General features: G+C 33.3%; 3 protein-coding genes, 1 long non-coding RNA gene and 2 pseudogenes across 7 annotated transcripts; all 6 read left to right on the top strand.

The window, feature by feature from the left end:
* The first annotated feature begins 1,698 nt into the window (after nt 1-1,698).
* Nucleotides 1,699-6,413, top strand: LOC148603444 (uncharacterized). Of its 2 annotated transcripts, none has more exons than XM_088553410.1 (5): nt 1,699-2,524; nt 3,095-3,554; nt 3,855-3,973; nt 4,828-4,983; nt 5,246-6,413. In XM_088553410.1, exons 2-5 carry the CDS (start codon nt 3,270-3,272, stop codon nt 5,514-5,516), a joined length of 831 nt encoding a protein of 276 aa, XP_088409536.1. In that variant the 5' UTR covers nt 1,699-2,524; nt 3,095-3,269; the 3' UTR covers nt 5,517-6,413. The 2 variants fall into 2 exon arrangements, with proteins under 2 accessions (XP_088409536.1, XP_088409537.1); XM_088553411.1 differs by having other exon boundaries at nt 2,322-2,524; nt 5,811-6,408.
* Nucleotides 6,414-27,595: 21,182 nt separating this feature from the next.
* LOC148603443 (uncharacterized) lies at nt 27,596-29,560 on the top strand. Its single transcript, XR_015916529.1, has 3 exons — nt 27,596-27,745; nt 28,212-28,302; nt 29,265-29,560. It is a non-coding gene; the product is annotated as an uncharacterized LOC148603443 (long non-coding RNA).
* Nucleotides 29,561-34,247: 4,687 nt separating this feature from the next.
* On the top strand, nt 34,248-38,205 carry LOC148603442 (uncharacterized; annotated as a pseudogene).
* Nucleotides 38,206-38,290: 85 nt separating this feature from the next.
* LOC148603441 (uncharacterized) lies at nt 38,291-39,581 on the top strand (annotated as a pseudogene).
* A 24,746-nt stretch (nt 39,582-64,327) lies between these two features.
* Nucleotides 64,328-80,320, top strand: LOC148603440 (uncharacterized). Of its 3 annotated transcripts, none has more exons than XM_088552563.1 (3): nt 64,328-64,465; nt 66,030-66,100; nt 69,214-69,921. In XM_088552563.1, the coding sequence occupies exons 2-3, from the start codon at nt 66,037-66,039 to the stop codon at nt 69,450-69,452; spliced, it is 303 nt and encodes a 100-aa protein (XP_088408689.1). In that variant the 5' UTR covers nt 64,328-64,465; nt 66,030-66,036; the 3' UTR covers nt 69,453-69,921. The 3 variants fall into 3 exon arrangements, with proteins under 3 accessions (XP_088408689.1, XP_088408685.1, XP_088408686.1); XM_088552559.1 differs by having other exon boundaries at nt 67,647-69,921; XM_088552560.1 differs by lacking the exon at nt 69,214-69,921 and adding an exon at nt 77,469-80,320 and having other exon boundaries at nt 64,401-64,465.
* A 3,753-nt stretch (nt 80,321-84,073) lies between these two features.
* On the top strand, nt 84,074-94,015 carry LOC148603439 (uncharacterized). Its single transcript, XM_088552597.1, has 5 exons — nt 84,074-84,210; nt 86,039-86,110; nt 87,752-87,904; nt 88,992-91,127; nt 92,596-94,015. Exons 2-5 carry the CDS (start codon nt 86,050-86,052, stop codon nt 93,969-93,971), a joined length of 3,726 nt encoding a protein of 1,241 aa, XP_088408723.1. The 5' UTR covers nt 84,074-84,210; nt 86,039-86,049; the 3' UTR covers nt 93,972-94,015.
* Nucleotides 94,016-144,179: the final 50,164 nt, after the last annotated feature.

Raw genomic sequence — 144,179 nt, 5'->3', positions numbered from 1 at the left:
CGTTAAAGAACCCTGCTGTGGTATTCGATAGGAGTAGGAACCTTTGCGCTCCGCCACAGGAGGCTAAATTGCCCGACCTTACCCATCCCCCCTTTTTCCAGTGGTAATCAAAATTTGTCGACCTTATTATCCTTGTGACCCATCCTTTTATTTTTCATTTCATGTTCATTTTATCATCAATTTCATGTTCATTGTCTAAATATAGCTGAAATATTGCTGCTCGGACGTTAAACCCCAACAAACAAACAAACAATTTTTTAGGCAGGAGGTACTTTACAGAAAGTAGAAGGTACCAAATAAATTTGGCAAGAGGTCTTGGTCCTGGATGTTAGCCTTTCTGAGAATTAAATTTTGACCTGAAAATATGGGATTAAGTCTGCAATATTTGCTTCAACTTTGTTTAACATATATGAATTTGAAATCAAAATATATGATAAATCATAGCTGATTTAGACTCAAAACCCTGAAATCCAGGAGCTCCCCATGATTCCCACCAGATCCATTTTAGACTAATGCTGATAAACTTAGTTGACTGTTTAATACTATGCCATTTTGTATGAAATTTTGATAAATGTCATATTTTGTTCTCAGGCATTTATTTACTTGTTACAAAATTTGAACACTAACACATGCAAATAAAAGCATAGGAAAAAAAACTAAACATTTATTAAATGAAATTCTGTTACATGTGGTGGTTCCTAGTGCTGATTAAATAATGTTCATAATAAAACTTTGTTGTTGATTATTGCCTAATTATTACTGTGACATGTAGTGCAATTGCATGTGTCTTCTTGTGAAATGTTGGTCTATAAATCATAGTCTGATAAGAAATTCTTCGCTTTTGAAAAGAAACAAGGCTGGCAGTTTTAGTCTGGTTGACTTTTAGACAGACAGATTTTTTTAAATATTACAATGTATTTATTTTCTATTATTATCTATAGCAGTGTTGAACGTGGGATCCAATATTTGTTTATATTCTTTTGAGCAAAGGCCAGACATGTTCTTTTCAAATTTAGTGTTGCTAGAATATTTTTACCGAAACTCTCCCTCTCCGTCGAATCGAATGGTCCCTTAATACATATTCTGTAAAAGTCTGTTTCACGTGTTGACTCATTGTCAACACTAAAAATTCCTGCACTCGTCTACATAAATCACAACAAATATCGGGAAAAATGACGGGTATGGGGCATTCCAAATACGAAAGGCATTTCTTGACACATTTTCATAGAATTTTCACACTTGTGTTTAGCTTTTTGTTCAGCTCGGCCCCGTGTAGGTCCGGGTGTCAAAAGAATAGGCCTGCAGCAGCGCTAAGCTTGTCGTAAAAGGCGACTAAATAGTGCTCAGAAACCTAGCTGGGGGCTAGGCACTCTGCCCATAGAGCAACTGGTATGTGTGCCCCAGGTGGTGGAATGGGGTACCCCTGGCATGTTACATGCTGGGTTTTTCAGGCTATAATTTCGTTCTTTGATATATCGCCCCTTCCGTTGTCTCGCTACTCGTTTACATGTGAAACATGCGGTCATTATATTGTCAAAATAATAATGAAAAAAAAAATAAAGTATATTTCTTTTACATCGAAATTGATAAAGATTAATAATTGAACATCTGATAAAACAAATTTTCATTTGAAATTTTGTTGGGTCGAACTTATTTATGGGTCGAATTTCAATTAGATAGGAAGACTGATTTCCGATTTTTAGGAACCAGATTAATTTACATAAAATAAAATGCTATGTCATTTCTAACTCACTATCCTGGGGCAATCCCTGGTAAGAAACGTAAACTATCTTTAACAGATGAAGAAAAACAAAAGAAGGTTAAGGAATATGAAAAGAACCGTCCTGATCGCAAGTTTTCTACCAAGTGGCAAACAGATAGACCATGGTTACATTATGATGGGGAAAAAATGTCCTGCAAAACTTGCGTGGAATTTTTTAAAAATGATAAGGATTGCAAAAATCCATTTGTTATTGGTACAACAAACTTCAGCTGTTGTTGACCATGAACGGTCTAATGTACATACCAAGTCTGCAGATGTAATAAATGCAAGAGATCAAACCCCAACAGAAACAATGAACTCGGAAGCAGGCAAAGCATTAAAAAAACTGAAGTCATCAGAAATTCGTCTTACATACTTATTTAGGAATGCCCATGCTGTAGCCAAACAAAACAGACCTTTATCAGATTATAAATGGTTATGTGACATTGATCGTGCTAAAGGCTTGGATTTAGGTCAAACTTATCTAACTGAACATGCAGTTAGGTCATTTGTCCAGTCAATAGCAAAAGTGGAAAGAAAGGCCACAGAAGTTTTGATAGGGGACAGTTGTTTTTTTTTCCTTTATGATGGACGGGACCCTAGATATTTCCGGTGAAGAGCAAGAAACAATCTATGTTAGATGTTCGAACTCGGGCAAAGTTACAGAAAGATTTTTACACATAGGAACCCCCGAGTCAACCTGTGCCTTAGGCTTATATAACTACACACTTGATATCTTTGAGAAGCACGTATTAGATAAAGGTAGGTCTAAGTTTTTATGAACATTTTATTTTAGGAGAAAAACAATGTTCCAGCCAAAATATTTAAGTACCCCTGAAGTGTTTTGTCTACAAAGTACTCGGAGGTGCTCTTGCCAAAAGGTTAACCCACCATTTCTTTCGAAATGCCTGTACCAAGTCAGGAACATTGCGATCTACAATCTTTCTAGTGTTATTGAGCTGGTCTTCCGCCCTTTGGACTTTGAGTAGTTTGAGACTCACTTATCTATGTTCGGTAATTCTGTTGTTTCCTTTCTTTAGAGTATCACATAAAATAAATGTTTATAAACAGCTGAATAATTAAATAAATTATTTCACTGAATAATTAAGATACTCTTATATTATGCTTTGCCTGTACCAAGTCAAGACCGTTGCAAGAACCACATCATGTCAAATTATATTATTATTATAACAAATTGTCTTGGTTGTTTCTCACCGGCCGTGTTGTTGTGACAATGTCTCTTGGACATATTCCCCATTTCCTCTCTTTTACTATTTAAATTAAAGTTCTCGGCTTGAAGATTCTGAAAGAAATTTGTTATTTAATTTTCAGATAAGCTTATTGCCATGGGCAGCGATGGTGCCTCAAATATGGTGGGGAAAAAATCTGGTCTGTCAACTTTAATAAAAGAAAACATTAACAGTGAAATTGTCAACATACATTGTTTGTGTCACAGACTTGAGCTTGGATTCAGAGATGCATTAAAACACATAAACAATATGACAAAATGATGACTCTATTCATTGGCTTGTACTATTTTTATAAAAAGAGCTATTTGAATAAAAAAGGATTAAAAAATGCTATTAAAGCTGTAGGAAAAGGTGTGATGCCTCCCAAAGTGACTGAAACAAGGTGGTTGCCACATCTCTATAGGTGCATCGAGGCATATCTTAAGTCTTTTAGGGCGCTAGAAGCCCACTTGTCAACGATTAGCCACAAAAACCCTAAAGCAGAGGGATTAGCCAAGATGATGCTTGACAAGAATATGATGGCCTTTATACTGTTCATTAAGGTACTTATTATTTTTTTGTTTAACTTAAACGGATTACTTGATCATATGCAAATACATTTATAAATATATACTATGTACCACATTAAGAAATAAAGGGAAGATAAGTTATTTAGGTCTTATAGGTACATGTTATGATGTACATGTATAAGGTATTATAACAATAATAATTTCATTTCATGTTAAAAACAAGGTCATAACAAATGCTACAGTTGTTTTTCACAGTCATCTGATTTTCTGTTTCCATTTTTATAAAGATTTTGTTATAAATGTATCCTGATCTGATCATGTTAACTCTTGCAGGATGTATTAGATGTTGCTATGAGATTATCGCTAAAGCTGCAGCAGGTGGATGTCAATTTGTGCGACAGTTTGTGTTGGGTCCAGGCAACTGTTGAACTATTGAAGGAAAAATGTGGAAGGTATGTGATTGAAATCAATTTAATGTTACATGTGTATAAATGATTAGGTTGGCCTTTTTCAATAAAGATGTGGTATTACTTTCAATAATTTGTAATTTTCTGATTAAATTAATCAATTGTTTGGGTTAATTATTTTCAAACGAATATTATTGATGTATAATTTAGTCAGTTACTAAACTTTATACTATTAAATTTATTGTTTTTCTTTACTTTTATTGATAAATTAATACTCTTGTATGTTGTATAAGAAAATATTTTCCGGTTTTTTTTTACACCAATTATATTGCTTTGCTGCACCTTGTTATCGTATATTCTTACCAGCAAATCAGATGCTCTTGTCAGCTTTCGTGAGTCAGGTAGTTTTGAAGAGATTCCTTTGAAAGGTTCAACTCCTGTTATGGCTTATTGTGAAAATATCGTCAATGGAATGGTTCAAGCAATTGAGAGAAGATTTGAATTGGATTCAAAAAATGTGTTTAATGCTACAAAGATTTTAAATTTTAAGACATGACCTTTATCAGGGACTGAGCTTCAAGGTTTCTAAAAAAAATGTTCATTCTGCTGATTTCTGCTGTTTTGCTGCTGCTATTCTTAGCTTATGTATTTGCATGTCTTAACTGTTATTCAGTGTTTGTTTTAGGAATGTTGTTTGTTCAAATTTAAAGTTTTGTTGTACATCTGACTTTAATCTTGTAGAAATACTATTATTGAGAAATTGAATAGATGTGTTGGATTGTAATAAAAATATAGATGCATTTTAAGTAAATAAATAGTATTTTTTCTACATTTACAAATGTAAAAACATCATAAACAATGATAACCAGTACTCTCTTTTCTTTTTTTTTTCTATTGAGGGTAAATTTGTTCTTACATATTTTAACAGAGTTTGGCATGGAAGAGCTGAAATTGATTATGCAGCATTACTCAGCAACTTTGCAAAAAGTTGTTACCTGCTCTATGGATCAACTGCTGAATGAATGGAGTCTTTTGAAGAAACTTGTTGTAGCAAAGTAAGTTTTAAACCAAAATCTGATTTTCAATATTATGTAATGTCCATAAAGGAAGACATTAAGTCTATTTTTTGAATAAATCATTTTGAAAAACATATTTTCTGAAAAAGGGGTATAAAGGATATTAGATACTTATTTTGATATCACCTTTTTAATTATCTAATCTTGAAAAAAAATCTGACTTTAAATGTCCTTTCTTAGTTCTATAATACATGTATATTGATATAAGAATTGTGTATCAAGTTTTGTCTTCTGTTTTCAGGTTTCGTAAGGATTTGGTTTCTATATCTTGGGAAAAAATGTTGGACTCCAAAGACTTCCCCAACATTGTTAAAGTAATTGATCTTATTCTTACACTTCCTTCAACAAGTGTGAAGTGTGAGACAGCTTTCTCTCAACTCAAACTGCTGAAAATTTGCAGACGTTCAAGTTTGACATCAGATGTTCTTAATAACCTTATTGCTGTTAAACTCCTTGCTCCACCAATTCAGGAGTTCAACCCTGTAGATAGTATTGAGACTTGGCTAGTTTAACAATCCATCAGGAGTTAACATATTCAATAAAGGTTACATCAATTACTGAACAGAAACCAATCTCATAGTCCAAAATAGAAGACAAGTTCAAATCTACTGGAATGTTGGTAGATTGCAATGGTCCTGACTTGGTACAGGCATTTAGAATGAAATGGTGGGTTAAATCAAGTTTTATGGCGCACCAAACCTCCCCTTCAAATGTCAAGTACTCAAAATTATATTAAGTTAAAAACAGATTTTCAATATTAAACAAGATATAAAATTAGTAAAATCTTTTGTACTATTATCTTTCAGGAAGAAGGTGTGGGATGTAGGAAACCAACATAAAACAGGAAGCAATCCAAAGGGCCTGTGAATAATACCAATTTGGAAACTGTAAATGAAACCCAAAATCAATCCAAAGAGCCTGTTACTAATACCAATTTGGAAACTGAAAATGAAACACAAAATACTGTTGATGTTATAATGACTAATGATGCAGATGTTGAAATACTTGATGAGGAAAAGAATGATATTGATAATGTACGTTGAAGTTAACTCAAGACTTAACATTGTGGAGAGCCTTTGTGACAAAGACAATGATGATGATTATAAAGACAGTGAATGTTTTGACTATCAAGATGAAATGTTGAATTTTGAAATGATTATGTTTTATGCCAGAGATTACGAATAGATTTTATAATTTAATAACAATACTTTATTTCAAATTTAAAAAATCAACAATATATAATACAAAGAACTCAAAACAAAGTACACATGTTTCGTTTATGAAGACTCATCAGATACACTCTAGCCAAAATGAATAATGGTGACAAATTAACAAATTCAAGAGCCCATACCCAGTAGTTTTAAAATCAGCTTGATAATAAAATGTACTTGCAGATTCCCCCCCCCCCCCATCAAAAATGTTAGCGTGTCGATAAATTGTTCAGAGTTTTTTCGGTCAGACAAATTGTCGTTCGGTCAGACAAGTCATCACCTTGTGTCTGACCGAATGTCAGATGTGCTTAAAAAATTTCGATGGGTCTGCTTGTGTCCCATCCCGTTTTTCATTTCATCATCATTTCATGTTCATTCTATCATCCGTTTCATGTTCATCGTCTGAATATAGCTGAAATATAGCTACTCGGACGTTAAACCCCAACAATCAATCAATCAATCATTGTTCAGCACAAAATAATCGGTGATTGCTTTGACATTGTTTTCTCTAAATGGTTGGTTGGTTGTTGGGGTTTAACGTCCGAGCAGCAATATTTCAGCTAAATGGAAACTGTACGTTAAATCGTGCTTTACCGATTAGATTCCGACGCGGACCTCGATGAAGACATCCATATAAACAATAATGAACACTTAGAGATCGCGATTTTGGAGACCGTCCGTGCGAGACACGACAGGGTAGTCAAGGACGTTAAAAACCCCCTTAGTAGTAGATTTTGGAGACATATCCAACACACGGAACGATCTAAGATATCTATTTACTAGATTTTTTCTCATGATTTTTTTGTTGCTTTTATTTTATTCTGCCGGTACCAGACCATACCGTAGCCGGGTAAAAGTACCAGGTACCGGCTTTAATTAGAGCACTGTGTGTGTGTGATTATTAAGGGATAACTTATCGACAAATAAATTCCCTTTACTTTTCTATGCCACTAGACCTCGTTGTTTGTGAAAGATGATATAAATGACCTCAAAATATATGCGTAAATTAGTACGCAATTATTTGGCAATTTCTGGATCTCTGGTCACCATTGGGCGACAGAAGTATCTGCGTTTAATTTTTATGACACTACATTAATTTATGAGGTTCAAGATAAAACGATGTTTTTACACCTCGCCCCCGTAATTTGGGTTTATACTTCGGCATCAAAGAGCGTTGCAGCATCTTTTTCTATCGCCAGGTAAGTCGCTACCTTACCGCTGTGATAGTATGCAATATCGTGCGGCAATTCTATAAACGCGGCTTAAAATCATCATCGTTAGCTATAGGCAAATCGCAAACCATTGCAAGCAAGTTGAACCCCGTGCAGGTCCGGGTGTTAAAAGAATAGGCCTGCAGCAGCTCTAAGCTTGTCGTATAAGGCGACTAAATAGTGCTCAGAAACCTAGCCGGGGGCTAGGCGCTCCGCCCATAGAGCAACTGGGATGTGTGCCCCAGGTGGTGGAATGGGGTACCCCTGGCGTGTTACATGCTGGGGTTGTCAGGCTATGATACGGAAAACCTGACCGCAAACCATAGTGGTGCACCGTGTTGGGAAAGATGCCACGTTCCTCGCACGTTAAAGAACCCTGCTGTAGTATTCGATAGAAGTAGGAACCTTTGCGCTCCGCCACAGGAGGCTAAATTGCCCTACCTTACCCATCCACCCCTTTTTCCAGTGGCAATCAAAATTTGTCGACCCTATTATCCTTGTGACCCATCCTTTCTTCTTTTCATTTCATGTTCATTTTATCATCCATTTCATGTTCATTGTCTGAATATAGCTGAAATATTGCTGCTCGGACGTTAAACCCCAACAAACAAACAAACAACAAGCAAGTTGAAATAACAAACTCTGTAGCGGCATCGCTACATACTTATTTTTAACAGAATGTTAAAAAGGTTAAAAAGCACATGATTTTTTAATGGCAGGAACAGTTATGCAATTAACCTGATGCATGAAATACCGTGTCTGTGGGACCCAACACTAAAAGAATATTCGGACATCACGGGTGCCGATGGAAGCGCATTGGGGACGAAATGGGATTGTCAGGTGTACATAAATAATGACCGATTCATGCAGGTCCGGGTGTTAAAAGAATAGGCCTGCAGCAGCGCTAAGCTTGTCGTATAAGGCGACTAAATAGTGCTCAGAAACCTAGCCGGGGGCTAGGCGCTCTGCCCACAGAGCAACTGGGATGTGTGCCCCAGTTGGTGGAATGGGGTACCCCTGGCGTGTTACATGCTGGGGTTGTCAGGCTATAATACCGAAAACCTGACCGCAAACCATAGTGGTCCACCGTGTTGGGAAAGATGCCACGTTCCTCGCACGTTAAAGAACCCTGCTGTTGTATTCGATAGGAGTAGGAACCTTTGCGCTCCGCCACTGGAGGCTAAATTGCCCTACCTTACCCATCCCCCCTTTTCCCAGTGGCAATCAAAATTTGTCGACCCTATTATCCTTGTGACTCATCCTTTTTTTTTCATTTCATGTTCATTTTATCATCTATTTCATGTTCATTGTCTGAATATAGCTGAAATATTGCTGCTCTGACGTTAAACCCCAACAAACAAACAAACAAACATAAAAAAAAAACTGAAACACACATATATTTTAGACAATTGGAAACCTAGGATCAATTACCCTTACCTCTTTAGCTGCAATATTAAACTGTCATCGCCCGTTCTGTGCACTCGACAGTATTTGGGATCTTACGATATCCTTTCTTGTATGGTGCGGACTTGCATATGTAGAATATTATTATGGTAGAATATAAACATTCTGTTTGGTTTCACCATCCATTTTTTTGCCTCCAGTCTGTCAATGATAGTATTTTTGAAATGTCGTTTATCCTAAAATAATACACACAAAATATATTCGAAAACGAACAACGTAATTTCGTCAGATATCATAAAAAGTATCGAAACAAAATAAATGACATATATGTAACATTTAGAAACAATTATACTAATATCTTACATGTATTAAAGAAAACTGCTACACGGGGGTCATTCTGTTTATCGAGACAAAATGATCGTGAAAGGGCCAGTAATGGATCTCAGCTACATAGACGAGCTGGTGACAAGTTAGTATCGGATCGTGAAATGCATTTTAGGTCAGATTTATAAAAAGAAAAACTAGCATCAAAGTTCAAGGCAAGAATTGATCTATGTCTGTTTACTGTCTTGTTTCTCAAACAGAAATGCATAAGTCGTATAATCATCAAATGCCTTAAATATAAATTAATAATCCGGGTGTTAAAAAAATAGGCCTGCACCAGCGACTAAATAGCCGGGGGCTAGGCGCTCTGCCCACAGAGCAGCTGGGATGTGTGCCCCAGGTGGTGGAATGGGGTACCCCTGGCGTGTTACATGCTGGGTTTGTCAGGCTATAATACGGAAAACCTGACCGCAAACCATAGTGGTGCACCGTGTAGGGAAAGATGCCACGTTTCTCGAACGTTAAAGAACCCTACCGTGGTATTCTCCCGGAGTAGGAACCATAGGGCTCCGCCACAGGAGGCTGAATTGCCCGACCCTACCCACCTCTCCCCATTCCCAGTGGCAATCAAAATTTGTCGACGCTATTGTCCTTGTGTCCCATCCCTTTTTCATTTCATCATCGATTCATGTTCATTTTATCATCAATCTGAATATAGCTGAAATATTGCTGCTCAGACGTTAAACCTCAACAAACAATGTTTTGTTTGTTTGTTTCTTGGGGTTTAACGTCCGAGCAGCAATATTTCAGCTATATTCAAACAATGAACATGAAATGGATGATAAAATGAACATGAAATGAAAAAAAAGGATGGGTCACAATGATAATAGGGTCGACAAATTTTGATTGCCACTGGCAAAAGGGGGGATGGGTAAGGTCGGGCAATTTAGCCTCCTGTGGCGGAGCGCAAAGGTTCCTACTCCTATCGAATACCACAGCAGGGTTCTTTAACGTGCGAGGAACGTGGCATCTTTCCCAACACGGTGCACCACTATGGTTTGCGGTCAGGTTTTCCGTATTATAGCCTGACAACCCCAGCATGTAACACGCCAGGGGTACCCCATTCCACCACCTGGGGCACACATCCCAGTTGCTCTGTGTGCAGAGCGCCTAGCCCCCGGCTAAGTTTCTGAGCACTATTTAGTCGCCTTATACGACAAGCTTAGCGCTGCTGCAGGCCTATTCTTTTAACACCCGGACCTGCACGGGGCTCAACAAACAATGAAATGAGGGTCTGTGTTTAGTTGGATATATACAATGAAAGGTACGTATCGCATAGAAATTTTATTCTTTAACCCGGCCATTGCATTGACATATTCGCTTTCGCATGAAGGGATTAATTCGCAATAAATTCAAGGGTTTTTTTTTCGTGATATTTTAGACCATCATATAGCTATAAATGTCAGTTTGATTAGAGAGATAAAGTTCCGTTAGTGTGAACAGTCATCTCTCACCCTCTTGATGCTTTTAATTTGCATAGATAGATACAATAAAAAAGGAACATATATGATGAAAGGCACCATCGTATTACCTTACAAAGCCAAAGTAGTGCACATATGAACACATTATATTTTAGACCCGCGCAGGTCCTCGACATTTGTCGACCCTATTATCCTTGTGACCCATCCTCTTTTTTTTTCATTTCATGTTCATTTTATCATCCATTTCATGTTCATTGTCTGAATATAGCTGAAATATTGCTGCTCGGACATTAAACCCCAACAAACAAACGTGCAGGTCCTGGTGTCAAAAGAATAGGCCTGCAGCAACGCTAAGCTTGCCGTAAAAGGCGACTAAATAGTGCTCAGAACCTAAGCCGGGCGCTAGGGCGCTCTGCCCACAGAGCAACTGGGTTGTGTGCCCCAGGTGGTGGAATGGGGTACCCCTGGTATGTTACATGCTGGGGTTGTCAGGCTATATTACGAACAACCTGACCACAAACCATAGTGGTGCACCGTGTTGGGAAAGATGCCACGTTCCTCGCACGTTAAACCCCAACAAACAAACATAATGTTTTACATAGGTTTGGACACATTTATACAGAAGCTGTGGGAGGACAGAAATAAAAAAAATGTAAATAATGAACATTGAATGTTCAAGCAGTGTACTCACTTGTACCCGTCAGATAATTGTTTTTGATAATATATTGTTGGGAGTTTGCATTTTATATGTGTTTCAAATTTAAGGTATGAAAAAAGTGAGACAATAGGTACATGTCACTTAACGTAATACTTAAACAAGCAGTGTCAGTATTGGTATCGAGGTAAGGATAGGTGTACTTTTCCCTTAATATGTAAACAAATCATTAAAAGACCACACCATAGTCGATGCGACATAAACAAAACTGGTTTATTGATAATTATTTCCATTTTATCGCCCCAAATGTCGTTTATGACTTATTTTCGTGTACATTGGAATGTCATACAAGTTTTGGACCTGCTTTGGAAATATTACTCCTTTTGATACCAAAACCAATACCAAATAATATTTGTGAAGTCCAGTGTGTACGCAAGAAAAATATTTACAACAAGAATGCATTAAATAACAGCAATTCATGTATACACAAGCTCAAAGTTCGTCTGTATGATAATTTGAATATGATAATTCTGTGCATTCAATTTGTACTTTCATCTCCATTTCTAAATTCTTGCAAAACAGTTTTCTTTGAAAAATATCAGTTGTAATTGTTTCTATCCTCAATTTCAACTACATAACTTAGTAAATGAGTAGTTATAGGTACAAGTGAGTCGGGTGTCCTATTATATCCAATACATTTTTCATTGAATCAGTCATACAGAATACGTTTAGTTTTTAATGACAGTATGATTAAATTTGATTTTTTAGCAGAAGACGCTTACCCTATCGCCACATCATAGTTTTTAGTGGAGTCCGGGTTACTCATTTATTTTTCTTTAATAACATGTTATTTTTAGTTATTTCATTTCTTCTTTTGATGTGGCTGTCTTTTATCTAGTCGCTATCCCTCGAATATATACTCTTTGATTACCATTTTGTAATCCTAGTTCTCTTGACCTCGTGCAGGTTCGGGTGTTAAAAGAATAGGCCTGCAGCAGCGCTACGTTTGTCGTAAAAGGCGACTAAATAATGCTCAGAAACATAGCCGTGGGGGTAGGCGCTCTGCCCATAGAGCAACTGGGACCGTGTTGGGAAAGATGTCACGTTCCTCGCACGTTAAAGAACCCTGCTGTGGTATTCGATAGGAGTAGGAACCTTTGCGCTCCGCCACAGGAGGCTAAATTGCCCGACCTTACCCATCCCCCCTTTTCCAGTGGCAATCAAAATTTGTCGACCCTATTATCCTTGTGACCCATCCTTAATTTCATTTCATGTTCATTTTATCATCCATTTCATGTTCATCGTCTGAATATAGCTGAAATATTGCTGCTCTGACATTAAACCCCAACAAACAAACAAACAAACAAATGTGTGCCCCATGTGGTGGAATGGTGTACCTCTGCCATGTCACGTGCTGGGGTTGTCAGGCTAGAATACGGAAAACCTGACCGCAAACCATAGTGGTGCACCGTGTTGGGAAAGATGCCACGTTCCTCGCACGTTAAAGAACCCTGCTGTGGTGTTCGATAGGAGTAGGAACCTTTGCGCTCCGCCACAGGAGGCTAAATTGCCCGACCTTACTCACCCACCCCCATGGTTCTCTTGATTTCCATTACAGATTCAAGTCTGTACTACGCTATCTACTTCTCTAAAATTGAAGACAAGCCCGAGTGTCAGTAATAAAAATAATACTTATGACTTATCTTGAAGAAATTCTAGTACGTCCTGGTACGAATTATTGACCAAACATTTACATTTATGTTAATGTTCTGATGATAGTATTGTGAGGGAAGGTAACTGAAGTATCAGACTCCATTACAAATTTAGATGATCTTTAAAATGAATAGCGTGACCCCACATTTGTGTCTCTAGTAATGTACACGTTGTACAGAAACTTAAATATACCTATACACAAACTCTGTATAGTTCATATTATGATTAATTATTCAAGGCGTAGTCAAGATCGTACAAATGTTTCTGTTGTAATGACAATCATAATTAGTCAAATGACTTGAACATTTAACCCGATTATGACACTAACGATGGTCATTTATTTTATTTCACTCTTTAATTTAAATGAACTTTTGGAAGTGTTATATTTAACCTGTGACCTTGATTTCGTAATTGGATGTTTATCATAGTTTGAACCAAATATATGTAATTTTTTTTCTGCAAATAATAGGACCGCAAGCCTTAATGTTGATACATTAAATATCTGAGCTAAAATCTGACGTAATTGAATATTATTTGTATTTGTATAGCGAATTTAATATTAAATATTTATATCTAAATAAATAATTTAAATATTTAATATTTTCAGTGACCTTAGGTAGTTACACATGTAACTGGACAAGTGGAACCTATTAATTCCCTTTATGAAGCATTCCAGACCAACTTATCTTTTTGAAATATGAACAGTTATAATTTCAAACGTAATACAGGCCTTGAACCGATCCGCGCAACGATTTGATGGATCGATGACCGGTGACCAATCTGATTGCAGTTTTGTTATGTAAAATGACGTAAGATCTGTTTGAAATTAAAAAAATTGTAAAATAAAAGTAAGAAAACATTGATGTTTAAATTTTTTACATTATGTAAATATGTGTAAAATTGACAAAGAAAACAACAAAAAAAAAACGTAAAATACAGTGACCGCTCTGTGGTCAAGTGATGCGATCACCGGTATAATGGATCGGTTTGACGGATCGATGACTGATCGGTGATCGATGACCGATTACATTTTTTGTTGTATGGATCGGTTCAGGTACTGTATAGGACTACATAACAACTAAATTGTATATTTAAGGTAGGGTGGACCTTTGTATTTCAGTTTGTTTCGTCTGATTGTTTATGGTTTTAATAGATTTACAAGATTAGTTTGGTAAAATTTAGAGTCACTATAGGCACGCTATCAATACCTTACAAAAACTGTTACAATTTTTGTATTTTTTTTCTGCAAATACGCTGCAATAGTTGCAAATGTTGAGATTGTTTCTTTGTATCGCTCGAAAACATCTTTTTTTTGTGGGATTTTTTTTCCACTTTCATGTAATGTAACAAACTAGAATTATTATAGTCTTAGATAGTTGTTGATACATGTACTATTTTGTATACGAGAGAAGATATAAGATGCGACACGTTCCCGCAAAAGTTTGGTTGATAGCAGTTCCATCGAGGAAGTAGCAACTAAGCCTGCTCAGAAAATAAGCATGAACATGTCTTATGTATTGTTATAGTACAAAAGACTCTTATACAGACATCATTTAGCATTACAAAGTAATATTTTACTGTCCTACAGTGTATATGCATTTTGTAAATGTAATTGAAATATGCCTTAAGAAACTAAATATCAAACTGAGATCATCGTGTCCAACTTGTCCATCGTAAATTTCTTACCGCCTTCCTAACGGTATTTTTAAAAGATCATAAACAAAACCATCCCATAATTATACCTTTCAGGTAATGAAATAACAAGTGGTATGTCATGTAAAGATTGTCAAAGTTAGTCTGTTTACATTGTAAACAACTTTATTGTCATTACAACTAAACTTTGTAAAAATATATATTACTTAATAAAATTGTCCCCCGCATTTTGTCTCCATGTTATGGATTGTTTATTTATTGGAAGATAACGACAATGAAATGAGGTACGCACCTAAAGGCAATCGTTCTGTTATTTGTTCGTAAAATAAATAAATTCAAGAAATACACGAATAACATATATGCAAGGCGCTGTCTGATAAAAAGCTGATACATTTATTTTGACCACTTCACCAAGGCATACTTATACACTAGAATAATAAGTTTATATTTGCAATAAAAAAAAACTAATTAGTTAGAAAACATTAGTATGACAAACATCTCCATTATTAAAGCAGTTGATAACAGGCGCGAATGTATAATGCCTATCGGACGGACAAATCCCGAAACTGTGTAAATTACATCAGAACAAACATTATATGCTTGCATTTACGACATATACAAACAAAAATAGGAATTTATACAGCATTAGTTCCATCCATGTGCTTCAGTATATATATACAGCCAATTAACCTTTGAATGATTAAAGCAACAATAATTCCTAAGGCCTTACATATTACTTTTGTATATGATTATAAATGTTGAACGCAACTCAAAACTTTCAGTAAAAATAATTACCTTTAATTTTAATTAGTATTAACCATTTTTATGCATACAAACAAGGCGAACGTGACTATTTGTGTCAAGATATGCGTATGGAATGTCGTGGAAAAAACGGAAACTATGTACGGCATCGCCGAAATAATGATATGAAATTCATATCTGAACTAATTTTGTTTAATATTTTTAAACAGCAGTGTCGTGACATTTCAATCTACAAGGTCACGACACGTAAAACTCGTATTTTTAGTACATTATACTGTGTGGCCATTAGTCTAAATATGAAGTCTTTATTCAAATTTTTTTTTTAAATTTATTCAAGTATTTTAATAAACGTACCGCGATTTCTATTCAGGCTCGTTATCCAATACTGTTATTGGATTGCAACGTTACTCAGTAAGGAAAAAATACATATTAAAAGATGTGTTGCAGCTTTAAATCAGTGAAGTTCTATTTATTCCTGCTAGTTTTACAACTTCACCATTTGTTTGATATTTTAGTTAGTTCTACTTTGTTTTTTGTTAGTTTCAATAGTTTAGAAATAAATCACGGAAACTCTATTTTATCATTGTTTCACCACAGGCTTACAGTTTAAGCCGCATTATCGGCATGAATGGTCAGCCTGTGGTAAAACAATGCGGTAATAGTCGTTTGCATTATAATGTCAGTGTTCTCACATGGACAGGTACCGTACGATGTTTTAGCCTCCTGTGGCGGAGCGCAAAGGTTCCTATTCCTACCGAATACCACAGCAGGGTTCTTTAACGTGTGAGGAACGTGGCATCTTTTCCAACACGGTGCACCACTATGGCTTGCGGTTAGGTTTTTCGTATTAGCTAATGTTTCATTTATTTGCTAATACGTAAAACCTGACCGTATTTTGTTTTATGCTGAAGAGTACATTAACATCAACACTTACATGTACTACTTGTATTTCTACATATACACAGCCTACGCTCTATACAACAATTTCACATTTGTGGTACGTCGGCATTATGGACATTTTCGTACGCTTCCACGAGATGCATTGTTTAGGTCAATTATGACGTAACCTGACCTTAGGATACCATCGATAAAAAAATGACCTTACTCATCAATTGTTCACTAAACCATAGGATAACAATACTCATTTCAGGTATTTATACTTACATATAGATCCTATCAAAATATAAATGACTCAAAATATTCAGTCTGATGTGGCGTATGCTATGTTTGAACTTTCAACGCAGACGCATATCATGTTGTATATTCTTGTTAGTCGAGACATCAGCTACATGTACATAACAACATAAAGGTACATTATCAGTGAAGTTTCGTGTAATTCAACTATACATAGGTCATCCCGCATGGGTCCATCTTTAGTGGTTAAACATGAAACTTGTGGCCTCTACTAACATAACATTTAACCCCGTGCACGTCCGCGTGTTAAAAGAATAGGCCTGCAGCAGCGCTATGCTTGTCGTATAAGGCGACTAAATAGTGCTCAGAAAACTAGACGGGGGCTATGCGCTCTGCCCACAGAGCAACTGGGATGTGTGCCCCAGGTGGTGGAATGGGGTACCCCTGGCGTGTTACATGCTGGGTTTGTCAGGCTAAAATACGGAAAACCTGACCGCAAATCATAGTGGTGCACCGTGTTGGGAAAGATGCCACGTTCCTCGCACGTTAAAGAACCCTGCTGTGGTATTCGATAGGAGTAGGAACCTTTGCGCTCCGCCACAGGAGGCTAAATTGCCCGACCTTACCCACACACCTCTTTTTTCCAGTGGCAATCAAAATTTGTCGACCCTATTATCATTGTGACCCATCCTTTTTTTTCATTTCATGTTCATTGTCTGAATATAGCTGAAATATTGCTGCTCGGACGTTACACCCCAACAAACAAACATAACATTTATAATACTTAATGTTGTTCTTGGTTTTTTCTTCATCTTTCATTTTGTTGTACATAATTTATGTCTTTTAGCTACAACTTAGCGAAATGAATTCTTACATTCTTGTACCAAGTAAGGACCGTCAGGATCGTTTCAATGGTTTTCGATCTTTTGCCCAGTTATAAGAACTAACCTTTTAGACTAATGCATTGAATATATCAGTTCGGTAATTTTATTACTCTCCTTCATTTCTATATTCAACTAAACTAGCATGTCCATTTAAGCTTAACGTTAGTAATTGAAATTTGTTAATACCTTGTATTTAACCATACCTTGAAATTAAAGTATTAAGGATGTTCGCAGGTAAAGTTAAGCCATTTATGTTAGATTTTCGGACTAGCCTGGTTTTATCTATTACCTATCATTAGTATTTTTTGCCGTGCGACTCAAACTTTTCATTCCACAATTTCTGTAAACAAGGCCTTAAATATCATTTTGGAAATTTTTATGTAATCCTTGTCTTCTGTACTATAACTAAATAAAACTTCCTTAGACAAAACCTATGGAAAATCAAGAGAAATCCTTTACCGGCCAAAATTTCAAATACTCGCATCTCAAAAAAGTTTGTGCTGATACTTCAATTTTATTAAATTTATATAGATCTTTGGTTAGGTCTAAACTTGATTATGGATCTATTGTTTATGGTTCCGCCAAAAAATCTTACCTTAAAATTTTAGACGCTGTTCACCACCAGGGGTTGCGACTTTGCCTTGGTGCCTTCAGAACCTCTCCTATTGAGAGCCTTTATGCCGAGGCAAATGAACCCTCCCTTGGAGACAGACGTTTGAAATTAGGTCTTCAATATGTAAGTAAATTTATGGCCTACCCAGATAGCCCTGCCTACGACTGTGTCATTAATCCTATTTATGTCGACATTTATCGAAAACATGAAAGCAAAACCCCTCCTTTTGGAATTCGAATAAAACCTCATTTGGAAGCAATTCATCTGGAGACCAATGCAGTGACACCTGTTGTTACTTCGAAATGCCCTCCATGGGAACTTCCACACCCTTCTTTCATTTTTTTTTAGCCCCGTGCAGGTCCGGGTGTTAAAAGAATAGGCCTGCAGCAGCGCTAAGCTTGTCGTATAAGGCGACTAAATAGTGCTCAGAAACCTAGCCGGGGGCTAGGCGCTCTGCCCACAGAGCAACTGGGATGTGTGCCCCAGGTGGTGGAATGGGGTACCCCTGGCGTGTTACATGCTGGGTTTGTCAGGCTATAATACGGAAAACCTGACCGTAAACCATAGTGGTGCCCCGTATTGGGAAAGATGCCACGTTCCTCACACATTAAATAACCCTGCTGTGGTATTCGATAGGAGTAGGAACGTTTGCGCTTCGCCACAGGAGGCTAAATTGCCCGACCTTACCCATTCCCCCTTTTTCCAGTGGCAATGAAAATATTATCCTTGTGATCCATCCTTTTTTTTTTTCATTTCATGTTCATTTTATCATCCATTTCATGTTCATTGTCTGAATATAGCTGAAATATTGCTGCTCGGACGTTAAACTTCCCCTTCTTTCATTTTTGATCTGCGTGAATATAAAAGGTCCGATACTAATCCTTTATTTTTACAACAAAAATTTTCTGAAATTAAAGCAAATTATCCAGATTTTTTGACGGTGTAGACAGATGGCTCAAAAGATGGCGATAGCGTTGCATGTGCTGCTGTCCAAGGTGACAGAACTGTAACTGAACGGTTGCCATCAAGCGCTTCCATATTCACAGCTGAAGCTCGAGCCATATTGTTAGCACTTAAATTGATTACTCAATCTAATCTGTCACAGTTTATTATTTGTTCTGACTCTTTGAGCTGTCTTTTGGCAATTAAAAATCACAAACTGAAAAACACTCTTATCTTACAAATTTTATATTTTATTGATCGACTTCGGGAATTTGATAAAGAGATTGTTTTTCTCTGGGTACCCAGTCATGTTGGTATTCAGGGGAATTCAGTTGTAGACAAGGTTGCCAAAAAGACATTAAATGAAATAATAAAGGACGTTAGTTTGCCATACACCGATTTTAAACCTTTAATAAGGAAATATATTTTAAAGATGTGGCAGGACCGATGGGACGGTCTTGAACACAACAAACTCAATTCCATAAAACCCGATCTAGGCGTTCATCAATCCGGGTCGGGCAATCGCAAAGAGCAGGTGGTCATGACTAGATGCGCATTGGACATTCTAGATTTACACATGGCCATTTGCTTGTTGGTGATCCTCCACCTGAGTGTATCCCATGTGATTGCCCTTTCTCTATCAAACATGTTCTTCTAGATTGTGTGGATTTTGCCAACACCAGGCAAAATTATTTTGACTGCGCCAATATGTTTGATTTGTTCAAGACCGTTTCATCTAAAAACATCATCGATTTCTTGCGGGACATCGGTTTATTTAATAAAAATATAAATTGGATACCTTCCTTGATTTTTCAATATTTTAAATGTTTTATCGAATTTATGTTTCTCTATGTATTTTATGTCTTAGGTTCACCTTTTATGTACCTTTTTATATGTAAATAGCTGTTTGTTTTAATTTCATTATTTTATGAAGAGACTTTGATCTTGCTTTTAATATTTTCCTTGCATTAAATGTTCTTGCCGTGATATGGCCCTGGTCGCCGAAACGGCAATAAACAACAATCAATCAATCAATCAAAAAAGTTTGTTTGTTTGTTGGGGTTTAACGTCCGAGCAGCAATATTTCAGCTATATTCAGACGATGAACATGAAATTGATGATAAAATGAACATGAAACGATGATGAAATGAAAAAGGGATGGGACACAAGGACAATGGGGTCGACAAATTTTGATTGCCACTGACTAAATTCATACCTACCTAGCCTTAATTACATTTTTATAATTGTGGTTTCATACTTTATTTAAATTAATTTTTACTAAATTCATATATTTATGCATAGCCTTCATTAGTTATGCTTTGTTTAATTTTAGGATAGTCACAAGTGTACTTCATTAAAGATTGGGCATAAATACACGTATGTCAAGCTAGACGTTCTTTTAGTTAGTGCTTGACGAAGTGTTACTTAAGGCCTACCTATCGATTAGTTCGCCAATAACTGCGTTTTAAATTTAAACAGATTAATCTGTAACATCTGCGAATGGTCCAGAGAGTCATGCAGCATAATTATCTCAGGTGTTGTCATTTTAGACCGTAAATCGCAAGTATCAAAGAGCACGCAATATCTCGGAGTCGATACGATAGATCTAGACTGATGCATAATATTTTGCTCAACATTAACATTCCCTCATGGGTGTATACATGTATACTATAATAGTACTGGCCTCCTTTTTTTTAAATCTTCTAACAGTCAACTGTATTTCGGCCATGTGACAATATTTCACCTATTTGGGACGTTAACAATATCACAAAGACTTTGATTGGAGTTAACATGGAACGTAAGAATATTCTCAGATTTAATTTTTTTTTTCTTGCTGTTGCCGCAGACGTCTTAAACTACTATTAAATTACAACCTGTAGAAAACAGCACCATAGTACAATTATTGCCAAAAATGTTATTTATAGTTCCCTTCTATAATACAATATTTTAAAGTGACCTAAAGCTTAATTGTAGATGAGGATTTATACAGGAAGTTGCAATGTTGTGGCAAACACCGGTACCGGTAAAAGTCGATTTTTTCCAGGTCAGTGCACTGTTACAGTCTTTCCAGTCGTTATAACATATAGGTCATCATAATTATACTTCAACCTTACATGTATATAAACCTTACATTTATACACCACTTCCGTATGGCCCCGTGCAGGTCCGAGTGTTAAAAGAATAGGCCTACAGCAGCGCTAAGCTGGTCGTAAAAGGCGACTAAATAGTGCTCAGGGCGCTCTGCCCACAGAGCAACTGGGATGTGTGCCCCAGGTGGTGGAATGGGGTACCCTTCGCGTGTTACATGCTGAGGTTGCCAGGCTATAATACGGAAAACCTGACCGCAAATCATAGTGGTGCACCGTGTTGGTATAGATGCCACGTTCCTCGCACGTTAAAGAACCCTACTGTGGTATTCTCCCTGAGTAGGAACCATAGGGCTCCGCCACAGGAGGCTAAATTGCCCGACCCTACCCACCTCTCCCTATTTCCAGTGGCAATCAAAATTTGTCGACCCCCATTGTCCTTGTGTCCCATCCCTTTTTCATTTCATCATCTTTTCATGTTCATTTTATCATCAATTTCATGTTCATCGTCTGAATATAGCTTAAATATTGCTGCTCGGACGTTAAACCCCAACAAACAAACAAAAACAAACCCTTCCGTAAGTTCCGTAGAATGTGTATTGTTACTATAATTATTATTCTACTTAATGTCAATGACCTGCAAAAATTTACCAATCAAATTAAATCCTTATATTCTGTTGTGAACTATATATAACACTATATTCAATGTATGTGTACATTGGTAATATATTTGTCGGTAACAAGGCCGATTGACATTCATTCTTCTATATACGATAAAAAAATAAAGAGGTAATAAATAGATGTTCTATTGTAACATGTATTACAACTTGGATAAAACCGTAAAATTTAGGGCGTTAATACCACGATTAATTGTAGCGTTTTCTAAGATATTTTAGTTGTTATTTTCACTCTACCCTCCTCTCCCTATGTTCAGTGGCAATCAAAATTTGCCAACCCGATTATCCTTGTGTCCATTTTTCATATCATCATTTCATGTCCATTTTATCATCCATTTCATGTTCATTGCCCGGATATAGCTGAAATATTGCTGCTCAGCCGTTAAAACCCAACAATCAATCAACCGTCATTCTTAAATATATGTGACAGTTGCATTGTTAGGCTCGTATGAAAAATCATACCCATGTAAAGAAGAATAAATAAACTGCAATGCAAAATGCGCTTTTATAAAATGTTCATGGCTATGAAAATTTCGAAATCTTTCAAATATATGTGATAGCCATTTTGCAGAACTCTCCCATATGAAGGAAGATCATAAGCAGTTTGCCGATAGCTTCTGATATAATATATAAACAAAGAATATTTCGTAAATATTTCTACGATCCTGTTTTTCTAATCACCAAAATATGCTGTCTTGTCAAGCTTACGATTATACAAATGATAAAAAAGAAATATTTAAAAAAGTTTTTTGACCGGCAACACAAACATTCTTCGGAAGTAGCCAATATAGATTTTCCTCAGACATACTAGTCTTCTCGCTCCAAATCTCGTTGTTCGTCAATGTTGTCTGACATTTGCTCCCAAACTATGCCCCAATCTTTTCTTCTGTAAATTTTGGTTGGAAATTATATGGGAAAAGTCCCAAATTCACGCTTTCTTCGGACATCGTTATCAATTACCTTTTCACTTTCACGTTACAACCGGTTTCGTGATGTCACAGCTAAACCGATCATGGTGGCACCAATAGGCGCGGGAAATTCAAATTCCCTAATTGTAAATCACGATTAATAAGTTAAGAAAAGGAAATTTTTTAGTTTCAATTTAATTTTCATGAACATTTAACAGATTAGTTTCGATATTTATGGCTTGCACAATAGTATAGTCTTCTAGGATCTCCTTTAATACAAGTATTAGCAGAGGGGGTAATCAAGGGAACCAAAATTATAGCGGTAATCAAAATAACGGAATCCAGAGACTAAGACCAGGCATGGAAAACATACATACACAACAAAGAACATAAAGTAACTAAAATCATACGTACAAAGTAATAAACGCAAATGAGCAACTCGGACTCCACAAAAAAAACTGGGAGCATGGACCAGGTGCACCGGTAGGGTAAGCGTCCTCTGCTTTTCTAGAAATACCCACCGAGTTGCTCATAAATAGACAAGTCCGGGGTAGACGAAAGGGGAAAGGAAAACTATGACACCTTGAACAAATCAGTTTTCACGGAAAATTATACTACAAGTATTAAATTGAATCAGTCTGCTGCACTTGCTCACTACATATTGAAAGCACCTCCCTATGACCATTTTTTCCATTCGTTATTTTGCCAATAGAATGAATTGTACACACTGGAGTCGTATATATTTTATAAAAGAACGATATTTGCATATTTGAGATTGTGAATAAAATTAAATTTCTTATTTTCTCAAAATTATTCAGTATTTTGTCAATATCGTCTGCACACGTATTAACTTACCTGTGCGCGTCTATCCTGTACATTTGACACCTACAACCACTGCCCATTGTCCGGCTTCCCTGGTAGTGATATAGTGGACTTCGCTATAATTTGTCATTTTTCGAAGTTAAATTGTCGCGTTTTTCAATGAAGAATTATATCAAATTATTTGTGATCTCCATTAGAATAAGTAGTGGTTGCTTTAAACAAGCATGTAATTGCAACAGTACATGCGTTGATCGCGTCCGTCACAAGAAGGGCATCCATCCTTAAGCCTTTTTTAGTACCTTCTTTATTTTAGTCGTCTAGGTCATGGTCATGGTCAAGCTTGAAAAAGAACGATAACAATGATAAAATCCTTTATAATGAAAGCTTAAACATGTATAAATTCATTAAATATAACAGATTTGTTTACGGAAAAACGACAAAAATATGGTTAGTCAGAGCTAAGGTCAAGATGGATTGAATTGGTTACAGTTGACAAACCATTTATCTTAATTAAGGATAGTCGTAATAAGGAGTTAGAATGCTTTAAGTAGCACTCCAGCTAAGAATCATGTAATATGTAATTCATGGTTAGAAAGCCTACATATTTTTATTTTTGATATGTTGTTTAATATGTTATAGTAAACAGAAATTAACACGTGGCTTTTCATATAACCCTTGATCTTAGGAGATAAAACATTATACTGAATATACTGCAGACGAAAATACAATAAAAACTGTGATATTCAGTGTGAATTATCTCCTAAGAACAGACAGATAGAAATGAATAACTATACATTTTATTATAAAGACATACAAACAACTTAATAACAAAAGTAAAAATGTGTAGCCTTTTTTTGGGGGGTGTAGCACATATTACAAAATTTGCATGATTCTTATAAAGATTACTACTTCAGTTGAAAAAAAAGGAGGTTTGGACATGCAATGAGATAAAATGTGTCTTAACCAAAACCTGACTAAAATGGACACCTTTAAATTAAAAGACTATTTTAAATACGTTCATTTTCATTTTAAGCAGCAGTCTTTCTAAAAAAAAATCAGACAGAACGTGATTCATGCATGTAGAAACCCGCCGAATTCAGTATTATTTCTTGTTCACAAACGCTTAGTGGTCACATGACCAGTCTTACTTGTTTATTTGGTTGTTGCACGTTTGAGATAAAATTATATAGATTGTGCAAGAAATTGGCACTTTGCAAGTTAATGTTCTTGATTTTGTTACATTTGGTTGATTATAGTTGGAGATAAAATGTATGATTTTCTAAAAAGTTCAGATATGAATGCAGAAATATTTATCGTTACGTGAAAGTATTGCAAATTTAGACTAAAAAGCATTGTTTGTTTGGTGTTTTTTTTTCACTAAACCATGAATCACTTTATCGTAGGGAGTGCATGAATTTTATGTGGACTGTTACTTAAATCTGTGTAAACCAAACATTTGCATCTTAAGAATGAAATCTATAGGTAGCTGTCATTTGTAAGAATCATGCAAAATATGAACAATGTGATACACCCCACAAAAAAGCTTCATAATTTTTTATTCTTGTAATTAAGTTGTTTTATGGGTCTTTGTTATGAAATGTGCAGTTATTCATTCAAATCTGTCTGCTCCTAAAAGATAATCAATAGTAAATATCCCATAGACTCCGTTGTAATTGAGTGCCATTTACAGAGTTATCTCCCTTAATTTTGAAATCTTCAGTGCATTCTATACAGTTTTTTATCTCCTAAAAACACGGGGTAGGCTTTTCATCCATGAATCACATTTTGCATGAGTCTTAGCTTTAGCTTGAGTACTACTTAGGTTCTCGGGTGGTTTGGGGTAAGAAATGTTACATCAAATTCGTGTACTATGTTATCATTGTTGATTTAAATACTACAATTAGCCATCATTTCAAAAAAACTCTTCTATCGTTCTTTACCGGTTCTTCAGTAAATAAGCTAACGTCATTGCCTGGACATTAAATGGCAAATCCTATTTCATGGGTGTAAGACTTAATCCGTTAGTTAACTGGTACGGAGCTACAGTCTGTATTTTATGGATAATGCCGACCAATAGAATCAGTGAGACTTCTGAAACCCCTGTTCTGCACCTGCCTTTTAAGTTAAACAATCAATTCCACATTACGTACCTCTTTCCGTCAAAATAGTATTGTCTCATTTATCTCTCGAACATCCTACATATATAGCGCAAGCTCTGTCCTTATTCGAATTTTCTGACATCTGATTGACATTAGGTGTCTATGATATTGAATGCTTGTTAATGAGCAAAAATTGCATATACCAAATTAGTAGTAGAAAATAGGTCGGAGATGAAACTCAAATTTTCAATTAGATTGGTACATTTTGTTCAACTGCCGACCAGATACATTTGTATTCGTGACATGTAAGTATTTTATTGATATTTTTAAGCATTCACGAACAAGTATGAACCGCCATTTAGAGGTTTGCGTTTTGATATCGTTTTCTAGTAAGCTTATACGTGTCCATCACCTCATAAATATAAAACTTTATTTTACACTTGTAACGGTTTTTTTTTGTTTGTTTATTTATGATACAGAACGTTATTCTATTTTATGGTCATATTAAATTGTTCATAAATTGAATGACATTTCGAAATGTGGGATGGTTGCATTGTGGTCGGTGAGTTCACAATAAATAAAAACCATTGAAATTATTTTTCTTTTTCTTTTTTCATTTTATGCCCTTCTAAAAAATTCTTACAATAAAACAGTAAAAGTGAAACGAGACTTCAGTATTTCCAACATCTTCTTGTGACAAATCCCTGATATTCTATCGATGTGGTTTGTGTTGAAATTTAAAAACGTAAAACATTTGTTCATGCATAAAAGCACAATAATTTCTTATATTCTGATACATGTTTTATGTAAAGTTCATTGCTGGTAATGATCATTTAGAGAAAAAAGGTACAGTTGATGATAAAAATTGATGTAGTTCACCTTCTTTCATTCTCAACGCCTTTAGTCAACGAGAACGTTATTTCAAATATACATGTAAAAGGTAATGAGTCTAGAAAAAAAAGAATCATGAAGAACTTCCAATTTCAGGCTGTAGACCGAAACGTTTTGTAAGTCCATGTGTTCCTCTTATTACTGATTTAAAGCATATATTGTATACGTATATGATTGTTTACAGGTATCAAATAACAGTAATCGGTATATTTATAAATTGGAAATAAAAAAAAATGTTGGAAAAGGAAAATCCCGTTTCTACCCCTCTTTCTCTGACTTGACTATTTATGAGCAACTCGGTGGGTATTTCTAGAAAAGCAGAGGACGCTTACCTTACCGGTGCACCTGGTCCATGCTCCCAGTTTTTAGTGGAGTCCGAGTTGCTCATTTACTTTTGTTACTTTGTATGTATGATTTTAGTTACTTTATGTTCTTTGTTGTGTATGTCTGTTTTCCATGTCTGGTCTTTGTCCCTGGATTTCATTCTTTTGATTACCGCTATAACCTTGATTCCCTTGATTACTCTTTGATTACCGCTATAACCTTGATTCCCTTGATTACTCGTAACCCTTTTTGACTCTTAGTCCCCTTAAAGCAGTAAACTCTCCCATGAAAACTAAATATCCTAATACCTTACTCTAATAGGTGTGTAGTGTTCAGAAATATAACACAGAGAGGAGAAATTATACAACGACTTAGACATCTGTCAAATCGTGAAATAAAAACCATAACAACAAAAATCTAGAATATTTTTATAGCTAGAAAGCAGAAGTTGCAATAGATATCATAATCAACGAGAGGAAATATATTGGTTGCATCGACAACTCATCTGACAAGTCATAATAAAATAATCAAATCTTGAAAGTCCTAAGTACATTTAAAGAAAACAAGGTAGCAATAAATATCATAGTTCTTTCTAAAAATTTCCGGATCTAACTTGTTATATTCGTGTTCATAAAGGTATGTATTTCGTAAATAATTATTTATATCGCTAACAAGGCCATCAGGTGTCCATCTACCGTACACATCAAAAGAAATTACTTGGATAGAATTATGATTCGTGTTCGGTTTTTATGAGAAATTTGCGCAAGAATCACAGTTCATGGGGTTCCTTTCTGTTTACTAATGTGAATATACTATGAGTATATGAACTTTGAACCGTAGTTGTCACAATTATGTTAATATGGAAGTGGCCAAAAAAACTGGGCTATATAAAAGCGCAATGCAGGTTACCTTTATTTAACTTCGCAGTTACTAATTACCTTGACAGGTAAGAAAGAGCATCTATGTCTTAATTTTATTTCATTTGTTTGCAGTAAAATGTTATTGTATACTTCGTCATTTTTGCTTTCAATGCGGTTTCATTTACCCATTTTTGGACAATTTTAAGTCATTTGAAAAAAAATATATAAATACAACTTCGTATTTTTGTTTTTGTTTTTGTTTTTGTTTTTTTGTTTTTTGTTTGTTTGTTTGTTTGTTTTGTTTTCCTTTAGTGAATATTTTGTTATTAGTATTGATTTGATTAATATAAATATAAAATTTGTGTTCGTTTTTCTGTTATAGATACTTTTCGTCAATTCGCTGAAATATTTATACAAATGTTTAAATTTACATAAATGTAATGATTGAATTTACGTGGCGTAATTGTGACAGAAATTGAAAGAAGAAGACATTTAAGCAAAAACTCACATAAGATTTCTCAATTTAAATTATCTTTTTAATTATACCTACAGATATATAAACGGGCAGTAACGATGAAATATTTTCTCTTGGTGGCTCTTCTACTTGTTTTTGTTGTGACAATATCTGAGGCTCAAAGTTATGGTACGTATCATTTAAGTATAAGTCTTTGTAAGAATCAGGCAAAATGGGAAACATCAGAAACATGCATGTCAAACCCCGCGGATCTGACAATGTACATGTAATATTACTCAAGGATACTTTCTCTTTTTGAAAAGACCGTTATTTGATCTCTGCATCACTAGCTTTGCGCAGATTTTTTTCAATAGAATCTTTGAATAATCAGGCTTTTGACAGAGTTATCTGCCACTGAAATGTTCATTTTCACTGCATTTCAATGAAATTGTAACTCAATGATCCAACATGCTATGGAAAATCTTGTCTGTTTTCCTTGATTCTAATTGTGCAAATAGTCAAATTACACTATCAAAATGAAGTTTTTTTTCATACCATGTTTCACCCATTGCCTAATTCTTACAGGGACTAGCACTTAAATGCAAACATGATAATGGTACGTTCTTTTTTGAATTAATAGAAATAATGTTTTTTCTGTGAAGGGGAACGCGATTGGCGGTTATCGAATGTTCAGAGCACAGGACTGTACATATAAAAAAACAACCAATTGATTTGAATCATCCTCTCTGTCGTTGAATCATTTAACGTTCCAGTGTTTTTATCTATTTATCGGAGTTATGATCATGTGTTACTTTAAAATACATCAAGTGCATGTTCTTTACATACAAAGTCATGTACGTGCAAAAGAATGAATTTAATGCACATTTTACAAGAGTATACACAGCTAAGTGTGCAACCATGATTATTGTATGTTGCCTGGTTAATATAATAATTATATGTTTGCATGACAAAAGCATGATAATCATATGTATAATCGATTCAAAAGATCATCTTAAGTGGCATTTCATATGGTTCACATATGTGACACCTTTGGTTGGATATGTGTATTGTATGTACATCTGCGGAATTTATGGTTCATTGACATTGATCCTATAGATAAAAATTCATTAACAATCTTGTCCTTTCTTCAGGTGAGCTATTACTTTTACAGCGATTGTTTGGCAACAGACCGGCGATGGGAAGAAGAATGTCGTGGTTTGACTTGTACTTACTGGATAATGTAGCGGATGTTGGAATCTTGTAACTGACTGATGTAAAAAGTAAACTTTCGACTCAAAGGGGTTGTGCAAGAAACATGACTTGCAATCTTATTGGAATCCAAGGAAAGTCACTTGTGTATTCATTATTTATCTGTCATTGTAAATAACAGACATTTTCGTGTTTGATGCTGAGTTTGTAAGTTTTACAATAAATGTGATGTACTTAATCAGTTTCAATATCGTCCATTAGAAAATATGACTCGCATGTACATGAAGTCTTCCGCCATACATGGAACAGACGGACGGGAGATTTGTTTTTAGTATCAAATAAAAGGAACAACAAACAGTGAGAGAAATTATGGAAAAAAACTCATAAACAATCACACACAACAAAGTACTCTTTAAAAAAACAAAAGTTTCAGTTGCGGTTGTCAAAATGGGAAAAAAGGAGGGTAAGCAGCAATGTCTTTTTCAGGGTTTTCAGTGGGCAGTTAAAATAAAGAATTAAACATGGATATTGCCATGGAAACTGAAACCTTCACACTTTTCCTTTAGTAGAGTAGAAAATTAAGTATGTGTGCATGTAATTGTACGATTGGCGTATTATATTCACAAACATTTATAGTGTAATTGTATAAATAATGTTTTCTTATACGTTCATGTATAAAAGTGTGATATGTTGCTGAATTTTCTGAACTTAGTCTCCAATAGTACTGCAGTTCCATATCACATGTAGTGAATAGTATCGGTCGCATTGGCAGAGATACATCTACACATGCTATAAAAAGCTACATGCATTACATCTCTGTTTCATTAACTTGTGAATCTTGAATTTCGCTGATTCCAAACGTATGCATGAATAATGCTGAATAATGTTAGCTGTTTATTTCTCGGTAAAAATGTTGTTTAGTATGCGAATGAATTTTAAATCCATCAAAGGTTGATTGTACAACGCATTTAACACCTGTACATGTATTATTGTTGTTACAAGTACAGTAAATTACCAGAGTCAGATATTTTTCCTAGATTATCCTAATATATGATATACAGTATATACTTGTAGTACGACGTCCTAATCATGTGGAAGATAGTTACATTTAAGCCCAGACAATAGATAAAGTAGCAGTGATAACCATAAGTCAGAGACAAAATAAATCAAACGTACAGCAACGAACGCTTTGTTTGTTGAAATATATTAGATTGATTGATTGACTGTTGGGGTTTAACGCCCGAGCAGCAATATTCTTGCTTTATTCAGGCAATGAAGATGAAATGGATGATAAAATGAAGATGAAATGAAATATGGGATGGGACACAAGGCTAATAGGGTCGACACATTTTGATTGCCACTAAAAACAGGGAGAGATGGACAGGATCGGACAGTTTAGCCTCCTGTGGCATCTTTCCCAACACGTTTCACCACTATGGTTTGTGGTCAGGTTTTCCGTATTATGGCCTGTCGACCCCAGCATGTAACATGCCACCTGGGACACACAACCCAGTTGCTCTGTAGGCAAAGCGCCCTAACCCCCGGCCAGGGTTCTGAGCACTATTTAGTCGCCTTTTACGACACGCTTAGCGCTGCTGCATGCCTATTCTTTTGACACCCGGACCTACACGGGGCATTTGTCATTTTACCTCTTATTCGGTATGCAAGGCTACATTACTGTTTTACAAGCTACGATTACCGGTATGTTCGTTATTCTTTTCTATGAACAATTCTACGTCAAAAGGGCATGCTGCGGGTAAAAAACGAATAAAACCCTGAAAGATTAATTGCACATTTGTTTTATTTCCTGTTTGTTTTTTTTAATAGTGCATGTATCATGATTTTCTTTGTTTTGTCTTTGTCATTCGATATTTGGAAAAATTTCAGTTGGTTTAACTATGTAAAAATCGAAAAAAAACACGGAGGAGAAAAGAAGTGAACAGAAAGACTCAAGAAATTCAACATAATTTAAAAAAAACAGAACTACACAAATATACTACGCATATTCGTGTCACCTCGAGAAAAGAATTTGAGGTGACAGGATCATGTGAATAGTTTCATTTTAAAACATTAAATTAATTAAAGTTCATGAAATGTGTCAGTAGAGGTCATGTTTAACACGGATGTCTTGTGATACAACTAATGTGATGTTACAAAATATACATTTATAATTATGTAAACAATACAAAAAGACAACGACCGACATAGCAATTATTTTATACAATGCAACAGTACACGTCAAAGTCTTGGCGTATTATGACATACCGCCGTCCATTCATCTGTCCACGATAACTCAAATTTTTATAAAAATATGATAGAATGTGTGCTTTATTTAAATAATAAGTGGCCTCTTTCAGTACTCTGATTTTGTTTAATAGTTATGTACTTAAGTAGCAGTCTATGAAAATCAGACAGTAAGTGATTCATGCATGACAATAACCTTTTATATCTGATTCTGAAAACGGTCACAGACCACATAGTTTTAGGTTGTAATTTGGTTAGTGCATTTTTGAGATGATATATATATACGATGTTAGAACTGTCAAATTTGCGAAGTAAATTTTTGTCGTTCCCTCCGCGGGACTCGAACTCGTACCGCTGTGACATCTATGGCAACACCGCCTGCACTAAGTCCAGCGCCCCAGACCACTCGACCAGCTAGGTTATAAAATATAGCTTTCGCTGGCCGGGTGATTCCTCCTCGTAGGATTAATCTAGGGCTGTAACTTAGCACAGAGTATTGTGAATGAAATTGCCACATTGCAAATAGTTTGTTCGGTCGTATATTCTACACCATGAATTACTTCTGACTTCTACAGGCAATGTCGGAATTTCATTTGGGCAGGTACTTAAAACGTCGAACACAGGATAAGGGGAATCAAGAGTTGTCTTACATGTACGGGCAACCCAAGACCGAAATTTATAAAAAGTGGATTATACGCTATCATTTGCCGATTTTGTCCTTGTTTTGCACAGATTTAACAAACTTTTCCATGAAAAGGGATCTCCAAACCCTAGATCGGCCATGGACATGTTGTGGAAGTGTACTTTCACTCCTATTTAGCGCTTCTTGCTGTATATCACTGTATGTTTCAAGTGTTAACAATACAGCTACATTATTCTTTTATTTTGATTTAGAATTAACCGTTTCTGTAGTGCTTGTAAATAAAATAAAAAAAACATACATAACACCTTCTTAGTTGATTAAGAAGAGTTGTTATCGTTCGGTTACAGGTAGATTCAATTACTTTTGTTGTCGGACCTTTCAAAGCTTAAAGTTTGTTGATCCGAAAGTATTTACTATTTTAGATTTAGGTAATGCAGTGGTTTATCCATATCAGTTCCTTTTTTCAGTGTTAATGATGTAAGATAAACGAAGTTATCAAAAAATTGAACGGATCTGTTAGCGTCGATTATTGTGAGAACTAGCAGTGAAAGGGAGGTAATACATAGCCGAGTACTGCCTTTTTGCATGTTACACTGACCAGAACAAAAAATAAAAGTATTGTTATATTTTTCAGCCAGTTTGACATGTTGTTTTTTGTTTTATTTTGTTTTGTTTTTATTTTTTTTCATTTTCTTTCGAAGTTCTTGAAGCTCACTCTCACTGAAATGCCGTAAAACATAGCTATCTTATCTTATACGAATTATTTAATCTGCTTCATGACTATAGGTGAAGGTTTTGTTTTTTAACCATCGGTTGTCCCTTGGACACAAATTCTTTGAACCACTTTCATATGTTAACTGCACTTACAAGTACCTTAATTGCACTTACAAGTACCTTTGATTAGAATGCTGAAGATAAGCTTTCATAAACCTTTTTATTCAAAGAACATTTTCGTGTAGCGATATCTTCAAACGTTCTGATTCGTTTACTGATTTGTTGCGTTACTCTCCACTAAGTTTTCCACGTACGGGTATCTCCCAGACATTTTTTATGGTAATATTCTTCACAAAGCACCGAAAGCTCAATACTCATCAATAAGTCGACTAAACTGAATATTGTTATGATATTGTTGTCAAATCGTTAAAAATAGCATTGTATTTTTGTGTTATCATTCATACACTTATTTGGTCTTTACATAGAAACTAATACTATACCTAAAATCAGTTCTTGGGTTGTGTTCTTATTGGTGGAGTAATAATGAACTATATTTCTCAATCCCGCATTGGAAGAATTAGGACTGATATTGAATTGCATATACTAAGAGGACATACCTTTTTATATTTTTTGGATTTATATACTGTTCTAGAGCTGGCATATCAGTTAACTGATAGTAGTCCTTCGTGTTTTTGTGCAACTTATAATCAGTTTCTTTATTACTGGGACTCAGACCTTTTTGAACTGAATGTAGGTGTGTTAAGTTGTGTAATAACATTTCCACAATTGCTTAATTAAAACGGGAAGAATTGTGATTACACCAAAGTACCACAGGTACTGTACTTAGGGTCAGGATTCTTTTTTACATTTTTTTTGCAATATAAGAAAAAAAATACGACATGATGTACTATAACAGCTAAAATTGCACTTATACTATAAATATGAAGTTTTCTGGTACAGTATATAGGGTTAGACTGGTATATAGGACGTAGAAGGTTCTCAACTTCATCATCAACCATTCTATTATTATCACAACATCGATGGGGTATCCCAACATTTCTATATTATTAAAACATTTGCCTGGTCTAATTAACGCCTAAGACCTCTGAAAAAATCCTGTTGAATTGAATACAACCTCATTTCAGTGCCAATGATCCGACACAGTCGCGTCATTTTGTTGTTTTCAACCACCGAGCAGTCGTTTCAAACCACAACGAAAATAAGTAGTCAGAGTGATTATTTTAGAATGAGATAAGCCCGCAAAGAAATCTTTCGAATGTTTAACTCCATACGGTAAGGCTAGTGAAGACGACTGTGAATCAAAATGTTGGACGAGGACCAAAACAGTGCTCTAAATTTAGCTTTGCATGGCCATAACTTAGTTATTGTAAGTCAAGCCGGCTGTGGAAAAACGTTATAAAAAAGATTATCCATGATTTAAGATCAATAGGTAGTTACAATATTTTAACAGATTACTATGCCCTGTAAGTCATGCAATTTTGCGTATCCAAAGTGAGGGGGGGTTACACCCCTCCATTTATCAGAAAATTTTATTAAATTCAAGCAGAATTTTGAGCTAAAGTGAGAAAACTTTTAAAAGCCTGCATACCCTTTTTTAAACTTCTGGGTCTGGCCCTGCTTTATCCTATCATTTGACCACACAATTTTTCACACACGGACAACAATTTACAGGAAAAATTTTGATCAGAACATTGTACACTGTATTGCAAACCATGCATAATAAAAAAAAATGTTCTTTTGAATTTATTTCTGTAACAGAATGAATTTCAGGGTATTCACTTTCCCTTCAGATTCTGAATATAAAATTATGGAAAAAAAACTGCAACCCCAACACTAAAACCATTATCAAATTTACCCAAGACATAAAGAAGTTGCATGTAAATGATCCTTTGCTTAAAAAGAAATAAATAGGCATGAACAAAACAAGCTGTACATTGACTTCTCACCAGTTCATACATCATAAAACTCATTGTTTCTGAAAGTCAACAGATATATGCCAACATTTTGGCTGAAGATCTGTAGGTCTAATTTGCAGATTAGCCATGTACATTTTCTGAGAGACATTTAAGAGATAGAACTGTTTTTATTATATTGGGCAACCACAATAATTCAAATTTAACATTAGTTTTGAATTTATGTGGTCATTTTTCAAAGCCTGAGTGATATTTCTATTTAGATTATCAACAAACCCCATACTCGCATACATTTGTATAAAAGACGGCCATAAACCAATTTTACTTGGTCTGCTTCTAACCTCTCTCCAGTATTTTTTTCACACATCTAGTACATGCACAATGAATTTGAATTGAGAAAATGCTGAGGTCATAACTGGATCAATTTATTTATATTTAAAACCACAAAATGCCATACCTAATGTAAAGAAGGTTATGGTTTTTCGGTCATAAATATTCTGATTTCAATTTTCAAAAAAGACGTTTATTCATAACATTGTACAAAATGAAAGTGAAATGCCTATAAAACCCAAAATTCTAAGATAGTGAAGATTGAAATGATAAAATAGAATAATTAGAAAATGAATGTTTTGTATATAATAAGCAATTGTAATGGTGTTTAATATATATGGCAAAACTTCTGATATACAGTAAAAACCACAGACCCCTTCCAATACTTATATTTGAAACTGTACATGTGTCTATGTAATATTTTGGTTTTTTAACTTGTTATATTTGGTATATTTTGTACGTTTGGTCTTCATAAATGCTTTAGCCTGACATGGATGCCTGCAATTGCAAACATGCAATTATACCCCACGAGTGGGCATGGAGGGGGAGGGGTAGGATTTTTGAAAATGAATTTATTCATGCTGTGTTGCAATATTTGTGGTTCTTAAATGGGTTAATTGCAATGATTAGAGCAATGTTTTTAAATCCCCACCTGTGCCAATAAGGTTTTGGGGTATATAAGAATCAACCTTCTGTCTGTCAATCTGTTCACACTTCTTTTATGGGCAACTTTTCCTAAACCACTGAATGGATTTTAATGACATTTTATAGGAAGGTTGAGCATCACATATAGATGTAAATTTTGTACATGAAGGAATGTCGATGTTGGACGACTCTGAAGGCAAATAATTCAACTTAAGGGTTTTACTTGTTAAAACCTTATAACACATCTCCTCCTAAACCGTTAAAAAATTTCAATGAAATTTTAAAGGAATGTAGTGTCTATTAGAGAATTTAAAAGTGAAATAATTGAACATATGGGTTAATTTTTGAAGGGGTTGCATTCTCTTTGTTAGCTTGCTCATAGTATTTCTGGCTTGTATTGATTTTATTTTTGAACAATTTTATATCTATTAAATTGGATTTTAAATTTCAAGTGTTGGGTTTGCATAATATTCGTCATGTAATAGTACATGCATTATCAAAACACTATATTTGTACTCTTTATAGACATGTAGGTAGAATATTTATGCAGAAACTTAAGAATAAATGATCCGTTTTTTGGGGGTTTGCAAGTAATTTTAGTGGGAGATTTTTATCAACTGCCTCCTGTATCTAATCATTAATACGGAGATTATGGAAAATACTGTTTCATTGCGTCATTCTTCAGAAAAGTCTTCCCTCATACAGTAGTTTTGAACATTATACACCGTGAAGACAATATAAATTTAATCAAATTGTGAATGAGCTGGAAACTGGAAATTTATCTGATGAATCAACTGCTTTTTTATATTCTTTGTCGCCCCGTGCAGGTCCGGGTGTTAAAAGAATAGGCCTGCAGCAGCGCTAAGCTTGTCGTAAAAGGCGACTAAATAGTGCTCAGAAACCTACCCGGGGGCTAGGCGCTCTGCCCACAGAGCAACTGTGTTGTGTGCCCCAAGTGGTGGAATGGGGTACCCCCTGGCGTGTTACATGCAGGGGTTGTCAGGCTATAATACGGAAAACCTGGCCCCAAACCATAGTGGTGCACCGTGTTCGGAAAGATGTCCCTTTCCTCGCACGTTAAAGAACCCTACTGGGCTATTCGATAGGAGCAGTAACATTTGCGCTCCGCCAGAGGAGGCTAAATTGCCCGACCTTACCCATCCCTCCCTTTTTCTAGTGGCAATCAAAATTTTCCAACCCTATTATCCTTGTGTCCCATCCCTTCTTTTTCATTTCATCACTTCATGTTCATCGTCTGAATATAGCTGAGGTATTGCTGCTCGGACGTTAAACCCCAACAATCAGTCAATCATATACTTTTTGTCACGACCAATTTTAAATAATGAAGAAGCAGTGCAGCTTTTTCCTAGAAACTTAGATATTGATTTATTTAACTACAGGAAAGTTCAAAACCTGCAAGATGTTTTAAAGTTATATGACTCTAAAGATGAAGGATCCAATTATTATTAAGATAAATTGTTTGGCACCAAAGCATCTTGGACTTAAAAAGGGTGCCCAGTCATGCCATTGAAGAACATTAATGACTCTCTGGTTAATGGATTGAGAGGAGTTGTGACTGGAATATTTGAAGAGTCTGTGGATGTTAAATTTGAAATTTCAACAAACTCATCCATCTTTACAACTTTTGATCCTGTTAACAAAACCACATTAGCAAAGTGCACACAGATCCCGTTGAAAATCGCTTTTGATATAACTATTCACAAATCTCTAGGCATGTCTTTATATACGATAATAGTAAACTGTTAAAACTACAGCCAGCTAGGCCAACTTGATGTGGCAATAGGAAGAGCCACATCAGTATAAGGACTACAAGTACTCACCCGAATTCAGCAACATCGATCATGTTATCAAAATGCATCTGTTGGACATATCATTCCAGACCAATATTCTTGTAGACAGGTTAATATAGTAATTCCTGAAGATGTAACAGGCAATGATGATGGTGATGATGATGGTGGTCAAGGACTTGAAGTTGATGATAGTGATGTTAGTGATGATGACAACAATGAATATAAAGAACTGATAAAAAGTCCTGAAATGGATTCTGATTTTTCTGAAAATGAAATAGAGTACATAAATACAATGAATCAGTTTGATCAATACTTGCCAGAAATCAAACTTGTTCTGAACAAAATATTACTGGAGATCAAAGACACACCCGTTGAAGACCAAATTTATAATTTCACGAAAAATATTGAAAGGGACAGTACCTTTTATAGTGAATGGATAAGGAAACGAAAAGACTTGATAGTAGACCTTTTCTCAAACTCATTTCCAGCAGATACACACACACACACACACAAATGGAAAATGGAAATTTTATACTGCAATTCAAAAGCACCTTGCATGTAAGGAATATGACACTTTGACTATTAAAGTATTACATAATTGTAATTGTTCAAGTAATGGACCTGAAATTCACTTTCTTGCATCAGTTATGTTTGAAATTCAAAGAGACTGCTTTAATAAACTTTCAGAAGAATTAATATGTGATGCCTTAGAACCAATTAAACAAATATCATATAATACTTTTTTTGCCGCCGGTCGAGGTAAAGTAAGTAATTTTGGAGGCTATGTTATTGCCAAGCTAAAATACAAATTATCGGTTTCTGTCAGGAATTCCTTGTTTGCGGGGGGCAAGGAAAACCAACTAGACCAAATGCAAGCACAGTCAGGTATATTAAACAGCTTATGCACAGCTTATGGCGATCTCATTCAGTTGTCAAATGATTCCGGGAGTCTTGATGAAATAAAGAGAAACCAAAATGACAGAGAGAGTCTTGCTAATATAACAGATAAGGCATATGCTTATTTCACAGAACTAGAAGCTAAGTGCCGCACCCATTTTACGAATGATAACCTTGTTGTTCATGGAAAGAAACTCCATTCTCATGTGCATTTTCAAATAAAAAAATGATTCTTAACTTGACAAGTTATGGTTTTCTAGTTTTACTGTAAAGGAAGGTTATAATTATACAAAGACTAATAATGATGTATCCAGTGAAGTCAGACTTATTTTGACTGAAATAGTAGCATGTTGTGATAATTATCTTTAAGTATATAATCGTATAGTACATTTGTTTCTATGTGCATTTCCGTAACGATTATCTTACCTACATTCGCAAAGAAAATGGGAAGGCATTAAGGAAAAAAGTTTTGGAAAAATGAAAAAAAGTCATTCGATATACAGTTTTGCAGGAATGATAACTCTGCAGAAAAGAATGTCACACATTTGAGATGGAAGTCTGAATTGCTGAATGATTCTAATTTTTTCATTGAAACATCATTTACTAAACAAGAATTACAAGTTTTCTGCAAGGCATATGCACTGAATCTGCCAAAAATGAGCACACGTTTGATAAAATGTTTTTTAGAAAATTACAATTTAAAAAAAAAGCAGGTACAGACAGTGAACAATTACCCTCAACCAGTGAACAATTACCCTCAACCAGTGAACTGACTTCAACTGTTGAACAGGTAAATGTAATAAGTGAGGAACCAGGGCCAAGTGGAATAAATAATCAAAGCAAATTGGTAAATTTACTTATGGATATGCAGACAGAGCAGAATTACCAACTAGTGAAGCAGAGCCACAAGAATCTGAAAGTACTATACAAAAAAGAATTAAAGAGAGGCAACCAAAGTCGTCCTCAAAAAGCGGAAAAGGAAAGAGAAAGGGTAATGCTAAGGGAAAGGGAAAAACTAAATTGAGAAAACAGGAGGAGTAAGAAAACTGTGTTGTGTGTAATGGAAATGACACTGGTGGAGAGAACTTGATTAATTGTGATATATGCACATTGTGGTATCATCGCAAAAATACTGAAATTACAGATTACGAATGGCACATGTATACCAAAGAAGATGATTCGTCACCATTTGAATGTCCACTTTGCCAGTAAATACAACAATTTTGTTGTATTTGAATGTAAGTAAACAAAAAAATAATTTGTTAGCTTCTTCATCACTTCTTCAATTTTACACTAATTGAAAAAAGTTACTTAAGTTCAGAACATTGCTCAATTTTTTAAGTTTATATAACTGTAATCGTTCAATTATTACACCAGTTGGTACAATTGAAGATCAACTGCTACAAAATGTCACCGCTTCTTAAAAATACATGAATCCTTACAAAGGGACTAGTGATACATGAAAGTAAAGCCTTTTAAGTGGTTGTGAGGAATTTTAAGGTATCAAAAGTCAAAAGTAGGGTCTGAAAAATTTTAAGATATCTATAAAAGTTTGGCTTACATTTTTATTTTATGAGTTTTATAGGGGAATTAAACTTATTTTTTAAACAATTGAAAGATAAAAAGGGGTTTTAAATGTTATTGTGTACTTGTATGTATTTTCCTATCTACATCGAGAGGTGTTCAGGAAAGCATCCAGAAAAAATGGTAATTTCATCCTGTCCCCCTTCCAAATAATAGTAAAAGACCATTCCCTAATACTGTACTGAATCATTCACTTTCCTTTTCCTTTAATTTTAAGATTAGAAGATTTTTGGAATACCTGAGTTTATTGGTGGTGTGGCTTTTGACTTCCTAGAAACTGAAGTTTGTCCCAGTATGACAGCATTTACAGAGCTACAATAACCAAGGTATGTTGGGTTTGTGTTTGCTCCATTGTGTAGGGTGCGTTGTTGACAAACCATATTTTCTATCATATCACTGTTTGGTCAATTTGGAACAATTAATGAGGATGATTTTTTTAGTCTGTGCTTACATAGTTCTTCAAATCCTAGTGTGCATGATGTCAGTTATATCAAAATATTCATTTTCATTGCTACTTCGAGTTGTCATCTGTGATAACCATGAAACAATGGAAAACATTTCTTTTCTCAGTCATAATTATCAAAACACGAAACTTTTACAGTTGAAATTTTTGCGCCTTTACACTTTCAATCGTACACAGGCAGATATTTTTCACGTGAAATTCACGTTAATCGAGCTTCACGTGAAATTCACTGAACACGAATTTCGTGTGAACATTTCGTGTGAATTTCACGTGAAGGCTCCATTCACTCGAATTTCACGTGAACTCTGTCAGTTAATTTATTTGTTCAACTCGGGTGAAACAAATTTTGCTTGTGTCTTACCGTACAGAGTGAAACACTCGGAAGTCTTTTTCGCTGTTTTTCTAACAAGTGCTGTCTTTCAAAAAAAAGATAGCCGACGCAGTAAAATTTTGTTCTTTTTTTACTTCAAAGTTTCTACATTTCTTTAAAAAATATAACACATGGCACGCAATTTTTAAGGTTCCGATAAAGTTTTTTTTCGAACACAATTCCAAATTTTCGATACAGATTTTTCGAACGCCACTACACTAAGTTATTAGTATTTGGCCAATCGGGAAAAAAACTGCGATCAGGTGACTTGCGTTTCCACAGAAGAGCGTCCTTAAGGTTAAAGGGTAAAAAGCAAAGCTATACCGACTGCATTGGGAAAATATCATTCTGACTACTTCGTTCGTTGAGATTTGAAACGACTGCTCGGTGGTTGAAAACAACAAAATATAGGACGGTTAATGATGGAATTGCGAACCTTCTACGGCTTATGGATAGTATAAGTGCAATTGTAGCTGTTATAATACAAGAAGTCGTATTTTTATTTCTTATATTGCGATAAAAAAAAAAAAACTCGACACCAAGTACCTGTGTAAATTACAAACCTCTCCGCATTTTTGCGCCTATCCCAAGGAATGTCTGGCCTCTGTATGTCTGGTCGTTTTCATTTTCTATTTTCTTTATAATGCTGAAGTCAACACGGGCAACTAGTTCGTTCTGCTTATGTATGATATAGTTTTGGGGTCACCTAAAGCCTGCTTTGTGGTGTGAGGGTTTACTCGTCGCTCGTTGAAGATAAAGGGGTGATCTGACATTTTTCATCTATCTGGGGTTGAGGTCTGTTTGGGGTCTGTTTGACATATTTACCATATCCATTCTCTTTATATTACTTGTTCTGGTTCTTTCGGTCCTTTCAAAAGTTTCAGTTTCAACCTTTATAGAATGCTTTTTTTTTATCTATCGTTTTGCGCTTTTTCGAGCAATACTGGGTGTTGAAAACAAAGTACAAACTAAGATACCGCTCTGATGTACATACATGTACATATTCGACATTGATCATAAAACACGATTGATAACCCAAAATACATGACACACGAATGCAGTAGCAGCTACACTCTTCCATGTATACTTCTTTTAACCAATTTGAGCATTGGCTGTTTTGAATATTATATAATAATTCATGTTTCAGGACTTTCGGATGAAAACAATGGAATGCGGGATCCTTGAAACTATTAATGTGGTACCTGCCTTAATATCCATTTGCTTGTAAGATAGTTGGTATTTAGTACAGGGATTCAATATAAGCGTTTCTGATCTATCTCACCGTTTTGAACTCCTTTAAAAATCTGCGGAAACCAGTCTGAACAGTTCTGAGCACAACAACTTCGCTGTTAACATAATAGATTTGTCATACCAAACACATACTTCCTATATATTTACTGTTTTGGATTTAGATATTATAATCTAGAGCAATCGTTGGACTTCACTGTATCATTTCCTGTTTTACTGTAATAATTTTTCTCTGATACACTCATGTATTTACATTGTAAAACGTTTAACAGATACGCCAATTTTGCAGAACTTTTAGTATCAATTTATTTGTACTTAACTTTATGTTTTGCTGTAATCTAAGAACATTTGTGTACGTCGTGTTATATATGAAAACGTAATATTCAACGGTTGAAATTCTAATTTTTAAATTACCTTCTGAAAGACGAAGTCGATACTTGATTTGCAGGTCATGGCGTAGAAGTAAGTCCAATTTAGCAAAGATGAAAAGCTCGACACCTGCTTTGGTGATGGCTAACAGGTAAACTTCTCAACAACGTCAGATCAGCTGATAAAGCTCTTGCTTCTAAATTGAAAACTAAATACTGTTAACTTTATGCTGTGTGATAAAAGAAACAGTATTATGTTAAAATAATTATCATATTTGTAGCTATTGAAGTTCTTAACTTGAATGCTATATTTGGATATAAAGCACAAGATTACTGTCGTGATATCAGCGTCACACCAGGGATTTTTAGCGTCCGTTTATGCAGATTTTCTATCGACCTAAGTGCTTAAAATGAGTAGAAACTTAACAATTCTTAGCCGTGTTGGAATATCAGTATTTGATTTATAGGACAAATGTAAAACAGTACAATTTCTTGTCACACAAAGAAGAAAGCTCTGACGTCAATTGTGTCATTTATATTTATTTTTTTTTCACGTTCGTAAAACATTTTTACACGTGACAGTTATGCTCTTACATTTTATAGGTATTTTGTTCAGATCGACCCAGTTGTAAAGTTAACAAGTAATTCTCTTTATTACTTTAACATAGACGTCATCAGTTTTAATTGCAACTCACTCATAATTAAACTTGACACGTTAATTTTGCATTTAAAACATTAATATTAATTAAAAATTTGGTTAATAAATGTCAGGTTTGTGTGGACGCATTGAAATGTCAAGTATTTCTTTTTCTATATTTATTTACCTTTCCATTTGATATTGTGTGTACGTACATGTCTTCAGTAGAGAGTATCTGACCATATTTGCTTACCAGTACTTACGTTCCATGCATATGAACTGCATTGCAAGCACTTTGTGGCTTTCGCACGGAGTAAAACAATGGCCAGCCCGAGGTAAAACGATGATAAAATGCAGTTTCCGTGATTTATTTCTTAAATGATGAAATAAAATGTAGCTACGTCTAAGAAGCCTCGAAGAGATTCAAAATGTAACAGTTTGTAATATAAATTAATTCATTGGAAAGTGAGAAAAATGTTTTGTCTTATATTTGATAATTGTAATAAAAATACGAAGTGACTGTCATCCCTAGACGAAGCCTTATCCTCTATTGACCAAAATTGTTTTAAGAAGACATATGGTATGATAGAAATGAACCGATAATCACGCGTATTGTGATGCACCTCAAAGCAAGTTTCCTTAAACATGGCCTAAATATTGTATCATTCATAAAAGAAGGCGCTGTATTCAACTGTCTTGCACAGTGTAAACAATTTCATCAAACAAGTTGGTCAAAGGTTCGCCATCTGTCGGTAGAAACTCTGATAAGTCAATTTGTGTTGATTAAAAATCATGTTGGAAAAAAATATATAGAAAATTATAACCCGTGACAGCAATGAGAAAGTGGGTGATCATTTACATAAATCAATGATAGTACGAAGAATAAATTCACATCAAAATTATTTTTTATTCACCCAACCAATATCTCATTCTTTAGATTTCATCTCTGAATTCTCTGATTTATGAAAATGACTGTGTCCGGGATGATATTTGCAAATCTATACTTTTGTCAGTAGACTAGCAGTTTTACATTTACAATTTTTGTCAGTTTCTTTCTGCGGGACTTGCAAAGTCATGTATTTTCTGTTACAGGTTTTTTATACTTCTATGCGATTTTGAATATCTTCTGTATCAGTATTTTCTGTAATAACTCGCTCACACCAAGTTCTCTGTAACCTGCTTCTTTCATATGCATATTTGACTTGTTCTTGCCTAACCTTAACACAAGAGTTAATTTTCTCTCTTTTTTTTGTATATAATCATAGATTTCTCATTCATCTTTTTTAGTATTGTTTCATAATTCTTTGTATGACCTGCCACAAAAATAGGTTTTGTTCAACTAAGAGACACCCCACGTAAATTCAATTTAAAGAAAACATTTTTTTTTAGAATAAGTAATTATTAATTCGATTAGAGTACGTACAGCCTTACACTATAAATTACCTTTACAGAAATTTTCCTGACTTTTACAGTAGAAAAACTTCACCCTTATTTCTTTTAATTTGTGTGTGTTATTACAAAGATGCAGGGAATACACGTAGTTTAGAAACAAGGTGGGAATTTCTGATAATATGATGCTAAAGATTCATGTTTACCATTTGTAATATCAATTATATACATTTAATAAAGGCCGGAGGTCCATGTTAGCCACTATTTATTTTGTGAAGTATCGATCACTAACATGTAATTTAACCTCAAATGTGTACGTACACAGATGTTTCAAGCTGAACAAAGTCTTTTTTGCTATCACAAAAATATACAAAAAATAAATTATATGATTGATTGATTGATTGTTGGGGTTTAACGTCCGAGCAGCAATATTTCAGCTATATTCAGACGAAAAACAAAAAGAAATTATATGAAAAAAAAATTACTCTAACAAATCAGCATGTCATTTGGATATTACAACATTTACTAAAATTCCTAATGTATTATTGTATAAGCAAAATGAGTTGTCTTTCTTTAATTGCTTAAAAAATATCTATAACGTAAAAGCAAATGGGGATGCATAAAACTTAAACTTAGAAATTGTGCGTTACTCTTTTTTATTAAGTAGCATTCCAGGTAAGAATCCTGCAAAATGTGACTTCACCATGCAAATAATCAAATTGACGCTGTATATTAACATTCGTATTTGTTTTTAAACTGGCATAATTTTAATTGACATCAAAATCTGAATTGCAGATTCAGCGTCTAATCGGATTGACTGCCCACCGAACTTGTCAACGTCTAGCCACAGTCAATGAGCTCCTTTTAACTCAATTAAGTCAAAGTGACTGGATAACAGAGGACAAAGTCCTCATAATAATAATCAATGCGAATTTAATCTTTGACCTTAGAAGCACTGAAAGCATGATCTCAGTATGACAGGAAGTAAACCTGTAATACCAAGGGTGATACAAAACTATATCTTAATTATTAATAAATATGTATCTTTAATAACATTTGTTTATAGCTCGCGTCTTAAGGTCTAATTTGTAAACATTTTGAAAAAAAAATAAATAAATCAATGTCCAATACTTTAAAAGTCATTATTTTTTTAATATCAATGTATTCAACTTAGTCCTCTTACAAGTTACACCTGCCTCATATTAGGATTCACCACGGTTATCTGTTACAATTATTAACCAACTACCCAAAATACGTTAAAATATGTCAAAAACTGACCAATTGATATGAATTCAAACCGGCATCTATTTCGGGCCAATATGGATCATACCAGGGCCAATACGGCGTCATAACTTCCGGTCGTTTGACACCGGTATTTTGAATTAATTATCTTGCTGGATTATTTATGCATATGTACCTTAACATGTATGTAACTAACCAAACAAAAAAGAAACTTTGAATGAGGTAAGAAAACTTAATTTTGATTTGGAATGTCATTCAAATAAAATCACAATCTCTGAGGAGCTTCAGATAAACAAAAACATTCATGTGTAACATAAACAAGACAAACTAGAATCAAAGGATTTGCACATACATAGTACATGTAGAAGAAAAAGGAATGGAACAAAATTATGATATGCAAACCTATAATTTGTTACACCTGGTAACCCTATTATAATGTTTAATACAAAAGCTAGAGCATAACTTCAATTTCACATTTGTATATCTAAAATAGGCTTTCAGAATTGTGTTATTTCAGGAACTTAGATCACCAGGACTAAAAGCTGCATAAACACAAACAAAAATCTTCCATTTTATACAAAAGAATATTTAAGACTGATTAATGCAAGTTTACCTACATGTTCTTGCTAAAACATGAAAACAACTGTTCCACAAATCATATAGTTGAGTTGGTTAATAAAATTGTCAATAAATATGTAATTTCATATTGGCCCTGTTATAGGTTTCGGTCGACCATATTAGCTTCGACAGCCGTATTGGCCCTCGGCGATGCCTCGGGGCCAACATGACCGCCTCAACCAATATGAGAGACCTCAAACCTTTAACAGGACCAATATGAAATGACATATTTATTAACATATATTATTAACTTAAAAAATGGTAAAATCTGTTGTTATATATGGTTTATACTGTCCATATGTATTCTCCTACTGTCGTGGTCTGAAATATGTTTCTGTAACAGGTAACGTGATGATCGCGATATCTTTTGACACTTGTCGCGGACCTGCATTATTGTTGCTTGATTATTTCTGGATTACACTCACTTGTAATATGGATGGTGCCGCTGTTGGAGAACATGCGTACCCTTCCGGAACACTAGATTTCACTCCTGTTTTTCTATGTGGTCTTGTTTTCATCATCTTCAGTTTATGAGTGTAACCTTTTTTATTTGGTTCGCTACATTTTATATGCAAATAGTCTCTGTTACATGTGTTAACATCTAAACCATGTTTTGGGATTTTGACATACTTGAATCATTTCACTGCTAACGCCTCGGTTTTTTCTTTTTGCCGATATTTGTAATGTATTAAGAAATGTTTACTAGTTGATTGATATTTGAGTGTATATTTATACGCTACCGACGTGACGTTAATGATTGTATTATCAACTGAGTTCTGCATACTTATGACTAGAAATAAAACATCAATATCCTGTTTGTACCTTCAGTTTCAGGAGCTGAAAAATGGGATCAGGACAGCTTCATTTCCGTATACTTTGAAAATACGATTGAGAACCTAACTAGCCTCGGAAAATATTCGATGATTTCGATAATTAAATACAAATCGAATCATTAGTTTTCAAAGATAGGGTTGGCCATAACAAGCTGCAGTATGCGCCCAAATGTTCACGAAAATGACGTACTCAAAATTATCCATAATTCTTGAGTACTTAAAAATTACGAAACGATATGAAACAAAATGAATCAAAAAGAAATGTAAACAAAATAAAACGGTACGTTTAGAAACAGAATGAAACGAAACTATAAATGAAATAAAAGAAATCTTTAAAACGTTTCGCAAATTATAGGAACCAGAAATGTTTACCAATGTCGGACAACTCGACCCACAGATATTTCGGACCATGGCAAACCATAATTCCTTATGAATACCTTTTCGGCCATTAGACATTTCCCACCATGACAATTCGGATAATGCAGTATGACAATTAAAACCGTTTATCATTACAAAATTTACCATATTGGAAGGTTATAAGAATAATATATCAAATCAGTGCTGGCAAAACTTATTCAAGGTGTTTTAAATTAATGTTTTTTTTTTTCGGGAGCGTTAAAAGGTTTCACCTTCCTCATATCACGATGAATTAATAATGACAGCTTTTGTAAATGTTTGAACTAGTTACTAACTAGATGGCCACCAAGGAAAGATAAGTGCTATAATCGGTAGGTCCATAATTTCATCGGTAGACCCGTGACAGTGTATGGCTAGTAGCTAATACATGGAACGTAGTCCCGGGAACCAGGATATATAATCGGTAGGTTCTTAACTTATTAGACAGAGCTTAGAACAATTTACTATGTTATTTGATTGTTTGTATCCTTGTTTGAGCAGATATAGTTGCCTCCGCAGACCTTTTACTACTTAATGATTTACTATATATCACCCCGCTAGCTTATAGCTAGGTTCTGGTATACAGGATGTAAATTTACCAGACATGAGCACTACTCTTCACCAGTCTGTATAACTGTTTCTGATATACTGTACCTATTTGCATAAAGAGGTGAGGTTTAGCACTAAGTGTGGCAGTGGTGTAAAATCCAAATAAGTTTACATATTTGTCTTATGTGTGGATGGAATAGATGACCTATGATATATACCATTGATATTTTTGAGAAAAAATGCGGCATTGGAAGTATAACATGATGGGAAAACGGACAAATATCCTATCACATTTTACATAACGGTCAGTGTCAGTGCAGTTACAGTAGTGATTGAAGCTATTAAGCATTTGAAAACGCGTGAACAGAATACATTGTTTCGCGCCTTAATTATTTTGTCACAAAGGCATGAGATCCTTTTGCACATCAGAAGTCAAGTAGTCTTGATCTGTTTAAGTAATCAAAGAATAAATTGGTACGTTGGCTGAGATAACCCACCGTGCACCCCCACTCTTCAACCAAAATATGATTTACGGGTACCCTTGTACCTTCCATTTACGAATCTTTTTGTCGCCAAAAAATAAATTGAAGAATTTTTGCATTTTTTGGCTACATTTTAAAACCTCGTTGCGGCAAAAAACTATTTTTAAGTTTTTTTTATTCTACGAACTTAATTTTTCTACAGAACGTAGTAAAGTAACAATGTATATATCATCATATAGCCCAATGTCTCAGCTTTACAATAGTACCAAGAAAGTTGCGATAACACTTAGGATTTTGAGGTAAAATGAAAAATATGTACCTCTACCCCGCCGAAAAATCGCAAAATTGGCATATTTTTCCTTGTCAAAACCCCTAGAGTCTTTATGCTTCAGTAAAAAATGGCTCTTTGGTATTTCCTTTTTAGTATCATCACATTGTATACTTCCGGGGTCCTTTTGGTGAGTTTTTGGCGATTTAGTAGTCAGAATTTATCAAAAAGGCGAAAAATGGAATTTTCGATTTTTCGGTCAAAAGTCACGTTAATTCGACAAGTTATTACTCAACTAAAACGTCTCAGCTTTGGCATCATTCAATAGATAATTTAATTTTCTACATAAATATTCCACGAAAAACTAATTTTCAAGAGAGGATTTTCAAAAAATGTTAAAAATATTACCCCTACCCCTAGAAAACTGATCTCATTATCAAACAAAATTCTCATTCACAACATACTGACATTGTAAAACTAATATTTTAGTCATTCATAATTACGATAATGATGTACGTAACATATCTGATCAATTCATGCGCTAAGATTTTCCTTTTGGGGTGACATTAAGATTGGAAAAATGGGAATTTTTCGTAATTTAAGAATTTTTAATTGTATCACCCGATATATTGTCTTTTCATCAGAATACAGTATTTTAAACAAGCTTTTGTGTGATACGTTTCATTAATATAAAGTCTAAGCTTCAAAATGAGCTCAAGTAATAAATATTTGAACCTTTTTAAGTCAAGCTAGGTGGAAAATTGCCACCCCTACCCATGAACCCAAATGTTAATTTTTGGCTTATAAACGGTGTACAACAGACATGTTGGATACTATTGTTTTAATTATCGATGTATTCAACATATTTTCTCATTTCAGGGGCGTATTTTTCAGTTTTTATGTGATAATAATGAGTTTTTTTATAAAAAGAGGAATTTTCAGAATTTCATATTTTCTTCAATTTCACCTAATTGGCAATTTCTTTCAAATACCACACTTCAAACAATCTTTCGTATATTCAAATACAATTATATAGTGTCTTAGCTTTCTAACGAGCCCAATAATAAATATTTGTTAACCTTTTCAAGTCCAAATGGGTGGAAAATTGTCACCCCCTACCCATGATAAAAAATGCCTCAACTTGAAATAAAATGTTAATTTTAGGCATATGAACGGTGTACAATAGACATGTTGCGTTCTAGTATTTTAATTATCGTTGTATTCTATATATTTTCTCATTTCAGGGGCGTATTTTTCAGTTTCAATAAGACAATAATGAGTTTTTCATAAAAAGGGGAATTTTCGGATTTTCATATTTTCTTCCATTTCAACGGTAATTAGCATTTTTGATCAAGTACTCTACTTCAAACAAACGTTTGCATATATAAACACATCTATGCAGCATCTAAGTTATCAAATGAGCCAAGGCATCGCATACTTTAACGTATTCCAAGCCATAAAGGCGAAAGAATGGTACCCCATACCCACTAAAATGTCTGTGAAAAACCCAAAATTTGTATGTGGTAGATTTGCATTTTTTGTAATGGTGTTGGATACATGTTTGCCAATCATTCATCGTAGTTGCTTCTTTGAGACCTTATATGTATAAAAATAATGATATCAAACAAAATCAAATCAAGTAAAAACTGATATTTTGAACAAAAATTATATAATTCACTTCGGGTCAATAAAACCATAGTTTTGCTTGACAATGTGATTGATACAAGAGGATCTCCATAATAAATGACAGACCGACATTGTGTACAGTTCGTGTATGCTATAAACGATCATTTTCCTTCACATTGGGGCAGGTTTTAGTGGGTAAGGGTACCATTCTTTCGCCCAAAGGGCCTGGAATACGTTTAATTGTGCATTGCCTTGGCTCATTAGAAAGGTTAACTGCTGCTTAAATGTGTTTCAATATAAAAAAAAAAGCTTGTTTGAAGTAAGGTACTTGAAAAACATTGCCCATTATAGGCGGAAAGGAAGAAAGTATTAAAATCCGAAAATTCCCAATTTTATGAAAAACTCATTATTGTCAGCTTGAAACTAAAAATGACTGGCCTAAAATGAAATGATATGCTGAATACATTATAATTAAAACAATAGTACCCAACATGTCTTTTTTACATCGATTATGTGCTAAAAATTAACATTTTGGTTCATATTTAGGTATTCTTTTGATGGATGAGGGTGGCATGTTTCACCCAATTGGTCTTGGAAAAGTTCAAATATTCATTGCTTGAGTTCATTACAAAGCTAAGACACTTTACAATTGTATTCGAATATGCAAAAGCTTATTTGAAGTACGGTATTTGAAAAAAAAAATGCCAATTATAGGTGAAATGGAAGGAAATATGAAATTCCTAATATTCCCCTGTTTATGAAAAACTCATTATTGTCACATTGAACTTAATAAAATAAAATGTTTTAATAAAAAATAAGACCAGAGAAATATTTTGTGATATTAGTAGAAAACAAACGAACACACTGCCTCATTTTCTCCTAAAATGATCGCAGTTAACTCCATCTTGAAACACTTGTACAGCATATAGAAATTTTATATGATTGTTTTTATTTAATTAGAAGCCAATGGGACGATGCCATTGCTGGTCCAACTTATATCCCAATGGGTTTCAAAGATTCAGTGATCAAGCTATCATGACTCCTAACTATATATAACATACACAAATTTGGTGGAAGAATCGGAATTGGCATGCATATTCAGTTTGTTTAGTTAATTATAAGTTAATCCTTCACAGAGAAAACTATTGCACTCTCAAGCACGTTCAATAGAATATCTACTCGGGACAAATTCGTCGAAATAAATGCAAAAACCCTATAATATCATTCATACCCTGTCGGTATATCGTCTATGGATAAGAGCTTTTAAGTTTGTTCAATCATTTTCGTTGAAACGAGAAGTGATTATCACGATGGTCCTTATTTTAATCTGTATGTATCTACATACAATGTACACCAAAATTAACATGCCTTAAGCCCTTTCTGCATCTAGATATGTATTTTGGAGAAATCTACGAGTTCATTAAATTCCCATTTACTTCAGCTAAACCAAAACTTTCTTCTTTCAAACAATTTCATCTTTCGTCAAGAGCTTTTCACTCTTTCCTTATCCTTTTATTTGGCCTAAGACTTATGACCGCAACCCATCTTACTTTTGAACAGTCTCAAAAGTGTTTTGAACTTGATCTGAGTAAAAATGTACTGCTTCCTTTTACTATTTCACAATTTATTGACAAACAGTAGACAACAGTAATTCTTCTTATAATAAACCATGAAGAATGAAGTATCATTATTTTAAACGTGTTTAAAAGAGTAATCAAGGGAAGCAAGGTTATAGCTGTAATCAAACGAATGTAATCCAGGGACAAAGACCAGGCATGAAAAACAGACATACACTACAAAGAACACAAAGTAGCTAAAGAGTAATCAAGGGAACCAAGGTTATAGCGGTAATCAAAAGAATGTAATCCAGGGACAAAGACCAGACATGGAAAACAGACATACACTACAAAGAACACAAAGTAACCAAAAAGAGTAATCAAGGGAACCAAGGTTATAGCGGTAATCAAAAGAATGTAATCCAGGGACAAAGACCAGACATGGAAAACAGACATACACTACAAAGAACACAAAGTAACCAAAAAGAGTAATCAAGGGAACCAAGGTTATAGCTGTAATCAAAAGAATGTAATCCAGCAACAAAGACCAGACATGGAAAACAGACACACACAACAAAGATGATAGAGTAACTAAAATCATACATACAAAGTGACAAAAGCAAATGAGCAACTCAGACTCCACTTAAAACTGGACGCATAGACCAGATGCACCGGTAGGGTAAGCGTCCTCTGCTTTTCTAGAAACACTCGCCGAGTTGCTCATAAAAAGTCAAGTCCGGGATAGACAAACGAGGAAAGGAAAACTAAGACCCGTTGAATAAATCAGTTTTCATGGTGCTGATGGATAAACCATAACGATCCGACGCAGTTAACATGCTTAAAATATGGTCTTTTGTAATGAAACATGTAGGGGTGACAGCAATGTTGCTCTTGTTTTTATTGAGATCTGTACATAAAAGCAGTTCTGTCTCATAAGATCATATCACAGTTGAATGCATGCAATACGAATTTTAATTTTGCCAAAAAAAAAAATAATAACAATAATAATAGCAATCTTGTTTTGTCACATCTTTAAGGTCATCGTACAAACACTACGGTTACACTTAAATCTCACTTTGAATTTCGGTATCATTTTCGATAGGTAACCTTCACTTGTACTGCTTGGATGATAACTCTTCAGTGGTAAGAAATATTATTCTTCAAATTAAATTTATGCAAAAAGAGTTATAATTACATGTACCCATGGTGTGTCGATAATTATATGTAACTAGTTCCCGTGTATAAAATATGTGTTTTCGCATTAATTCCGTAAGTGTATGGTTTTTCACTTGGCTAGATGCCTTATATACAGAGAAAACTATATTACATATGCAGCAATATTCATAAACAATATCCGTTGAAATCACATGTTTACAGTGTATGACAAGTCAATTAAATACTTGGAATGTAATCGTGTTAAGAAACAACATTCATTTGTGCCAGGCCCTGATCGGTTATCACGACTACAAATTTATATACAAATAAAATGTTATTAATTTTCTCAAAATGTCAGGTTTGTCTTCATGGTCATGACAACACATATTAGGTTTTACGTCCATAACTTTGTAAACTAACACGTACTTTTTAATCATGATTTACCATCAACCTCTATATGACTTCGGCCTGACACGAATATCTACGTCACAATAAAGTTTTGCGGTGACGCTGGACATAAACAACGAGAGCCTTTAGGTAGGATTCATCGCTGATTTTTCAGGATTTATTGACAAAATGTCATAGGATTGTGCGTGGTTATCCCTATAATAGAAAATCATGACAGTACTTAATTGCCACTCACATTTATACAAGATTACAAACGGATCCAGGATTTGAGTTGGGGGGTGGGGGGGGGGCGTAAATTGAATTAAATGCCGTGCAAAGCAAGGCAGAAAATAGTATGTGGTGAAACTTGTGATTTTTTTCTTACCGATTTAGGAGGGGGCGTACGCCAGTCCTAGCGTAAGAGTACGAACCGTGTATGTTTACCAGAATAAAAATATCCACGGTATGTTATTTTAGTTATAACTTGTCGTTATGGTTAAAAAAAAACGTCACTCAACTTACACAGCAAATGATTTGATAAACAAAATATCTGATATACAGTATTTGTATATTTTGTATACAACGAAAAACTAGTATGGGTTTTTATTTACTGATCTACACCAACATAAAATACAGGATTTTTGTTCATACCGTCGTTAATTTTAACAAATCAACGTGCATCATCAACAGTTCATATGATATGGTTAACACATAATTATTTATCGAAAAAAGCTAGATTTGTACAAGGATTGTTTATTTAATTCCCCGGTTATAACAAGTGTCGAGTGCCGAAATATGTATAAAACTCAGGGTCATCAAAATTGTACAAAAGTGGTTTCATACAAAGAGCGAAAATTACCTTTTATTTTATACAGCATGTCACATAAGAAATACGACAATATCACTTCGCTTATATATGTGAAATCCATTTTTGATGTGGTAAATCTTTTGTGGAATGATCAAAACAAAAGGTAATTTTGAAAATAGTCAAAACAAGTCAAAACTTCCGAACCATCATCCGATCCATAATCAAGTCAAGTCCAAAATAAATCTGAAAAAATATATATTGGAGCAGCTGGTATTGCAATGGTCCTGATTTAGTACAGGCATTTCAAACGAATTGATGGGTTAAATTTTCAGCACTTAACCTCCGTTTTTCATTTAATAGAATTGCATGTTAAAAATCCATTGGTAAATCAGCGGTCACATGACAAAATATGGGGTACAATAAGCCCGGGTCTATTATCTTAATTGTCGAGTACTCTATAGCCTCCCTTTGCTTTACAGTCTTAATCTGCAGATCACTTTTTGCAAAATGTAATTAAGTGACATTCCTGTAAGAATCAGACAGTAGTTGTACATGGTTTTAACAAAAACACCATTTTGAAAGTGCCATTTGACTATTTTCAAGTTAGAGAGAAAAGGTTGTCCATATCATTACGGTGAGTAATAATTTGATTGAAATGCACTGAAAATGAACATTAAAAGGACTAATAAGTGTTCTATTGAAAATTTTCTGAACAAATCCAGTCATGCAGAAATCATGTAGAGAAATCATCCAAAAATTGAAATTATATTTTCAGATTGGTCGCTTTTATGATATGTTTTTTTTTTTTGATAATTTTCCTATTTTGCCTACTAATTACAAAGACTTACACTTAATTAATTTACTGTTGTCTGCTACAATTTCACTAAAGGCCACCTTTGATATCGTAAATAATAACACTGTTTACTCAGTAAATAGGAAATGTCTTAAGTAATTATATTTTCAGCTATTTTGTCCTAGACCTCTTTATATACAATAAAACTCTTAAAAATATATGTCATATCCTATTTTAGGGTGAAACTTTAGTCTTGCCGCAAAAAATAATGTAAACATGAAATGGGTTATTTTCTTTGATATACATGTATGATTTTTATGTATAAGACGTTTTAAATTTGCCTTTTTTTGTAAAATCTAAAATCTTTCAACAAACAAACTGAACTGTAAAAAAAATTTTGAAACATGGTAGTATCTCTTTAATTTCCAATGTGAAATAATTAACGCCACAACGACTACATGCACATGCGCGTGCAATTGTTTTTCTAACATATTCAAGGCAACAAACAAAAGAAAATCAATTATATCATACATTTGGAAAATAAGTTAAGATCCCTCGGAACATCTTTGCTTTCTTCTTCAACTATGTTGATATTTTGGTGTAGTGTCTGTCAAATATAAAAAAAAATCTGCATGCGTTACACGTGTAAGAGTCACCCCTTATCAGCAGCATTAGAATAACAAGAGGCTCCCAGGAACCTGAATTGCTCACCTGCTTGAATTTTGCCTTCAAATTTAAAAAGAAGTTGTCCAACACTTTTGACTCCAGAAGACTTTGGTAGGACCTATCATAAAGATCATTTCAGAAATTGAGTTTCTTTCTATCTATCATAGTTTTCATGATAAAAAGCTGAAAACTGTATAAGAAATGTCATTATTTTAAGGGCAATAACTCTTACAAGGAGTCATCCGACAACTTTTATCCCTGAAGACGTTTGTAGTCCTAATAATAGTGATCATTTGAGCCATTGAAAGAATTTAGCTCAAACTAAACGGTTTTGGAGATATATGCGAAAACTACCGTCTGAAGCCTCTGCTCTATTTTAAGTAACAGCAGCCATGTTTTTCAATGGATCAATAATCCCCACATTCTATGCAGGATACCCAAAGGAACATTCAAACCAAGTTTGGTTCCAATTGTTCAAATAGTGTCAGAGGAGGATTTTTTAAAGAAATAACATTAAAAATTAGGAAACGGAAAAAAAAAGAAACGTAAAAAATGGTAATTACTTCAACATGGCTCAATAGACTTAAATGAAAAAACACAGATATACCCCATCATGCTGAACGCTTTTATCCTAGTCAGAATTTAACTAACCCTAAGGATTTTGCAGATATATGCGAATCACTATTGTCTGACCCCTATTTTCTATTTTTAGAAACGGCAGCCATATTTTTCGATGGATAAATAATCCCTAGATCAGTTCTATTCATGATACACCAAGTTTGGTTCTAATTGGTCAAATAGTGTCAGAAGAGAACATTTCTGAAAGAAATAAATTTAAAAACACAAAAGGTCGAAAAAGGACAATAATTCAAACAGGGCTTGGCAGATTAAAATGAAAAGTTGACAACAGATAAATCTCAGCGTGCTTGACACTTTGAATTCAAAAAAACATTCATACCAAGTTTGGTTTCAATTTGTCAAGCAGCGTCAGAGGAGAAGAGTTTAAAAAAAATGTTAAGACGACGGACGCCAAGTGATGGCAATAGCTCACAAACCTCGGCCAGGTGGGCTACAAATTATGGGAAAATATCAACCCCAAAAATGATTATATAGAAGAAGTGTACACGTGTTAGAGTCACCTGTAATCTGCAGCATTAGAATCCAAATGATATCTCAACCCCAAAAAAATGATTATATAGAAGTACTCAAAACCAAAAATATTGATATATGAAGGCTTCAGGGTTTCTCCAAAGGGCATTAAATGTAATGAAGCCTCAGTGCTTTAGGTATTTTAGGTAATTTAAATTATATATAAATATACAAATAAATATTTTTTCCCGAAAACTTTTCATGTACGCCTTCTTTATGAGATTGATAGGCATAAGTTATAGCCCAAAATGACTGCAACATCAATACCCACAACCGATTGGTCTGATATCTATTTTTATACTGTAAAATTGGTCTTCTTGAGAAAAAAGAAACTTTTTTTTCGGTGAAATTCCTACCAACCATGCAGCCAGTAATAGTTTTCGGGCAAAATGATGGAATAGCTACAACATTTCCTCGGCGGTTGAAAAAGAATTATGGTGTCAGATTTTGACTGTATTTAGTCTTATTTGCATCTGCTTTAGAATATTTGTTAATGTCACGCAATGCAATCAAAATATTTACGATCCTTGAAGTTGGTTAAAGGGACAAATATCGTGAATAAGGGGATTACCGAATAATATTTATAGAATACACATGCTAATAGAAAGGTTATTTAAAGCCCCGTGCAGGTCCGGGTGTTAAAAGAATAGACGTGCAGCAGCGCTAAGCTTGGAAAAGGCGACTAAATAGTGCTCAGAACCCTAGCAACTGGGAAGTGTGCCCCAGGTGGTGGAATGGGGTACCCCTGGCGTGTTACATACTGGGGTTGTCAGGCTATAATACGGAAAACCTGACCGCAAACCATAGCGGTGCACCGTGTTGGGAAAGATGCCACGTTCCTCGCACGTTTAAAAACCCTACTGTGGTATTCTCCCGGAGTAGGAACCATAGGGCTCCGCCACAGGAGGCTAAATTGCCCGACCCTACCCACCTCTCCCTATTTCCAGTGGCAATCAAAATTTGTTGACCCCCCATTGTCCTTGTGTCCCATCCCTTTTTCATTTTATCATCATTTCATGTTCATTTTATCATCAATTTCATGTTAATCGTCTGAATATAGCTGAAATATTGCTGCTCGGACGTAAAACCCCAACAAAAAACCAAACAAACAAACTAGAAAAACAGAGGACGCTTTCCCTTCCGGGGCACCTGGTCCATGCTCCCAGTTTTAATGGAGTCCGAGTTGCTCATTTGCTTTTGTTACTTTGTACGCATGACTTTATGTCTTTGTTTTGTATGTCTGTTTTCCATGTCTGATCTGTGTCCCTGGATTACATTCTTTTGATTACCGCTATAACCTTGGTTCCCTTGATTACTCTTTAATATTACTCATTGTTCCTTTTACGGTGTAAAAATAAACAAAAGACCATATTTTTTTCTTATTGAAAAAAATGTAATAATTATTTAGAGAGTAATTACATTCATTTTAATTGTACCTCTATGACCATTGTGTACATATTGAATCAGTCTCACTTAACCGTAGTAGTCATGTTACGAAATTAATTAGATAATTCATTTTTTTCTCAATATATAAAAACAAAATATACCAATGGAATTCTATGTTACTAATATCTACCACTTTTCTCAATGTATCTACCGATGGCATGCGACAAACATCTATTGTTGTCACTAAGAACAAATTTCTGTAGGAACAACTTTTCATTAAATCTAGCACATTAGCATTACATTTGTCAACCTGAATACGAATATTAAATCTACAAAGGTAAAGTCGGTAAGATATAAAATTCTATAGATTAAGCAGACAATGACTTAATAGATATTGTTAAGGGATTTTTTTATACCATCTACATTTCATTAGCAATAAATTTGTCAAAATAAATTTAAGTAATAAATCTCTGCAGGCAAACGTAAAGTTTGAAACATACAAATTCTATTACAATAAATGTTACGGTGTAAGAAGGCGATGACCTGTCTGTTTATTTTGCTTTTGTTATTGTTCTATTTACAATTTACAATTTGGAACAAAAATTGATATCTTCGTCATTGGTCGAACTGAACACAAACTGTTGTTAGTTAAAAGATCAATAAATAAGTATGTCCACTAATCCAACACTTGATGTTTATTCTGTATACTCAAAGCATACAGAAACGAAAATTGTTATAAACCAAGGAAATATTTTTTTTTAATTTGTGTTCATACACTCCTACGTCATTTGCATATTTGAATGTTCAGTTAAAATAAAATCACACGTATGTGCATTAAAAGCCATTATGAGAAACATACTGCAAAATGTGAATGTTCTGTCTATACTCATATCTAATTCGAGTTAAAACGTAATGTTTTTTAATAAACTTTGCCCCATTGAAATGTTTTTAAAACAAAAAAATATACACATATTTACTGTTTTATATGTAAATGCTTTTCAAAAACAAATCTACAACTATTTACTTGCAAACGAACGCATGATCGGTGCACACAATACTTCTAGATTTTATTCGGGCCCGGGTTGCTTGTGTATTATTTTATGTATGGAATATTTTAATTACATTTTTATGGCGTTTTTCTTTGTCACGGTTTAGTTAATGGATAAAACAGTCCCTTTGGTTTATCTTTAATATCCTTGATTCCACATTACTTTTGTCTGTTTTACATAATCCGTACAGTTGGCCATGTCGAAGTAACGAAAAACTATGACCATGTTGTATGAAAAAAGTGGTATGAGTCAAGAGTTCACGCCCGTGTGAACATGATTTTGGTATTTAGTTAGACCTTGATAAACCTTTTTTGCAAAATTAATGACAATTGCTATATCAAAACTAAACTTTTTAACGATCATTTTCTATTATCAAATATTGATCCATATATAAATGGTACATAAATAACTAAACAATATTAGTCAATCAAGTGTAGTAACAATGCACTGTATTTATATTTTTATAAGACAGCAAAACCTATATGTCATCATTACTTACCCAACATTGTCTCTAATTTGTAAAATTATAGCAGTCATTAGTCTGAGTTGTCTGACCATGTATTTAACATCATATATTATTTACCGAAATTTTGCTGTAGCAAATCATTCAAAAAATCCCTAAAAACTGAAGCTTCATTACTTATATTTAACATAAGGCTACAATTATGTAGGCTTTTTGACATTCTCTTGTTGATTTTTTATATACTTTTGGGTGCTTTGGGTATACACTGTACTTTTGAATTTACCTAATAGTATTCGGTTCTTCGGCTAATGAAAAGTTTCCCTTTTAAACATTTGTACATAAATATTTATATAATAAGCATTTTAAACTTATCTCTGCTTTAAACAAATCAAAGCAGTACATTTTATTCAAACTTGAGATTTGTTTTACGAAACCAACCAAAAATAAGAATGAAAAATTGAAATGATCATTTTAAAGGCAGAAAAATTTGTAAGTACATCATTTTGCTAACATTCTATTGAATAATGTCTTAACAAATCCAGTGATTCTGAGATCAAACAAGTGTATTTTCAAAAGGAGGATGCATCATTGAGTGAAATTATATTGTCAGATAGATTTGCATGTATCAGATTTCATAAAACAAAATGTTAATAAGTTATATGCGTTTCAAAACCAAATTTTAAAAATAACAACGAAGAACACACAAATGAGAAATCATAAATTACATATGAAATTTGAACAAAATTACACGTATCAGAATAATTAAAATGTTCAATATTGAGTAAGTTTAATATTTGTGTATTGGTATATTACATTACCTTAATTAGATGAATGCCATTTCCAATACATAATCGGACTTTAATTTGCACAATTTTTTCATAGTGTTGCATTGAGGGAAAACATTTGGTGTAAACGTTTTAATTTGCGTGGTGTACTAATTTTCGCTATTTTTACAGTGGACACAAAACCGTGAAATTGATTTTAACACTATACTATGTTAATAGTTGTTTTGAAATTGCTACCTGCAAATCGGTAACTTTCATAGTTGAGTCGAAAGATTTATCACCCAGAGGAACTGTTAGATTTATTTGTCGGTTTTTCATTCGTTCTGTATAATTATATCATCCTTGTTTGTTTTTATATATTTGTTTGTTTGTTTTTTTAGTTTTGTCTGGTTTTAACTTGTTTTGTTTTGGTTTTGATTGTTGTATATTTTCTTGCAAAGTATTGTTGCTGTAACATTGTGTAAAACTTGTTTTTGATAGACGATGTGGATACATTGATAGGTGGTCATTGTAAGATATTTCTGATGTTCATTTATTATATCCGTATTCTTAACAAACTAAAATACATGTTACTTGTCAGGTTACCCAACATGATCTATAACACTTTATTCTAACACGTCTAAAGACCAAAAATGGACAATTTACATGTTGTCAACGGACAATATTATGATGTATAGTCAGTATCGTTGTTAATGTCAATCTCCTTTTTCCTACAAGATATATCTGTATAGTGTTGAACTCAATGCTTTGTCTGGGCCAACATGATATAAATAAAATGCTGGATTTTTTTTTCTTTATATTCACTACAAAACAATTTTCTCAACTCCCAAATTCCTTTCCAAAACAGTACCTGAAATGGGTAAAGTTTTTATTTAATTTGATATAGACAATAGGTCATTGTGGGGGGGGGGTGAATTGAATCAGTATTAATTAAGGATGATGAACGAATTATTATTATATTTAAAAAGAAATATAATTTATTTGTTTACATATTCCGTGTTTATGGCGTATGGGAAGATACTGAACATGGATAAGGAATGGGATATTGTAAATGGGTCAAAGTGTGATTCTGAATTTAAAACTGGGCACTGGTTAATGTGGAGATTTTATAGATTACCCAAACGTCTAGATGCGCTAAACTTTATTTACGTAAAAAGAGTGAGAACGATGATGACATTGTGTTAATGAATGTTAGTCCTAAACAAAATTAAATACCTAGTTAGTTTACCTTTATATTTAAGGCGTTTGAAAAAATATATATTTTATTTAACACCTTCCACTGCTATTTGAACTATGGCATTGTTTGATATTAATAGTTTTATAATTAAATTGTGGCGATCATAATCTTCTAAAAAGTTTAATATAAAACAATGATAAATCACGTGACGTTAGAAATTTTACAGAACTCCATTATCATCGTTTGCAGTTTCGTTACTAAAATGTTTCTCTCGAACAATTACACTGATTTCATTTTACTGAAAAAGCTAAGTTGTATTGCTTGTGCAATGTCAATTATTGATATTGTTTTGATAATAGATATAATAACAATGCTATTGTTCATATTTATATTGTTTTTATTATAATTATAATTATTATTATTATTAGTTACTTAATTCTATATACTTTAAAAAAAAATATCTTTTTTTGTATGTGGATATTACATGTTACATTATATGGTGACAGTTTAATATATATATAAACAATGTAAGTGACACATATCGAACATAATCAACAATCAGCGGTTGTTAATGTAACCCCCTGGGGTCACACGGATCAAATCAATGACCACTGTAGTTGACAAACTTATAATTATCCCCGGTTGATATGTGCCCGTTCAACATGTCCATACCTAAAATCTAAAAAACTAATTCGAATGGCATAATGGAAATTATAATGATACTGTTGTCATTAACACATTTAATTAAAAACATAAGGTCCTCCATGACCTAGTTTTTAGTACAAAGAAATTGTTATTATGCTGTATAAACTGGATGTTATGGACTACTTGTGAAAAATATCACTTAAAATATCAAAGACAATATAGATTTAAACTGTTTTGTTATTTACTTAAAGTGATTCCGACTTAAATGTTTGCTTAAGAGTGATGTTTATTTTGCCACTAAGTACATAATTGTCCATACATACGTTTTTTTTACACTTTACATATCAGCATAGACAAATCGAATATATGTCCAAAGTAAATCAAGGATCCTAAATAATGTTTTTGCATAAATCAATTTCCTAATACAAAATACCCATTCCCCATTCCCCATCGTACCATATTCCGTTGAATTAGAGGTTCACCTTATACAAGTAATACATATCAAGAATTGTTATTTATCGGTGTTTGTCTTTGCAAGCTTTAGTAGCAAATGTGCAATGCATAAGTAACTGCATCCAGATTTCCTGTAAACATTTGCTTTAATCGACAAAATAAAATCAATGTCTTCAAATCATTATCGCACTGAAGGAGAAAATATGGCACCAATGCAATAAATAGTTTTAATTGAATGACCTTATTGTTTTGTATGAGCGAAGATAGCATACAATGAGTATCACTTGGAGCTATGTCAAGTTTTGCTTTAACAAATTAATGCACAAAAAGTAGCACGGCATAAATGAAGAAGATATATTTGATAGGTATTATAAAACTGCTATTTCAATGATTAATGGCGATGGTTTTTGATATAAAATCTATCTAGTTTGCTTATTGCCAGGCATTATATGACTTCGTGAAACCACATGTTATTAACCATTTAACCCAGTTTGTATTGTATGTATACTACTTAAACACCTTTGTAGATAACTGTATATCTAGGGGAAGAATGGCCTAAATTCGAGTTCTAGCTTTGTACTTTCTTCAAACTATTAAAACAACGAAATTGTTTTGAAATCATGGTGTTTTGCGATTATCATTTGTTAAAGTTCGACCGAAAATATCGGGATTTATATACATCTTCAAGTTTGTTTAAGGCTTAACTTTTTTTGTCATATTTGTTTTAAATTGTTAACAAACTTAATACAACTATGTATCATTTTTAAGTACTATGATATATACACACAGTCTTATGGTTTAACTTATAAATCATTTATAAGGGTATATTATTTGACAATTACGCAATAATATATGACAATGACTGGGAAAAATATAAATTACCCAGAAAATACATATATGTTTATTGTAAAGTGAACATTAAAATATGCAAATTAATCATTCAGTCACCTCTGTCCAGACTCTGTTATGTAACGTATTGTTCCAAATGTTATTTGTTATTATTTTTATTACTGAAATACAACGAAAAGTAAATATCGGAATAAATACTTTATATAAATTACTATTTACAAAAGAAAAAAACTGATCAAAAATTAAGTTTTTGCACGATAAATACAGTGTCCATTTTTTATTGTACGAGGTCACGAATCTATCGTACCCTGAGGCCAAATGTTGAGTGTCGCTAAGACAATAGTGTTCTTACAAGACGGTAAGGCCATTAATTATGGGCGACTTTAATGCATTGTTATACATCATTTGCATAAACGGAGTGTCGCCGCTTTATAACCACTTGAAGTAGTCCAGGTAATATCAGACTAGAAGCTTGCCTCCAAACAACAAGTAGGACAATTTCAAGGAGTTTTTGCAAGAATTTCTGATCACGTAAGTTTACAATTTATTCAAGGTGGATACAATTGTGCATATATTAATATCCGGACACGAATTCGGCTAATCGGAATAATCAGCTGTATCGATATATATATTTTTGGATTTTTTTTTTATTTATATTGAGCTTAATTATTTAACAGGAGTGAAATAGAATAAAAGTAATTGCGACGTTCCTAGTAACAGCAATGATTTATTATAAATGCGAGAATCAACTTTGATTATTTAGGTTAAAAGGAGATATACACTTAAAGGGAGAAAAAAGCCAAGAAATGATTTCAAGGAACTATTCAATTAGTTGATCAAAATGTTTAGATATTTTCTTTTGGAAATGTTCACGGTAATTGCGTTGTTTGTTTGGTTGATAAGATCAAATACAAATATTTTATAAGAAGAAACAATTTCATTGTAAATACATGTATTGTATCTGTTGATTCATTTGATTCAATAATGATTGAAATTCTAATATACAAATGTAGTCAACGGTAATACCAAATATTCATAATTCATTTAAGGTTACATTTATCACGTGATTTAAGGTGGCACTTCTAACGATGATTCGTGTTTAATTACAATTTCATGTCCATCACTTACGCTTCGTGACAAAATTATGAAAATGTTGGCTTATGATACATTACACAACAGTTAATTGTACCTTAAATAGACAAAATGACACAAGATGTCACGTGCTGTATACCCCAATCAATAGTAAAATATATTTTTCCAAACAAGCATGTTTAATATATTCTTACAACTATTCTTATAACTAAAAAAAAAAGCAATAAGTTCATTATAAACAAAAACTACAGTATGGCAAAATATGAGAAACAGTAGAATTCTAAATGAGTGTTTTTACTCAGGTGTATTTAAACAAATGTTCAAAAAGGGCATGCTTATATAAGGTAACGATTTGAATTATTCAAATTATAGACAATGCCATTTACCTGTACATTTAATGTACCTATATATGGTGTCTCTATATTTAAGACTCGATTTGTGTAAAAGATGAGGGATAAAACCCGATGAGTTCGAAATACGATTCCACATATAGAATACTCATCTACAGTATGACATTGAAACACAATGTATGTCAAATATATTGTCACAAGTCATTGACAATTGCTTTACATTAATAATGTCGTTGTGTCATAACAACTAAATTAAATGCTGCGTTTAACAAAACATGTGAACAAGTTGCCATTGAGTAATGGTAATGATCTCAGTCATATCTGTACGGAAAGCTTTAATTAAAAACAGCTGTACGAGATTTGTATTTATGATTTAATAAAATGGCCATAAACTATCAATCTGGCCAATGTTTTAATAGGGAATAGCAAAAAAAAAAGAAAAAAAAAAGAATATTATTACCAAATGTAACATAGATTTAGAACTTAACAAGTGTGTATAAGAAGATATCTTGTTTTCCTATTTATAACGCAGTTTATTTATTAAAAGTGTTTAATCAGAAGTGTCCAAATATCTATAAATAACCACATTTTTAACTGTTTCAAATAATTTTTTTTATATTTATGTGTCTAAATTGCATATTTCCTTATTACAGAGACACAATGAAGACCTTTGTCGTAGTTGCCCTGGTGTTGTGCGTGATGGTAGCTCATGTCCGATCACAAGGTATGTACATGCTATATGTAGAACAAATACTAATTCTAGTTATGCAAATGAAGATCAAGATGCCAAACCAAGAAAATCTACGTTTTGATCCGTGTTCTTCACCTCATTTTTTAAAGAGAAAGTTATTGATATTTATCTATACAGATATCTGTTAAATGATTTGTTCATGATGCTTTTTTTTCATTTTTCGACAGATAAATATGTTCATAAGGGGCTATTTTTTTTTGTTCTGTTTAAAGTCAATCCTGGCGATTTTGTTTTTTTTTTCAAAATGCTCAACTTCATTACATTAGCAACCGATGTATGTGTTGACACATACACTTGTACATCAAAGTATCATATTATAGTGACATTTTACACTTTACCCATATTTTGTCTCTAATTATGAAATGGCCCATCTTTTTCTTTCTAAGTTACTAATTATAAGGATGACCAAACATTTGCACAAAACTTTCGATAGTCAATACAGTTGTTCATAATGATTAAAAAAAGATTTTTTAAAGTTGTCGCTCTTTAGTCAAATGTACATTTGTTTTGGTTTAAACAGACATTTTTCTCGTTAGCAAATATGGTCTCCTTTCTGCACGTTGCATCCCAACTTACTAACTTTCTCCACTACTAATCTATGACTTATATTTGAAAAAATAAAATAAACTAATATCAAATAAAACGACCAATTATGTTTAACTATTAAACATGCATATAATTAACAAAACAAGATCAGTGTGAAGTAATAAAATCCCTCCTCTTGAATATGCAGGGGTATTGACTGTTGTAATTTAATTCTGTTCTCTGTTGTAATTTTATTATTCATAACAAGTCAATTGACAAATGATACTTTTTAACGATATTGGTTGATCTATATTATCCTTTTATGACCACTTGTCAGATTGAGTTTATGGCAGGTATCCTTTGGCTATGAATATGGTTTTATATATTCGATATACACTTTTTGACTCCAATAAAATGTCATCATTTCCATAAAAGATATCATACCTTCCATCGGATATATACATCATAGTTTATTCACATGACAATTGACGGATCAAAGACGTTTAGATATCATGGGAATATGGAGATAAAGCTGTCAAAAATGATCAAAATATCATTTAATGTTAACATTAGATAATATCCATTTGACCTTTTACTGACTTTCATGCATTTGGCATTCTTTCTTAAATAAGTATTGAGAAATTAAGTAAAAAGGGATAAACATGCGATAGCGATACGGAGTGTAATAAAATTTCCTGATTTTTCATATGATGTAGTCTTTTTATAGTGGATTAGACCTTAGATGTATAAATTATCCTTTATATGACTAGAATTATAGAACGATTTAAGAACTAGAAAACGGCGCATAGAAATAGTTTAAGTCCCTAGATTTATATCAATATTTATTTTTTTTTAAAGAATTTAAAAGGCATCCATATTATTTTTTGAAGAAGAAAACCGAATTAAAATGGATAACGAGACAATAAAATTATATGTTAAACATTTATGAGAAATTTCCTAATAATATTATTTTATCCCGTTATCTCTCTATTAGGAATGAATATACCACCGGCATTGCTATTGATGTCTGGCAGTGACATTGGAAAAGACTTGATGAGATATCAAATGGTCAATTCAGCCATGAGAGGCGGAATGGGATCAAATAATATGCTTCTGAGTCTTCTTCTGACCGGAAATCTTTGAGGTCACGTGGCCTGTTCAACATAATCATTTGACTGCAATGTGGACGATTTTGTTGCTTATTGTCAGCTTCTTGTATTTCGTTTATGTGATCATATCATGCTGCAAATATATGTTTCATAACTCATTTTTAGTATTTTGTACATTCACAATATGTGGTATTTTTCAGTTTTGTTCCTTCCATCTACCCAATCCTGAACTTGCATGATTTTCAGACGCACTTTTGTAACTTTTGTATGTCTTTTTACACAACATAAATAATTTTTTTGTCATTGCTTTTTATGTTCCCAAATATTTTTCCTTTGGCTAATTTTATATTTAAAATCCTTTAAGATATATTTTGAACAAGAAATTAAACATTTATTGACTATAAAAATGTGTATGTTAAGCAAATTGATATTCTGCATGGAAATAACAGCACGTGGAAAATGGGCACACTGTATTCAATTGTATTATATTTAGTGTCTATAACACAAAATGAATGCTTACAGGTCAAGCAGCAGCCGCACAAGCAAGAAAACAGGCTGTAGCACGACAGGCCATGAGAGGAGGACCAAATTCCCTGTTGCCAATGTTAGCCATGTCAAAAGGAAAAATGAACCCTATGATGCTCTCTATGCTTATGGGAAATAAGGGCGGTCGTGGAATGGGTCAGATTTTACCATACATGCTTCTTGCTGAAAGCGGAATGGGAGAAGGCATGCTTCCAGCTATGATGTTGATGGGAGGTGGAGCTTCTGGTGGTGCCTCAGGTGGTGCCGCAGGCGGTGGATCAAACATGATGAATGCCCTTATGTTGTCCAGATTGTTCAACTAATAGAACTCTAGCCTTTCGAGACATTTAACCATTAATTTAATGTGATAATGTGATAATTCATTATTTATATCACGAATACTAAATGGCCTGTTTGTGTTGATTGTGCTGTTTGCTTTTCACGTGCTGTTGTTTTTAAGTTGAAAATAATAAAACGTTCTTTTGGTGTATGCTTTGCTTACATTTCATATCACTTTGCTTGTAGTAGACTGATACAAGCTACATGACTTCTGCTTATTATAGATTAGAGTAACACGGCTAATTATCTTGTAGTCATATATTTCTGTCTACTTTTTCTGTCGCATTACCTTTTCCTCTCTGACAAAATAATCATCATATGTGCATGTTACATCTGCATAAATAACAATAAAATGCAACATCAGTTACTTAGAATCTTTTTTTTTTTGTCTTCATCATATGTTTCTCTTTCCTTTTGCAATCTTTTTTCGCTTCATTTCAGTGTAAAGCTTTGTTCATAACGCACTTGCTTTTCTTGTCTTATACCTTTGAAAACATACAATAGAAAATAAAAACCTTTAAGTTTTTTGCTTATAGGATTTCAAACATAGACCTAGGCTATGTAATTGTATCCGACAACTACTTTCAGGAAGTGCCACAAACAAGTTGACGGTTGATCAAAGAGCAAAACTGGCCATGTTAGCCAGAAGTAGAATGGGACAATCCAGAGGAATGAGCGGAATGTTGCCTCTGATGTTGATGGGAGGAAACGATAATGCTTTAAATTTCATGTTGTATTCTTCTCTCATGAGAGGTGGTTTAGGCCAAGGAATGGGCATGAGAGGAGCTCTTCCATTTATGTTGATGAATGAAATGGGAATATTTTAATGACTTGAGAAATACTTTCAAATAACTGCAAATCCTTTATGTTTTTAATTATGTTGTGTTATTTGATAAGGGGAAATACACCACTTCTTTTTTTCCAAAATTAATCTTTTCATCCTATTTCACTTTTTTAACATGTTTTCCCTTTTTAAATTTTGCTTTATTTTTGTTCTACTTTTTTATTTTTCCAGTTTTTTTTTAAATCAATGCATCGTAAAGCACAAACTGCATACTGCAAAAAAAATAATAATAAAAAAAATAAAATAAAAAAAAAATACCACTGGTTTCCTAAACGGGGCTAGAATTGTATATAAGTGTGTAAATATATCTGTGTGATTATAGTCTGAACTTAGCTGCTGTTAATGATGTGTGCTGTTTATATGCTGCTTGTTTACAAATCTCACCAACTCTCATCTTGAATGTCATATATGCACATTAATTGTTTCTGTACAAAATAAATTTTCCATTACAATCACGACTTTCATTGACATCAGCAGAACTTTCATTGACATCAGCAGAAATCAATAGTATTCCCTAGCGTATATTGAGAAGCTGAACACTCTTTACTGAGTGTATGGAAATTCTCCGTGGGCAATCCAAGTGAACTCAACAATTAATTCATTTCAATGGTTCAATTGTATTTTCTGTCCATGTGTGTGTCAATAAGTGTTTTGTACAAAGAGTATTGAATCCAAACTTGTGTGTATATTACAAAATCAATCAAATGGATGTGTAAACCAAACAAAAGATACAGGTTTGAAAAAATACCTTATACATAGAAAACACATGAAAATTACATACTGTAAACGTATTGAATTTTGCTGCTGCTGATTCTCGTGGACTCTATCAAATGAACTCATTCGCTAGTATCAATTTTCAAGGTTTCAAAAGATAATTAGTGATTTATGGCGTTAAAAATCCTTTTTGCGGACAATATTATCTCGGGTTTTTGTCCACCACGAAATTAGCGAAGATTGATACGTTTACAGTACCCAAGTAGACATTTCATACTTAATGCACTTAATTAAAGTGGTAATTCTACACATCGCTTGCACATAAATAAATATATTATGCAAAAACAAAATATATAATGTATTTTCGTAAATGCAATATATAAGTGTTGTATAAATGTGGTAATTCTATCCATTTGCGTTGAAACGTTTGTGTGTGCTTCATGCGTTTCATTATCCAGTTCAAAATGTACAAAAATGCTACTGCTTATAAGTGGCCTACGACCGCATATAGTGAAAATGCTTATATCTTAGTTACATAATGAAACATTTGGTGTTTCCAAATTAAACATGTCCCAAATAATCTATGTGTCATTACATGCTAGAAATGAAACACAATGAATGGACGTTTATGTTTACGATTTATTTCCACCCTTGATTTGACAATTTTTATGAGCTTTAGAACGTTATTAGAAAAGCATCAGGAATAGTTTCCGCTCAGACTGTTTTTTTTTATCTACTGCACGTAACATGGTTGTAACTAACAATTTGGTGGCTAGAAAGTACAATATTGCTTCATAATTTAGTGATTTAATAATGAACTAGTGCCATATATGAATCCATCGTGTGGCTTCACTAGCGTATGATTAAGTGCAAAACTTAAAAAATGCATTTCTAGGCCGTCGTTTGTAACAGCTGAACAGAAATGCTGTTGCATGTTATGCAACTTATTGACGGTTCACTAACAGCAAAAATGTTTCTGTCAAAACAAGTGTATATGCTTTACACTCTAGCACTTTGTTCATATACAGAGCTTTTAGGTTTAAAAAATATATATAAAAGGTGATGTTTAAATTTAAGCAAAAATATTTCACGACAACGAACTATTTTTGTTGTGTTTTTTGTCACGTTTTAATCCCATATTTAACCCATATGTTTAAACCTTCAGTCAAGCACATCACGAACACTTACAATCATTATTGTTTCTTTATGTTGCTTTCGCACACAAACTTCTGACTTGAAAATGATACAAATATTATAATGAAAATAAATGGTTCCACCAGATGACAGAGGAACACATTTCACTATGATTTGCCTTCAACCATGACACTTTTTGTTCACAAATTTTCTACACATAACAAAGATTTGATAAAATAATTCGGACATTTAACAGACCAGTTGTTTTAGTAAAGGTCGAAGATAAAGTAGCCACTCACCCACTTACTTAGATGTAAAGCAGAGTACACCCTCTATGCTTTAAATTATAAGCTTATATTACTAACATTTTTTAGGAGTTCAGTTCTTTTCGAATTTGCCAATCATTTTTGTTTAATGATACACAGTTGATAGAAACCAGCTTAAAGTCTTTTTTTTAAAGTTTTTACATGACTGATATAATGGTTATGAATATCTATTTCAAATATTTTTCAGAAAAAAAACCCATTAAATTTAAAGTTAATTTCAAATATAAAGTGACAAGTCAAAGAAAAGCACTTAGATTGATAAGTAACATTTTTACAAAATGAACAATAATTTAATTTTTATGGTACAGCTAAATGAAATCATTTTGTCTCAAATCTGGAGCAAATACATTCCTTCTCCAAGTTTCGTTAAGATGTATAAGAAATATACATGTATTTATAATTCTGATAAACTTAATATGCTCTTTTAAGAGGTAGCATTGCAGTGAAAATTTCTCTAAAAAGCACTACGTTCAGAGCTGTTAATCATAGCACTTGATCCAGAACTTCAATATCGATGTAAACCCAGAACAATTGATACCCTCACTACCCCATTTGCTAACATGCACCTTTTTACCATCTAAAATTAAAACATAACTCGAATATTTAAATAAGATTCTAAGAAATTTTCATTAGTTTTCATTCAGTGGTGTAGAAGTAGTGACCTATAAGAGATGGATATAGGAAGGAAGGGGAAGTAGACATATGTATCCCTATATTCCCCTCAATGATTTAACTGGAATTTTCCTTTGAAGTTCCAGTTAAATCATTGCCTTTTAAACACTAGCGGTGTATCACTTAAGAATGGCACTAAATCCGAATCTTTAATTTCAGTGAAAAACCTATGCTAAATCCTAAACTATTATGTTATTGAAAATGAAAGCACTTTAACCTCAACTATAATATTAGTGCAAATCAATTCTTCATGTTATCCACACCAGCTATAATGGAAACCGCATTCAAGTCCATATCTTAAATTTCAATCAAACGTGTTACTGTAATACCTTGACTACATATTAATCCACAACAATTTCGATCGACGAGAATTGCACTTAATCTAAATTTATACTTTTATACAAAATCATTGTACTAATTATACCAAATTAATTTTCAATTACACTTAGTCCTCTTATTTCAAACTTATAAGAAAAATGAAAAATATAATTATCTTAACAATTAATCCCAATCTATGTTATCAATTGCATAAACTCTCTAACGGTTTATTGTCGATGAAATCTTTCTCGTTTTTGTCAGCAAAGCCACGCTATCTGAGCTTCAAAATTTTGTATATTTTTATTGTCGTTCTGTTTTATTTCTAAGTTCTCTCTCTTTCTGATTACTTGTCATCTTAGTTCTTTCCATTGTTACTGTGATTTTCATGGTTACATATCTCACTTCTAGAAATTTGTGACATAGAATAACGTAATGGGTGACATTGATATAATACACTCAGCTGCATAGCTCATGAAGAATAAGATGAACATACTGAAATATGAGAAGACGCGAACACATGAACATATTTTCTTATATATATCTGACAAGTTAAGAAAAGCCGAATGTCATGTCAGTAATTGTCATGTCAGATCTTGTTGTTATCGTACATGGTGCATTCAGTCTTTCATATTATAACTCACTTTTGTGTTTGTTTATGTAAGCATTGTTTTGCATTAACGTTTTACTATTAACAAATTTTTTTTTTTCAAATAGAGTTGAAGAACAAAATGACTTACGGATATTAACATACTACATATTGCAGAAATAGTAATGATTATGTTATATTAGGAATAGACATCATAGTATTTTACCATCATTTAGCTGTATAGTGGATATACTAGTCTCTACAGAATGATGGTCTAAATGTTTCATTATTTGTTATTATCATTATTTTTTTTATTTATAAATTTATTTTTTATTTTTACTTTTTTATTATTTTGTTTTTTAATTTTTTTTTTTTTTGCTTTTTGTTTTGTTTTGTTTTATTACTTGGAAGGGGTTCAGATGTTTGCTTATATTGGGCGAGTTTCTTATATGGTTTATCCTACTAAATTTGCAATGTAACTGAGTTCGGCTTTTTGGATATTTCCATGATATTTTAAATACACGCATAGCTTATTGTACGTTGCAGAATCTAATAATGCTAATAAAGGAATTAATAAATAATGAAGTGATTGCACACATGCAAATCTAGTGTAACTCTTCAGATGTTGCTATACTTAGAATGCGCTTGTTAAAGTAGACTAGTTTAACACCGGTGGTTTTGCACAAGCTGTCGTTGCGTTGTGTTTTCGGCATCCCGTTGGATAAAGGAAAGACAATGGTTCGACCAGTAGAATTACAGACCAAAGCTTCAAGGGGAGAACATTGCTTTGTATGTATACATGTTATAACCAGAATATCATTTCTATCATTCTTTTAATCGCACTGTACTGCAGTTAATATTTAAGTAGCAATACATGATAAAATTTGTATCTTAAACATATCATAACAAAAGTATTATTTTTGTTTTTTGTCATTCAAGAATAGGTTTTTCATATAAGGTATTAGTGTAATACTCATTTGGAAACATGATTGGTGTTTATATTCGTACTCAAAATACCCTACTAATGCTGGGTATAGAACAGTCAAAGAAAGACAGAGTCCATGTGTATAAATTCAAAATCACACCTGTGAATGAATTTCTTAGCAATACTTTCATTCTGTTCCAAAGATCAATTTAAAGCCTTAGTTATGTCATCTTTACTTATAAAAAGACCTTGTAAAAACTTTTCGTTCCTAGTGAAAATTTAAGTGATATAACTTTCCAAATTATTAATGCTTAAGGTAAAAAAATAATAAAAAAAAAGCTGATGTTCAGTATAAGGTTGTAAAGTAGTAAATCATGAATGCTAAAACATTTTTAATAGATTTTGTTTATATAAATATACTTACGTCCACATAACAATTGTCGGTATTTACTTTGTTCGTCAAACACTGGGTGATTCTATTATGATATTTTTAGTTATGATTATTTTTTTTCCTAACATATAATTGTTTAATGTTGATAATAAAGACTATATAAAGGTGTACATTAAAAGGCCGTTCATCAAATACAAATTGCCAATGATTTACTAGATTAGGTATTTTTAAGGAATGTTTCTGATTTTTTAACAAGTTATACGAAATATTTTTTGTAGCATTTTACACTTATCAAAAAATGAAAACTGTCTCAAACCAGGGTATTGAGTATAGCCTGTTCAAATATTACAAAGCTTATCAATTTAACAAGACATTGTCCCTACCGAGGTCAATACCCCCGCAACCTGTTATGGCGTGTACATTTGGGGACCAGTGTGGAAACACTTTTGACACATAATTTCGCTGCAATTCTAAAACACCCATCTCCAAACAGAAATCAGGGCAATTTCTTTTTTGACAACACAAAAACAGAATATGACTGCAAATTTACTTTAAACATAAATTCCTGACAATATGCATATATTTCTATTGTCAACTAACACGAAATTGAGTTTCCTCACAATCCTATCCTGTAAGTCGTTTAGGAGGAGTTGCCGACAAAGCATCAGGCCCATAACTTCTTGAAAACCCTTGTGTCCATCAGCCATTTTTACATTTTTTGCCCAAACAAAAAATTCCTGACAACGTGCACATCTCCATGTGGTTATATTAGAGCCAACAAAGTTTCATAAAATTATATAGCAAAATAGTGGCGGACAAGCAGACGGACTGTTAGACAGAGTGAAACCTTTAGTTCCAAAACTCCGTTTGCGGGGTATAATGATACAAATGTGACCCATTTTTGAGTTACTGAGGGCCTGATATTAGTTTGGTGAAAGAAACATCCAGAGAAACTGTTCTGGCTTTATGGTTTTGTTGATGCTGAAATGACCGAACACTTCGGGATAGAAAAGCAACCAGGGTAACGAAATAAGGATTGCAACTATAATTTTGTATCATTTTTCGGTCATATGATCCTTGACACAGAGAACGAGTCTTCATAAAGATAAAGACATTTGACAAAAATCAACCATTGACCTAACAATCACTAAGGGTCTGATTTAACTGTTACATGAAGGGATCTCTAGGTGCAATAATAAAGGTTACAATTTCGGGATGCAGACAAGTCGTCCCACGTCTACTTCTTTGGACGACTACCAATTTAGATAGTTTATGTATCTATCTATAATGCCTCACCAGCTTATAACTTCTTCCTCTACAGGTAAATTTTATCCATATGAAACAGAGAAAGCTGTCAAATATTTTGATCATCTTATCTCTGAACAAATTGATATATGAATGGTGATGCTAAAACTGTTTTAATCATATCAAGATATATTTTTAAAGTACACTTATCATAACTGGAATAATGGAAAATTTGGACCAAAGGCACGTTTAAGCATTTATATATTTATGCTACATTTTGTCTGATCTACGCTGCAAGTTCAATAAATGTTATTGTATTATCATCTGCCTAATTTCAAACGATATCATTTTTTGCACGATTATTCAATAGCAGGAACTGAAAAATGGTTATCAGCTCCGAGCAGATAACTAATCATTGCCTGACTGTTAGCGTTATTGCCCCAGAGTTATATCGTACTTTACAACCGGTACACTCTTAAATGGTGCGTGTAATAAACTTGCTACTTATACCATATACCATCATCCAATTCCCCATAGAAAAATACCCTTCCCCCATTTTAACCCATTGCACATTTTTTATTTAATTTTTTTCAACATTTTAGCTGTTAATTTTAATTACATTTAATACATTTTGTCATATTAATAAATATCTTAAAGCTAATTTCCCCATCCTACCCATTCAAAATTGATAACCTCCCCTTTCAAAATTCCCATCACCCCATACACTATCCCATTTCCCCATCCCCCATTCCCAATCCCCCAGATACCATAGAATGGTAGGCTTTCCCTAACAAGTATAGTATTATTAAATATGCATAAATTCGGGTATCAACATTAAATATGTGTTCGTTTTAAAATCATATACTTTCCGGTTTAAGGAGGAAATTTTGTTGATATATTTGTTCTGTGTATTGTAAACATTAAATTAAAGGATAACACGTTTTTTTTTTTTTATATTAAGAACTATAACTCATCTCAACACACAGTTTTTTTCCTTTACTCCAATAAATGAATTGTTTTCAATCTTTATTCTGGTGTCCATAAATACTGTAAATAAAGCTTAAAACAGTATAAAAGTACATGCGTTACATAAGTAAATTCATTAATAATTTTAAATAGCAGCAGGAAAATTTTAAATGAAATGAAGAAAAATTGTGAAGTCGCTATTTTGATATAATTTTATATTTTGTCTTAGTCTTTATGACACATGCATATGTACACAAAACTAATATATTTCCATATATTTTGAAACCTACGAAAACATACATTTGTATGATTGAATGTGTCCTAAATACTGTAACTAAAATAAAACATGAAGGAGCTCGTTTTGTCGTTCAAGAAATGTTCACACTTATACGACATATTTCAAAGGCATTCGCTCATATGTTGTATTGAATCGCTTATCCCCATCTATTTAAAATACAGCTGGCTATTGTTCATCCCGATAGATGTGTTGTCTGTATTATATATTTACCATATCCATTCTCGTAAAGAACCAAGTTTGTTATCAACCAATCCATTGGGAGTCGAAAAAATCGACGAAATTCCGGATGGATTGACGGCGGAACAAGGCGATTCACTTTAATATGCTTAAACTACAAAGAAACAATTATGACATTTTGTGTAACAATTCATTCATTAAACTTCATAGACGCATACCGTTTAAATTATTTTTGTTCTGGTTGTAGGCCACAGTCTGGATTTATTTGGAATGGGAATGGGAAACAACATGGGAAACCCAGGAGGTGGTATAGGTGGGAGCGTTAGTGCTTCTACTGGAGCCGGTGCTGCAAATTCCGGTTCAGATGCAATGTTTATGAAAATGATGAAACTAATTCTATTAAAATTGAATAAGTTAGAAAAGCAACAACGACCACCAAAGCAGGAACAACCTGTTGGACTATTCGGATTGGGTCTAGGTGGACTAGGAGGCGGCAGAAGAGGAAATTCCCTCCATCATCATTTATTGCTTGAACATTTGTCTAAATGAACACAATTCAGAATAATAAAACTCGGGTTTAGTCAAATTTGTTGTTTAAATGCTGTATCATTGACCTAGAAAAGATCAATTTCAAACTCATTACTTTGTGGGCACTTTGTCTAGTAAATAATAGGAATGAAACCTTAATTCTAAATCGATTTAATTTAAAATGAATATCATTCACTTGTGGCCTTTATTTTAAACAATATTTGTTCTAATCTGTTTTACAACTGAAAACACAATAAAGTAAACCAAACTATCTGCCAAAATTTAGAACAGATGCCACTAGTTTGAGATATTTGAGATGTAGGAAACACAAATTGCAAATTGGGAACCACTCTCAAATACTCTCACTATGAAATATTGTGGCAGTAATGTGTTGACATTATGATAGTATATTAGGAAATTATCGTTATAAAAAGTCATGGCCGGAATATCGGAATTAGTGGGCATTCTAACTTTCGTATTTCAAAAAAAAACGAAACCACTGTTAAGAGAAAAAAAATATTGTGAAAATGATTTTTACAGAAGTTAGAAAATTTGATTCATGTTTATCGACTCCTTTGTAATTAGGATGTTCTATTTTTCTTTTGTTTCTTTGTTTTTTTAATGGGTTTATTGTTGTTATCGTTGTTGTTATTGTTGTCATGTTTTGTTTTTGTTTTTGTTAGGTTGTATTTTGTTATCGCATATTTCTTCTCAACTTCGTTCTTTTTTCGTCTTCGTATTTTTTTCTTCTTACCATTATACATTTTTTCTTTTATATAATCCGTTAGCATACCTATCCCATAGAATAACGATTGTCAAATCACGTGTATATTGTTTTCATGCCCTCAGATGCAGCAGTATGTTGCTTATGAATATGTTCGAATACATCTTTTTTGGCGTCCAACGTTTTAGTTTTAGATTTTGGATTATAAATTAGTTTTTAATGGGTCAAAATATATACCTAATACTTCTTTATTAATTTAAACAAGATAACAAAGTAACCCCCCCCCAACTGATAATATGTAATGGTGTTCTTATAAACTGATTCCGACTCTATTCTTTAATGTTAACAAAAATATGTTTCTTTATGCATTCAGAATCAAAGAGAGAAGTATTCATTTGTTTACCCGAAGGAATGATCAACAAATAGGATGAAATAAGAAGAATAATTCCTTTGATCAATTATTTACATTTATTTTATCCGAGTAACACTACAATTTGACGGCTCGATCATGATGACTACTCAGTGGTGTGCCATTGTTTCTATACTTATGACTCCTGTATACTTTTTTTGTATTTCCATTTACCTTGGGTACCTTAAACTTCATTTTAACTGTCGCCAATTATTTATTTCTAGCCTTCATAGACAAAATTTACAATAAGGGGAACACCTGAACAATGTACGTTTTACAACACTTTAATAAGAATATAATATTGTTTCTCTAAAATGAGTTGGCAGTCATTACGAAAACATCGCTACAATTAGAGAGGTAGACCTAAGGTAAGGGACACAACTCTTTCAAATCATTGGAACGTTTGTATTCAGCATTTAACATCAATATCATGTAAGCATCAAAGTAACTTGGATGAATTTCATTCTGTTTCATCTGAACCTTATAGGCTTTGGTAAAATTAACTGTGATGCAAACATATCATTGACTTCAAGATTTTGTGTCCCTTACTTAGGTCTACCTTCTTAAACAACTAAAAACTTAAAGGATAAGGAGTCACCTACTTCTACTGTCGACCAATTTGCTAACTTTTAATGGTAAATATTTAAATGTTTTTACAGATTAATCATGTGAGAATTACTGTAGTTTTAAGTTCTTGAATATGCCCAAGCAAACATGTATTTTCAAACATTTGTTGTTGTTTTGCTTAATCTTTACATGCAAATGAGTTATTCGTCGTGTCGTGATCTAATGATTTCCTTGGGTTATTTATAGCTTAATGAGGCTTTGTTCCTTTTTTTCAGCATCTCTAGGATTAGCTGGAGCGGGTCCAAATATGCAAGGTGGTGGTGGCCAGGATAATTTCATACACTACATGAAACTTATTCTAAATAAGATTCACAAACTAGAACAAAAACAAACTCAAAGTAACAACCAAAGAAGCCAGCCAAACCCACTACACAATATCCTCATGTTCGAGATGTTGAATTAATTTACATAACGCAGAGACGAGTCAGCAGTGGAATAAAAAAGATACTATTCGGAAATTTTATTTAAACAATTTTCCCCATTTGCTCAGAATTCATTTTTATGTTTTTGTATATGTTATGTTTTTATTGGAATATTCGAGACAGATTGAAAGAAATATTCTGAAAAGCTTTTTTACGACCATTTTAGATCAATATTTTTTATAGAAAAGGTAATAAATGTTATTAAGTCCAGCTTGATATTGAAGGTAAATTTTGTTGTTATGAACAAATGTAAAAAAAAAACATTAATAACATATTCAACTCACCTTGTTAAGTATTGTAGAAAATTGTTATTGTATTGTAAACAGGTATTATTTATCATGTCGTTCTGATTCTTACTTGTTCAATAAAAAACAGCTTGTTAATTTGTAGTTCGTTGTTTAAACATTTGCCTAATTTAAGGTGTAGTTCAAAGAAAGTTAAATTGAAGGAACCAACTCAATTTGCAGAGGACGGTAACAAAGATCAATAATATAGAGAGAAACATATCACAGAGAAACAGTCTAAACTAAACGTTTATCGAGCAGCAATATTTCAGCTATATTCAAGCAAAGAACATAACGTTGATGATAAAATGAACATGAAATAATGATGATGATGAAATGAAAAAAGGGATTGGACACAAGGACAATAGGGACGACAAATGTTGATTGCCACTACAAAGAAAGGGAAGGGATGGGTAGGGTCAGGCAATTTTGTCTCTCGTGGTGGAGCGCAAAAGTTCCTTCCACTATCGAATACCACACCAGTGTTCTCTAACGTGCGAGGAACGTAGTATCTTTTCCAACACGGTGCACCACTATGGTTTGCGGTCAGGTTTCCGTATCAAAATAATTTGATAAAACTGATATGATGTGACTTCAAAATTATCTGGTTTAGATTTCAGATTATTTATGGTTCAGTTTGGGCAGATTTCACTGTATAAACGGCAAATAAAAATGATATGCATCAGAAATAAAACCTTATAGATGTAAGTATAACTTTGATAGAACCACGGGCAATATATAGTACAAACGAGTATTATGACACAGTAAGGATAAAACATGTTGTTCCTTTTTACCTTTTAGTTGATATTTTTTCTCCTCAAAGACTGACAATTTGGGCTCATTGTTTTTTTTATTATTATATATTTTTTCAACATTTTTTAAATTTTTTTTACATTTTATTTATATTTATTTTTACCATTATAAGCGTGGCTATTGTGCACTTCTTTATCTTTGTTATTTACGTTTAATTTGAGCCACCTCACAACATATATGTTTTTATAAAACAGGTTTAGTCACATATTTGTCACAAATGGTTTCTTCTACAACGAGTAGCAAACAAATTACAAATAAGAAAACAACTCTACCATAATATACGCTGCTTCTTGCGATAACTCGAAAAATACATGCAGAAATTAACACTATGTTGCAAACGTTTAAAATATAGGACATTATTATATTGATAACAGTATTTTATTGAATGTTCCAAGTGTAACAAATTTCAATGATTCACACTGTGAAATAATTTACACTCTCGGACTTTCTCCCGCCAATACGTCTAAACTTTGATATCAATTCGCCAGTCACACAATTTAATATTATGTTGAAAATATCGATAAATCATGAAGAAAATATATATAATAAATAGGATAATCAATTGGTAAACATGAATAACCAAAATATGATCACTCGTGCCACGAACACTCGAAGATTTAACTCGTTCGCGGAATAGGTTCTGTACACTCGTTAAATCTAGGCGTTCTCGGCACGCGTTATAATATTTAGGTTATTCACTCTTTCCAATTAAGTATCTTATTATTCTTTTTTTAATATACTATCAAACCTAAAACCTCAAAAAAAGTTTTTTTTTTTTTTAAAGTTTGTATTTATCGAGTTTCTCCTTGATATTGTCATTTCTAATATGATTTTTTCTTCTTGTAGGGGAGTCCATGTTGCTCATTTTTTTTCTTTATTTTTTTTGTTTTGTTTTTTTTTGGGGGGGGATATACGTGTTTTTCATGGTTATTTCAATGTCTTTGTTAAATATTTCTATCTAGTATATTCATCTTAAGAAGATATTCGCTTGATCTTCGTTCCTTTGAAAAATACATTTAAATTTCCTGTTTATACACTAGTGAAACTAATTAGCTATATAAATTACCATATTGTAATAGCGAAGTTCTTTTTTTTCTTTTTTTTTTGCGAATTTGGTGTAAGGGGTAAATATCACAAAGGCAAGTAATGCAAAACAAACACGTATCACTCATTTTAAATATATACACAACATATTCAAGGTAAATTATCTGGTCTCTATCAGAGCTACTTGAAATGTTTGTTGGCTTTCTGGTAAATATCTTTTTTCCCATTTGGATAAAAAAAAAGTACTGAATCATCAGTGTCATATATAAAGTATTTAAAATATCACCCATATTGTTATTATCCGACTTCGATTCCGTCACTTCATTGTGACTCCTATCAAATTGTGTTCCGTATATTAAGAAGTTTTGCTGAAGTGTATACTATAATGTCATTCTCCATTGCAAAAGAAATTGCTTTTCTTTTCAAGTGGTCGAGGCCAAACGTGCACGACAATTTACAGACACATACAACAAAGAACACAAACTTATCAAATAACACGTACAAATAATGTAGCCACGATTGTAATATAACGGATAAAGCAATCATTGTCTGAAAGAAACGAATTCTGTTAGATTCGACAAAAAAAAAAAAAAAAACTTTGTTCAACAAATATTTCACTGGTTAAGTGTAAAATGTTTCATCCAAACGTCCGCAAACCCCACAAATTATGACTTATTGGATGGAAATAGCGTGAACCAGGATTCGAAATCAAAAGAATATATTTCGAGGATAACGACTGCACAGGGAAAAAACACACACTACAAAGCAACTTAAAAAAAAACTAACACAGGAACAAACAAAAAAATGACCAACCCGGACTCTACTGGAAACTGTGTGCATGGACCAGACGCACCAGTGCAGTAAAATTTTCGTTTTTTTCCAGAAACATCCGCCGAATTCAAACAAAAAAGATATGACTGAACCGGCGCGTTAGAGTAAAACATGAAATTTGTTGAACTCCCGGTAATCGCTTAAATAGGGAATGCGCATGACATGCTATTATTAACGGTACTTTTACCAAATCATAATGCCTTTGAACCATGCCCAAATCCAATGCCAAATTAATGTTTAGCCCTCATAAATTTAATAGAAATTTAACAAAATTACGTTTAATGTATAATACCTTTAACCACCATAGCCTAAGTAAAAGTCTTGTTCACAATTCAGATCCTTTTGTTAATTTAAGATACAGTGCAATAAAAAGATTATAAATTTATTTCCATCCCTGCACAAATGAAATAAAATAAAAATGGTCGTCGTCTCAAAAATGCTGCGTATGTTTCAGTCATGTGGGGGCTGTTTATTTCACGAACTGATATAACATATAAAAATGACATTTCATTATTAATTTGGTTAAATCGTATAGCAAACAAAAAAAAGGATTTTGATCGGAGAAAAGGGGAGCGAATAATATATAAGGAATTGTTGATTGATCTGATTTATCGTAAGATCTTGATATAAGTATAAAAATTAACTATACTGCACCATGCTACATCTTCATTCCGAGCACCTAGCCGGAGGTGTAATTGTCTGGCCTACATAAAAATAAGTGAGGCACACGCAATGCAATGACGTCTCGCCTCCTATTACAATAATTATGATAGCCCTTTTCATAAGGAAATAAAGCACGTTTAATGCAAATGACGAGTTTTTCTAACAAGATTTTCATTTAAATACAATTCAGATGTATTAAAAAAACTCCCTCATGCAAGTCGAAACAATGTAAATGAGACCTTATTGGTCAACTTGTCAAAGCCACATATGTAATAATTACCTTTATTAAAAAGCAACAACCAGGGCTTATAATTCATAAAGGGTAATTAATTGCTTTATACAGAAATATAATAATTTGTTGTCTAATTATGCAAACATTTAATGTGTAAATGTTTAGAATTTAAATTGCAGTGCATGGGACAAAATCTTAAATTTGAATAATAAATTAATTAAACCTTGTGACCACTAGCAATGCATTTCGCATGTTGACAAAGGATTTCCAAAGGAGAGTTGTGAGGGAGTTCTAAACAAAAAATAGTTAAACCGAGTAAAAATACTAGATTTATGTTTAAATGGATTATCATGTGAATTACTCTGAAGTTTAATTTTTCTTATATTATTGGATTTTTAGAAGTTTCGCACAAGTAGGTATCTGAAATTTTATAAAGAAAACATTGCACTTACAAAAAGACATAAATCTCTGAAGATATAAGGAATGGTGTGAATATCTTAATTAAAACACGTAGTGTGAATGCATGCAAAACTGTTTTACAAGTTACTCATAGTAGTGGACGTCCTTTAACTCTAAGTGTTGTTTAAGCCCTTACAAAAACCTGTATTTTCTTAAAAAGCAAACCATCCATAACTACGCAATTTCTAAAAGAAATGTAACTTTTTCCTTATTTTTTACTAACTGGTCACAGTATACTCATTTCCGCTGTAGAAACCAAATTACAAACGGAAATAAATGTCGTGAAACAAAAGGTTAACGTTTTTTTAAACACCGCAGAACTAACGACCGGTGCAAATGACAATGTTAAACCATTATTAACGTGACAAAGTTCTATATTTGGAAACTGGTCATGTGTTTGGACAGTTAAGATAAAGACATTATTGTTCTTGATTGAACTTTATCAGAGGTCCTATTCATCACTGCTGCTGGCTTCAACTTGACACAAACTGTCTTAACAATCACCAGGAATCGTTCAAGACCTTTAATCTTGACAACATTTGACGCTTAGTACATGTGCAGACTTGATAATAAGGTAAAAAAGAACAATGCACTCCAGGTCTTTCAATTTCATTTCCTTTACATCGATGATAAATTATCTCCATTTCAATTATATTAGATCTACCAAAATGAATACACTTTCTACTGCTTCATATCTAGATTTTTACATATATATATGTATATATATATATATATATATATATATATATATATATATATATATATATATATATATATATATATATGTATATATATATATATAACTAGCGTTTTATATTGAAATTGTTCGTTACATGTCATGATTTGGACTTTCAAATTGTAAACTTGTAAATTTCCTCTTTCTAAGTGTGACCTCCAGCCTATGAGTATACATTTCACAAATATCTGTCTGTTACTGTCTTAGTTGTGATCGGTACAAGGACTTTCCAATAATATTACCACACAAACAAAGAACTTTTTTAAACTTCAATTAAAACTACATATGTTTTATTGTCCTCATTAAAATTTGGTTGACCTATCTCATAGATGAGACCATACAGGTATACAGCAGGTTAAATTTCAAATCTTACTGGAATGAAAATCAAGGACTTTGACATTTACCGGACTTTATTCCTTTCACATATGCCTCTTTAGATTAATATATTATATTAAATTACAATATGTTCATGTATGTAGCTCGTCTCTTCCCACTTTATGGTCATGTACATGGATTTAGTTGTCTCTGAATTTTATTTCTTCTTTTATCCTACATAATGAATTTGTAGTTAGTAATTCAATTTCAATATTATAACAAATGCGCCTCGGCACGGATATTATGGTGTTGATATTAAATAAAGTGAGTTCATATATGACGATAGTCGACTTTCACGAGTTATTAAACCTTTTCTTTTAATATGAGGAAAGTAAGAATACGAAGTCGAATTCATAGATATATTTAAGTCACAACGTCGATTTCTCCAATCAAGTTTCATATACAATGCGACATAATCTCTATCCACACAACAACCAATCGCAATGGCGAATTGTCCAAATCCCCTTGTTCGAAGCACATCGTCCACGGTGAGATACACAAATAAAAGAAGTATATATAACGACCAAATTGAAGAAAAAAATCCTTTAAATATCATCTAGATGAAAACTGTATAGCAAAAACGCAATTTATTGCCTGTTACATATCAGTTGGGGATTGTTTGGTGTTACTTTCTTGTGGTTTGATAATAATGCAAGTATTTTTTTTTCAGGTAACACTACAATGTACCAAGAAGGCATTATTCTTATATTCTTCATTTTCATTTCTCATTCAAATGGACAAGGTTAGTGTTTATATGAACAATTACTTTTAAACTAATGTCTATATAACTTTCAAACATGCATTTATGTTATAGGAACTTATGGAAATCCATCTTAAATGAAGTAAAGTAGTAGTCTCTGTAAGAACCATGCAAAATCTGAAAAAAAAATACGATACACCCCCCCCAAAAAAAAAAAAAACAAAAAAACAAAAAAAACTACATATTTTATTTTTGTAATTAAGTTGATTTATTGGTCTATATTGGGAAATGTGTAATTATTCATTCATATTTGCCTGCTCTTAGGAGATAATCAACATTGAAAATCCAATAGATTCTATTGCATTTAAGTGTCATTTACAGAGTAATACCCCTTAATTTTGAAATCTACAATGCATTCTATATATTTTGATTATCTACTATGACCATAGGTTATATGAAAAACCACATGTTACTTTCTGTTTACCATGACATTTGAAACAAAATATCAACAACAAAAAAATAAAAATATGTAGGCTTTCCAACGATGAATCACATTTTGCATGGTTCTTATGTGGAGTGCTTCTTAAATCTATATCATATAATATAATAACAGACCGACAAAGACACAAAACTGTATTGAAATTTGAAATTGTCCTACAACACGCATGCATTAGTACGAGAGAGTTACTTGACACTGTGAATGGGGAGGAGAAGTTGTGTATTGGAGTGAGTGATGAGCAGCATAAAAATTGGGGTATTGGTTGGGTGATCAATTGGGATCAAGCAAGGATACTAGATATTGTCAATGGGAAAATGGAGAAAGATCATAGTACATTATGTACGAAAGATTCAAAAACGGAATTAATGATTGTGGAAGGGGAGGAAACATGACATGAGGAGTTGGGGACGTATTTGATATGAAACTTATCCATTTTCTATCATAAGAACATACTTCAGATAATTTGTAATCTACACTGTACTTATTTTTATCTTTTAAGTAATGTGCATAGTGTTTTTATATATTTTGGATATATTTATGTGGTGACACATAGATGATGATGACGTATGACATGTTATCGGTCTATTTTCATTTCGCAAACATGTTTTGACGCTTACCCTACCTATGCACCTGGTCCATGCTCCCAGTTTTTAGTTGAGTCCGAGTTGCTCATTTACTTTTGTTACTTTGTATGTATGATTTTAGTTACTTTATGTTCTTTGTTGTGTATGTCTGTTTTCCATGTCTGGTCTTTGTCCCTGGATTAGATTCTTTTGATTACCGCTGTAACCTTGGTTCCCTTGATTACTCTTACTCAATGAAACATTGAATAACGTAAATGTATATCATTTGAAATCACCAAGAACTAATAGCGTATCCAGTCAACAAATGATTTTATAACTGTATTTAATATAACTAGAAAACTTTGACCTAAAAATAAACGGCAACCCGTCAGCATTGTTTACATACCATGTTTGGTAGCAACAAAATACGTTATAATCGTTTATATTTTAGAATTGATATATATATGTATATCTGCTAAACTAAACCTTCAAATGCAGATATCTTACTTCTTGGCTACATGAATGATCGAATGATGGCATTTTGGTGCGTCAACAGTTTTCAGATTTATAGCCATTCATATGAGTAACCAACACAATAAATCAATAAATGTGCTTCTTTAGGTTGTCCACACAGTGCTACCCCAGTACCTGGGGATCCTACCAGATATATAGAAATTGTTCATGGTAATGTCCATGAACGAAATTGTGCTCCAGGAACAGAATACAACACATTTACATGTGACTGTTCCGTATTTTCCGGGGCAAGTATTCAAGGTAAGTAATCGCATGTTTAATGTGAGATAGTTACCTCCTTTCTATTTCCTACGATTTAATGTGTGCCGATTGATGTTGGAATGAATTATCAAAATACGTAGTATTGTTAACAAAAGCCAGTTTGAACAGCACTACATTTGTTGGATAAAATGTTTCTAATTTTAATATTCATGACATCGTACAAATAGTCAAAGGTGGTGCTTTTTGAAAAAAGTTTATATTTTGTTTCTCTTTGCTAACTATGAAGACATAAAATGGTACAATATTTAGTTTTTTTTCAACAATGTTATTTTAATAGGAAAAGTAAAACGGAAAATTCTTGTATGTTAATTGAACAAAAATCACTGTCAAGTACTATTTTGAAGGATTATTTTGAGAATGAATATATATATTTAGATTAGCAATTTGTAATATTTGTTATTATCTTATTTTATCCAAATTAAAAGTGTTTACAATACTGAAAATCGTTGTCATAATCCATAATCCATATCAAACACTGTTTATCAAACGCTTTAGTCTTGGGAAGTTTCAAAGATGGTAACTAATCTAATATAGTTCGTTATCTGCACGACTTTGAACTCGATAAATAATTGTTTCGATAAACGTAGGCAATATTTTGACATAACAATTAATTCTAAATAATTTGTATTGCACAAGTCTCAATACCACATCAAAGCACTGGAGTGTGTAATCCCTGTTATATTTGATGATTCAAAAACATTTGCCGAAACAATTACATGATATATAAATTAACTGGATGCAATAATTATATGTTCATGGTTGCAGTACATTATTAAAATTATAGATTTTGATAACATCATTTCCAATCATTAAATAGTAAGCATTTTTCGCCGATGATCATTTACGAAAACAATAAAAATAATAAATGCCAATTCATAGATACACACTGGTTTATTTTTTTTCAAGAAACGCACTGCGAGTTTCGAAGCACTGTTCATTTTGTTTTCTTTGCACTTTTAACTGATACTAGGCACCTTTTCCCATATTTTATATTATTTTCACTTATAATATTTGCATGTTGTTGGATATATCGTTCTTATAGCTATGCATGCATTTTCTTCCTTAGCTCTTATGGATGGATCTGCAGGCAGTCATCCAGACCTCTTAAACATGCCTTTGGAAACCTTACAAAAGGAGTTTCTTCAACTAACGTCACAAAGTATGCATCCAGTTCCCTCAGTTCAGTCGGCTTTTCATTCACCAATTATTCAATCTAGTAACCATTTCACTCATCAAAGTCCGAATAACTTATTTATGAACGCTCCACATAATGCTCAGATGGATTTATTACATAATGTGCGGCTTGAAGAAATGCCAACTGATGTCTTAGTTGCTTTAGATCGTGTAATGGAACATAGACCTCCCCATGAAATTACACCATTTCAAACCACAAGGACAGAGCTTACAACATTTCAACATACTACCGGAAATATACATCCACTGAACCCAGAACCGTTTCATGAAGATGTTTTCAGAGACCCTAACTTACAAAAACAATTTGAAATATTTAGTAGACAAAAAAGTGATAGGTCTATGGCAGGACAATCTAGTTTTAGTCAAGTGCAAGATGTGACTAATCTCATGGGCCAATTTAAAAATTTAATTTCTGTTACCCCTCCAGACAGCAAACTTGAACATCAAATTCCAATTTCAACACAGAACGTCCAAAAACAGTCAGCATTAGAAAATTTTCAAGTTATTGCTGAATCCATTTTGAAATCAATTCCATCAAGTCACCCAACACATATACAACCTCCATTCTCTCAAAGAAATGCACCCGAAATGCCACCTCCTCGGCAACCTTTTCCAATGCAACAGCAAATTGAAAATACACGTCCATCCCGTGAATGGAGCCGCCCAATATTGCCTCCTCCTGACCGTAATGTGCAAAGAGTTTCGCCTAAACCAACTGAACTCCCACACCAACCTCCAGCAAATTTGCAAACTCCACAAACAAAACAACCAAATCCAATTCCAGAAAAAAATATACTTTCTGACAAACATTCTGGAAATACCATAGTTGAAAGAAAACCAGACAAATTAAAGAATACAAAATTATTCACACCTGATTTGAAGCAAACGCAAACACAAGCAAAACCTCAAATTCAGCCACACTGGTTAGTGTGGAAAGATCCGAGAACTGCAGGTCAAAATAGTGCCATACAGGGAGAGAAAAATTTAGAGCCAAAACCGACGCCAAAACCACAGGCACCTGCCAAGTCGAAAATCTTACAAACAGCTAAAAATCAAATAAAGCAACAAATACAAACGGAAAAAATAAAACAAACAATACAAAATTCTATAGAAAACCAACAACAAAAGGAAATACCTGTTGAGAAAAAAGAGCCTACTTTAGAAGATTTAGAGAATGGCAATACAGAAATGTCGGCAACAAAACTTTTAAAACTTATCAAGAAGAAATTGAAACAGGCTAAAAAGACCGGGAACATACCATTTTCATTGTTAAAAATTCTTCTTGAAAAACGGAAAACTTTAATTGCAAAATTGAAGGAAGAAAGAGCATTGAAAAAGAAAAAGGAAGCCGAAAACAATAAAGAAGCAGAGAATAAAAAAAATAATGAACAAAACGATATACAAATAAAACAAGTAACCAAAGATAAGAAGAAAGAAGAAAGACCAGTAAAACAAGAAGAAGTTAAAACAACAACCATAACCACGTTAAAACCAACAACAACAACGGTAACAACTACAACAATACAAACAACTACAACCACCCCAACAACCACAACAACACCATCAACAACACCAACAACTACAACTCAAACGACGACAACAACAACTACAAAACCACCACCAACAACAACAAAAACAACACACCCACCACCAACAACTCCGCCAACAATGGCCACCAACATCGTGCAAGACCAATTCGATGAAAATTCAAAACAAACCAATTTAGCACCACCAATCATTGGTATTGTGCAGGATAAGCAAATACAAAACAATGACAATGTTGAGGAGACATCTAAATTTACAGAACAACTAACACAGGCTAATGCGCAAAGTAGTGCAAACACAATCACAGCTTTTAGTTCTGCTCAAAAGTCTGCTTCTTATGACGTGGTTGCCCCTGACGTTTCTGAACCTACTAATACGCTTTCTTCCTCTTCTTCAGGGGCGCCACAGTCCACAAGAACAGACTCTCGTAGGACATCCAAGCGCAGAAAATCAAAAACTGCAGGTAATTCCGTACCATTTAGATACTCGGCAGTAAAACCAAGCGTAAAAACAACTAAAAATTCATTATCTACACTTGACCCTCCAGTTGTTGTTGGTGATCCCAATGCAACTGTATCAAGCACAGATCCCTCAGAAGTAAATGACTTTTACCTTATGCATGCTCTACACCGACAAAGAAAGCAGCTACATTCAGGTCAACTCCCAAATGAATTTATCATACATCACCCACCACCAATTCCCAACCCTTCAACTTCAGACGTTCCATATCAAGCTCTAGCAAATCCTTCAGAAAGCACACAAAATTATGACCCATGGGCTCCGTCAGATTCACCACCTCCACCACCACCACCCGCTCAAGTTGAATAACTTATATTTTTTCTTTGGTGTCACCTTGTGCGTTCTATTCTTTAGTAGTATGAATTTTACCGCAAATCGTTAGTAGGAACCATGTAAAGTTTGTTGTACTATAAGGTCTTCAGTGTTGATAATTCCTTAGATAATAGAATGAGCATGGGTGTGTGTCCCGTTTTGTATTTTCATAGGGAACTTTTCCTGGAATTTTTAATAAAAAATATCTAATAAGACTAGGCAGCCATGAATATTGTTTGGTCATGTAAAAACTAACTTCTAAACCTTCAGCACATGTTGTATATAAAACACGAAATTGTTTGTAAAAGGTGAATATTGAGTAGGGTCTACGCGCCAAAAAGAAAATGTGTACTATGAAATACTTCTACCATTTGGTTAATGAAAAACAACAAAAAACAAACTGTAGATTTTCAATACGTAGAGACAGTGCAAAATTGAAAGTAAAGGTAACTTGTAATCTTACTAGAAATGTAAAGGTATTATCTTATTTTTACTTAACTCTTTTTGTGTTATTGGAAATGTAAATATTAATTAAACATATTTAAATAAAATATATAAACAAAACTTAACTGAAAAGGTTGTATTATAATCGTATATATGGAAGATTAACGTCACTATAGCAAATTTGTCACTTTTTACGGACATGTTGAATCTACTGATAATTTGCTATTTCTCGTCACAGAAGCATGGAAAGCAAAACATTATTCATTACCCTCATAGCGAATTACTCTCATGCCAGGAAACCTTCATCGCCTTAATTATGATTTAACTAGAAACAAACAAATACGAAACAAGTTTTGGTTCAATACAAATTTTAAAAAATGAAAGCGAAAATAAACATACACGTACTTAATGCCCTATCATACATACAATAAATGGAAAATCTTGATATAAAATGGTTAATAAAAACTTGTATGCTACAGACTATTGCAGAAAACTTAGTACACTTAAACCAATAAAATACACAGCAAATTTCAGTATACAGAACATCACGTTTGGTGAACTCATCTCATATAAAAAACCTAACGCGTACAGATGAAAAGGTATAAAAAAAATTATTTCACGTTCCTATGACTAAACAACATTTTGAAAATTTACAGAATTTCAGTACAACCCAAAGAAGAAAGAGTCACAAGAAAGCATATTGTTTGGTCTTTTGGCTGATTCTGCTCTGCTAAATCTTCTACCGACAAATCCACCGTCCAAAGCTGTTAAGCATGTTGAAAAGCCACAATTTAAATCAGAATTCATAGATTATAGTCTTTTAGCCCCAACGAAAGCCCCGAAAATAAAAACATTTTCTGCGTTGAATCTACCAAAAGTGACTCCGAAGCCAAAACTAAAATCGCCGTTGTTAAGTCAGGACCTAGCAACTATAAGGGCATTCCTTAAGGAAAGACGGGAACAGAGAGCACGTGAAAAGGCATTATTAAAGACTAAACAAAGTCCGATAACTTCTAGTGCATCAACAAGTTCGATCGGTTTGTCAGGCACTAAGAACGCCTTTTCATTCGATAGTGGATTAAAGATTTTGGGAAGTTCTACGACAAAACAATCCACTGCTTCAAATTTAGGATTGAATGATTTGCGAACTTCAGCAGCTAAAAGCACTTCGTCTTTAGATATTGGATTTAATGATTACCATAAAGCTGCTCTTGCTTCGAATACGGGAGGATTGAATACTAATAATGTCAAAAGTTCAGTGGGAATTGCTGTACCTACTCCAGATGCGGGATTAAACGAATTCAGAAGTTCGCTTTCTTTGCTCGATCGGAACTATCCAACACCCACACCACATTCACGTGACACGTTTGCAAATGTTAAAACCGTTGTTAATCCAACAGACAATTTTGCAGCACTTATGGAAAGACGGAAACTTGAACAAGCATTAATTACAAAATCTGAACCTTCTTCCAGCATTTCAGGTATATCAAACACAGCAAGCAAAAGTTCAAATGGATTAGGCGGGCTTGATGCAACTAAAAAAGCAATCTTGAAAAACCTAGTTGCTCGTCTGAATGCTTTGGAAGAAAAAAATAAAGGAACGGCGACGTCATCACAACAACAAAACTCAATGATGAGCCAAACAAGTTCAAATTCTGACCAAATGCAAGGCCAGTCCACTTCTCTGAGTCAACGTCAAAGTTTGAATAATTCTCCGATGTTCAATTCTAGACAAACATCTTTACAATTATCTTCGGCAAGGTCTTCCTTTCCACAGTCTAGGTCATCTTTTTCACAATCAAGTTTGCCAATGATGCAAAGCAGACAGACTCCATTTAGTATGATGTTCCGTGGGGTAGCAGCAAAAGAAGGTTCGAGTGATGCCCAAGAAATCATGCAGGACAGAATAACAGAAATGGGCGGAGCAGCTGCTCTAGCAATGGGTGCACCTCTAAGTATGATTAATTCAGAAATATCGTCTCAACTTAGTTCGACAATGTTAGAAAACGGACCATTGCCTTTCCTAATGTAATGTTTTAGTACTTGTTGTTGATTAAAAAGTGTTTTGTTCTCAGATTTGTACCTTGTACTTTGTGAAATCCTGACTATTTAGACACACGAGTCAATTCTGTAGGATTATGCTTTTTATTTTTACAAATACTACGTTAATTATTAGTGACCGGCTTATATTTTTTACGCCGCAATACGCCTACCACACATACATGTATAGTGTTGGTTTAGTTTTTGGCCAAAATAAACTATATCCTCTTGCTGTGAAAGTATTATTGTTCGTGGTTTTCGTGGGTTTGGTAAACCACGAAATTTGGTTCCAAACGAAAAGGAAATTTCCCGTTTGTTTGTATGACATTGTTCTCAAATCCACGAAATCAAGAATCTACGAACTGGTCATTTTCCGCTAAGCCACAATTATTGGTACCCACGAATAAATTTTAAAGTACTTTCCTAATATCTGAATTAGCTTTAATTTGTTCTTCTTAATTCAACAGAAAAAAAAAGTTTACATTATCATTATTGGAAGATATAATTTAATCTTTAAATAGATAAATATATAAATCCAGTATGGATTTTATTTTTAATGTTTTATTTACACAAAAGTCAATTTCAAACAAAAATCTTCTTACTTCTTGCAGTTAGGGCGAAATTCCTTTTTAACATAAATTGTTACAATGGTAAATCGCAAGTGAAAACTTTTAGTTTTAGTTTACTAGCCAATATATATACTTGAACGTGAACGACGAATCCGGTGTTTAGTTGCGTTGGAGGTTCTAAGATATCAAATCAAAAATATGCGTTAACCCATCCCTTGTAAAAGTATCTAAAACAACCAAAAACAAAAAACAAAAAAAAATAAAATAAAATAAATACACTGATCTTTGTTGTTTTTCGTTTTGTTCGTTTTGTTTTTACTCCATTTTCACAGTTGGCAGTAGTCGTGTTTTGTTTTAAGTAAATAAAATTGTTAAAGAAGGCATTTCATACATGTAACTATCCGTGTCCCTAATTTGTATTAACACAAGTAAAAAAAATAAAAGATAGCAGATGTTCATGTACAAGCATACTGACTGATTTTATTTCATATTAGGACATTGGAGATCGTGTATATCAAAAAAACTGTTTCCAAATCCTCCAATAATATAAATACCGTAAAAAAGCCGCAAACAGAAACACGATGTACATGATCATAACAGTATCTAATATAACAGAAGTTACAAGTACATGTATCGTAATAAATGTCAAAAATGTTGTCATTTTCGGATATGAAAAATGACTCTACTTATAGCGTGAAGCGTAAAACTGTCTGTCAACGAAGGAAAAACTAACATCGTGACAAGGTTTGACAGTTAATTAGTCACGTGATTAAATATGCCCCACCATGTCATGAATGTAACTCCGCAGTAACTGTAGTTTTTATTCAATGTATTATTTATATAGAATTGTTTACATGTACTTGGTTTTGTTTATTAAAAACATGCGCAATTATGTGGATTAAGTCATTATAGAGACTAATGTCAAAACGGCTACGACGTGTTTTTACAGCGTTTCAGGGTTACAGTTAACATTTTTAGTGAAACTTGGAGGGTTTTTTTTATATATATTCAAACACTTCTCATAGCAGATAGCATTACCAAATACAAACAAACTAATAAACCATTATAAATTGGAGTATTTAGCTTTATTTTAAACACTCCGGACAAAGGTGAGGAGAACTCACTTAGCAAATTGCACAATAATTATTTTTTAAACTCTTATTTTTACCATCCCGTTACTGAAAAGAAATAGTTCCGTGGCGGGCAGGCCGGAATTCTGGTAAGACTCTCCCAGTATACCGAATTAAGTGTAATTATATATTTTACTAGATGTCTGTTTCGCCAGTTTGTTCGTAAAAATAATTTGATAAAATTCGGTCTTATTATTGTATAAGAACTGATTTCAGCTTGTTTCTCTCTCGAAAAATAGATACATATTTATTTATACAGAAGATTGTAAATTTTGGAAGTGGTATCAATAATGGTATCAATAACGAATTACCACGCAAACGTACACAGGGGGTGATCCCTTATATTTTAAGTTCATCAATGAAACTGTTCAAATACATTTGTTAGATCCCAAAACCAACTCTTCCTGTGTTCATTCCTTGGATCTGCTATAAAGCGTGAAATAATTTTTGACTGGTTATACATGTAGTGTAAAAATTCTGGCGGAAAAAATGCATAAATCACTTTTTATAAACTCCTGCCTGGTTTTAAGGCAAAGTTGCACTAAAACAGTTCAGCGTCCTTTTACTGAAAGACAAATCACACTAACCAGTTCTATCGTTATGAATTTCGTGAAATTTTAATGGAAAGGTCTCAAGTATAAAGGCATTGAAATAAGCTTCTTAAAAATATAGGTCACCGAGCTTTTAAAATCGGGAGTTTTTGTCTTTTTCCGAATTCAATTCAGACGTCTCTGATCTTGCCAATATTTTTACGAATGACACATGCCATACACCAGTAGATTGGAAATTGTCTGTATGTCATTCATAAACATTAAAAACAAAATACAATGAGTTTTATCCGCCTAAAAAGTCCTTGTTTCCCGCCAAAAGAAAAACTAACTTTTGAACCATATTCACAGTAATCTGAAATACTTCTCACGTTAAGATTTTTTTCAAACTTGCGGTATGAAAAGGTCTCCATTAACTGATATTACAAACTCTTTAAAAAGTGGGGGTCACCGATCAAATAAGAAAGTTAATCTCATTTGTGTACCATTTCTGCAGAATTTGTTTGGTTATTGGACGTTTCCTACTCCAAATGTAATGTTGGATGACGTTACGTCATAGACAGCGACGGAACGTCTTTAGAAGAAATAGAATATAAAAAACGGCAATACAAAACTTGACTCCGAAGAAATAAGCGAAAACAAAGAATTACGACTGGAGAGAACAGAAAATTGGACAAAAGGCAATATATACATAAAACAATTCTGTTGCATGTCCGTGTCTCTTCGCGTGAACATGTTATAATTCATATTCATACATCCTGACTGTAAGGATATATTATTTTTCCAGTGTTCCTACTCTGATACTGCATATTTTTGTTTGCAAATGGACGACAATCAATCATGATTTCAAAGAAAAAAAATATCCTCAAAGTTCAAGGGAGGAGCATTCGCCGGACCCGCCCCTCTGAATCCGCGCCTGGATTAGATATTCCGCATGAAACTTTTCTACTTTTTTACCTCAATAAATGTACTTGTCTAGCAAATTATGTTTAATTTGCAATAACACGTGACTATCTTTAATATTCATCATTTAAGCATCTTGTCGGGATTAAAGTAAACTAAATTTGCTGAAGAACATAATCAAAGGGAGACAATCTATAATCTGATACGTTACAGTATACTGAAAATATATTTTTATAGAAACAAAGCGCACAGTTGTAGTTTACATGCACATATACCTTTATCTATTTTATTATAACAGTATATAAGTTAGAACAGAATTTTTAAGTGTAATTGCATTCACCGATTATATATTTATCTTCTCTATGGCACTTTCCAAGAAACGGAATTGCCTGTTTTTTTTTAGTTATATTTTCCATTGTATACTAATAGTCAATACAGACATGTAATTGGAAACTTTCAGCTGGTTATGAATAACTGGTGAACGCGAATGAAGACCTAAAATACCATCAGTCAATATCTAACAAAATGAGTAAGGAGGTGTTGGTGTCAAGAAAAAATGGTGAACCTAAGATTATAAAGGATCATAATTTGTAATCATACATGTACATATAATTTGACACAAATTTGGCTGTATTTATATTGTACCTGAAGCAAAATTGTGACGAACAGCTGTCTAACCTGAAAGTTTATCTACAGTTACATGCTAAAGTACATCTTAATTTAGAAATTCTGAAAAATCTTTACTAAACATAATTTTTATTTTAACATATTGTGACTTTTTGACCTGTTTTTTAGTTTTTGTTTTGTTTTTGTTCGTTGGATTTTTTGTTTTTGTTTTTGTTTTTGGGTTTCGTTTTTGTTTTTGTTCTTGTTTATTTATTTTTTTTTTTTTTGTTCGTTCCATTTTGTCCGTTTACCAACGAATTTTCTTCTTAACAGGGATTGATGTGACAATTTATGCTGCAGCCGTTCTCTTCAAGCAGGATGTATTTACTAAGCCTTATCATATCTGGGTTTAATGTCAAACACAGTTATTGTTTATATAACGTTATATGTCTCATTATCTTGAAATCCCATATCCATACCAAGATTCTAAGCAAATTCAATGTCGTAAATGGTAGATGTTAAAAAGTTCCCAATAATGTACCGGTTGGTTTAAAAAATTACAAAAAATGCCTTTATTATACACATATACATGTTACAACCTGAAGGGAGCATAGTTTGTATGACTAATCGTATGTTCAATTGTATTCAGAATAGATACTGTAATCATAGAAAAAGAAAACACGGAACTGGCTCACTAATTTGATACGGGCTCTGCAATCTGATGAAAGGTACTTTTAACCTTTCAAACTGATTTGGATAAAAATCTGAAATAGAAAGTTCGCGCACGTCGTCAGTATTTTTAAAATACATGTAATATTCAGGAAAGATCATTCAATTAAATTCTGTGGTTTAAGAGGAATTACGAATTAGAGAAGATTTACATTTTGCGTAAAAAAAGTACGAACCGCCCTATAAAGATTGGCCAGGGGTGGAGACAGGATTTCATAAAGGGGAGGTGTACATGTAATAAGGAGAATCAGTATAAAAGGAAACCAGATTATGTAAGTGTAAAGTTGATGGTAAGTAATGATGTCACAATCTGAAAAAGAATTGTGACGTCAAAATTTACGATCAATTTCACAATTACGAATTTTTGTGAAATCGATGCCTGGACCTGTCCTGTTTGTAAACGGTGGTTGGAAAATTCCACAAAAATAATGAGTACTATGGTCGTCTTTACACACCTTTTTAACTTCACAATTTACACGTTCATGGCCATGCCATTCAAATTAAGTTGATACAAAAGTTTCCAGATTGAGACAATTAAGCATACCAGACACTTATATATCTTATACAACTGCTTTTCATGGACATAGGAGAATATTTACCCAATAAACGACAATAGTATTGTATTATAACAATATAACACCGAAGATGACAGCTCTCAACAACACATCTTCCTGCAATGAAATTTTCGATAGAGAATGTCAAACACAATTGAACAGTGTCTTTCTGATAATTAATTGTCCAGCTGACTTCATCCCAGGAATATAAATCACCTTTAATTGGACTTTTTGTGATTGGGTTAAGGTCCTTGATACATCGCGTTAATGGTATTTTCTGGGAAATTAAGCTTTGACTTGTTCATCTTCTATGCAGATTGGAAGACCATGATGTTTAATAGGTGGGTAATATAGGTACTTAACATGGAACAGAAGATATTTTATTCGTTTCAAAGATTGTATTGGTGCAATAAAGAATGATTTAGATCTAGTTACATTGTATTGAACTATGAATGGGAACCTACTTAAATTCACGTCTTTAAACATGAAATTTATAAATGTCTAGATCTAATTTCTTATCTTAGAATATACAAAATTGACCTTTTACATTGTTCTGTTTAAGCAAAGTTATAAACTTCTACTAAGAAATCCCCACTTACTCGAGATGGGCTTTGCAGTGTCACGTTTTAATTATATATAGGGTTAAGAAGTTGGTTATATTTAATGTTATCAGGGTAGCAGTGTTTACTATCTGCAATGAAATACCTAATATCGGTCAGGACTTTCCCCATATTGCAAATTTACTCTACTAAGACTTGTATATTACAAACCTCACCAAAAATATGAATGGGCATAGTTTCTTCAAATGATAAACACATATTCCGTTTATAGCCTCGTGCAATTTAGTCTGTTAAGAGCCGTCACGGAAAGGGATTGCATATATTATCCTTAATTCAACAGACCTGGGACGGAACTAGAATTGTAGTAACTTCATTGCAAAATAAACCATTTACATGTTCACTAAGGCAAATACATTTGTAAACAGAACATACAACTGAAGAAACTTTCCCAGCAGAACCTCTATAATCCTTTAATTCAGCTTCCCATCGGTATCTGTCCTGGATCAGAACCAGAATTATGCGACACTGATTTATTCTGGGAATACTTACAACATTTGAAACCGGAAGCTTGCGCAGTTAGTATGCTCGTGTAGGTGAGATGCTACAAATATATTAAAAACATACATGCATGTATACATTTGTAAATAGTCACACGCATGTAAACACACTGTAAATTTACATTTTATAACCCATTTCCGAAACGTGTTTCAACATTCGAGATCGTTCTTGGACTACATGTATATACTGATTTCTCGCTCGTCTGATGAGTTATATACATGTACCTTTTGCAAGACCGCTGTATATTATATGAAGGTCATTTTGTGGTCTTAACTGTTTATAAGATCGGAAATCTCGCTCCTTTACTTTTTCTACTGGTCCTTGCTTTTGGAAATGTGACTTTGTAATCGAGTTTAGCCGTAGCAAGAATACCTTTCGTAGTCTGGAGAAGTTTGACATTAATTATTTTCCTGGTGGTTAAGTCAAAGAACGCATAAATTGTGGAATATAAACCGAAATAACTGATCTTGGACTCTGAACATCTTTCAGTTCATGAAATTCACTAAAAATAATGGATAATAAAACATACTTTATATTCATGAGGAAACAGTGGTTGTATTGTTTATAATTGGTAATTGAATGTACATGTGTGACCTATTTAATTAATGCACATGAAATTGATACTTGAACTAACTAAACATAAAATGTAAATTTGACATAAATATCATTATACCATCAAATTAACCCATTGATCCTAAATAAGACAAGTGCGTTATTAATAAACTACATTTTACGTTATATCAGCAGAATCTATAGTCCGCGTGTTAAGTGGCACTCGAGATAAGAATCATGCAAAATGTGATTCATGGATGAAAAGCCTACATATTTTATTTTTTCGATATTTTGTTTGAATTGCCATGGTAAACAGAAATTAACATTCTGTTTTTCATATAACCCGTGTTCTTAGGAGATAAAAATTACATGAAATTAAATGCGCTGTAGATTTCAAAATTAAGGGAGATAACTGTAAATAACACTCAAATGCAAAAGAGTAAAGAATCTATTGGATTTTCATTGTTGATTATATTCTAAGAGAAGACAGATTAGAATGAATAATTACATGTACACAATACACAATATAAATCCATAAAACAACTTAATTACAAAAATAAAAATATGTAGCCTTTTTTGGGGTGTATCACATTTTTCAGATTTTGTATGATTCTTACAAAGACTACAACTTAAGTACAAATGTATGGTTATTTATAATAACCAGGCAGGGTGTGATTCATCATATCTCAAGAAGATCAATAAAACTCTTCAAATACATTAGTTTTGTCATAAAAGAAAACAACGCTGCATAATTATGTTCATTTCTTCGGATCTGCTTTATATCATGAAATTTTTTTGACTGGATATAGTGTAAAAATTCCGGCGGGAAATTTTCTGTTGTAGAATGTAACCCAAATTGAAGTGTTAATTTCTTTAGCGGGCAACTTTCATTTGCATTTATATTTTTCAATACATTTTCCATGTGATCTACTAAAGGACTTCCAATCAAGAAATATTTGGGATTAAGAAATGTATGAATCACTACTCATAAGCGTCTGCCTGGTTTTCAGTTGTACTTAATAATTCAGGTATAGTAATTGAACTAAACTGGTAACATATTGAAATGTGAAAAGATTTGGCGCCATAAGGTGGTAGTATGTCGAGAATGGAAATGGTGAATATGTCGAAGAGACAACAACCCCATCTGGATGAAAAATGTCAGCTCAATTCCACTCGTGGGTCTTCAATGAACGACGAGGAAACACTCACACCAGCTGGCTTAAAAACTACATCAGACACAGGTAAAGCGAAATATTTAATATCCGTCAAAGGAGCAGAGAAATTTATATACTAAATGTTAGTATAATTTAGGGACATTCTCATGATCTTTTGATGTGAGTTTTGTACCGTTTAATACATGAAGAAACAAAAAATAATGCAATGTTTTACAATTTATATTGTACTCATTTAGCATTTACGAGTTCAATTTGAAAATGTTGTTAACTTCGTGCAAACGTTGAGCAAAAATGAGCATAAAATTATGATAAAAGAGAACACCTTTTTAGGACCCTCTTTCAAAATCTCTGAATCCGACCCTGCACATCCACCAAATTACTTTTTATCCATCATCAGTGTTGGCTTATGGTGGTTCACTCGAAATTCATCATATTGGGACCATGCCAACTACGGTACATTATTTTGGTAACTTGCATGTAAAATGATTATCTTCCTTAATACATTTTCTGAAAAGAAAAAAAAATACGGGGAGTAAAAATAGGGCCAAAACCAAAAAAAAAAAAAAAAAAAAAACTCAGTTTACTGCAATGAACTATAAAGCATTTTCAGAACCATAAAAAAAAGCAACCGCTCGCTGTGCCTAAAATTTTATGCATGTCGAACAAAAAATGAAGCGAGCCAAAACATTTCATGTTTAGAATTCACGGTGCGAAAAATAAAATGAAGCACATTTAAGATTATCAGTGTGTTTCCAATTTACAATGTAACGATACGAACTGACTTTATTTCAAGTTTGCCTGGTACGAACCAATAACGGGACATGAATATGTGGTTCAAATGGAATGAATCGCATATTTGAAAGCACCCTAAGGTCTCATTGTTTTGTGACACGTTTTCTCGTTTAGAAAATTAAAACAAACATCTCCCCTTTAAACAAATATAATTGTTTATGTAAGAAACAAAATAAACACCACCAAGACGCTGTATACAGAAAGTATCGCCAGCCATCCCTTTCTAATATAGATAGAAACGCTGATTTACGATTCAATAATACAGGCCATATCTAACCAGTATATTGTCGTGATTTTGACAGTTAGGAAATAACATCAGTAAGAATGAAATATTCTACACAACCCCGACGCTAACAGATTGACACATTTGATATACACTATGTATCATCCCTGTAAACAGTTATTTTCCTCCCCAATCGCCAGTTTTTATGCATTTTATCTTTTTTTTGTATAAAATCGTATTATATACATTTGTTCGGGTCAATATTTTATTTTCATGTACCAGATGAGTGGTCAAATTGACTACTTTCAGTAAAGATTTACATTTCTACGACACTTTTAGTGTACAGAATAAAACATTATATTAGGAAGCAAACATTTGATTTATATTGGGGGCGGAAGGGGGGAGCTAGGATCAAATTTTGTGATCTGGATTCTGGATATTTTTGTCAATATAATTTCTGACCTGTCTTTTTATTTTTTATTAAGGATTGTCCTGGATTTTTTTTCCCTAACCAGAAATAGATTTATTTGAAGTTGAAGGCGTCTGTTATTCATTATCTTGTAGAGCACCTGCCTTGCTTTACAATTACGCTAATAATTTTCTTAATAATCTAAAAATATCTTTCTTTTGTTTCGTAGCACGCACCGTATTCAGAACGTAAAGGGATGTCAAACACAATTCATCTCACTATTGCTTTTTACTATAAGATCATGTGTTTGTCTTTCGGCTTAATTAACAATCGTAATTATCCCGAAAATCTCTATTATAACACTCACTATCACCAGTTTTCTTTTTCTCAACATAATTGTATTCTATTCACGGTGGCAGATCCACTAAAAGGCATCCGGGTATTTGTTAATTCCTTGCAAAAGTTTGATATCAATTAGTAGTAGCAAATGCTAACAATTAGGAATTAGTGTCTTGAAACGCCACCCCCACACCCCTCAAAACATATACATTTGTATGTACATGTACTATGAATACTTTCAGTATTCTGAAGAGACAACGTAGTTCGAGTTAAGGCGAGTAGTTACAATTATCAGTAATTCACATTTTTAGGAAAACTACTAACTTAATTACGAATTTATTTTGCAAACTTTTTGCACAACCTAGAACTATGAAAACAAAATGATAGAGAAAAAAACAGAGACACTTCTGTGCTGAATACTATCACTTCTTGTTGATTTAGTATCCTAGGCACTGCTTCAGTATTACTTTACCAACATTGGACGTGGTAAAAGCGGTAAATAAAGATTGCTAGCCAAGATTGTTTGTTTGTTTGTTTGTTGGGGTTTAACGTCCGAGCAGCAATATTTCAGCTATATTCAGACAATGAACATGAAATGGACGATAAAATGAACATGAAATGAAAAAAAAAGAAAGGATGGGTTACAAGGATAATAGGGTCGACAAATTTTGATTGCCACTGGAAAAAGGGGGGATGGGTAAGGTCGGGCAATTTAGCCTCCTGTGGCGGAGCGCAAAGGTTCCTACTCCTATCGAATACCACAGCAGGGTTCTTTAACGTGCGAGGAACGTTGCTAGCCAAGAAAAGGCAAGTTACTAGTACATGTCTTTGTTTTCAACAATTTTGAAATCTATCAATATACTATGATCTCAATCATATGTGTCTTATTACACAATTAAAAATGCCCCACATGTGCACATTCATGGCACATGTGGGTTTTTTTGGGCATACGCATGTAAGTGGCAAGAAACATGTATATACACTTGTTTAACGGCGCTTTAAGGTACATGCGTGAGACATGTGTAGCAGTTTTATCCCGGTAGGTCAACTATCAAACAAGTTGTGCGACAGAAAAAAATGGATACTGGAAAGATTATTGCATATCAATTATCTGTACAATATAATATTCTAATTCAAATCAACTTCTGGTACCCTGTGCACACAAATCCAAATTCCAAACTTTACAATTTTAGTACAATCTTAAGTGAACAACACAATCGCTGTTGTTCTAGAGGACATTTGACAGAATCCTTTCCGAAGTTGATTTGTATACTATAACATAATATTCAATTCAATCTCAAAGTGATAAAGCGTTTGGTCAACAAAATACTTCAGATCCAATTACTTGCCTTCTGATCACCATCTTCATAAACCCCTTATTTATACCATAGTTCATCCCTGTAAATGGTTTTAGCTTCCGCAAGTCATCGATTTTACTCTAATACCGGAGAGATACACGAGGTAAGTGAATCACTTTTATCTTCTAAATGGTTAGGTTACTGATAGAGCTATTTTAATTGGACTGTCAAGCATCTTTATAATTGTCCCATTTTGTTTTAATTTAGATTGTACTATTTAAAGTACATACAAAAAAATATATCTAAAACGAAATAGCAGATATATTTTCTTTATCATGGAAAACAAAGATCTGTATTAATTTATTACGTACCATACATTCAAATTTCAAAGGAAAAATTGTTGTACGGGTATGTTTGCTGTGAAACTTAAATCGTGAAGTCAAAAGTCGACTTAAGTACCAGTCCATATAAAAATCAGACACCGCCTATAGTAAGGAGATTCATGTTGTAGAAAAACCCACGGAACAAACGATGCATTTTCGGTGGTCTACATATGCTATATTTTTTTTATGACAAATTTCCTTTCTGTATTTAGATATGTACTTTTTGAGGAAACCAAATTTTGAACTTCTTATAAAATTAACCAAATCAAACCAAACCAAGAACTGTAACTGCTGCAAAGTGTCCCTTTCCTACAGAATCTATATACTGCAAGAACCAAATGAAAAAAATAAGACTGGTTATGTGATCAGAAACTGTTTCTAAGCAAGAAAGAAGTTTGTTTGTTTGTTTGTTTGTTTGTTTGTTGGGGTTTAACGTCCGAGCAGCAATATTTCAGCTATATTCAGACGATGAACATGAAACTAATGATAAAATGAACATGAAATTATGATGAAATGAAAAAGGGGTGGGACACAAGGACAATGGGGTCGACAAATTTTGATTGCCACTGGAAATAGAGAGAGGTGGGTAGTATCGGGCAATTTAGCCTCCTGTGGCGGAGCCCTGTGGTTCCTACTCCGGGAGAATACCACAGTAGGGTTCTTTAACGTGCGAGGAACGTGACATCTTTCCCAACACGGTGCACCACTATGGTTTGCGGTCAGGTTTTCCGTATTAGCCTGACAACCCCAGCATGTAACACGCCAGGGGTACCCCATTCATCCACCTGGGGCACACATCCCAGTTACTCTGTGGGCAGAGCGCCCTAGCCCCGGGCTAGGGTTCTGAGCACTATTTAGTCGCCTTTTACGACAAGCTTAGCGCTGCTGCAGGCCTATCCTTTTAACACCCGTACCTACACGGGTCAGCAAGAAAGAAAAGTGAGTTCGGTGGGTTGTTGACTGGCATGATATTTTATAAAGGAAAGACTGATACCTTAAAAAATGTGCTTGTGTGGTGGTGCTTTGAAAATGCAGATAAATAGACTAATACCGCTAGGAAACGCATATATATATGTACATGTATCATGTTATTCGACCCAAAGTTCAGAGGAACAGAAAATTCATGTACATTTATGGCCCAAACTTCTTTTATCAATTCGTACATTCTTTGTTTTTAATGCGAAGGTACAGTGTATTTCCCTGATAAACATACCAGCGTAAAACAGGCGTTACAAATTAATATGGCCGCATCGATGACACCATACAAAAAAGATTTTTTCCGAATATTACGTTTTCAATTTGGCTTTGTTTATTAAACAAAAACCTCATATATTTGATATTAATTGTAACTGTTTAAGTATTATGACATACTTTTTTTTACACGTACGTCCCTGTGAAAATTGCCTTGGCCTACCATCATGTAAATTAAATATTGATACATATAGTTAATTTTATATCCAGGTTAAATGCATCCCCGTGTCGGAAGTGTACACTTTTATATGGAAAGGTGTTGAATGAAGATAAATTGAACGCATTTTGTAATTTCATTTATTTATTACATCTTTCTCTGATGTCCTTTTCGAGAGTTTTGGTTTTCATGGCTGACAACGGAATTGAGATACACGTGTCTGCAGTATTCTCTACAAACGTGTCCCTCATCTTTGCTGCCATACTATCATTAGCTCTTCAACTCCTATAGGGGATATATAATTCACACGTAATGCTGCATTTATAATTTTGTTGAGTTTTTATACTTCTTTCCACCTAATGTAAATGTTTCTATGCCATAGAATGAATACAACAGTCAAAGACATTCGACGTATTCATTAGATACCTGAAATGATTGATTTGCGTGTACAAACTCGGGAAGAGCTTTGAATGTGTCTTATTCAAATAACTAACTACATTCAATAGGCGTCAGTTTTTTTGCAGATAACGAGAGTAAATGAATATTAGATAAGAATGTACTAACATAATTTACGACTTGCCACTCATGTATGGTATCAAACCGCTTTGGTCATGCATTTAACTAATGAAATAAACTAAAAAACAAGGTGTGCTTGAATCAATAAGGCTTGGTACTTGTTTTATAGTAACTATCAATTTCCAGGAAGTATATATAATTGATAATGGTATCCGCACATAACGTTTTTCGCAACTGTTTTGTGTTTAAATACAAACATGTATATTGAAACCTTTTGATAATAGGTACAAGTATGTCATATCGTACGGTTTAATTTCTGACTGATGTGGTGTAAGCTTTGAAATCATGTTTTCCAAGTTTGTTTATACTCGACGTTAGTTCAAGCCAATTTATCATGATTTTTCCTTATTCCGTTCTATAATAGTGACAGGGTTGTCACTATCAACTATTCTGATTTCCTTGAACGCCATAAATATCTGCGTAAGAGACTGCGAATCAGGAGTATGAGAAAATGCGTCTTAAAAGGTTTCTGATATATCGATTATGGCAATAGCATGCAGATGCTTTATAATCACCACTGGTAAAGTCACGCCGCAATGGAAGAGGGAGGTTTATCGCGCTGTGAAACATAGATTTAACCCACCTGTGCGTTTGAAGTGCCTATACTAAGTCAGGACCATTCCGGTACCAGTTTCTCCGGTCGTGTAAATTCTATTTCGCTAGATTTATTTTGGACTTGACTTGATTATGAATCGGATTAGTGTTCTGTAATTTTGTTATTACCTTTATTTGTTATACGTTTCTTAGTTTATAAAAAAAAACAAACATTGATATGTATATTCAATCAGAAAGAGTAATCAAGGGAACCAAGGTTATAGCGGTAATCAAAAGAATGTAATCCATGTACAAAGACCAGACATGGAAAACTGACGTACAAAACAAAACAAAAAACATAAAGTAACAAAAATAATACATACAAAGTAACAAAAGCAATGAGCAACTCGGACTGTACTAAAAATTGGGAGTATGAACCAGGTGCACCGGCAGGGTAAGCGTCTTTTGCTTTTCTAGAAACACCCACCGAGTTGATAATAAAAATTAAAGTCCGAGGTAGTCAAAAGATAATAATTCCTTACAAGAAATGTCATTGTTATTCCGCCTTTTTGTTGTTAAGTGCTGAATATTGACAAAATACTGATAACTGATAATTTTTGGGTATAGTGGACAGAAATGTAATTTCTCACGAATTTGAAAATAAACTATTCTTTGTATAACCTTCTGATTTTTGACACGAAATGAGGGGGTAAATCATTATTGTGTGAAAAAACAACGACCGAAAACTGTCTTGATGATAAAATCACGCCAAATTTGATAAGGTACATGTAAACAATGTGATGCTAAATTTAAATGTCGTCAGATTTAAACAATTCACAATTAACGAAGAAGCCAAACAAGTCACTTAACACAATTTAAAAATGGGACAGGAATGTCAATAAAATTGTTGACCATTTGAACATTATGTTAAAATATGTTTGTAACGGCATAAATTTACCGGGTGGGGAGCGGAATGTATCCTATTAGTAAGCCTCTCCAGTTTTAACCACGTGTTATGGCTAACTAAGGCGACGGCATTCAATAAAATGAATTATTATTAATTACAGATAGCAGTGTTTTGTCGAATGTTCCCAGTGTAATATATTTCGATAATTCCCACTGTGAAATAAATTCGGTAATTTCACTCGCACTATCTCCCGCCAAAACGTCACAATTTTGATATCAATTCGATAAATTATGAAGAAAAGCTATATAATAAGTAGGATTATCAATTGGTTATCGTGAATAACCAAAATATGATCATTCGTTCCTGAGGATTTAACTCGAACGCGGAACAATTTCCATGATATCCTTAAATCTTGGCGTTCTTCGGCACTCGTGATAATATTTTGGTTATTCACGATAACCAATTGATAATCCTACAATTACAATTTAAGTAGTAGTCTTTGTAAAAATCATGCAAAATCTGTAAAATGTGATATACATAAAAAAAAAAGGCTACATATTTTTATTTTTGATATCAAGTTGATTTATGGGTCTATATTATGAAATGTGTAATTATTTATTCTAATCTGCCTGCTCTTAGGAGATAATCAACATTGAAAATCTAATAGATTCTATTGTATTTGAGCGTCATTTACAGAGTTATCTCCCCTAATTTTGAAATCTACAGTGCATTCTATATAATTTTCATCTCCTAAGAGCACGGGGTATATGAAAAACCGACCGGTAATTTCTGTTTACTATGGCATTTCAAACAAAATATTAAAAATAAAAATATGTAGACTTTTCACCCATGAATCACCTTTTGCATGATTCTTAGCGGGAGTACTTCTTAAAAGGAATTCTTCCTAGCTTGGAATTTGCATGAAGCGGGAAGCATATGTGTAAAGTCCATGATTACCGAGAATTTCCAAAGTTAAAATATCATCGAGATGACCGTAAATGAACAGGAGACGAACAGACGGGATGACCGTAACGGGTTTTTGAAGTATGGATATTTGATACGAATTACGAAATACATTAAAATGTGCTTACGTCGTTTTACTTAACTCTAGTCCAGCCCTTATGCTCTTTAATTTTATGCTTTTTGCTGAAGAAAAAGAAAACATCAATTTTCATATCTGTGGTTAAAAGACAACATGCTCGTTTATTACTTAATTCCATCATTTACTACGGTCATCCTTTGAAAAAGACGATTTTTCGTTACGGTCATCTCGCCGATATTTTTTACCTTGTGATTTCTCATTAATTATACATTATGCACTTATGCTATCCATTTCAAATCTTACGATAGCGGGAATTTCGAACTATTATGATATTTATTTTGTTCATCATCATGAATAAACAACTTTATGAACGAAAAATATTCTTATCCATTTTTTTCTCCGCCATCTTTTAGATAACCGTAGCGGCCGTAACGGTCATCAGCTTTACCCCAGTGAAAAAGAAAGGTCGTATATGTTTACGTTTCTTAAGGTTTCACTTATTTTATATGATCATAATTGCAACATATTGCATAAGCATTATAACGGTTATCAAGGTAATCTACACGATTATATATAACCAATCACCTGAGAAACACCTGAAAGTAAGATTTCAGTCTTCCAGGAAGTGCAAATACGGAACTCGATCCCCATACAAGTTCCAAGTCTACTTGGGCGCCACCAAATTTAAGGTTAATGTTTTTAATTTTACCATTCTAATTTTAATGCAAAAGGTCATTTGAAATAATTTAAATATATTATTTTTACATCATTCCAAACACTTAATTAATAGAAAATATATATGTCTATATGGTTTTGCGAGATGACAGAAGAAGTATGCTCAATGTAATAAGTATGACCTACATTAAATGATCATGAAAAAGGCCGTTCTGACTGATAACTTAGTCCTCTTACAGGGTGCACTTACATGAACATGTACCAAATAATGAAATAAAAAAATAAATAATGATAAATAGTTTGATTATGATTCAAGGCTGAACAGTTATACAATACATAATATTATTAGCTATATCCGGGTTACTTCCCTCTACTTGGTTGATTTAATAGTCGAAATATCAAATTAAATTTGATAACTTTATAAGGTTCATTTGTAGATAAGATATTAATTAATCTACTTATCCTGCAGCTGTTGTTTCTGCTATACAGACACAGAGCGTCAAAATGTGTTATAGCAAAATATCGCCTCTTATTTACTTTTTTCACTTCGAGAAATGTCTACTTTTCTGATCACATGTATTTTCCGCCATTTTATTCGGCGCGCTACGAATTACAAATAAACAAGTATTAGCTTTCCAAAAAAGCTTGCCTGACTTAGCATTTAATAAATATGTTAGCTCACATATGTAATGTGAAGGTCAAGATAATTAGAAGTTTGCAAATTTGACAGAATTAAAATTTAGGTTGGTCCTTGGGCAGGATCTTTTAGCAATATTTTTTATATGCAAGTAGACATCAATGAGATGACCACCTTCTCTGTTGGCCCCGCCAATGGGGGACCAATATCTACGCTCTATTTGTCTTTGTCACATACACAACATGCTGGACAGACATTACGTATTTGTAACATGCATACCATTGTAGATGGTGGATAAGTGAGAGAGGAAATGTTTTGACCATAAAAAAAAAATGGAAAATGAAATAATCGACCTTGAGGTCAATGTTCAAAGCTCAGAGTAATCAGTTATAGTCAGCGACACTTCATCTGGATGTGTTCTATCCACATGCAAAATATCAAAGCCTCTCACATAAGACAAAAAAGATACAGCCGGGGCAAGAAATTGGCGTGTAAAAATCCGTAATTCAACCTCAAGGTCAAAGGACATCATCAATGGTAGAAGACACTATTTTGTGAGGTAATCTATCCACATGCCAAATATTAAAAGACTCATTAGACAAAAAGTTACAGTAGGGACAAGATTTTGTAACGGACGGACGGACAGAACAATTACTATAGGGCGACTGCCACTTTTTGTGGCGGGGCCCTAATAATTCTGTAAAATAATTGGTTGCTGCTCTCATCTGGTTTACAAGTACATGTATGTTTGATACTATTTTGAGAGGAAATATTCAAAATAAAGTTGATATGGTGGTTAATTACTTCTCCATGTAAGCAATTTGCCTAATCCTTAGCTTGAATCTGTGAATGAAGTGTTATTTGTAGGTCATTAGACATTTTTAGTTGGGTGTTGACAGACTCATGAATTTAAATATAGTGGTAGCATAACTAATATCTGAGAAACCAGGTAGGACACAAAATGTGACCCAACATCGATATAATTACCAGTCAATCAAGCATGAAAAATGGGTTATATGATCCAATTTTTCAAAATAACAGTACATGCTTAGGTGTGTCTGGATATTAAAAAAAATGTAGGAATTTTTGTTTGTAATAACTGATATACTTAATACCATAATGAATTAAGATATAATCTAGAAGTTTGCGGCACCGCCGTCGTCGACGTCGGACGCAAAGTGATGACATTATCTTACATTCCAAGTTTCGTAAAATTCTGCCCAGTTGTTTTCAAAGGAGTTGCGCTGACAAAGTTTGTGACAGACACACAGACAGGCGAAAAATAATATGTCTCCCCACCAAAGTGGAGGGAGACATACTAAAGCTTCATGATGGTATCAGTTCTAGTACCTGAAAAAGCAAGTCAAATATTATTCAACCAGGGTTAGTCAAGCAGGAAATGGAGGTCAAAGTTATTTCTCTTTGTGGAATGACATTACTTTATAGCTGCAACTACATATCTGCAGGATTGCATCTTGGAAAGTCATGTTTGATGTTTTTAACAAGGTTGAATAAAGCTTGATATGTAGGTAAATTCGACTTCATTTTTTTGTCAGTTATTTCACACTATATGATGGCAGTGCACCTAATTTCTGAGAAATCAAGTCAGATGTAATATTGTTTCTATAGCATACATGTAACTTAAAAACCATTTCACCTTGAAATGTAAGTCTTGTGATTTCAATTTTAGGGACAATGTAAGCCAGTCTACGAAGGATATATATTTATTTAGCAATTAGCAAGAAGTGACTGGAATTTTCACTTTTGGTAACGGAGTTTCACATCTTGCTACTATGTGTGTTTTCGCGTTAACTAAAGTCCAATTGGAAACCATCAATTGAATTTTCGTTGTATTTCGGTCGCTTTTGCTACATTTCTCCATATCCTTTCTCTTTACATTGATTGATTCTTGTTAAATGTATTGCATTAGAATGAATTATCCTTTTGTTTGAGGAATATAAAAGTACAACATTATGTATTTAAGCGTTTATTATCTGTAGAAAACACATATGTACATACATACATAACTAGATGGAGTCTTCCAGGGAAGATGTGTCGCCTGCTTTCCAAGTATTCAGTAAACAAAAAGTAGATGAGCCACAGTCATGAAAACGGTATACAAACTATAGAAATATATGATAAAACATCCTGTAAAATTTTCCATATGTCACCTAGGTGTAAAATACATAAGTATTCCGTAAACAGGACTGGTCCATTGGAACCGAATTATTTGACAGGCTAGTAGAGCGAGATGGCGTCAGTGGTTTTTATATACTATTCGCTTGTAAGCAGGTGGTGCCGATTCACCCTTAGCCCGGTCACATGATCGAATGATACAAAAGGAGTTTGCCTACGTATTACTCATGCGTGTGTTGTCGTAGGATTCGGTGAACTTTGTTGAACTGGTTTTTCATACTTTGATGAGATCAGTACCAGTTTGGTTACTGATTTACAAATTCTTACACGTCCCTTGCTTTAAATAAGATTTGCCTGGGAACAGATCAAAACCAGAAGCTGTGTTAAACCTTAGATATGTCTGACGCCGTGACGGCAGGCAATAATCCAGTTGCTCTTTTCACAAAAAATCGTAAGTGTAAAATTAGTCGTAAGTTATGACGTCACAATAAGTTTATTTACTGTGACGTCATAACTTACGACTAATTTTACACTTAAGATTTTTTGTGAAAAGGACTGCAGGCTCTGCATCCGCAACTATAAAATCATACAGATTATAAGAATTAAAAGCACATAAACAGGTAACCAGTTTTACGGTGCTTCCTTATACATCCGAGTCGAAGAGATCGCATAATATATTTTGTACGATACGCTTTATTAGCTTTTCCTCTGCGTATCTATAAAATATGTATAAAGAAAAAAATAAACAACAGACAAACCATACCAAATATCAAATTAATATGAAATCATGCTGCGAAACTAAAGATCGCTCGAGAAACCCTTGGCAGTATCTTTAGAACCGTTTCTAAAGCTTGAACGAAAATATTGATTAACTTATGTATGTTGAACAGTGCAATTAAACTTGCAGTTTGTCCTGATAATATTATGCACTGAAGTATATAAAATATACAATTTGTCACTCTTATTTTTTTTTTAAAAGCAATCCTTTGGTTTTACCTTTTCCCTATGAATCAACTTTTTGATTTTAAGACAAGAGCACTGTTATGATTTCGTAATCGATTCTTGTATCACATTTTAGAAATAACATTAAACAAGTGTTTACTACTTTAGAACAACTATGTATTGAAGAGTTACAAATTGTATTAATATTTCACGCAAATCCTTCATTACTTTTAACACGTGAAGTAAAAACAGTTCAATTCATCCGATGTAAAATTTTGATAACTTCCGTTATTTAATGAATTAGACTTGTACGACTCATTGAGCTTTACACCAACACTCATATAAAAACCAATTAGCACAATACTGGTCTATTGGGTTCACCTAACTTAGCTGTTCTCCGATAAAGCGATAGGACGATTTCTGGTATGAAAACCTTGAAATGTCATGATTTTGAGCTATAAACAGTTTATTGTGATAACCCGAGACGTATGACTCGATACTGCCTTTTTCCATTGTATTTTATCATTATTTGAAAGCATAATTGTTAATTAAACAAAGAAACAGTAGGGGCGTCAGTTTCTTGTACCAAAGGTTATTCTAATACATGGCTTGTAACAAAACGAAACTATATGAAAATGAGTCGTTTCTTCATTACAAGATGTACGTTATCGTATAACTGTGGATGAGGAAGTTCATAGTAAGGACAATACACCAATTATTTAATTTTTTAAAAAAAAAAAAAAAAAAAAAAAAAAAAAACATTTAAGATGAAAAAAGATTTAAAAGCTGATTCAAGTACGCTGTGGGTGATTGAACCTTTATCAAAGACACAAGCAAATGATAAGGAGCCTGAATGAAAACAACAAAGGGGGTGTTTTAATCACAATTAAGAAATTAATTTAACTATGGAAGACAATTAAAAAAAATATCACAGGCACTTTCAAAAGCGTCAACTGAACTGAGCGGTTGGAGACGATATAACTTTCATCCATTGTGTTCTATGATGATGCTGGACATTTATTTTAGTTGATTTATTAATTTGGCCAGTTTAATCGTACAAACAAGTAATGCTTTAGCAAACCATACAGCCAGGCACTTCGAATTGGCGCATTTGCTCATCTGACGATACCACCAACAAACGTCTAAATGAATTTCGTGGTCATTTGTTATCGCGTAGCTATACATCTACAGATATTGATCGGGGATATGAACGTGCTAACAACATCTGCCGTAAAGATCTCCTCGAGTACAAACCTAAGAAAAAGAACAAAAGGGTTCCTTTTGTGCTTACATATCATCCAGCCTTTGCGAAACTCTTGCAGCTACTGCATTCAAATTGGGAAGACATTCAAAAACATCCTATGCTCTCCAAGCTCTTTCCTGGGGCCCGGTCCTGGCATTCCATAGATCTAAGAGCCTCAGAGATGCCTTTGTAAGAGCAGAAATTTCATCTCAGCCCAAACAAAGTACAACGGGCCAGTGTCGACCATGTGGAGATAAAAGATGGAAGACCTGTACCCAGATTATGCACACCAAAACGTTTAAAAGCTACTGCACTGGAAAGGAATTTGCCATTTTTTTTGCGACGTACTTGCAAAACCGAAAATACCATATACCTTCTCCAGTGCCGATGTGGTATGCAGTACGTTGGCGAAACAAAACACCATTTCAAAAGGCGTATGAAGGTACGAGATCTCAATTAATTCCCCTTGACACGAATATAGTTCCTTTTTTTAGTGTGTTTCTTCCTGATTTTTTTTCTTTGATGCCATAAACTTTATTATTGCTTAGTATTTACTGCAGAAATGTAGGACAAGGATCAAATTTACAAGGTTTTTTTTCATTCTGTAATTTTATGTGGAAGTTTTGTTTGGTCCTATGAAAGAAGGTCAAAATTTAGGACATTTGGCAGTGGTCACTTTTCATTTCTACGGGGTCTCCGGAGCAAAGTTGCTAAAAATAAAAAAATGATGGTGAATTTTTCTGGCACTCTTATAGAAATCTGCTTTTATACATGTTTCCATATTGAGCGATGGAATATTTTTATATGTCAAGATGGGGCTGTTCAAATACACTACGAAATTAATTGTGTCCTCGTACCTGAATGGTCATCGCATTGACTACAAATGTAAACCAGACCTCCCTCTAAGTCGCCATAGGAGACGACATTACTTTCATCCATTGTGTTCCAGGATGATGCTGGAAATCAGTTGATTTATTAATTTGGTAATGCTTGTTGTTGGAATCGACATTACTAGTATTCCGTATGGGACATCTTGACATTTTTTGCTAGTTGAATGCTACGTTATACAATAATGAAATGACATATAAGGTTAAGAAGACTGTCAAATCCAAGGTAAATTACTATTTTGCTGATAGATAATCGTGGAAAAAAAGTCTTCTGCTAATTTCAGAGCGAATAAATTCGGAGGAATTCCAATCAATTTTCTGGATATCAGAAGAATTGTGTTAGGGTAAATGATGTCAACCTAATTAGTAAAAGGTATGATCTTGTTTAAGTTTCAGTGACATTTCATCAACTTTTGCGGCAATATAAAAAATACGAACGAAGAAATCAAAAGTTAAACAAAAACAAAAAAGAACAAATATTATACACACAAAAACAACACTCTGTTAGAAATCAGAGATGAACTTATTTGGTACGTTGTGTTTATCATCTGGTCCTGCATATGAACTGAAAATCAATTATACTGAAATGAGGTTGATTGATTGTTGGGGTTTAACGTCCGAGCAGCAATATTTCAGCTATATTCAGACGATGCACATGAAATGATGATGACATAAAAAAAAGGATGTGACACAAGGGCAAAGGGTCGACAAATTTGGATTACCACTACAAAAAGGGAGCGATGGGTAGGGTCTGGCAATTTAGCATCCTATGGCGGGCCCCGTGCAGGTCCGGGTGATAAAAGAATAGGCCTGCAGCAGCGCTAAGCTTGTCGTATAAGGCGACTAAATAGTGCTCAGAAATCTAGCCGGGGGCTAGGCGCTCTGCCCACAGAGCAACTGGGATGTGTGTCCCAGGTGGTGGAATGGGGTACCCCTGGCGTGTTACATGCTGGGGTTGTCAGGCTATAATACGGAAAACCTGACCGCAAACCATAGTGGTGCACCGTGTTGGGAAAGTGCCACGTTCCTCGCACGTTAAAGAACCCTACTGTGGTATTCTCCCGGAGTAGGAACCTTTGCGCTCCGCCACAGGAGGCTAAATTGCCCGATCTTACCCATCCCCCCTTTTTCCAGTGGCAATCAAAATTTGTCGACCCTATTATCCTTGTGACCCATCCTTTTTTTTCATTTCATGCTCATTATATCATCCATTTCATGTTCATTTTCTGAATATAGCTGAAATATTGCTGCTCGGACGTTAAACCCCAACAAACAAAACAAACCTATGGCGGAGCATAGCAGAATACCACAGCAGGGTTCTTTAACGTGCGAGGAACGTGGCATCTCTTCCAACACTGTGCACCACTATGGTTCGCGGTCAGGTTTTCCGTATTATAGCCTGACAACCCAAGCATGTAACACGCCAGGGGTACCCCATTCCACCACCTGGGACACACATCCCAGTTGCTCTGTGGGCAGAGCGCCTAGCCCCCGGCTAGATTTCTGAGCACTATTTAGTCGCCTTATACGACAAGCTTAGCGCTGCTGCAGGCCTATTCTTTTGACACCCGGACCTGCACGGGGCTACTGAAAAGAGGTATGATCGACTTTTGTCAAATTACTTTAGCTTGATATTTAGCATTGTTTTAGTCAAAACATTGTTACCTCTTAATGCCACAAATATAGATACCAATAACCGTAAGCAATTTATTTTTTAATTGTTATATCTTGGTATTATTGTGACACGCAATTAAACAGAATTAAATATAAAGTTTATTTGTTTTGGATGAAATTATGAATATTTTTTTTTCATAATTATATAATAATTTTTACGATTCTACTAATACAAAAGCGTCGAACATACTAAAACATACAAGGCTTTATTCTACTTCTTTTATTCTGTTCTCAACACATACATTGTAGCTGTCATATTGCTATCTTAACGACGATGGGAATTGATTTTAAATTCATGAATTATGAAGTTAATACTGGTGATTTTTTTAAAAATTTACTGACATTAAAAAAGAACAGTTCAGTGTATCGCTTATATTAACAAGTTCTTCACAGATTAAATATTTTAAATTTCCCAACAAAGCACTACAACCATCTATACAATAATTACAATTTAACGTTTGCGCTGTAGTTTCAATCTGATCCAAACTCACTTACATGATAACATCTTTGCATCTATTCTAACAATATAAAATGTGTCAGTCGGTTTTTATGTCACTGTAAATTGAATTTTCTTCTGATTGATATAAAGGTACAGCAGATAATTGTCCGAAGATTTGCAAAGTGAATCACCATTTTGTTGAATGAGATATTACATTTATCAGTACACTTTTATAAATTTCATGCAGAATTGTCCTTCAAGTTTTAATGCCCCAAATTTGACATTGCACATTTTAGTTCTTTCGAACTTATATTGAAGACACCTGTTATAATTAGACTTTTTTAAGGTAGAGAAAATTACACTGTCCGTTAAAGGTGCTCAAATTAACTGGATCAGATGGTAATGTCATTTATGGTTACGGTATTATTCGTTAAGATTGCCTGTAAATGCATATTAATCAAAATTACGTGATAATTTGCATAATAAAGAAATAGATAGTTACTAATAAGTTAACGTTATCAGCATTGTACTATTGTTAAAGGGAAGGAAGTTTCCATTCTGTCAACATGATTACATTATACAAACATTTTAAAGGTGTCACTTTGGGACAGCATTCAGCAACTTCCTGCTATCCTGCTGGACAATGTAATCTTTCAATTCAATAAACACAAGGGAAATTTATCGAAAGTATATACAATGTATTTTTTTTCTTAATTTGAACCATTAGTTTTACCTCTTACTATCGCATTTTGCATACTGAAGTGAATAATGTTAAAGTAAATTGATTTTTATGAATTTATTAATCTTCAGTCTTACACCATGTTAACCCATACTTCCAATGAACATTTTGTAGTTTAAAGCAGTGTTCTGTTTAGAGCAACATAGGGACCCGGTGCAAAATCGTATGTCTAAATATCATTAGTCTACGTTTACATATCCCTTTCTCCTTCGTTACTTTTAAGACTTCGTTTTTATCCAATCATTTGAATTTGTTATGATGGAATAACAAATCTCAATCCTTTCAGACATGATTTTAAGCCAAAGATAGAAAATCCATACTTTTGCTTGATTTTATTTTGTGATGTGGAGCAGAAATTATTTGACAATTAATCTCTTAGTATATTTAGAAGATAAATCCAAGAAAATCCATCTACGGTTTTCTTTTAAAATATGCTTTTCCAGATTTAGCGTGTCTTATAACTTGTCAAAATGATATTTGTAATGTTTTTTTTCCCTTAGAAACGATATTTGTCTTGTTGGTTTTTTATATTCAATTTATATTTTAGAAAGGTTCTCTTTGATTGCCTGCTTTGTATCAGGAATTACAAATTTCATTTGATTTTAATCCGAAAAGAAATCATTATTAGGATATGGAGTTGTTTTGCTGTGCGCTGACATTGTGTGTTTCAGTTCATCTTTAGCTAATTTGTTAATTTAGCTATACATTCAAATTAAACAATATGTATTGTTCATGTTACGTTATGGACCAATTTGTTCACCGTGCCCTAGTTTTCCTTTTCTCATTCGTCTACTTAGGCGTGACATTCTAGGAGCGAGTATTTCTAAAAAAGCAGAGGACGTTTACCCTACCAGTGCATCTGGTTCATGCTCCCAGTTTTGAGTGGAATCCCATTTGATCATTTAATTTTGGTTTTTTTCTTGTCCGTGTTATTTTGGTTACGTCTTGTTCAGTACTTATCCTTGAACTATAATCTTCTGATCATCACTGCCACAGTACTTAAGTGTCAGTACTTGTAAGAATCATACAGTACGTGAAACATGGTATTAAAAAAACAATTTTTTTTGAAAGTGTAATTTGACTATTTGCACCATCTGAATCAAGGAAAACAGACAAGATATTCCATATCATGCTAGACTATTGAGTTACAATTTCATTGAAATGCACTGAAAATGAACATTTCAAGGGCAGATAATTCTGTCAAAAACCTCATTTCTATTATTCTATGGAAAAATGTCTGAGCAGAGCCAGATATACAGAGATCAATTAATGGTCTTTTCAAATAGAGGAAGCAATTATATGGGTGTAATTATATTGTCAGATCGATGGGGTTTCGACATGCATGTTTCTGATTTTGTCTGATTCTTACAAATACTTACACTTACACTTAATATTCAATCTGAATGACGAAATGGAATGGCTGCAATAATATAATAACTACAAAGACTAACTTACAAGCTCATCAACTTGATTAGTTTGTTTATTTTACCAATTAATCATTAATCAAGCATTTTCCGTACATGTGCGGAAACCTTAAAATATTAACGTTTTGACTCGACATGTAACATAAATATCGATAAAGCAAATTTTAAACTCGGGTATCGTTACGATGTATCCATCTGCACCATGAGAACCAATTTGTTCAACGAGTCATGGTTTTTCTTTCCTCCTTCGTCTTCCTTTAACTTGACTCTTTATAAGCAAGTCGGTGGATGTTTCTAGAATAGCAGAGGACGCTTACCATATCGGTGCAACTGCTCCCAGTTTTTAGTAGAGTCCGACTGGACTCATTTAATTTTGTTACATTGTATGTTTTTTTTGGGGGGTAGTTTATGTTCTTTGTCGTCTTTGTTTTCCATGTCTGGTCGTTGTCTCTGGATTACATTCTTTTGATTTTTGCTAGAGTCTTGGTTCCCTTGATTACTCTTTAACTATTTCATATAGACAACATATTTTTTTAACGATATGATGTAATGTTTCATATAACATCTGCTATTAAATGTGGTTGCAAGGGTCAACAATGTCAGATTTGCACTGATATTTGAAACGGTAAAGAAATTAAACTCAAATATCCGATGATAATGGCAGAGTCGATCTCTCAGAAACGAATGTTATTATACTGTTTTAGGGCACACGCAACGAAGTTTATTATTACAACGGAAGATATCATGCAATGGTTCTTATAACTGTTGATTTAATAATACGGTTCATTCGCAGTGATATTAAAAGTAATATAAAGTGAGTGCGAATGTTATAGATCGTCGATTACTCTTGATATGACGGTCCTAATAAACATTGATAAGGCTTGATTATTTTGAGACAGAGTTCTCGATACATCTAATGCCTTGCCATCTGTCTCGAGGATAAATGTTCATATATTCAGGAACAACTTGAGCAATGAAATACTGAGTGATTAAAAACGGGCACAATAAGTCGTTGCCTTAAGCAAATGGTCATTGTTGAAATTCTCGAAAATGTTAATATCTGTTTATTTACCTGAAGGCAAATACTTTCTTATTTCCTAGTTAACACACCTCTTATATACGCTAAAGTACTTCTGTGTCTAAGAATCAGGCAAAATGTGTGTAAGGTGTAGCACATGAATTAAAAAAAAACACATTTTACTGCATAATCCAAGTATTTATACGTCCTTAGCTCCAGAAATACTTATAAATGTGTTTGTTAAATCTACTACTTTAGGATTTTTATAGGTCAAATTTAGGTGAAATAACTATGGAAACTTTTCCTTATATAAGTAGTCAAAAACATCTATGTCACAGATGCTTCATGATAAATTTAAATAGCGTTTCAGTTGTTTTCTAGAAACAATATTGAATATATTTGCTGCCAAAAGACCAAATTAAAAATTACGATGTGCCAACCATTGCCTAATTCTTACACAAAATGGTGCATAAAATTTATGTATATATGAAAATATATAACCAATTAAGATTCATGACTTGATTCTGCAAGTACAACAAATACAAGTCATTATTCAAAACACATATTCAATTTACTGTGTATGTTTTACTGTACATTATGTTTTTTTACATCGTTACAGTGAATCCGACTTTACCATAGAAACAGATTTGTTCTTCGTGTCATAGTTTTCCTTTCCTCTTTCGTGTACCCAGGGCTTGACTATTTATGAGCATCTCGGGTGTTTCTAGAAAAGCAGAGGACGCTTACCCTACCAGTGCTCCTGGTCCATGTTCCCAGCTTTTATTGAAGTACGAGTTATTTATTAATTTATGTTACTTTGTATGTATTAGTTATTTTATGTTCTTTGTCGTGCTTGTCTGTTTTCCTTGCCTGGTCTTTGTCCCTAAATTACATTCCTTTGATTTCCAATTGAATCTTGGTCCCCTTATTTACTCTTTCAAAAAAGGCTAATCTGTATCAGGTCTAAAGTAGATTTAAACACACAACAGCTTAGTATTTTTGAAATTAGTAACGACATGGGGTTCTCTGGGATATAAGGACATATTATGCCCAGTAAAATTTACTTTACACAGGAAAAAGATTTATTTTACTTTATACTCATTACTCTTTATTTACCTGATATTAAGCGTTTATTTCCATTCCAAAAGAAAAGTATTACCATCATATTACAGCCATTTGCTAAAATATTTTGTTGAAGGAGTACGCCATTACGATTTGTCTTATGTATTGATGCTTTCGCAATTTAGAGAATTTTCAATGCATTTGTCAAGCAAACGCACATTGTAGCTGGTTAAAAATGTATCTTACTGACTACAAAATTGCTTGGCTCTACCTATTAAGAAGGACACTAACTTTGAGGTCATACCTTTTGGTGTCTAAAAGTAAAAGCACAAAGTATGACTAGAACGAGATACATGATAGTCATGATGCAGGAACAAAGTCTAGACCACGAGACAGACCACGCTATTAATGCATGTGACACAAATGATCTAGACGAATACACACATAGTTAAAAAAAAAGATATAAGCATTCGGATCGCAGTTCGCTGTTATGGTTGCATTACCTATTCAAAAGCATTTTTCTCGCTCCCAGTTACCCCGTGATTATAACAAAATGTGAAATCTTGCGATTAACTTAATTTAGTGCTTTGAAAATAATTAAACTACATATATATTTATTACCTTATGATCTACTTTTAGATAATATATCTGAAAAATATAGCTGTAACAAGAATTACCTTAAATACAGCTACAGATGAAACAATGAAATACTGTGATTATTATTTTGTTGCTTAGAAAAAAACCCCAAAAATTGGTCTGGATAATTCTGAAACATAAGCATGCAAAACGTGTTAACATCAATACCCGCCACCCTTTCGTCATAAACGCTTGATTGGATTAGTCCTTAAGGTGTTACTGCAACAGCAGTTTTTGCCTTCAGCTCATATAGTTCATCCAGATATACAGAAAAGTAATTCATCTATTTTAAATTTATATCTTTAAAAATTGATAAATGATGCTTGAAAAAAGCTTGAGAGTCAAGGTGTACTATATATAGGGATTTAGTTGCACTTTAATGAATTGTAATTGTACAGCGACTAGTCGATACTTCAATGTTCCTTAAATCCGCTCAGCTGCCAATCCCAAAGCTTTACACAACAACAATTGTCCTTCTTATAACACTAACATAATACAAAATTGCTGTCACACGCCAAGAAATGTCAATTCCATCTAATATCTGTGACGATTCATTTATCTGTCGCCAGTTTCTGTCAGACGCTGTATACTCTGTATCTCCTTGTACATCTGTGTAGCATCAAACTGTTAATTTAATTGCAGTTAACCTTATCTGACCAGGCGGTTTAATTTCGACATCGTCACAACCATTGATCTGGTGATATTGTCCTTGTGGCCGATAATTATATTGGAACGATTGATAATAAACAAAAAAAGTGATTTGTAATGTTTGTTACCTCTTGAATGCTGCAACAGAATCTCTACAGGATTAAAACGCATCAGCTGTTCCAGAACTATACACACGGCCAAAATATCTACACAGTGAGTACAGTATTTTTTTTTTATCAAAAGAGTTTTTCATATATATGTGTCTTAAAGATTATTATAACAGTACATAGAGTGTACATTATAGACTCAGCTTTTGATGTGGTGACAAGAAATGTTAATTAGCAAATATTGAATGTTGACTCTTGTATATATATATATATTTACAATTCATTGGTGCTTGTATATTTACTTTTGACAGATCCACTTTCATATTTTTTTCTTGTGTCATTTTGTTCTTGTTTATTTTTTTTTCAAATATATATTTGATGATAATCTTAATTGTTTATTATTTGTTCTTTAAGTGTAAAATATACAATCATATATAAATTTCTGTTTTCAATGTACTTTTACTAGTCTATTTATATACATCGGCTCTTTGTGAATATTTGTTTTTTAACGAATTCGGATATGCTTAAAATGTTGATATTGTTATCATATCGTAACTAGGCAGATAGTTTTGAAATTAAAAATAAGTTAATCAACTTAATTCACTTTGTTTCTAATCAAAATTGATGACTTATTATTTCTGTCCTTATTTTTCATTTAATTATGTTGCTCGATTAATTACATTGCATGTTTTTGTTTATATTTGCAATATGAATCTTGTATGTTTGTGCGTTTTTGTTCTGATACAGCACCTGTATTGGTAAACGACCAATCGAAATAGTAAAGGAAATTAGAGAAAGGGGTTGTAGAGGGTTGGGCAAGGGAGATTTTACTTATTAATAAGGTGCACAAAGCGGGCAAAGAAATGACATGACAGTGTTTGGGACATGGCGAATAGATAAATTGGGGACAGGAAATAATACAATGGCGTTAGGGCATGGGGGCAAAAAAGAGGAATCAAACACGAGGGCGAAGTTCACCCCATAAAAGAACAATGAATTCTTTCATATATGATGACAGGTAAATGAAATAATTATTGACAATTAATAAAACTTGTGATTAATTAGTGAAGTTATTCAAATTGTAAATATGAAATCGATCGCTAATTGATGGATCGACACAGTAAACTCAGTGTACTTACGCTCATTTGCTTTTGAAATAGCGTACAAAGGCATGACATTTGGTTATGTTAATTATAAACATTTGAATATTATAGTTCTGTAAAACATGTTATCAAATATGTAAGAGGATGTTTAGTCAGAAATTGATTGATCTTTGTTCTTGTTTTCTTAATCTGCTAATGATGATGTCAGCCTAATAGTAAACAAGTATGATACTTCAATTAATTACCTTAACTACTGAGTAGTTGGCAAGATAAATTTTGTAAGTATAAATGTAATTTATCAAAGTTAAGAATCATGTTAAATGGGAGTTTTGCAGCCCAAGGTATTTTTAATTTTTCAGTTGGATACAACACGCCATTAATATTCAACATTCAAAATCGCCAGTTCAGGTATTTTTTTCCATGTTACAATAAAAACAAGAAATTATGAGTTTGTTTTAATTACGGATACCTGATAATGTCGTGTTATTTTTTTATGTCATAAAATAGCATTTATAGCAGGGTAGACATTAAAAATATATTTAATTTTCTAAAATTCCATGTGATATTAAAATCCACGCATGTGTTGCTTAATAATTGAAATGAATGCCTTTTAAACCATCATTTTTTAAATTGTGGGTGGGTGGGGGGTGTTAGATAAGAAATTCTTCTATCAGATGAACTTTCTCTGTATTTTATTTAATTCTCTAAAACTATAAAAGAGTCAATCCAACGTTTTTTTGGGTGAGCACATATTGCCAATGAAAATTGATATATTTTTGTCAAAAAGTCTTTCAATCTAGTACAATCAAAATGTTATCAAGTTGAATTAATGTTATAGAGCAATATTTACTTTTATAAATTGGCGGATGCTTGTTTCAAATAATTGACAAAATTTGTTTTTTATTTTCCCATTTCAAGTAAGATATAGCTACTTTCTAGCTACTTTAAGTAAAGTCCTTTAAAATGACGAAAATGTTTTATTACTGTTTTTTCGTCAGAGCAAGTATTTAAAGTCAGTATTATTTGTCATTATTTTTCAAAGCATTTCGTTAGAAGTATTTTGCTATTTAATCCAAATCTAGTTGCATAACACAATACAGTAAATATAGCATTTTTGTCAGATGATTGTATACATTAAATTATATCTCAAATTATTAACACTTCCCATTGTCTTTTAAAACAAAACATAAGTACATGTATATCTATGTTTCCTATAAAATATTTAAAACTGCCTACCTACGTCATTTGCTAGCACAGTGAAAACTAGGAACTACGCCCGTCTTTACAAGGCAGTCTAAATGTACATCCCTTTTTGGTTCAGCATAAACTTTTCGGCATTCCAAATAAGCATACACCCTTGGTAACTAAATTTCTAACACTATCAATTACTAAAGTTGCACTTCACCTTTAGATATTCACTAAACCACACCCATTTGACTGCAAAATGCATACACTATTTTGACAATCTAAATCACACAGTTTTTCCGTCTTCAGGTTCCAGCTGGTTGTCTTTGTCTCTTCTCCATCACTCTTATCATCTACCTCCTTTACTTGGTCTTATTTCCTTCATATTTTTCAAAATTATTCTATCATTTTGTATTTATTAACATAACCCAATTATATATTTCCTTATCAATAACAATTTTCTACTTAACAACATTTATTTATTTATTTATTTCATTTATTACTACTCATTTATTTACATATTTATTTCTTTTATTTTGTTAATATACAATTAAAATAAATATAATGTTTATTTCAAGCCCACCGATTTGGGCCGTCCGTGCGAGACCCGACAGGGTAGTCAAGTACGTTTAAACTCCCTCACTCACTCGAAAATATTACTACAAGCATTACCTGAAAGACCATTTCGATCTTACATGTAGTATATTACTTTACTATAGTATATTATTTATTATTATTTCAACGAGAGGGAGTTTCTCATCTCATCTCGTCGATCGACTTTGCCGCGAGACGAGATGAGCATGAGGAATCCCGCTAGTTGAAAAAATAATATTTAATAATCTGTTTTATAAGAGCTGCAAAATTTCCTTTCGGGTCTATTTTTCGGCGACTTACTACGTGACGTCACGTATGTTGTGCAGCTGTGATACACATCATTTGAAAAAAAATCGGTTAAATATGACGGTTGCGTTTAAAATTTTTGGAATAATTTTGGAATTTATTCTTTCAAATCGGGTAAGTTACTGTATTTAATCATTTTCTTTTGTAGACTAGACAATATTGCGATAAATAGCGATAGTGTTGATTCTTTGACATATAACAAACCCAGATTACTTAAAGGTATGTTTACACTTATTTAAGACCTTTTGCTCCCTGAAAGTATTTACTATTTTGATTTAGATCATTCGCTGTTTCGTTTCACCATATCGGTTTTTTTTTCTTCCATTTAGGACAAAATCATTATACCACCTTTTTCACGGTTATTAGGAAGACCTGTACTTGGGTCATTCCAGAAAGTGTATACATGCAATCATAAATAACCGGAAATGATATGAATCGAGCTTCACATAAAATTAACATGAACTTCGTATGAATATTATACAGGAAATTTTATGAAGGCTCGATACATGTGAATTTGATTTGTCAATTTTTTCTTGTTATATTCCAGTAACAATTGGGTAGAATTCATGCACAAATTAAGTGAAATTATGGATCTGGTTAGTTAAGCAATAATATATTTACAAATACAATAATACTCACGGTATTATTAGCTAATAGAGCTGTCTTAATGATGTTAACTAGTTGTCATAATATACAATTTTTAGCGGAATAAAAAAAGTGCAGGTTCATGATAAGTACCATTAACCTCATTAGATAGTTTTATTACATTTTGACATTTTACAGTAGCCAGTAGACTATATTGAGCATTTATTTAATGACAGCTCTATATACTAGATTACGCGTTCTACTTTAAAATCTCCTTATCTGTTAATTATAAGACACTATTTGATTGCATGTACATGCACTCATGTATTACGTGTACAAAGTTCTTGAACATTTTGTCAATATCTAAAACATTTCCTCTTCTCATTTTATTTGTATTTGCACAGAAATCGACACAAATTCTGAAATAAAAATGTCAAATGAAGGAAGAATAAAAGGAAACGGTAATACAACGTTAATGTTTTATTAAACGATTACGCCAGATTTCTTTTTACAAATATTTAGAGACGTAAACAGGACAAACGTATACATTATTTTCAGTAATTATGCAGCCAAAATTACTTTTGGTGCGAAAATGAATTTGCAAAATGAATCATTTAAAGAAATATCCGCTAAAGTAAATGATCGATAAATCCGGTTTGTCGTATATCCTAGAATTGACAAATATATTTAGTACTTTAAAGGATTAAGCATAAAAGAAAAACAAATTAAATTTATCGCTGCTTATGGATTAACTACGTATTTTAATAGGAAAGAAATTAGTGATTTTAGAATAATAAAAAAAAATATCTATCTGATCAATTTATTCAGAAAGTAGGTAATTCGTTAGAGTAAAGCAACAATAAATGGTAGTTAAGTGAAAATAAAAATATGTCCATCAATAATCTAGTTTATGCAGATTTAAGATTTACTAGCTTTCGATTTTTGAAAAACAATACGTGTTCTTGTCGATATTATCAATTTGTGTTGTAATAATATTTTATTAAAGGAATTTCTATAATAGTCGTTATATTAACAAAACAAAATTTTTAACAGTTATATAAAGGAAGTCCATTAAGAATGTAGAGTATTTTGCATTAACACAAATAAATAACTTGGACAAAAAGACAAAATATGGAAAAAAATAATAGATGAACGTGTTAAGTCGGATTCTAATTACAAACGTAGGCAAAATAATAGGACACTTTTGTTTGCAGATAGAACAAATAGAATTATGTGCTGATCATACAATAAGGTATACCGACGGTTAAATGAATATCTAACATGCGACAAATCCCAGTTACTTTTACATAAAGTTGAAAATCACTTTAAAATGTATAAGGTGTATGTTTATTGATTTTGCAAATCCTTCCGAAAAAAGATTTTACAGAGCAACAAAAGAAGATTTGTAGGGATCATACCACTTTTGTCTCAAGACCATCATTTTTTTGCGCCTGATCACATTGTCCTTTTTCAGACATGTGATAAAATCTATGATAGAGGTTTAAGACCTTATAGATCGTTGGTCTCGTGTTATTTCTTAGGAAATTGTATTATGTATTTCAAGAACAAATACAAAAAGTGTCATAATGTCGGCTCCATAATAAATCAAGAAGAAGGTAGATTTAAGGAAGACGTTACATACACTGAATACATTTTACTGGAGTTATGTTTTTAAATCTACGTGATTAAGTTTTCATGTGTTAGTTTTGTATTTTATTTTGTTTATTAAATATTTCACGTCTTTTTGTTGTTTGTCAGGCTTCAAATTTCATTTCGAGTAAAAGAACCCCGTGCAGGTCCAGGTGTTAAAAGAATAGGCCTTGTAGCAGCGCTAAGCTTGTAAAAGGCGACTAAATATTGCTCAGAAACCTAGCCGGGGACTAGGCGCTCTGCCCACAGAGCAACTGGGATGTGTGCCCCAGGTGGTGGAATGGGGTACCCCTGGCGTGTTGCATACTGGGGTTGTCAGGCTATAATACGGAAAACCTGACCGCAAACCATAGTGGTGCACCGTGTTGGGAAAGATGCCACGTTCCTCGCACGTTAAGGAACCCTGCTGTGGTATTCGATAGGAGTAGGAACCTTTGCGCTCCGCCACAGGAGGCTAAATTGCCCGACCTTACCCATCCCTCCCTTATACTGAGTTCATCATACGAAATTATTCATTCATTTTATATTGGTCTTGATCGTACTTTGTCATTATTTCCAACATATTTATTCATTATTAGATATTAAATATTGACTTTGATGTATTGTTCTATTCTGATATTCTATATCTGATGGGTAGACAAGGAAGAAAACCTCGCCTGAGAAAAAACATCAAGTGAAGCCCTTACTGTTGAATTATGTCTCCTTTACTGTGATTCTGTTTTATTTAATAACAAAATTAATATTACATTTAAGGCTGTTGTCGCTTGAGAATTCATTTAAAAAAAACAGGATGTAACGTTGTAAGGGAGGGTTTGACATATTAGAACATTTGATAAAAAGGTTCATTGACCTATCCAATACCTTGAAAATGTCTTTATTTCAATCTTTTAGGAGAGGCATGTAGACTTTCAATATTTTAAATGGATCCTTTATTATATGTACACTTGTTGTCCGTCTAAGCAATCATTTATTTTATTATTAACCTGAACGAAATACATATTTCATTAGACAGTAGAGATAAGTATTGCAATGCTTGCTTTCTACGCTTTAAAAGCTGTATAAAAGAGATTCATCTGACTGATGATAAAACAACTGATAAAAACGTGACATTGTTGTAGACTGTGTTTGCATTATTTATACATGTTCTACAGCATTATTATATTTCATTGCGAGTTTTAAATTTATAACAAAGCAATCTAATTAAGTGGGTTGTACTGTGAAAGTACTTTAATTCTTGGATACCGATTTTCGTGGATAAGGGAAGAAACACAAGTTTATGAATTCTTGAATTCGTGGTTTCGAGGTTTTCCTTATACACATATATGCAAATATACTTTCCGTTGGAAACAAAATTTCGTGGTTGATCTTCCCACGAAAACCACTTAAATTGGTACCCCACGAACAATATTACTTTTATAGTATATGTGAACCGTAGGCATATTAATTACCTGAACGGTGAGATGAGCAATATTTCAATTTTTGGTTTATTTACATTTAGAAGATGACGTAATTTTCCTTTATGTTAATAAACAATATTAATCAAAAGGGCAGGATTTATCATATATTTTTCTTTTAAAATGTCCATTCCAACGTCATGTTATCGTATCTTAAAAACATGTAGACAACTAAAGTGTACTTAATTTCCTTTCTACCCTTCAATATTTGCTGTATGAAAACAACACACCGAAGAACCGAAAAAAAACTAAATTTTGCACAAGGAAAACAGCGCGTTACTCAAAATTTGTTTGAATATCTATCTCACAGTGCTAGTGAACAAACATTGAAATTTATGTTTTATAAGCAGTGATTAACTGAAACACTGTTTAATTAGCAAGCTTTAATAATTCATTTTATTCGCCCTACAACCAGCTCTGCTAACACTGTTTAAAAGATAACTCTGATAGAATTATCTTAAGATATGTTTCTTTTAATGTTAAAACACAGGGTTTGAACATTTCTACTCCAGTCATATGTTCTCTGCGGGTTATGAACTAGAGTTAGGGATCTCTGTTGAATCGGTATACATGGTATTTCAGTACTGTCCTGTTCTCATAGGAAACTGTAAATCTCTTTTATTGTGTTTCATGTATCTGATTGCACTGATAATACTTAAAGTATGTCAAATTCCCAGTGGACAAAAGGTCATACGAAGTGAAAGGACGATTTTTGTATCATGTTTCTTGTATGTGTTTGTGTCTTTGCTACTCCGGCTATTAGCAACAATTTTCTCACCTTTATAATATAAGAGATCAGGTATTTTATACAACAAAGAAATATTACAATAAATAAACTTGCATGTACCGATTTCCCTGGTCTCTTGAAAGAGTTTTCTTAGTGTCTTTTTGTTTTCTTATTTGCCTGCATTTGTTTGGTTTGGTTTTTTTTTGTTTGTTTGTAATTTTGTACTAATGTTTTTATGGTGATGTTTTTATTTAGTACTTTTTTTATATTTCAGTTTTTCTTCAAAACAAGAACTGTCTTCAAAGTAATGGTTCGACGTGTATAACCATATAATCTGCTGCTACAACATCATGAACACTACAACCCCATTTGGCAATTTTAGTATTTTTTCATCGGTAAGTTGTTTATAACTAGTTTCATATATGTGAAACCAAAATACCAGAGAAGGGCATCTTTATTAGATAATAAAAGTGCAATCAAGGGAACCAAGGTTATAGCGGTAATCAAAAGAATGTAATCCAGGGACAAAGATCAGACATGAAAAACAGACATACACAACAAAGAACATAAAGTCATACATCAACTAAAATCATACATACAAAGTAACAAAAGTAAATGAGCAACTGGGACTCCACTAAAACCTGGGAGCATGGACCGGGCGCACCGGTAGGGTAAGCGTCCTCTGCTTTTCTAGAAAAGAGTAGCTAACCTGAATCACACATGAACATGTTATACAAACATATATAAGTATTACTGTAGCCAACTCTCTGATTTAAGCAATACTTGTACATAATCACACACAAGAAATATTCCGTATTGTGGAATAGTACAGCTTCAGATTCCCTCGTTCAACTCGCCGATTAATTAGTATGTAGTACTAAGCTATATTAAAGGCAGACACAACCTTTGGCAGCGGCGGCTCATCGTACAGAAAAGCTTTCCAAATAAACTATGCTTCTTCTGTCTACAAATCTACAAACGTCGTATTTGATTGATTGTTGGTGTTTTCCGCCCAAGCAGCAATATTTCAGCTATATCCGGGCGATGAACATAAAGGGATGATAAATGAACATGAAATGATAATGATATGAAAATGGGATAAGACACAAGGATAATATGTCGCAAATTTTGATTGCCATAGGGAATAGGAAGATGGGGTAAAGGTCGGGTAATTTTGCCCTCTGTGCCGTAGCGCAAAGGTTCCTATTCCTATTGAATACCGCAGCAGAGTTCTTTTACGTGCAAAGGACGTGTCATCTTCCCTAACACCGTGCACCACTATCGTTTGTGGTCGGTACAAGCATTGTATTTTAAAATTTAAGTAATTGTTGTTCTTTCTTTTTTAATGAATATTATACTCTCATCTCCTACCTACAAATAAACTACCAAATAAATCAAGACCAATAACTATTGGATGAACAATCTATATAAAAAGTAAATGAACTTCTGATGTGGTCTGTAAATGTTTATGAATAAGAAAGAATACAAGAATGTGGTGGAATTTAACTTGCATGGACCACCAACTGTCTACAGAGGGCTACTTAAGGAGGTAGACCTAGGGTAAGGGACATACCTTATGAAGTCAGTGATATGTTTTTATCATATTCAATTTCACCAAAGCCTTTCAAGCTTTCATTTTACACAGAATGAAATTAATCTAAGTTACTTTGATGCTTACATAACATTGATGTAAATGCTGAATACAAACGTTCCAAGGATTTTTAAGAGTTGTGTCCCTCACATTAGGTCGACCTCCTTAATCATTGATTATATTATGCTTTATTTTCAATATACTCAAATTTACTACATGCATGTCAAATTGTGAAACCCTGCAAATAACAAAAATAACAAAACATTAGTACTTTGGTTTATATTTAAGTACCAGTCCATATCAAATTCAGACACTGACTGATTCATGGTGTAGAAAAATCCACCAAAAAACGATGCTTTTTAGTCTATATATGTTATAACTTATTTACCTGTCATAATCGATATTTTTTAAGGCTTAAAATGTGGGAAGATTTATATATCGTCTTTTTAACGATAATCAAAACTTTTGACCACCCGCCATTGGCTTTTCGCTGATGTAGTAAAAAAACACATTTCCTGAAACCCAGGATATTACGAGTCTCGGAAAGTTTAGAATCACGATTTAATTTCATGGGTTTGTACTGGATTGTACTATACAAAACATGAACATGAAATAATGTAATGAAATTTCTAAGACTTAAGATTTCATCATTTTTTCATCTTGCATCTGCCTAATATCAAAATCATAGGCGCATTTATTATGATAGAGAACTATTTGTGTATTTTGACCCTGAAAGTTTGTTTTCCGCGGAGCAATAGGCACTTATATGAAAGAAAACGTCATCATTTGAACTGTATGTGTTCTCATTTCAGTGCCCGATTATACATTGCATTGCTATTTACTTAAACAGTGATTATCCGGTCGTTCACTCGCAAATACCATACGTGACCAATAAAAGAAATAATGAATGAATGTATAATAAAGGTTATTTACAGCTAACTATATTAGTTTCTTAGAAGACTTTATCTGCTTCTGACAGTAAAACATTTTCTCATACATATTTATTTTTTTTTCGTTTTTTTGTTTTTGTTTTTGTTTGCAAAACTGGTCATGAAATCTGTATTTAAGCGTTATGTATTTTGCATTAGTCCATATTGTAGTAGAGTTATTAGCGTAAACGTATTCATAGTGACCTATCTTTTTTATTTAAGGAGGTAGATCTAGTTCTTACATTCAACGGATCGTCTGTATTCACCATTTTACATCTATCTGATGAAAATATCGAAGTAACTTGGACGGATTTCATTCTGTTCCAAAGGAAAGCTTGATAGGCTTTGGTGTATATTGAATATGATACAAAAGTATCACTGATTGCCAAAAAATGTCCCTTACCCTAGGTCTGTCCGCCAAACAATCGATTTTCATTACATATATTTTACTTTATGCTGTTTTGTTTCAACGTTACATAAATTTGAATGTGTATTAAGCACAAAACAGATATCATTTAATGCAAAGACAAGAAAGGATAAGATTATCAGTATTCAATGAATACGAAATTATTATTTATTAGTATTGTTGGTATTGTAGACAATTATACATTATTTCAATCAAAAGAAGAAAATTTAAAAATCTTCCAATATCTTTACTACAAGGCACTGTAAATTACAATGGAATCGGTCAACAAATGTACCAACTCCAGAATCAATTTCATCGACTAAGCTCTATCATAGAAGGCTACTACAAGACATGGTAAATTACAATGGAATTATTTGCATCTCTGCTGATTGATATTATTTAACAGAATACTCTTACCTAATGCCTGAGTACTGCACTTGAATTACATTCACTGAAATGTCTTATCTAAAGGTTACGTTAGGATGCATCAAAACTGTCTTTTTTAACAGGAGACAAATATTCTGCATATAGCACGATAATTAGATAACCGATGTCATCCTGTCACAATTGTTACTGTCATTTGAACATCTATTAAGCTTCATGTATTCCTCAGCAACGCCAATTGAGACATATTGTCTGGAAAAAAACTATAAAGGTTAGCTTATGGTTAAACTGAGAAGATACAAAGACAATTTTTGTTAAAGTGAGTTGAGAGTACTTTTTGAAGTGAAAGAACAACATGATGTTTACCCTTTGATATAAGTTGCAGATACTACAGACACTGTGAAGTCAGCCTCATATCTTCACCTACACTTAGAAATCGATGGTAAAGGAAACCTTTTGACCAAACTTTACGACAAATGTGATGACTTTTCATTCAGCATTGTCAACTTTCCTTTCTTCTGTGGCAACATCCCTTCAGCACCTGCGAATGGAGTGTTCATATCACAACTCGTACGTTATGCCAGAGTCTGCCGAATCTACGCATACTTTTTGTATCGTGCTAGAACTCTAACAGGGTTATCTTGCTACAAGATTAAAGTCATCACTACAGAAGTTTTATGGTTGTCTTCATCAACTCGTGGATCGTTATGGTGTATCCATCTGCACCATATTTAACGGGTGACAGTTTTCCTTTCCTTGTTTGTCTTCCCTGGACTTGACTTTTTATGAGCACCTCGGCGAGTCCGAGTCCGAGTTGCTCATTTACTTTGTTACTTTGAATGTATGATTTTAGTTACTTTATGTTCTTTGTTGTCTATATCTGTTTTCCATGTCTGATCTTTGTCCTTGGATTATATTTGTTTAATTAACGCTTTACTGTGGTTCCGTTGATTACTCTTGCACTTTCTGACAGGCTGGATTTTCTCAGCATACAGGATTTTGACTACTTTATTTGTCAGGTTTGGTGTATAAATTTGTATAGTGGAAGTTGAAACAAATTGAGTGATGCGGGTTAAATATAAATGATGGAAAGCCTAAAATAGCAGTTGAACAAATAATAAGTCATACAAGAAGAGTTAGCACACAGCAGTTTGATCAAATATTCATTTGTAATGATTATTAAAGTTAAAAAAAGTTTATGTTAGAGAATAAAATAAAACGCAGGATATAGGAAGTCAATAAGTAGTGCAATAAAGATAACGAAAATATTATTTATCTTTTTCTAACTTGATAATATCTTTGTAATTTAAGAACAAACAGTGGGAAAAAGAAAAAGAAAAAGATGTAGAAAATTAACAAATTATCTGTCGCACGCATATTTATATATGGCTTGACCATGGTTGAAGTTGATCGGACAACAATGATATATTGATCACCATTTCAATTTGACATGACTTCCGGTAAATGTCAAAAGAAATCCTGAATAAGCCATCCCTGCTGTAGTCCAAACAATATTAAGCACGTTTTGCTTACCTTTGTTTGTTTCGTTGTCAGTCCTTTCAATGATATATTTTTATATTCAGGAAGTATTATGCCATTGTTTATTTCTGCGATAAAAAACCACATATCTTTGTATAAAAAGAAAATATTTATTTTCAACGGGAACCTTTAATACGAAAAAAGGTCGAGAGCATGTTGCAGTTCCGTAAAGCAGTGTTTTGTATGGTTGATATACCCTGTATACGATCATGACTTTCACATTTTTCGTCCTTGCTTATGTTCACAGGAGAAAGAAAAGAAGAGGCAGCAAAACGAAAAAACAAACACGTACGAAATATGTAAGCTGCGAACAGCTTCGGAAAAAATAAAAGATTTTATTCGACGTTATATGTTTGTCCAATGTCGTGTGACTTGGAACGTGTCTAATAATTTTGAAAGGTCTCTCTGAAGCGGTCAGTTCGAGAGTAACGGAGGTTTGTAGCTACGTGGAGGTCGTGGAATATATAGACAAAAACGTAAAAAAAATAATACAAACCATACTTAACCAACAAGGTTTGTTTTGTTTGTTGGGGTTTAACGTCCGAGCAGCAATATTTCAGCTATATTGAGACGATGAACATGAAATTGATGATAAAATGAACATGAAATGATGATGAAATGAAAAAAAGGGATGGGACTCAAGGATAATGGGGTCGACAACTTTTGATTGCCACTTGAAATGGGGAGAGGTGGGTAGGATCGGGCAATTTAGCCTCCTGTGGCGGAGCCCTATGGTTCCTACTCCGGGAGAATACCACAGTAGGGTTCTTTAACGTGCGAGGAACGTGGCATCTTTCCCAACACGGTGCACCACTTTGGTTTATGGTCAGATTTTCCGTATTATAGCCCGACAACCTCAGCATGCAACACGCCAGGGGTACCCAATTCCACCACTTGGGGTACACATCCCAGATGCTCTGTGGGCAAAGCGCCCTAGCCCCCGACTAGGGTTCTGAGCACTATTTAGTCTCCTTTTACGACAAGCTTAGCGCTGCTGCAGGCCTATTCTTTTAACACTCGGACCTGCACGGGGCAAAACCAACAAGGTTAAGAGAGCGCTAAAAAGAGGAGTGTGTAACCAAATAAAACTCCTTAGAACTTAGAAATTTGGCATTTCTCCAGGAGCAAGATACCTTTATTTAATATGTTCTTGTGCCGACAGGAAATATTGATATTCTCTTATTTTCATTTCAAGCTTGATTAAACATAACAACTTGATATTTGTCTAGACCTAGAACTGTATAAATACATATCCATATTAGTCTCTGAATGGGCAACCTATACAACTGAGCAATGGATCTTAAATAATTTCCAAATGGGATACTCCGATTTATTTCCAAAGCAAAGGCACGTCTTCAGATTTATGTTTGTGAAGAACCTTTAGTAAACTGAAAAATGATTATGATGCATATGGCATAGACAACAAGTTTTTTCTTTTTGTAAATGACATATCACGCTATTTTCATCCTGTTCTGTGAAAGATCCTTTTAGTAATTTGTAAGAATGTGACACATTTCAGGACCAACACCTGGTCTGTTCAAATATCTTACGTTACTTTGATACTTTATAATGGAAATTATAAACATAGATACGTCCAATTATAGCTTGAATCCTGAAACAAAAATGAATTCTAGCATTATAATACTGTATACAAAAGATTCCTTTTTTTCAGTATTATCCAGACGCCCAACTTAATATATATATATATTTTTTCAATCGATTAAATTAGTTTTATTTAAAATAAATGTTTGACGGGCAAACATTTTTAAAAAGCAATAGAAAAGAGACTATTAAGTTATTAGAGATGTCTCAAGTGGGAAACTAAGGACGACACTATCTTCTAAAGTCAAGCAAATAAATTGTATTTACTTCTTCTGTAATACAATTGTGTAAACGCTGACTAACTACTGAACAAAACTGAAATGCAATAATTTAAAGGTCTACTTTTGGACGAAAACAAAATGGCTGGTATAAATGGATTTGTCCAGGAAAAGGTCAACATATTACTTCAGAATCTATACCTAATGACTAGTAATCCAATTTTACACACGCTGTCACCAAAATAAACGCCTTCAGTATGGAAATTGCGTCTAAAATGTCGTATTTATGTTTATCAATTCCGTAAACTGGTTTAGAACAGGCGATAAAGATATTTTGATGAGGTGTAGCAAATCAGAGACCTTTCAATAATACTGCTAGATGATTTTAGAGTTAAAGATCAGTGATTTTTCACCAAACATAAATTCTGTGTTTTTGAATACTTATGCGATTTTTTCTTAAGCATTTTATTTTATTTGTTAACCAATACGAATGATTAATGACATCTATGATATATTCACAAAAGTCGTAAACATAATACGGTATACTGGTGTTGAATTCACAAAAAATCGTAAGAGTAAAGTTGATCGTAAGTAATGACGTCACAACCTAAAACAGTACTGTGACGTCATAATTTACGATAAATTTCACACTTACGACTTTTTGTGAATTCGATGCCAGATTTGTTTATATTTTTCTTAAGGAATGAAAGGGTCTTTCATTCTGAAATGAGTGATGAGAAACTCCATCGTTTTCACAGATGAAGCCATCAAATCTTGAATAGATGAACACTAAGAGTTCCATAAAGAAAAAGAGGACTTATCCTTTACTTCAGTAAAAAAAGTGCATTTAATAACAATCTTAGAAAGTTCAGAAAGAATACATCAATCATTTTTCGAATTTGTATTGTTATGTTAAATATCGAAAATAGGCTAAACAGTATAGACGAGAGCGCGCGTGACGTCATTTTACATAGATCATTGTATTAAAAAAATTGTAATATTGATGTTGTATGAATATTGCCTAAATATATCAATATGTTGCAATAGCATGGAAGTTGTTAATAACAAAGAAAAACATATAAATATAGGGGAAAATAATTAAGTGGTACTAGTTCATTGTAATGACGTCATGATTGTGCCACAATTTTACCGAGTTTTAAAAAAAATCCTTGTAAATGTTGCTGTTTTTTTTTCAAACATATTTACACCTAAGAAAGAACTTTATATTTTTACTAAATATGAAGTTGTCTTGGGTGTGGAACCTTTTCCTTGCCACAAATATGACCAGAAATGGAAATAAATGTACAAAAAAATGACAGATTATCTGAATATTGGTAAACTGCAAGCATTTTCTTCTGGCCTGCCAATGCAAGAATTATCAGAAGTTTTAATGTTCTCTCATTTGTGATGGATTCAGATCTGCAAATTCACAATTAAATCATTCAACACTTTATGATTAATTTTCAGTTTTATTTTCGACGAATAAGACATTAGTCGTTCCTTTGCCTTTGATTTTAGTGGTTTTTGATTGTATTCATCAAACCATGTTACATACTTAAATACGACAGCTTTCATTCTATCGATTATCCTACCCCCGTATATAAAAAGTTAAAACCTCTCAAAATTTTCCGATATACCAAATTTCATCTTTGGCAAAATCCCTTCAGCACCTGCGTCTAGAAGTTTCATATCACAACTCATACGTTATGCCAGAGTTTTTCGTAATTACGCAGACCTTTTTTTACTGCGCTGACTTCTTACAGTTATGCTTCTACCCATCTGCACCATGAGAACCTTTTTATTATTATTAATATTATTATTATTAATAATAATAAAAATCATTTATATAGTGCTTAAGCAATCACATTTTTCTAAGTGCTTAACAGAAGTAACCCATATTAGAAGAATTACAATGCACACAATAAAATGATTTAATCAATTATAAATCAAAATTAAAAAAGTAAAGATTAAAAACAATTAATAGTAAAATATTTACACATGCTATGCACATGTTTAATAGATGGAAGAGTTGACCATTAAAGTAACAATCATACATGTATAGGTTTGGTTTTAAGATTAAATTAAATATGTGACTTTAACGGAAAACTAAACAAAAACAAACAAAAACAAAATATAAATCATAAAATAGAATTACATATTAATGTTAAGTACAAGAGAACTGACTTGAAAATTTTAATAAATGACCATAATAAAACTAAAATCCAATTTTAATAGGATAGAAAAAAATATATCAGATCTATGTCTTTCAAAAATATTTAAAATTATGATCATAGTCCTTCAAACAGATTTATAACCACAACCCTTTAAACATCACAGTACACAAGTATAAAATTATGAGTTTTTGCCTTTTTTAAAGGAGAGAGCAATTATTCTTTGCGTATATAGACTAGAAGGTCGTTCCATAGTGTAGCACTAGCTCGATCAAAATGTCATATGTGTATGATTTAATCAGTTCTTCCAAGTTTTTATGTGTTTTTCCGTGTAATGACTTAAAACATAAAGTAGAATCTTACAAAGAGGTCTATATTGTATGGGAAGCCAATGAAACTGTTTAAAAACGGTTGTTGTCGAGTCATCTTCTTTGTTTTAGTGATCTCTCTTGCTGCAGTATTTTGAACACGTTACAGTCTTGATAATAATGTAGAGTTCACATTATATAACAAAACGTCCCTCCCATAGTTTAATCTTGATGTTATAAAAGCGCTAACTAATGTTTTAAATGCATACTCTGCAATGTACGGTATGATACGCCCGATATTGCGTATTTAATGGTATCACGATTTTGAAACAGTACTGACTTGTTTTTCCATGCCCAATGTTTTATAAAATAACACTCTTAGATTCTATACGCAGTTTGACTCGAATAAGACTGTGCCATCATAATCAAGATTTTAACTTTATATGCTTATTACTCGATGTTTCGGAGCAGAAACGATGAGCTCTGTTTTGTCGTATTCAATTTTAACAGATTTTAGGACATTCAATCCTGAATATCTGATAGGCAAGCCTTTAAACGTTCTGATAGATTGTCCCAATCACCATCTGGTTTGATTACTTGATATGCTTGTGTGTGGTCAGCGTAAGAATGGTATAGAATTTTATGTCGATGGCATATTTCACTCACATTCTTACAATATAGTTTCGGTCCTAAAACAAAGACTTGCGGAACACAATATTGAAGACGATGATCATCGGTGATTGAGTGGTGCCAATAGCAACTCACTGAATTCTGTTTTTTTTTTCAAGTATGATTGTAAGGCACTATCAGAGAATCTGCAAAAAAAACTAAGACGTTCTGATAATGTAGTATGGTCGATGACATCGAATACATCTGACAGATCGAGCATTATGAGTGCAACACAACAAGTTTTGGCAATTGCATAGACGATGCCGTGATGAACACGCAGAAGAGCAATTTCTGTAAAATGGTTGGATCCGTATGCAGATTGCATGTTGTCCTATAAACTATTTGATTTAATGTTTTTTTAGAACCTTCGACAAATTGCGGTAGATTTGACACAGGCGATATTTATTTTACACTTAGCGGTATAGAGTTGGCTTTTTCAGCAATGTCCATATTATAACTTGTTTAAAACCAGATGTCACATATGATTCAAATGAGGAACGCTTGACAATGTTTGTTGTTGATAGTAGCAATTCATTTAAACAAGATTTAAATAAATGTGTAGGCATTGGGTCAAGTTCACACTGTTTTGATGGAGCAGACTGTAAGATTTTCGAAATTTCCGATAGAGATGATCGCCTATAAACTTCTTGTCGGATCTCACTATTGCGCACATAGTTGTCGGGTTGTTGTTAGATGTTCTAAGGTTAGTCCGATTTGTTTCAATATTGTTCAGGAAAAAACTGACCGAATTTGCTTGCAAGATCCTTTTCATCTCAAAGCGTTGGTAAAATTGTCTATGTTTTTCTTCTATTATGTGTGTACTATGTCGGTACAGTTGTTTTGACAGTGTTCGGTCTCTTTTACTTTTGTCGAATAAAAGTTTATACGCCTGATAAGGAGGTTGTTTGCATGTAAATAAGCATCCCAATGCATATGTTGGTGACAAAACAAGTTTGTTTTCCGAATGAGACGTTCTGTCATGCGCCGATCAATTTTGGCATTACGGAACTCTTTTGAGTACCATTCAGTATTTGATCGAATTCTCATCTCTTTTGACACTACCGGTTAATGGTGTGTGTTTGTCGATAACCGATTTAACATTTATATTGTATACACTTATCAGGTTTTAAAGCGGTTCCGTCGTATCTAGTACAGGAGTAACAGGTTCCAAAAGTCTCTACCGATATCAGTCAAATAAATTTCTCGATATTTTCGGTTAGTCATATTTTTACCACAATCTGGCGGTTTTGAAATTGTAATATTTGCAATGAGAGCACAAATGGTCATCATCAATGTTGTCATTCTTGTCACATAAATACGGAACCTGCACTACGGGTTCATCCATCAGAATGGGACTATTTTAACGTGTAATTATCACGTCAAGTGTGTGTAAACGAATGTGAATAGGGACGCTTACGTGCTGCTTTAGTCCTTGATCTTGCAATGTTGCGAGGAATGTACACGCACCACTATCGCGTGTTATCATGTTATCCAGGTGAAAATTCAAGTCGCTTGTTACTAAAATCTCATCTTGAGTAACCACAACTTCATCAAGAAATGAAGACCATTCGTCGAAAAATGTAGTAGTTTTCAGCTTGTTAACTCGTATCGGAAATGGCAAATTTTTCAGATATAATACCCTCCACAAGTTCGAATTGTCTAAAAGTGCTTTTTCGAGTAAAAGTTTTTAAATCAAGGTTTTTGTAACAATCACAATGTGATGAAAATTTCCATTCTCCTGACGCGATTTTTTTTTACTTTTATGAGCAACTCTAATGTTTCTTGAAAAGCAGAGGACGCTTCCCCTACCGGCTCACCTTTAAACCGAGTTGCTCATTTACTCATGTTTATTTGTAATATTTTTGTTTTTTTTAAGTTCTCTGTCGTTTCCATGTTTGGTTTTTGCCCTTGTATTGCAGTCTTTTGATTTCCGCTAAAATGTTAATTCCCTTGATGACGTTTATTATGACGTCACTATTAAACAATCATGTTGTCGTCATGACGGATGTAGATATAAAGTTTACATTTTATAAACACGCCGCCGAATCAACATAAGAGACACAGAAATAGAAAAAGACGACAAAAGAATGAAAAAAAAAAAAAAACGAGTGAAATACCAAACCTTTGATTATTTTACGGGATATTTATTTTGGGGCATTTAAGCAGTCTGCATGTTTTTCACCCGCAAAAATGGTTCGCCAGGATTCTTAAAATTAGTATTATTTCTACTTGATATAAATACATGTACGATAACAGCATTAGATCTTTTAAGATTTTTGTCATCATTTAAGCCTACAAATTTTCAAGGTGTTGTTTAAATTAAGAAATTACATATTCTTGTTAAATAAGTGTATATACATATATATATAAATAAATGAAATGGTTTATGTGACCAACGTTTATTCTGTAACCCGAGGGTATTCATTTACTTTCTTGACATATCTCGTTTTTATGCAAGATGCATTAACAATTAAGTAAAAGAAGTATTTCTATTCAAGGTTACCAAAGAAACACGTTTGTCCAACACCGTTCGTGCATAAATGTTTAGGGTTTTTATATGATGTTACATTGGGAACTTAAGGTTATCCTATTAAACGAACTACTATGCCAGAGCAAAGAGATGGAGATTTGTGGAGTAATGTCATCGCTTTGATGAAACCAAAAATTGATCATATATAGGATTAAAAGTGCTTCATCGATGAACCTGATACTGCAAA

Source organism: Perna viridis, chromosome 11 (assembly GCF_037379345.1).
Source record: "Perna viridis isolate PV_CMFRI_1.1 ecotype Kerala chromosome 11, ASM3737934v1, whole genome shotgun sequence".
Lineage (NCBI taxonomy): Eukaryota > Metazoa > Mollusca > Bivalvia > Mytilida > Mytilidae > Perna > Perna viridis.
The sequence above is the reverse complement of the archived record's forward strand: the minus strand, read 5'-3'. Positions and strand labels throughout refer to the sequence as shown.

Coding starts and splice junctions, on each gene's coding strand:
- LOC148603439 (XM_088552597.1), top strand. CDS start 86,050: ATGTACCAAGAAGGCATTATTCTTATATTCTTCATTTTCATTTCTCAT. Junction 86,111..87,751: donor TTCTCATTCAAATGGACAAG/GTTAGTGTTTAT, acceptor GTGCTTCTTTAG/GTTGTCCACACAGTGCTACC. Junction 91,128..92,595: donor CAGAAAATCAAAAACTGCAG/GTAATTCCGTAC, acceptor GAAAATTTACAG/AATTTCAGTACAACCCAAAG.
- LOC148603444 (XM_088553410.1), top strand. CDS start 3,270: ATGATGACTCTATTCATTGGCTTGTACTATTTTTATAAAAAGAGCTAT. Junction 3,555..3,854: donor CCTTTATACTGTTCATTAAG/GTACTTATTATT, acceptor TAACTCTTGCAG/GATGTATTAGATGTTGCTAT. Junction 4,984..5,245: donor AAGAAACTTGTTGTAGCAAA/GTAAGTTTTAAA, acceptor TTCTGTTTTCAG/GTTTCGTAAGGATTTGGTTT.
- LOC148603440 (XM_088552560.1), top strand. CDS start 66,037: ATGAAGACCTTTGTCGTAGTTGCCCTGGTGTTGTGCGTGATGGTAGCT. Junction 66,101..77,468: donor AGCTCATGTCCGATCACAAG/GTATGTACATGC, acceptor TTCTGGTTGTAG/GCCACAGTCTGGATTTATTT.